General features: G+C 43.3%; 6 protein-coding genes across 10 annotated transcripts; 4 read left to right on the forward strand and 2 right to left on the reverse strand.

The window, feature by feature from the left end:
* The first annotated feature begins 12,078 nt into the window (after positions 1-12,078).
* On the forward strand, positions 12,079-39,701 carry zgc:110158 (uncharacterized protein LOC553590 homolog). 3 transcript variants are annotated; one of them, XM_037486498.2, is made up of 18 exons: positions 12,079-12,386; positions 17,286-17,358; positions 17,968-18,029; positions 21,360-21,444; positions 29,351-29,440; positions 31,826-31,909; positions 33,047-33,106; positions 33,231-33,297; positions 33,875-33,939; positions 34,094-34,155; positions 34,294-34,339; positions 34,657-34,692; positions 34,781-34,832; positions 35,064-35,134; positions 35,475-35,553; positions 35,666-35,694; positions 35,834-35,935; positions 36,636-39,701. In XM_037486498.2, exons 1-18 carry the CDS (start codon positions 12,331-12,333, stop codon positions 36,663-36,665), a joined length of 1,149 nt encoding a protein of 382 aa, XP_037342395.1. In that variant the 5' UTR covers positions 12,079-12,330; the 3' UTR covers positions 36,666-39,701. The 3 variants fall into 3 exon arrangements, with proteins under 3 accessions (XP_037342395.1, XP_037342396.1, XP_037342394.1); XM_037486497.2 differs by having other exon boundaries at positions 12,080-12,386; positions 34,781-34,835; XM_037486499.2 differs by lacking the exon at positions 31,826-31,909 and having other exon boundaries at positions 34,781-34,835.
* Positions 39,702-40,116: 415 nt separating this feature from the next.
* On the reverse strand, positions 40,117-42,705 carry LOC119227891 (uncharacterized). The gene is made up of 4 exons (XM_037487079.2): positions 42,643-42,705; positions 42,095-42,277; positions 41,394-41,610; positions 40,117-40,910 (listed from the first exon to the last, which is right to left on the reverse strand). The coding sequence occupies exons 1-4, from the start codon at positions 42,703-42,705 to the stop codon at positions 40,198-40,200; spliced, it is 1,176 nt and encodes a 391-aa protein (XP_037342976.2). The 3' UTR covers positions 40,117-40,197.
* A 2,514-nt stretch (positions 42,706-45,219) lies between these two features.
* On the forward strand, positions 45,220-52,475 carry LOC119227370 (RNA polymerase II elongation factor ELL-like). 2 transcript variants are annotated; one of them, XM_037486105.2, is made up of 12 exons: positions 45,220-45,520; positions 46,944-46,982; positions 47,091-47,212; positions 47,833-47,993; positions 48,973-49,283; positions 49,362-49,486; positions 49,678-50,167; positions 50,256-50,340; positions 50,426-50,492; positions 50,700-50,871; positions 51,466-51,510; positions 51,628-52,475. In XM_037486105.2, exons 1-12 carry the CDS (start codon positions 45,389-45,391, stop codon positions 51,730-51,732), a joined length of 1,854 nt encoding a protein of 617 aa, XP_037342002.2. In that variant the 5' UTR covers positions 45,220-45,388; the 3' UTR covers positions 51,733-52,475. The 2 variants fall into 2 exon arrangements, with proteins under 2 accessions (XP_037342002.2, XP_037342003.2); XM_037486106.2 differs by having other exon boundaries at positions 45,221-45,520; positions 50,259-50,340.
* A 246-nt stretch (positions 52,476-52,721) lies between these two features.
* d2hgdh (D-2-hydroxyglutarate dehydrogenase) lies at positions 52,722-57,721 on the forward strand. Of its 2 annotated transcripts, XM_037486107.2 has the most exons (11): positions 52,722-52,897; positions 53,484-53,623; positions 53,707-54,073; positions 54,173-54,230; positions 54,313-54,452; positions 54,572-54,765; positions 54,875-55,043; positions 55,168-55,311; positions 55,400-55,542; positions 55,877-56,042; positions 56,255-57,721. In XM_037486107.2, exons 3-11 carry the CDS (start codon positions 53,731-53,733, stop codon positions 56,515-56,517), a joined length of 1,620 nt encoding a protein of 539 aa, XP_037342004.2. In that variant the 5' UTR covers positions 52,722-52,897; positions 53,484-53,623; positions 53,707-53,730; the 3' UTR covers positions 56,518-57,721. The 2 variants fall into 2 exon arrangements, with proteins under 2 accessions (XP_037342004.2, XP_037342005.2); XM_037486108.2 differs by lacking the exons at positions 52,722-52,897; positions 53,484-53,623 and having other exon boundaries at positions 53,915-54,062.
* Positions 57,706-65,865, reverse strand: acvr1l (activin A receptor, type 1 like). The gene is made up of 10 exons (XM_037486109.2): positions 65,687-65,865; positions 64,914-64,994; positions 63,567-63,821; positions 63,264-63,475; positions 62,815-62,914; positions 60,631-60,777; positions 59,883-60,158; positions 59,590-59,787; positions 59,284-59,414; positions 57,706-58,857 (listed from the first exon to the last, which is right to left on the reverse strand). The coding sequence occupies exons 2-10, from the start codon at positions 64,981-64,983 to the stop codon at positions 58,726-58,728; spliced, it is 1,521 nt and encodes a 506-aa protein (XP_037342006.2). The 5' UTR covers positions 64,984-64,994; positions 65,687-65,865; the 3' UTR covers positions 57,706-58,725.
* Positions 65,866-66,962: 1,097 nt separating this feature from the next.
* On the forward strand, positions 66,963-72,944 carry otomp (otolith matrix protein). Its single transcript, XM_037487080.2, has 10 exons — positions 66,963-67,011; positions 67,286-67,441; positions 67,627-67,763; positions 68,073-68,175; positions 68,384-68,569; positions 68,926-69,100; positions 69,522-69,589; positions 70,409-70,593; positions 70,899-71,070; positions 71,234-72,944. Exons 1-10 carry the CDS (start codon positions 66,963-66,965, stop codon positions 71,242-71,244), a joined length of 1,242 nt encoding a protein of 413 aa, XP_037342977.1. The 3' UTR covers positions 71,245-72,944.
* Positions 72,945-125,419: the final 52,475 nt, after the last annotated feature.

Here is a 125,419-nt window from a genome sequence, read left to right on the forward strand (position 1 = left end):
TCACCATCGTTCAGGCTCTTTTGGCATGTTTGCAGATAAGGTGATTCAGCAGATTACATGTTTCTACTGTTTACTGTTTACAGCTAATTGTGACCTGGATACAACTCTCTATTTTATGGTGATGTCCATGGTATTTCTGACACATAAAGGAGGCAATCAGCCAAGTTTATTTGATACTGTATATATCAATACAGGATATATTGAGAGGTGCTTTTTTTAAACCAGTTATATAATGTAATGCTTTCAAAATAAGAAAAATTGTGTGTTACACTCCTGTGTTAAATAAATATGGAAAGAACATTAGTTGAATGGATACCTTTTACTTGTCTTACGTACAGGGCTACAAATTAATTTAGAATAAAAAAGGCTCTAAATTTTCTCTACTAATTTTCTTATTATCTTAGATTGTGCGCTGCACTATAATGTTATTTCCTTCAATTTGTCAGCTAGCTATAAGTGGCTACCTCGCTGCTTCTGTGTTTCAAAGTGCAGAATTAAACATTGCATTACAAAATGCAAACATAAATGCGACCCTCAGTATAAACTCTTCAATTGTCTCACACCTCAACCATTCAAGTGCAATCAAGGCAACGACTTGTTTTACTACGATTTTTCCGATTGGAAAAAAAAGTGCTTACACATCCGTTATTTTGAAAGTTAAAGAACACGTTGGTGGAAACCGTGACTCAAACATGGCCGCCGGTAATCCTCGTTCACTCTGCCTGTAATCTTTGACCACAGAATAGAGCAAATAGAAATGACCTCCAATGCCGTTTCAGTGGCCACTTGTTGACTATTTTTGCAGTGAATTATTTATTCCTTTGTTCTTGAGAAGCTTCCACTTGCCACAAAAAAACTTTTCGGGCTTCTCAAGAACGACGTTGCCCCCTCAGATGATCATTTTCACCGAACCAAGCCTCAGAACTCTGCTTCCTGCTTGCAGCACATCTGGTTTCCTAGGACACTTGCGGTTGCCTAGGAATGATGTTAGTTTTTACACGGTGATGACATCACCCTACACCGATCCTCGGGGCAGCGGCTCTAGAGAGGCAGCTTTAAGTGCCCGAAACAGGGTCGATTAAAACGTCTGGGCTTTTTTTTGCGATAAAATGTAAAGAAAATTGTTACGAAACCGGTTCTTGCGCCGGTCCATGTCGCCGTGAAAATGGGGGGAACGGGATGAGGCCCCACAGACACACACACACACAAACGTGTGAGTGTATGTATACCTGCGTGGACTTGTGTGCAAGTACAAGAGTGTCGGTCTTTATGTATATGAGTGCACACATGAATTTGTGTGTGTGTGTGGGTGTGCATGAAAGTGTGTGTATCTACTCCCGCCAGCATCTAATGGGGATCATGTGTGGAGTCAGCAGCAGAGACACACAAAAACATGCTAACCCCCAACTCCCATGCACGTCCCGCATTAACACGCATGTGCACACACACACACACACCAACACGCAGACATGCACACTAATACACACACAGTGTGTACACACAGTGTGTGTGTATTAGTGTGCCTCAGTCAGCGAGTTAAGAACAACTCCTAGGGGAGGTAGAGCACCAGTTTGTGCGTACGTGTGTGTGTGTGTGTGTGTGTGTGTGTGTGTGTGTGTGTGTGCGTGGCACAACACACACTCTGTTTCAGAAGGATGGCGGTTCGGGGGAGGGAGGGGGGTGTAAGGAAGGCGGAGGGGGAAGGGAGGGAATGAGAATAAGGAAGGGTGGGGGGGGTGAAGAGAGAAAGGAGAAAGATATGGCCAGTGAGCACAGGCAAAAGGATGGAAGGTGTGTGCGTGCGTGTGTGTGCGTCTGTGTGTGTGTGCGTGTGTGTGTGTATGCACGTACAAGCAGGGAAAGAGAAGGAAAGGGAGAAGAGAGAGAGAGAGAGAGAGTGAGGGAGCATAAGATCGACAGGGAGGACAGAGTGAATGGCTGAGAGTAAGAGAAGGAGAGAGAGGTTGAGGGGCCCTGCACAGGGGGGAGAGGAGGCCCTGCAGATTTAGCCGAGGGGCGAGACAGTCAACAACACATGTATCCAAACCTTCAGAGAAACCTCTTCTAGCGAGACAATAGCGAGCTTAACAGTGAAGCTCGCAAACCTGCTCTGCATGGTTTGCGAGCTTCACAGCTTCGTCCTTTGTCTGTTTCTGCTCCTTTCTAATGTTGAGAAGGCTCTTTGTGTTGACCCCCAAAGAAAACGGTTTGTTGCACATGTGGTACCTGATGGGGATCCGAATTCGAATTTTGTTCAATGCACACTATATGAAGCTACAATGATACGAAACAACAGTGATGCGGATAGAGTCAATGTTCAAAACATTGTGGATATAGATGGAAAAAAACACTTGTGTGCACTGATCATCCTGCATGAACGTTGCAAACTGCAAACACAGCTCAAGGCGATTAGTCTCAAACACTTTTCTCGGTTGGCTTTGGCTGTTTTTCAGCATCTGTCCATTGGCAGCGAACCCTGATAAGGAAGATACATTCTTCTTTTATTCACAACCATTTAACTTTTTGAACTTATTTTATCAATTTTCATCAATGTAAAACAATAATAATCCAATTAAGCATTTACATAATAATATATATATATATTGCAGCATGCCTGTATTACCCACAATGCACGTCCACCACTGAAAGTCTGGGCTAACTTCTTTCTACTCCACAACCCAAGATATTTTTTCATTTCAAAACCTTTAATCTTTAGCCCCAAACCCAGTTGACTTAAGTGACATCACTGGAGGCCATTCATCAGATGCCGCACCCCTCCCTCTGACAAAGAATGCATTCCACAACATGCCGCATGTCCAGCAACGCTAGCAACCTGCTGTTTCGGCAACAAAACTATTTTAATACGTTTAGGAAAAAATGGGTTATTATAAATGTTAAAGAAACCATTGCATTAAATAACTAAGTTGGTCATGTGACTTTACCTAGGTGGTGTTAGTTCATTATTACTTTAGGTTTCATACGGGACTCAAATAGCCGTGTCCTGTGTTTGTCGACCCTTCCATCCACCCTGACCTCCTCCCTGCGTGCATTTGTTGCTACTCATTCTGCCTCGTCACTCTTCTTTAGCGTCGTTCGAACACTTAATGAGAACCACTGGTCACGTTATGTTTGACAAATCCAACACACATGGAGCAAGATGAGTAGCATCGTCGCGTAGCATCACCCTGGGTTGTGTTTCTGTCCACCAGACTGCTGTGATCCCAAAGTTCACGTCTAGGTCCTTCACTGCGATCTCCATGCTAACGTTGTCTGCGGCTCACAGGAAGCACACTTTGGTTTTATCAAAACGCTGCCTGCTGCTGTGAAAAAAAACACAGACGAAAGTAACGGGACTGAACCAAAACTGTAAAACCAAAACTACAAGGTGCGGTAGGTGATAAGAAATGTAGAAACTAGATTAAACGTATATTAGTACACTTTCAGATTTGGGGTTTGAGTGCAAAATTTGTCTTGAGGCTTATGGTTATTGTAGTTTTTAGAGCAATAAAAACATGACTGCTTAAAAAAAAAGAAAACTTTCAGATAGTTTCAGTAAAAACGACTTCCTTTTTCAAAATGACTCACTTTGTATATATTTGGTAAATAGATATTCTTTAGTCATGTTAATAAAGTATTCACATATACTTGTATACATTTTACAGTAGCAGTTGTTAATAATCCAAAGTTCTTACTTCGCCACACCGCTCTCAATCTCACAAGGTGACAGAAGAACAGCATCTGAAGTTACTCTACTAGTTGAAAGAAAATAACATCTGTAGACTGTCTGCCCAGCCAATTATACCACCGCACACTCATGTTTGTGTCTCTGATAAAACAAAAAATGGTCTTGTAACTGTTCAAACGTTTTCAAGAGGACACGCAATCTGGATCCAATTTGACATCCAAGTCAACATGTGTTTCTGTCGTGAGCTTTCACGCCAAATGTAAATAAAGCACCGTGTGCCTTTTGTCTGGTGAATTCTTCACACAAAGAAAAAAGGGAAATTTCCACGTTTCTTAATCCAAACCAAATGTATAACGTATGCCTCAGTGTTGTGTTTGGGTTAGGGTTAGTCTTGAGTGGATTTACATGTTTAAGGTATTGAAATCAGGTATTGTCAGAGAAACACCAGCCTTGAATTCAACTTTATTTTCTTCTGAAATGTTGATGAGTATCTACATTTACCAGCATATAAATAACTCACATTTCAACACTGTTATTGTTCGAAATTCCAGTATTTTGGTGGCATAAAGTAGAAACACTACTTTCAAGTCAGCTGTTTTTTTAGTTTTAGCTTTTGTTTGCCACTGAAAAAGGTAATTCGAGGAGAGATTGTGGTAAAACAGTGAAAGGTTCTGGGGAGATACTACAGGAAACTGAAACATAATCAAGAAAATAAAATGTAATCTTAAGAATTACTTTTGACTTTTCACTATTACTGTTGTCTTATCTCGGGTAAATATGCTGTAACTTTCTTTATGGCAAACAACAGCCAGCAGCAGTGACTTTCTCCAGTTGAAGCCCATAACGTTGCCTAAAATCTTGAATTTTTGTAGTTACGCTTTGATCGAATGTTGATACGTTTTGTTTTTGTGATGCAGGTGGACGAGCGTCTCCCTTGCTTTCACTCTTTGTGCTGAGATCAACATATGGCCTTCAGCCTCTAGCTTCAAACTCCACACAAGCATGAGGAGGGGGGGGGGGGAGAGTCTTTCAAACCTCACAGCAAACTCTCTTTGAAAGTGCAAACAAGGTATTTGGTTTCCCCAAATTCCTTTAGTGACATGTCGAATGCACTTTTCCACCAAGAGTAAATATAAATGGAGGAAAATGCTGTCCTGGCTCCCAAAGGGTGGAATGAGCTCTCCGATGACATCAGGACTGCAGAGAGCCTTTACATCTTCTGCCGAAAACTCAAGACACACCTCTTTAGACATCTATAACATGTTGTGAAACAGCTTGTTTCTTGTTGTCTTGAGTTTGTATCTCTATGGTTGAAATGCACTTATTGTAAGTCGCTGTGGATAAAAGCGTCAGCTAAATAGCATGTAATGTAATGTAAGTGGCCGTGTTTAATTCAAACCCAGAGGAGTTGTCCGTTTCATATAAAGGTCCCTGTCTGAATGAGGTGTGATGTCCCTAACTTCCATGTTTGTAAGATACCGCAATGTGTGTGTGTGTGGGTGTGTGTGTGCGTGTGTGTTTGTTCATATGTGTCGGTCCCAAAACGCCTGTCGCTGTGAACCCTGGGAACTCGTGTGTCTGACTGTGAGTCCTCAGTCCGGCCTTTGTCAGAAATAGGCCGGGTGAGGTTAGAAAATGTTTCATAAGCTCAGACTGACCTCTTTCCTGTGTGCTTCTCCCTCCCCGCCTCCCCCACCCGCCTCTCTTTCTCTTGATGACGCTGTCTTCGTCTCACCCAAACATTAAAACAGTCGGCACGCAAACATCTTGCACGTTACCTACAAAGTCTCCTCATTTCTCCAGGCTGAGACAAATCCCAAATTCTTCTTTCTTCATTTTTTGAATCATTCAGAAAAGTCTCCATTCTCGTTAATATTTCCTGCATTCTGCTTCCTGATTTTCTGTTTAATAATATCCACCCTGATAAAATGACTGAGAGAAGTGACTGAAATACTTAAAATATGACACCACAGTGTCTGCAAAGATGTATGTGCGCGTCTTGGTGTGCAGGTGTGTGCAAAAATGTGTGAGTCTGTTGCCGGTTTGCATGTGTGTGTGTGTGTGTGTGTGTGAAAGCATGTAATTGCATGCATGTGTCCCCGTGCTTGTCTCCGTCTACCATTCGAATGCCATCTGAATCTGTGGCACGTACAACAGAGCTACGAGGTATCAGATAGACAGGACGGAAAGGGGGGGCGGGGGCGGGGGGGGGGGCAGGAGGGGTGAGAAGGAATGAAGAAGTGGAGAAGAGAACAAGTGAGGGTGAGGAGGAAGAGGAAGAGGGGGAGGGGGGAGGCGGAGAGATGAGGACAGGGAGCACAGGAAGAGAGGCAGGCAGAGAGAGAGAGAGACGGCGAGCATGAGAGAGTTAGACAAATAGAGATACAGAAAGAGAGAGACAGGCTCAGAGGAGGGGTTTGTGGGGGGGGGGGGGGGCATCAGCATACAGAGGCAGTCTGTGGTCTTCCAAGCAGCAGCAGCAGCAGTAAAAATAGGGGAGAAGAAAAACAACGATGGCTTGAAAGATTAAATTCCTGTTGGAATAGGAAGTGCAGAGAGAGGGAAGGGCTTCGGCGGAGGGAGGTAATGGGAGCACTGGGTAAAGGTGCTGGCTTCACTGCGTGTTGTTTAAAGGACAAAGACCACACTCAAACCCTCAAACACCGGTCTTCCCTTACAGCTTAGTGGCCTTCCAGTGGTCTGCAGGTAGAAATCTATAGTCCACATTTTTTAAATGAATCATTTCAAACTCAGTGAGGGAAGACATCCATTGTGGAAGATGCAGACTATTTATTTGGTGACAGCATAACACCATTATCTAAAATCACAACATAGCTTGTGGTTTGAGTAAGGGACACACCTGGGAAAACAGGCTCTATTGCTTTCTTCACATGCACTGCATTTTTGGCAGGTTTAGGCACATTATCTACAAGTTGGCAACAAGAATTCTGGGAAATGAAGGAAGGCTCCACAGTGGTTCCCACCCTTGTTTAACCAAAGAGAGATGTTTTTTTTCTTCAATCAAGAACAAGAACAATTCCCGAAGCCTTGGGAAATAAAATCCTATTAGAAAATAACACAAAATCAGGGTTAGGAATCCATTTTGAAATTTTCCTTTTTTTCCTTTTTTTCTTATGTCAGATTCTTTCCAGATTGTAAAGCCTCTTGAAAGACACTTTACATGATTATAAATAATTATTTTTGACTCATGCTTCCTTTACCCTTTTAATCATTCCACTGTTGTGGGATATTGCAGTATCTTATGTATTGTATCCAAGAATAGACAAGCACAATAGAAACATGTTAAAAGTTTGTGGCTGTATTGTAATCCTGCCTTGCTGTGGAGAAAAGCAATTTCAATAAACCCTCAGCTGGCTCGATGGATATCAATCCTCCAAAATGTCAACATTGTTCTTAAATCTTCAAATTTTCCATGACAATCGTTAGGAATTTTGATTTACACTTAAAAGACACAAAGAGCATCTCCTTATATTTAAATTCATTACTCGTAGCTCCAGTTTTTACAAAAGGACATGAAAGGAGAAAGGGAAGGAAATGATTGCTAAGTGCTGGAACGGGTCCCACATCCCTCTCAGAAGCCAATGAGCGCTGATAGAGAAATTCCAACAAACCGACTGATTGGCGCCGCAAAGGATGCCATTCAATTAGAAATGAACATGTGAATGGAATACTTCTGAGAGGGATCTGGAGTGATGAAAAATACAGGTTTGCCATGATTGAGCTCGAACCTGTTTGGGGATTGCTCATGTGTGCCTGTGTGTGTGTGTGTGTGTGTGTTGCGTGTGCGTGTGTTTGTGAGCACTCTCTCTGATAGGATAGGGGCTTCGTTAGGGTAATTACAGCTTTGCTATGTAAATAAGCCTGTCATAGAGGAGAGAGACACACCCACCTCTTTTTCAGACCCAATTAACCTAACTCCCCTGGAATTTACACACCTAACAATCTACAGTACACACACACACACACAACTCAACAGTTATGCATGCACACTTGTATACACTTGTATAAAGTGCAAATATACTCATCTACGCATTCATGCTTTTCACTAAACCTTCTCTTTCCACACAGAGCCAGGCAGTGCAGTTTGTCAGTGTGTGTGTGTGTGTGTGTGTGTGTGTGTGTGTAAACATGAGTCATTTTTGTGTGTTTTCAATCCAGGTTGAAGCAGTAAATTACCGTTAGCCAGGTGATATCTAAATGCATAAGGCATCACCCGGGGCTAACTGGCTGCTAGAGCTGTGGTGAGCAGCATCTATCATCTCAGGCCACTGATAAATGTCTGTCCTGAGTGGCTCTGTGGCTTAGTGAGGGGAAATGAGTCATGGTGGAAGAAGGAGGAGGAGGAGGGGGGGGGGGCAAGGTGGAAAGAGGATAGAGCAAAGAAGTAGAGGATGAGAGAGAAGGGAAAGGAGTGTGGGTGAGGAAGAAAGAGAATGACAGGGATCAAGATGGAGCTGAGAGAACACAGAATAAGAATATGCAATAAGACTGAAGGATGGAGATCCATTGGAACGGAAATTAGTGGATGTGTGAAGGTGCAGGAGAAAAGGAGAAGGTGAGGAGGCAGAAAAAGAAATAGAAAGAGAAACAACAGGGAGAAGTAGGAGAGTGGAGAAGCACAAAGTAGGAGACAAGAAGAGGGAGACCGGAAATGGTGGAAGAAGGGAAAGGAGGGAGCAGAAAGAGAGAGAGAGAGAGAGAGATGAAGGATGTGGGTGCATGAGGAAGAACAGAGGGAGATAGTGGCGAGAACGGCAGGGAAGTGGGTCAGAGGAGAGGACGACGATGTGGAAGAGGAGGAAGAAGAGAGTGATGAGGAAAGATAAAGAGAGGGATACCAGAGGGAGGAGCGAGAGAGGGATCATAATGGAAGTTTGGAGGCCGGCGTTGCCAAGCGCTGAAGACCAAATAATAAACCAAAATAGGACTCCAGAGTTCGCAAAGAACATGAATGGGTGCTAAAGGTCTGCGCTGTGGCTCAGGACGGATATGCATTTCATCAAACTGGGTGTTCAAGAATATTTTGTATTGTGAACCACAGCAAAGAAAGCGGTTTGACACTTAATGGAGGTCGTGAAATACAATCACAACGAGTTTTCAGAGGTTAGTGTCTCACAAGGTCTCAGCACAGATTGCATTATCAAGGGCAGATCCAGGGTCAGTAAATATGCCTGTAATAAATTATTAAGAGTACAATCTACAATGAATAATTGGGCTTTCATGCGAATTCACTATTACACTGCAAATACTGGAGTCCAGGTTTCCATCCAAAAGCAGTTCAAATTTTAACCAAATTTCCACAAAGATTGGCAAAATTGGCAAAAGAAAATGCAAATTATTGTGAAATTATACATTAGGAGTCTGTTCATTGCGATTAACAGGTTGAGTGTCATCAAACCACTGCAGAGGAAGAGGGCACAACAAGACAATGCTAAAAAGGAGCGCCATTAAAACCTAAAAGGGTGAAAGATGTAATAGAAATACAATATTTGTTCATTTAATCGCTCTAATGCAGTATTTAACAATGAACAATAAACTCTCAAAGGACACAATACCCAAGGACATTTACCAACGTTAATACCTGCAACCGTGCCATTTATATTAATAGGCTGCTGCTACTTTATCTGCACTGTTCACTGCACTTCTCAGATTCACTTGTGTCTGTTAATTATGTTTAGGAAACTATTTTCTATATTTTTTGGACATTCTGTTTTAAGTGTAAAGCTTTTTTAATGTCTGGTATTCACTTTGTGCACTGCATGAGAGTTTGATGCAATAGCATTTCCCTATACACATTGTTGTATGAGACAAATAGAATGTCCTGAATTGAATTACTTTCATTTTAAATTATTTTGTGCACAAATTTAAAACGTGAATGAAAACGACTTGTTCAATTTCTTGAATCCTTCCATCTGTTTGGTACAAAGGTTATTCTGCAAATACAGTAATTCTTTACAGTGTCAGTGATGCACGGTGCTGTGTGTGGCTGACGGATGGACGGACAGGAATGAAGTGTGTGTGTGTGTGTGTGTGTGTGTGTGTGCGCAAAGCGCTAACAACTTGTATCTGTTCATCTGCATTTGATGGAGCAGAGAGAAAGAGAAAGCTCAGGGTGATGCTGCTTGTGTGCATTCTGTGTAAGGGAGGAAGAGCCCCTGTTTCCGGGATCATCGGGTTCTCAGATCAATACTGGTGCTATGATGAGACAGTGATAGAGTTTGTGGTCTAGAGCTTAAAAGATATGGCAACACCACCACTCTCTCTCTCTCTCTCTCTCTCTCTCTCTCTGCGAGTATGTACGAGCTACATTTCTACCGTCTGTCTACACAGAACGCCGGTATTTTCACACCCCCCAAAGAAATGTAGCTTCCGAAAGCTGTAGCTCAGACATGTCTGAAAATGTCTGCATAACATTTTAGAGTGGATGAGAAAACCGGAACTTTTGGATGCAACCCTGTAATCCACAGTGGGAACAGTCGCTGTGCTTTTGCAATCATCAAATTGTCGTTTGCGCAACCGTGCAGAGATGCAAGATTCACTCACCTTGTTCAGAGGTGGATTTATGAGCCTCCAATAGTTATTCTACAAATATCTAGTTTTCTGGCAACCGACAATGTATTCGGACAAAGAAGAGGAAATATAAGCATTTTCTTTCACTGTTTGGGCAATCAGTGAGGAGGAGGATCATTGCTGAAACATTCATCACGTAAATGCTAAGGAGCGTTTTTTAAAAGTAGCCTGTTTAGTGGGGACGTAAATAAATATTAAAATATTTATATAATATGATAATGCTCAACCAGACCAGTTGCTGCATGGTGTTCATTCTTTGTATGTGTATGAGCATGCAGTTCAACAAGTACTTCTACATGCAATGGCTTTAACTGAAAAAAACAAAAATGGCGGAGGCAAGAGAAAATTTCAAGGCGTTTTTTTCTTCTTCTTTCTCTTCATTTATGTTTAAGTACAATTGAATGTATTGTCAAAAATAAACCATACATTGCATGTAAAACAGCTTCATTCTCTGCTTGTTTTTGTCTTTGGTTTGTGTTGCAAACATTACTCACAGCAGCTCAACCAGGTAAATTCTTGTCATTTATAGAGATAATGCTCCTCACTCCTGTTCTTTCATCATTTTCTTACTCCATTGTTCCTCGAGTATTTTATATCTGCTTATCATGTCGGTATTCTCATGTTTAAAAAAACAAGCCCCATAACACAGACTGTATTTTCTCTCTCCCTCTTCCCGTCTCTTTCTCTCTCACGCACGCGCACACACAAATACACACACACACACACACACACACACCCCACAGTGCGCACACGCACACAGACAGTCAGCTGTGCCCTTCCCACAACTAGTAGCACAAAACCAGAACACACCGCCTGTCCCTGCCTTATACACACACACATACACACATTCACACACTCACACACACATGTGCAGGCACACAAACTCTGCAACTGCCCTCTACACACTCTTAAAGGGACATTACACAGAATTATGCATCGCTCCTAAGAGCCGACAGGATGCCTCAACAGTAAATACACATTATCAATAGCTGTAGGATAGTATAATAAAACGGTATTGATTAAAATGATGAACATAAACCTTGCTGCTCTTCATTTGCTCCTTAATGAGGATAGAAACATTTTGGAGCCACTAAGAAAGTTTTAAAAAATGGCGAGGGAGCCTTTGCAAGAGTTTCAAATGATTTCAAGTGAGGATGAAGTTAAAAAAAAAAACTATTTTTGTTTGTATTGTTCAGTTTCTCTTTAGGTGTACGGAGATTCAAAAAGGTATTTTTCTGGCAACAGATTAAATAAAACAATGAAATACAGACATCGTAGTCCATGGACAGCAGACATTCATGAAAACAAACAATAAAACCACTCATTTTCAGTTTTATAATCCAGTAATTTAATAACCTCAATCAGTGGTTTGCATAGGCTGTCTGTCGGTCAAGTCATTTAGAGGCACTTTTTATTTGTGTGAAGTCAGGGGAAATGTTCAGGTGTTTTAGGGGACCAAAAAAGTATTTGGGTTGAGGTACATTTGGTATTTGGCCAATTCTACAAAACCATTAGTGTGACATTAAGAGAAATTTGAAACACTATTACATACAATACAGCTACAGTGCACGTAACTTGGTTAAATAAAAATCTTTAAAATAGTAACAGCAATCAGTACGAGACGGTCTGTACTGTACACCAACACTCACGCAATGTAAGGCATACACTTGAAGGGCCTCGAGAAGACAACTTGAACTTTAGCGAAGTCGACAAAACCCGAGACACTGTGCCTTTAAGAAGCCCCCACCGTCTCACAACAGGGGGGAGTGAGCCGATTCTAGGAACAGCGATTGAAAAAAAAAAAAAAAAAAAGAAGAAAAAAAAAAGCTCCACCAGTGGACGGTTTCAAGCTCCCCCCGGCTGAAACCCTGCCTGATTTGTGGGCAATGTTGGGGATGTAGAAAAAAAAAAAGGAAACCGGAGTGAAGAGAGCGCAAGGGAGAGATAGGGAGACAACACTAACCGGGTAGCTATGGAGATGGTAGGTTTTCCTGGTAGCTTTCTTTGACAGGTGTCGAGTGGGATAAAATAAAAGTACCAGAACAGCCTCCAAGATGTACGGCAAGGGTAAAGGAGCCGTGGTCCCCTCCGACAGCCAAGCAAGAGAAAAGTAAGTACATTATTGCACTGTCACAACACAGATCCAGTAAACAGTGTGCTAGGTAGCTAAACTTGCTAACTGGTGTGAGGCAGCTCAGCCCTTTCAAGCAGGAGCACGCATGTTCACGGCGAGTTTTTTTTATTATAATTTTGTTTTAAACATACAAGCTTTAAAAGTCCCCTCGTGGTAGTTGTGTTCTTTGCGTTGACCACTTTGCGTGTCGCGGTGCCCTCTCTGCATCCTCCTCAACTCACACAGGCACGGCTGCTAAGTTAGCTCCAGCGGCTAGCCGCACCGCCACTTCCACTCTCCCTCCCCGTGCAAAACAAAGAGTGGCTGTCTTAGCCTCCGAAAGTTGCACCACCTCTTGACTGAGGAAGCGTCGGCGCACATGGTTCTTTTCGCCGATAATTCATAGCTGTGCACCTCCGGGGGGGTGGAAGGGGAGGCTGAACCGTGCGCGAGGAGAGCATCGGCGGGGACCCCACTTTGGTTCCCATCTCGCCCCCAGCGTGAACAATGCATTTGGGAGCGAGGTGCTAGCTGCCCTTTCATTTTTAAATGTCTTATTGTGTATCTCCCCGCGGAAGCTTGTTTTTAGAAAAACCAAGAAACAAATATAGCACCGCTGTTTGGGGCTTTGTGGCGAAATGGTGTCGTTCCACGGAGACACCGTGGCTCCGGACGCGCCGGTTCCACAGTGCCCCGTGTGTGCGCTGTGCGGGAGAGCGGCACCTCATAACTTTTGTGGCCCGCGGAGGTTTTCTTCACTCGAACCCCGAGTTGGGCGAAGTAGTGCCGGGCATGAAGCCGCTCGGAGAAGCTTCTCTCCCCCCCCCCCTCTCTTATATTGTCAGGAAGCTTTAGGCGCTGTTAGCTCGGCGAGGGAGGGAGGAGGAGGGGGGGGAAGGCTGTAGCTCTCCGATCCCTTTGTCTGCACGCCGCCGTCTCGATGCCTGTTGTTCGCCGGGGAGATGCACGCCGCGCGTTGATCGACGATCAAAACCCCTCCGCGGAGGCGCTCGGAAACCATCGCAGGAGTGAATTTGGGCATCGGGTCGGGAATAAGCGTCGGTATCTCTCCGCTGGTGGTCACCGCTACACAAAGCCGAACAGAGACCCGCACATGCCTTCCTTAAACTTTTTTACATGCCATTTGTTGAAAAGCCCCGTGCATCGCCAATGCGTGAAGGTAGTTCACATTCCCCTACATGGCGTAATGGATCTAGAGGTAAATAAGAGGTTAGATCCTCCCCAAAGGTCGACGCTCATGGCTTTATGCCTCCCAGCTGATGGGTTAAACCCTAGCAAATGCCCACTGACTGACTGGAGCAGTCACTGAACGGGGGGCAGAGTTGTCAGACACGATAAGCTCCCACTGCTGAGTTTTGAACCCATAACATTTCTTCATGCATCGCTCTTCCATTGTCTACCATCATCTGCTTCCTCGCTCTAACTTCCCATCCTTTCGCTGCTCCTCAAAGTCCTCATCTCCCCTGCTTCAGTGATGCTGAATTATTGAGACGGACTGAAGCAGCTGCTCTCAGTTTTGCATCAGAGTTAAGGGAGACAGAAGAGAGGGAGATCTGGGCAGACGGTCATCCATGTTTAAAGAAGGGGGTTTTGTCCCGAACCCTCGGGCAGGATGTCAGGTGATTCTCCCTCTAGGGGAGCGTAATGCACGCACTGATGTCCCGTCGCACAGCGTTGGAGGCGATGGCGCTGAGGGAGGTCAGAAGGTTGCATTGTGTGGGGGTGATGCTGGAAGCGAATTCTCTTCCACAGTGAGAGAGGCTGGGTAAAATACAGAAATCCAAAGGGAGTGAGTGGGGATCCGGCTAGATGTTGACAAAAGTAAGTTTCTCCCGTTAATATTACATTAAAAACTAGATAATAAGGGTTGCTGGAGCTATCGTTCACATCTACAGTTTTCTATGAATATCATTTCTCATTTTTGTTGTCGGAAACAACCTCTGCTTTTTCGTTTTCCTCTCCATCCAGACTTGATAGTCCCTCTGATCCCCTTTACTACCTTCTGTTTCTGCCTCTCTATAGAAGAAAAGGTGGCATAACCCTTCTTATGTTCCAGTCAAAACTCTCCTCTTTATTTTCTTCCCTCTCCTACAGCTGCTCCTTCTTCTTCTCCCCCTCCTCCTCAAACTTCTCCTCCTTTTCTATGCGCTGGCTTCTGAGCTTTAATAATGCAGTAGGCCAGGTGCACGCACACACAGCCCCTTTTCAACCCGCACAAGAACGCACACGCACACGCACCACACATAAAAATTTCATTGAAGGCCTCTTGGGGGGGATCTGAGTATGATCCTTGTATCCCCAGACACAAAACCAAGTCCTCTTACTATTCCCTTTTAGTCAAACTCTTATAGAATGTGGCGCGTGTGTCAAAGGAATCAAACTTGGAGTGAACGGGGAGATGCTGACGCTATCAATATTTGACACTCGTGATCTATCGTAAAGCCTCCTTTTTGAGTCTTTGCCAGACATTTAAAGATGGTCAAACGTGGTGTAAAAGGAGGGAATTTTTAAAGTGTGCTTCTGTGTGTGTGTGTGTGTGTGTGTGTGTGGCCCAATACTAGACTGACCTGCAAGTTGCAGAGACTTAAACTCTAAAACCAGCGGTCACACAGAGCTTTGTGACCTACAAATTGCCAGGAGCCTCAGAAAGTGGTCAGGTTCCCTTGGCTAAAGTGGTGTGTGTTTGTGTGTGTGTGTGTGTGCGCGCGCGCGCAGATGCATTTAAAGTGGAATAATGCTAGTATTAACCATTGTCCTTCTGGTCACTTCTGCTTCTTTTGTTTCATCTGAGTGTCTGCCTGCTCGTTTAGGTTTTCTTATCAGGCTGCCTATCAGGAAGAAGGGAACACCCTCAGTTATTTATTACCCTCCTGATGTGCTGTATATGTAGTGCTATCACCTTTATGAAGGCAAGTCGCCTAAATGCACATCTCCTGTTCACAGAAGAAGACTGAAGTCACACTGGTTCTATAATGTGTGTGTATAGTTACACAAGTGCCAGGCAAAGTTCCTGTGCTCTAAATCTCTTCTATCTCTAAATGTCAATAACTTTAAATGAAATTCCCAAATATCTGTTTTAACGAACCAGCGCAGGTTTGGAGGATATTTGTGATTGCAGGTCTGATGGTCCGCTCAACCGCGGTGTCCGTTCTGAAAAGTGGCGTTCTGCACAATGACCAGCAGTATTTAGCGCAGGCTGGTTTTCTCAATGCCGAGGTACACGGGGAGAAAAGCCGGATGTAAACAAGTCTATCCATAGTTGTTTCTGTGTATGTACCAAATGCCCCTTACTCTCTTGTGTGTACTCATTAGTATGTTGGGTGCAGATTGCTTTGACATTCAAGCAGAACTGATCATGTGTCACACTTGAATAATAACTTTGTTCTTTTGGATTTCGATCTTCTGCTTTGTTAAAACCAAATTTGATCGCACAATTCTTAAGGAGCTCGTATGTAAATCTGCCAGCTGCCTCTCCGCCCTGCTGTGATGTTTAGAAAATGTCCCCTGACCATCGGCTCCGTACTACAGTTATTGTCTATTTTCCTATTCATATCTTTTTACGGACTGCGTTTGCATACTAACAATGCATACTTTAAATACATTTGCATACTATGCGTAGTAAGAACTGGTATCTGACGCGTATCGTATCTCCAGCACAACACACCACAGTTGTTGCTGTGTCTGTTGCTCCCCTGTGCATCTGCAGCCTGATTAAATGCTTTTCAGCAGATATGGTAACTCAATGATTGCCTCCTTGCATTGAAAATGTGGCCATTTTTTAATTTTGCACTTTGGATTTACTTAAATACCAACATTGATTTCATTATCCATTTAAATGTTATATTTTAGGTCAAGAAAATTGACAAATTTATGCATCTATTTCTTTAAGTTATCCATTTTGCCCAAAAATTCTATAGCAGGATTGATCAATCCAGCTTGAGCTCAGTTGAATCAACTCAACTCACTTTTGGCCCCAACTCCTTTCTATATTTCCTGTGTTTCCCCAGCCATTATCACAGGGGGGTGCCCCTCCTGAAAAAAGTGTTATCTCAAAACCATGTGTCATTGATCAGTTCATTGGCTAATGACGGGGAATATGACACTGAGCCACTGTCCCTCTCATTAGGACCTTATTGGCCTGTCAGAGAACTGTCTGCTCCGGGCACACCGGGCACTGTCATATCCACGCCGCCGGTCGATTGATGGTCCATTAACGGCCTATTAAACACAACTAAAGAACAAGGTTGGGTCATCGGGGGGTTTCCCCGCTCCACAGCACGCCTCTCGTCTGCTCATAGACCCTGGTGAATCAGTGTTGTCAAGTGTGGCCCGTTTAACAGTGATTAGAAAGAATTTGAGACGAGAGTATCGTGGAAATATAGTGGGAAAGCCTTCGGTGTTCACCTGCATGTGGATGCTTTGGCTCGGTTGGTTGTGGCGATTTTAAGGCTGAGTTTAAGGCTGACCGGAAGCATCACCCTCAAGGAGGCGGACTGGTAAAACGTAGCCCTCGAGACAGCGGCGGCTTCTGTACTGCACTAGTTCCTACTGCGAGCAAACATCGGTAGCTTCTAGTTTTAATACGGACGGGAAGCTCTTTTAATGTCACCGACGTTTACACTTGTGTAGCCGACATCTCGTTTATTAAGAAAAGACTAGCAAAATGCAAAACTTTAAGCCTCTGAAATGATTCCCAACCAATTGGTCGTGCTAATAGTTTAATGTGGCTGAAAAAAATTGCTTTGCTGGTGTCTTGGTTGTAAATAATGTGGGCTGCCTAAATTAATCTGATTTTGGTGGCAAAATAGTGAGTATTAAGTGAAAATTGGAGGAGTCTATAAAGCTTGCTAACCTTTTTTTCCCCTTCCATTTCAGGTTGGCATTATACGTGTACGAGTATCTGCTACATGTGGGAGCACAGAAGTCCGCACAGACCTTTTTGTCTGAGGTAAGTTGACATCGATCTCAGTAACAGTCCATACATCTGCGCCTTTTTCATGAGGGCTAAGGAGAACATGTGTAGAATTGATGAAAAAGCGTCAGAAAAGGAATCAAAACTCCTGTTGCGGGAGATGACTTATGGATGTAAAACGGCTCAACTCATTTTGTAGAAGAGTACATACCAGAGCCCGGCCCTACCGACTGTTTACAACCACTTCTGCTGTCTGTGTAAACGGGATTACAGAGCATCAATTTAAAAAAAAGAAAATCCTATAAAGATCGAGATCGTGCTCCCTGTCCGCCAACAACGACAACGACAGCAGACCTTCCCGTGTGTGTGTGATACATTTCCCTCCTGACAGAGACTATGAATGAGCATCTGACTCCACTGCCTCCGAAGCACATTCAAACGTGTGACAAGTGAATCTGAACAGAGACGGAGCAGGAGGAGGCGATTCAGGACGATGGAGACGGACGGAGCCAGAACGATGGCCGTCTCCACGTCCGAGGCCATCAGCAGTTTGAGACAGACTGATTATATGTTCTTAACCCGCGGACCTGCACACATAATCCTCTCTCTAGTGGCCGCAAGTGACTCCTCTCTCCTTTCCTCCAGATTCGATGGGAGAAGAATATTACATTAGGGGAGCCTCCCGGATTCCTCCACTCGTGGTGGTGGTAAGCATCACCTTTATTTCTTCTCTCTTTTGATAATTGTTTGTTTGTTTGTGTTTTTTACGTACATGTTTCAAAGATGAAGTTGGTAACCTTAATGAAAATAAGTTACTGTCATATTTGCTCAATCTGTCGCTATTTTGCGGGAGCTTTACGTGTTGTATTATCTGTGATAATAATTCAGGTATAGTGCTCCAAATAGGTTTAAAGATTTCCCAGTGTCCAACCAGAGTCAAGGAGTCTCTTAACACGGCTGTCAATCCCAGCCAAGTCTATATGAATCAATATTTATGATTTTTGTGTACTGTTAAGCTTTAAAATGATAACATTTGTTCCAGTCGGCTTAGTTCTGACTGGACTGGAGTCAATATTAAAAATGTAGTAAAATATTTGACGTAAGAAATGGCCAATAGAGTAATTGTTTAATCGGTTTCAAGAACAGTGATTGACAGCTGCGTGACTCCTCGGCTCTGATTGGTTGAAACCTAATTTTTTTAATTTTATTTTTCAAAAAATAATCTTTTATCAATTTACCAATCGAGAGAGGTTCAGAAAATATAACAAAACCAACTCTCTTATTAGAGTTGCCAACTGTAGCTTTAAGCACTGAATCCCCTCCATACACACACACACACACACACACACTCATTGAAAAGTCTCAAGGGTCCATTCCGGCGCTACATTATTCATGACTTTATATGCACAAACAGTTGCTTCATTTGAACCTCCATGATCTGGAGCTCATGAAAGAGTTATAATTCAACTTTGAATACACATATTTATTATAAGCATTCAGGTATATGTGTACCTGCAGATGGCCACATTTTGACTTAATTGAAGGAACTCTCACCGCGCCATGATTAAAGATGGCTTCCATAGGTGGGAGGTGTAGCGCAGTCTCAGCCTTGGGGTTGACCCGACTCACAGAGGGCGTGACCCCCCTCTCTCCTCTCACGTCGTCTCCCCTCCTCCAGCTCTGCATCCTTCACCCGCGTTCCTGAAACAATAGATCCAGATGGTTCGGGAATGGACTACCCCCTCCGGCCCCTCCTCACCCGCTCGTCACCCTTTGTGTGCCCCCAACCTCCCACTTTTCTCCTTTGTTCATGCAAGAGAGGGATTCTTAGCAGATTAACCCGTTGCATTCCATCTTCTTTTGTGTCACCTTCTTCCTCCTCCTCCTCCTCCACCACCTCCCCCCCACCCCCTCCTGTCATTTTGGCCACAGGCTAAGATTTGACCCACAGGGTCATCACCTCCAATTGGCAGTTTCACTGTCACCTTTACTCAGTTTACAAGAGAACCGTATGTGCAAAGAACCGAAAACAGCCCGATTATAGCTGCTATAAATCTGTGTTTTATTGTAATCCCACATTGACATGCAATCCTTTTTATAAAGTCTCCACCTGGAACCCGTTCAGAGGGTTCTCCTTAGAGACCAACATGAAGTCTTCTACCTATGATTCTGGTTCAGGCTGGAGTAATGTTTCCACCAAGAACCCGGTTCTGTATTTTTACTTATTTATTTACTTATTTACAAATGATCTCCCCCGCATAAGCTTTATCCTTAAATTGAAGCGGATAAATTCAAAATTGGCCGTCAACAACGTGTTGTCGCTTCTTTCAACACTTCTACACCTTGATCTGGTGCACTACGGATTCAATAAATAAACCAGGGATACCATTGTCATCATTATGAAGAAAAAAAAAACGTCAATGTGGTTAATTTATGGCAGCGATGTAGATCTGTCACAGAGGAATAAGGCATTAGGCACACAGATAACAAATGTTAGTGGAATCAATTGTTAGTTTTGATCTTTTCAGGAGATTTGTCTCCACTAAGATGAGATAGTTTGTCGCCAGCCTTATCTTTTCAATCAAATATAGAAATAAACTGACTACTAGAGACGAGAAAACCAAACCCCCTTATATTTGCTCCCTAAGTGTGTTTTTTTTTTTTTTTTTAACAGACGGCAAAGAACATTTCATGGCCCATTTGTATCACATGGTCCTCACCACTGTTTTAATAAACCTTTATGACGGGAAATGCCAATGATTTTGTGACAATATATTGATCCCTCTTAAGGCTTGTTACTTGCTGCTTCTCCGGAAAAATCCTTCAGTGCAGCTGCCGGATCGACCTGTGGATTCACAATAGTTTCACTGTGTTGCTGACGGCCACTGTACCGATATTAGTAATATTCGTATTACATGAAGCAAATATTGAAGCACTTACAAACTTCTAAATATGCTCTTAAATGATCTTTTAGTGTAACTTTTTCCCTCTGGGGTTGGATCTGCTGAGTCAGAAGAATGAATGTTGGGCTTTTTGAGCATCATCATAAGGAATATCATAATTTGGAAGCATTAAAGCTGTGGCAAATCTTGGGAACAACTTTGTTCTTTTTTCAACTTGGGACACAAATCTATAGTTTATTCTCCTTCTTGTTAAAGCCTGTACTATCATTTTCTTTCTTGGAAGGTCTAAATCTAGCAGCCTCCGAGCATTTCTCCTTGCTGACCTGTCCTTGAACAACACGCTGGGATCCTTATCATCTGTAGCTCAACCATGCGCCCTGTCCTTCTTCTGGAATGAGGAAGTTTGTAATCATATTTTACAAATCCCTCTTAATGGGCCCTAACGACCCACTATGGCACTCAAGATGATGTGCGGCCGTTGCGCACATGACTGTCTTTTGAAGTGCAGAGGTGTATGCAGAAGTCCAGATGTTTGGGCTGCAGCATTCCTGCGTGCGCCGCAAATTGCCAGGACATGTGGAGTGGCTGCCTGATTGGTCCTCCTCATTAGCCATGTCGGCTTATTCCACTTCCACTAAATCAATGCACACAGACTGATTCGGTGAAGGCCTCTTAGACAGTTTGCACACTGGCAGTTAGCTCTTGGCTTGCTTTGTGTGTTTGTGTTTTTCCACTTAGACTATTGAAATAGAACTTAAACAAAAGCTGTCATGCAATGTGATTTTGTAAAAACACACTTAAAAAAAAAACCCTGAATAATTTATATTTCAAACAAAAGGTGGTTGTGAATATACGTATAAATATACTTCATTGTTACAGTTAACATTTGGGATCAAAAGTGTGTCTGAGTGTGTGTGTGTGTGTGTGTCTGAGTGAGTGAGGGGTTGATTGAGGGGGTGACACTGGTATTGTGTCCCTCTTACAGTGATGCTCAAGTACGTAAGAGGCTGTTTAAGAGCGCATGGGAGATAGTGGGAGTGTGTGAATGGGTTATGAATAGCTGTTACACATGTGCTTGTATTGCTCTGTATGGTAACCTTTGACCTCTCCCTGCCCTCCCCTCTTGTATTTCAGTGTATTCTGGGATTTGTATTGTGCGGCTCCAGACCGAAGGGAGACATGCGAGCACTCCAGTGAGGCAAAGGCCTTCCATGACTATGTAAGTGACGGAGTATTTCTTTTCATTTTCACATGCAGAGAAACACTCTCTCACTGTGGAATTAGTTTTGTTTACATGTCTGCCTGAGACAAGCATGTAAACACTGCAAATCATGATCAGCCCCCCGCAGGGACAGACTCTTCCCAGCGTGACGCACATTTTAGTTGACAAAATATTAAAGCATTTTTGTATTTCCAGGGACACTGTATGAACTCCAAAATAAGAGTTCTTCCATTTTAAAAAGATTTTCTGTGGGTGGTGTGTGCTGTACGGATCCTAAAGCCCCTTTAGGGACGTGAGGGTTTTTTGTAAATAAGATTGATTTGACTTAAGTGAGAGAACCATCATTCTTGGCATCTTCATTCAGAGTTGTAGTTTAAAGGTTTTTTTTCTCCAAATATCCTGGAGGAACTATTGGATACCTCCTGAAAGATAAATTCCTGGATGGATCAGCTCTGAAATGGTCTCTCTGGAGTTGGTACAGATTAGTGTTTTGGGTCATGCTGTCATGACGTACCTCCGTTAACAGCCCCACCACGCTGCCCAATAATTATAACAATGTCTTTCTCCAATAAGAGGGGAAACTGTTACTGTATCCTCTTGAAAAAATGTCATGATTGACACTGTCTGTCTTCAGCCTGCGTGTGTGTGTGTGTGTGTGTGTGTGTGTGTGCGCACGCTGTATAGTGTGGGGAGATAATGGAATAGAGTTCTAATCCAGTAATCCCAGCACTGGGCCGAGGCTAAGCCAGGGATTTATGTGTCCGTGTGTGTCTGTGGGAGCATTTGTGCGTGTTTGTGCGTGTGTGTATTTTTGGATGGCGGGGAATCTTTGGCAACCAGCCCGTAGATGGAGGTTGTAGGGCTCACAGTGTGCGTGCTGCGTGTGTGTTTAAATGCAGATGGGTGTGCTACATGGTTGCTTGCTGTCTGCTCCTAACGGTGATAAAGCGGGGGAGACGGGACCGGTTTAATTTAGGCTCCGGCCCCCTGAGGCTAGTCTCTGAGCACGGGTCCGTTTCTACTGGTTTCAAAAGAATGAGCTGGGTTGGCGGCATTGGAAAAAAGAAAAAAAAATATTTCACTTTACCTTTTAAAAAAAAGAGTTTCTGGTCTTTTGAGGATTGCTATAATGCAAGCTGGCATTAAGAGGCGTTTTCACCGTCACTCTCTGCTGGGAGTAGAGAGACGCAAAACGGGTTTATGGTTACTTTTTCAATCTGTGGCAGAGACTTGATTGTTTTATGTCCTATTTGGTGTTGGGCATTGCTTATAAGTGTGCAGGTGTTTTCTCCCCAAGGAGAATGACGAATAACAGCAAGTTTTTCTAACATACAAGATTCCTACCATTATTTTTTTTCTCCTTTTTTGTTAAATGATCAATTCACATTGGCATTTCATAAAGCCTTGTACCCTTAACATAGCTCATGTTGTTTTCTGTTTTTATTTTATTTTCTACTATTTCATTGTGATCTATATTGGATGTCATTTAGGTGACCATAAGTTGGAAAGTTTCCTCCCAAGCAGTGTCCTACTAATACATTTTCTTTTTTTGGCACTTGCAGTTATCGTCGAGCGATACCCACCCCCCGATACCTTTATCGCCATTTTTGAAAACGTTTCACCTGCTCTGGTTCTCCTTCCTCGTGCTTCACACATCTGCCCTTGTTTCTCACTTCTCTCACGCCACTTTCTCACACTCCTCCACGCGACTGTCGCATTTGTGAAACTCCAGCATGTTCACGTCTTGTTTCTCTGTGACAGCGCCACATCTGCATCCCCCCCTCGCCCACCATCTTTTCCCCACCTTCCCCCCTCCTGCCCTCTTGGCTATATTTCTTGAGCTGTCCTTCGCCCGATAGACCGGTCGGCCCCCTCTCGCCTCACTCGCCTTATCGCTCACTCCCTCTCTCTCCGACTCTCCTCCCCTTTTCGTATCTTTGCCCTGACCTCCTCCCTCCCTCCCTGCCTTCCTCCCTCACCACCATTACTACCTCTGTTCCCCGGAGAAGATTGATTGCCTAATCTAGCTGTTTACCCACAATGCCTAGTCGTGCCAAAGAGAGGGGATTGTAGACAACATGAAGAAGACAGTTGAGGTATTTGAAAATGCAGCGAGTGGGCAAATATCAACATGGAGGGGGCTGGAATGGAGGAAATGCCTAGTTTATCTTTTTAGTTTACTTCAAGTTACCACAGACGAACCTTGCCAAGCATCCAGCATATGAATCCTAAATGTCCCTTACCTTTGATGGAAATTATGAAACAGCCGGAGCTCCTGTTTCTGTGCTGTGAGGCCTTCACAAAAGACACTTCCCATTCTCACTGTGCACACACAGCGCATCGCTTGGATGTGCTTTTGGCCTGCTAATGTTTTATAAGACTTGGAAGGATGTTGGATTTTATTTCAGGGGATTAGTAAAACTCAAAATTTTTTAGTGTGTTTTATAGATTTATTTCTTCATCTGTAACATTGTTTTTACTAGGGCTGTCAATATAAACGCATTTATCTTAATGTGGCCGATTGATGCAAAAAAATATTTTAACGTAGTTAACGTACGTTTGTTTACTTCAACTTCAATAAGTTGACCGGAAATAAAACTGCCGCTAGCTACAGTCACATCAAGATGGAGAAAGCTTTTTGCATTGGAAGTAAAAACAGAGGCGCGACATACTCCACGTGTCAAACAGAAGTGGGTGAGTGGCAAATGGACCACTTAAAGCACTGCTAGGCTAAGCTAGCTGCTAGGCTACTTCCATCTCATCATCGAACGTTACCCTGCACGGCACCCAGTCTGCAGAGGACCACCACTGTGTCCCTAAAAGACCGTGGTTTGAAAACGTCCTGCCTAAATGTGGGGACATTGTTGGCACGAGGACAGCAGTCGCTTCCTCCAAGATGATCAAATGTGTCTAGATTTGTGTTTAAATTAACATTAACAACAGTGTCCAAAATACACTTTGAAGATTTAGTCTTAGAGGAACATTCATTAAAAACAATATAACACCAACAACCTTCGTCAACGCCATTAATCGAGATTAATGAATTTCAAAATGTGGGATTAATTCATTAGTTTTTCTATTGACAGCCCTAGTTTTTTAACACTCACAGAAGTTCCCCTTTATCCCCACAGAAAAAATGTCCAGATAGACAAAGTAGTTAGTTAGTTACACTTTTTATCATGCGTATGCCATGAAACAGCCTCAGGGTGCAACTGTTAGACAAGCCCACGTTATTCAGCATGTACACGGCCTGCTATGACTTTGTCATGATATATTTGTTAAATCTGTTTTCTAATGCTTGCTACCTGCAGTATTTTTTACTAAATTAACCAAGGCCAAAACAATATTATTTCCCCAAAAAAATAACATTGAAAGGCATCAACGCCTTTGTAATAGATGACCCCTCCCCCCTCCTTAATGAAAGCAGGAACAGAGACGGAGAACACAGGGTCCCGATGGGCTTAAGCTGTCCAGGTAGCCAGTCGCTGAAAGTTTGATGTGTGTTTACCGTTATTACTATTAAGAATAGAAGTATATAGTATATAACATGTGTGCTGAAGTTTCTTGAAATATCATTACAGGTTAAGTCAAAGTGATATTCTTGTACTCATACTTCTCATAATATTGTCTTTCGCCCTCTCTGGTGTGTGTGTGTGTGTGTGTGTGTGTGTGTGTGTAGTTTTGAGGACCAGCTGGGCTTTCAGAGATTGTGTGTGTGTGTGTGTGTGTTTGCGTGCATTTGTTTGCTGGACGTGGCGGTGAGCCTAGCAGCCCTATCCTGTTGCTCCAGAGCGAAGCGCACTGTTTTGACTGGGCTGATAAATTAGCCAGATCGCCACAGTCAGCTCTTTTTCCTCCCGTCTCCACTCTCTCACTCTCTCCTCTGTCCTCACTCCTTCACCCCCCCCCCCCCCCCCCCGCTCCGTTTCTTTCCTTCTCTCTGCGTGCGCTAAGGAAAGGACAGCAGGTCAAGGAGACAGTGATGAGTTACATATCAGTGTGAACCAGAATGCAGATTAGTACCCTCTCCAGGCAGAGACACACACACACATACATGCACTGTCTCTTCCGTACCTCTCTCCTCTCTCCATCCAGTGTTTATGTCTCTGTCTTTATCCCTGTGAAAGGTATCAGGCGGAGGTCAATAATGTGTTGAGCACTATTGATCCGTCCGGTAGGTCCTATGGGTGAAAGAGAGGAAATGGAGAGGGAGGGATCAATGCTATTCTGTATAGCCACCTACATACTGTACCATTCCAGCCAATCAGATCATTAGTCTTTTGTTCCCGGATAGATTGTTCATCAACATTGTGGGTTTCACTAAGGAGGGAACGCAAACACAACATGGCGTCCTCGCAGGGGACCACAACTGTGGATTAACACGTCGTTGTTGTTGTTGTTGTTGTTACCACAAAGACGCCATTGGGATTCAATTAATTACACAGTGCTTTGGGATGTGTAAATGTGTAAAAATAAAAAAATCAGGTTGATCTGCAGCTTTTATCAAATGTCAATTAAAATCACCTGATCTCTTGGTGGAAAATCCAGGTGTTGCTCAACTAAGAACGGCTAAGGGCGATGAAAACCCTATCAATAAATCAATTGACCAATTGATCATCAGATAAGAGATGGTTTAGGATTTAGAAGGCGAATGGGGCTTTTTAGAGCTTTTACGGGGGATTTCCCGGTATTTTGAGTCATTTCAGTCAATGCATAGGTGAGAACAGACAGAAACGGCTGCAAAGGTCACTAGCCAGATGTGGAAGTTGTGGTCAGACTGCATGTTATTTTGGTGTTTCTGATGTGTCATTGAAATGAAATTTGGTGGAATGCTGTCTGTGACAACTAGTGCACCCGTCTATAGATTATTCAATACAATTTTAGCTACACTGACAGTTTTTCACTTAAACAGAAAATGCTGTTCATGGGTTGTGAAGCAACAACGAGGAGGTGTATTACATATATTGCCTCATTGATAACCAGAAACCTAAAAACGTACTGTATTTGTGCAGAAGTGGCTCCGGCATGCTTTGACGGCGTGTTTGTGTGGCGCTGCCGAGGAAGGCCATTAAAAGATGGCTTACAGTTTAAACAGTGTAAATATTCCCAGACATTTGAAAATGCGTCCCCTGGGTTTTCATGAACTTTCCACCAGCTTCAATGAAAGAAACGTATTCTTCCCCCTTCCCTCTGCATGTCAGGCATTAAAGCCCCTTTTTAAGTCTCGCTGCCACCCGGCGCTTCCTTTTGCTCCCTTTGCAGAATCCTCTCCATACATTCGGCGGGAAGGATGAATAATTCAGCTCAACTACCATAAGCTGTGTTCATTGTATCATCTAATTAGTGCAGCACTGATGTCTGCTGTGGATTGTTTGGACTCTTTGGGCAAAGGTGCGGCCCTACCTGGCTGTTGTGAATGCATCAGGAATAACTGTTTTCCTGCACCAATGTCAACTAGGCAAATTCCCGAATGTTTATCTAGATTCAAGGAGGCGTCTTATTTTTTTGACAATGTTGAGTGGAAAATGGAAAAGTAGATATAGACTATACTGCAGGCGCCAATAAAACGGCTAAAAAAGCTCTGTTTAATCCTTTTTGTATTTCCCCAGGCCAGTTGGTTTTAATAAAGGCCGACTGCATACTAAATCTACCTCCTGCATGCGTTCACTTTGCCTTCAGTCTGCAAAACGGGGCTTTCACAAGCAGATAGTTGATTAATAGTCACGAATAGTTATGACTGTTAATGTGACCAAGTGATTGATTGTGAACAGAAATCTCCCTCCTTTCCCCCCCTCTCATATCACTGCTTCCTCTCCGGCCTTCCTCTTGTATCTTCTCTGCTCTCTCACTCTTGTTCTTCTACTCTCTCTCTCTCTCTCTCCGGCATCTTCTTATTCTTTCTCTCTCTCTGCGCTCCTGGAGCGGGGGATGCCAGGGGGACAGAGTGCAGATAGGACCTGTCTCCATAGCAACAGCTTCTGCAAGCTGCTGACACCCTACTGGGGATGGGGGGTTGGTGGGGTGTAGTACAGGGGTTGGGGCAAAGGAAGGTGTGTGCGTGTGTGTGTGTCTCTCTGTGCGTGTCAGTGCTGGGGAAAAATAAGTGAGGGGGGTCAATGAGAGGAGAAAAGCTGTAGAGAAAAGTGTGCAGAAGACGAGATGATAGGGAGGAAGGGCGGAGGGTCTGAGAAGGAGGAGGAGGAGGAGGAGGAGGGAAAGGGGCAGTCGACCCGGCTTCTTCCCCAGGGACTCAGTGGCCTGCTCATGTTCACTAGCAGAATTAGCATAAAGATTGGGGGAGGTGTGTGTGTGTGTGTTTTTCCTCTTCGTTTTAATTTGTGTTGCTTTCAGATAGTCGGGAGAAGAAGGGCAGCGAATATGTTTGTGTACATGCGTGTAATTGGCAGTACGCATTGTGGTCTATGCATACAGTGCGTGTCACTGGATGTTGTGTGTTGGTTAGCCGTGCGTGCTGGTGGAACGGTTTGTGTGTGTTTGGGGGGTGGGGGGACCCTCCCCTGGGTCTTAAACCCCTCCCTGTTCTGGTCCTGTAGCCTGTAGTTCTCCCCTGTCTGCCTCTACTGCCGGGCTGCACTTTATGAGCCTGTGATGCAACTCTTTGTGTGTTCCTGTGTGTGAACGGTTGCGCGCTTATGTGCATGTGTGTGTTTGTTCCGGCGTGCTTATGTAAGCACTCTGAACACACGTCTTGGTCTGTGTGTTGACAAGAATACAGTTATATCATATTTAACTCCCGGGCTGAATCCTTCTCCACTAGTCTAGTTTAATTCTTTTCATATTGTTTGACCGACCTGAAGGTGATTTGAAACTATATTAGTATTGTTTATGTGTTACTATGATCTGTTCGAAATCTGAGTCCTTTTTTAACATTGGACATCTGCCAATACCAAGTCAGGGGCTAAAATGTTCAATTTGATACATTCAAATGACAATTGATTTTTGACAAGCTTAATCAACAAACAACACATTTCACATTTCAAAACTATAAAGTTGCTGAACTTTGAATTTTTGCCAAAATGTTTTTCTTGAATTCGATGTGAAGCGATCAGCATTTATGGAAACCACAGAATCACTCCGTCCTCTCGCAGGTCTCCAATGGTGTTCAATGTATTCCATCTCACTTAAAACAGAATCTAGCAGCCCTTGATGGCTAAAAACAGTACAAACACAAGTCTTTTGCTGATGACATGTTGCTATATTTGTATATGCTATAAGTATTGTAAATCATTAATCAATTGTTGAATGTTTATTTTTGATATTTAATATACCTTGCCAACATTAATTTAATAAGATAAATTGTAAATTTAACTGGGATTATAAATAATAATGAAGCCTAAATATAACAGTCTACAGTGTTTGTGGTGTTTCCAGATTTAGTTCTGGTTGACCATTACATTCGACTCAAAGTTGTCACACTGATTTATAAAAAAAATCTGCAGAGTTCAGTGAAATCCCCAAAATATCAGAGGTAATATTGAGGAGTTTTTTTTTTTTTTAAAGCCGATGGGCCAAAACGGATACTAAATATAATCCAATGAATCTCATCCCTAGTAGATGAACAGGTTCTTGAGTCATATCGCTCTGTAAATCTCAGCTTTGTGGCACTTAAACTTCCCTCTGGTAGGATTTCCCCGTGGGTCTCGGCCTGCTCAGATGAGCTTCTCCTTAAACTTTAGATGACAGTGCGGGCAGAGGTTTGCTGCTATTGAAGGTGCAAACACTGCCCCCTATAGTAATATTTTGGCCAGTGAATCATGCACATAAATATCACTGTAGAGCAGATGGAGAGAGAGAGAGACACACACACACACACACACAAACACACATTGACACTTTCACACACAAAAACACCACATTTAATCACAGCACTTGTGTGTTTCAGAGCGCAGCTGCGGCGCCCAGCCCTGTGATGGGCAACATGCCGCCCAACGACGCCATGCCAGGCGGTCCCATGCCCCCGGGCTTCTTCCAGGTACGACTCACCCCTTCTGTCGCCGTCCTCTTCACCCCTCCATCCCCTCCGGTGACACCCATCTCTGCCGGTCGCACACCCGACTCCCCCAGAAAAAATAGCGTTTGGACGGCATTCGCTTTTTTTTGAGAGCACCTTGATGTGATACATTGTATCTGAAAGAACGGTCTACTTATTTCACCAAGTTATGTTTTTAAAAGCTTAACGAAGAATTATATACACACATTTGAAACCACTTTAATTTTGTGTGTTTCTGAGTTATGTTTTTTTTTCTCACGAGAAAAGGCAGAAGCTGAATTTATTTATTTTTATATATATAGATATATATATAGATATATATATATATAAGCAAGCAGATATAGTAGAGTGATAATCTTTTAAAGATGGCCATGTGCACTAAAACAGCTTTATCTGACTGTAATAACACATTTTGCAGCTAATTCACTTGATCTAAAAGGATTGATTTAGTTTTGAAAGATTGAGAGTACGTTTAGCCAGAAAAACTTTCTCCAAAAATGCCATTTCTCTTTAAAAAAGTGGACTTTTGGATATTGACACATCAATAACCTGATAATACAGTCAAAATACCAGTCTAGTAATAAAGTCATTCTAAAATCAACAACTGCGTTTATTCAGATGTCCCCTCCTCAATTCCCAACTCTCTCACTTGTTTTCCCCCACATTCCTACAAATATGTTTTTTCCAGTCTCGCTTTTCACGCCCACCAAAGCCTCTGACGCTCACCCCGCTCACTCATCTGTGGCTCGCTCTTGTTGGGCTCGACCGATCTGTGATCCAACCATCCCGTGTTCATCCGCTCTCCACACCCCTGCGTCTCCGTCTCTGTCTCTGATCCGTCTCGGCTCTGTGAAGGGAAAGGTGTTGGTGTGGGAGATGGCTGTCTGAAGAGTGAAGAGAATGAGACGCCCCACAGGCGCATACGCAAACACGGGCCGGCCTACGAGCACCGTTCTCAAACAAACCAACACACACACACACAGACAGACATGCATCCTCCGTAAAGGCAGTGGTGTGATGGACAGCGCTGGCATTTGGCAGGAGGCGCGATAAGGTTGTGGAGGAGAGTCTGGGAGAGAAAAAGCGAGTGACACCATTGCGGGAGAAAGGGAAGGGTGGAGCGAAGTAAAGAACGGGCCGGGGAATGTGAAAGATCGGTGGCACCAGGATCGTGGCCCAGTGTTTGTTTCTGTGGCTACCGACCACTCCATTGTTTGCTTGCTTAGAGAGCGAGGCAATGTGCTGAGAGGATGGGGGGGGGGGGGATTAGTGAGAGTACGACTGTGAATAAGCACAGGGAAGGGTTGGGGGAGAGATGGTGAGGAGAGACACATGGACGTGCTATTTATAACATCGGTGGGGGAGTGAGACCGGGTGAGGGTTTGTGTGTGTTGTGTTGTGGCAGAAAGCTCGGATTGTTTGCTGCAAATGCAGATCGTCTTAATTGTTAGTTGACAATCTTTTCCTTTGCTTCACTGAAGGTGAGAGCCTGCCCCGTTATTTCTGTTGTGTACACCTAAACAACATATATCCAACAAGAAACTACGCTTGACGCTTGTTGCGTTCTTTTCTTTTGACAAAAGATGCCACAACATGTACAAAGTGACTGCAGTTCAAACGGGTACTTTGAAAGCTTGTTCTTTCTTAATCGATTAAACTGGTTCTTGTATTACTTTGTTAAATTGTTCTTTTTTTTAATAATTAATAAAATGTCTCTTTTCCAATCAACAGTTTAAAAAAAAAAACATGTTTACTGACCGCGGAAAAGAGACTGCTGCATAATGAGTTATTTATTAGGGGTCGTTGACCTCTTTGTCAGCGTTAACACAACCGTGTCGAGGAGCTCGGGGGTTGCTTTCTTCAACTGAATTCGTCTCACAACCGGCAGTAAAAAAGGAAAAAAACTCCAAAAATGTCTTTTTGATCCGTAACATCTTAGTGGCCTTTTGGCCTAAAGTTGCCACTAGTGCCTGTCCTGCTGCTTCCTGTCCTGTTGCAGTGAGGCTTTGGCAACACTGCCCCCACGTGGTTGATAAGCAAACTGCACCCGGGCTTTTGACCCAATGGTCCCACGGATGATCTCTTACATCCAAGCCATGTCTGTTAAAGCGATCCAGCAAAGTACACATTTCTGCTCACTGCTCTCAAATTAAAAACTGTTGGGCTTTGGCTCTTAATTCGGTGTCTTTCATTGAGGAGTTTATTCGTTAACTCACTCCTTTTCTTCTTGCTGCGCCTTAATAGTCCCCGCTGACACCTCCTCCCTTCGCTCTGCTATTTTTTAAAAATATTGATCGGGTAATTCCTCCAGGTATAAAGCCCACTCTGGCGCCCTCCCCGCTCTGATATCCCTTTTCTTTCTTAAAGGGACCACCTGGCTCTCAGCAGTCCCCCCACGCACAGCCCCCCCCACACAACCCCAGCAACCCCATGATGGGACCCCATGGCCAGGTAAGATGCAAACTCTTTCTCTCAAACACCCTGCTCTCTTTTGTTCCCACTAAATCCCCCCCCCCCACCCCCCACACACACACACACTTATAAATCCCCACTCTCACGCTCTCCTCTTCCTCTCTTGCCTCCGAGCCCCCATAAGCTTTACTTTTGTCCCGGCTAACTCCTCATAGATTTGTGGGCCCTCCCAGCTCCTTCTTTCATGAAAGCCCAGCATCCAGAGGCAGCCGATCCGCTCCTCTCCAAGGCCAAGAGTCTGCAGCCCCTGTGTGGGATGAATAATTCACCCATTGTCGCCCTCCCGCCTCCTCCTACCAGAGCAGCTTGTGGGGGGTTGTTGCACACTTATCTGCTCCTCCTCCACTCTTAGCATACACACACACACATGCTCAAATGCACACAGTGTCCATCCCTCTTCTCTGTTTACTTGTTATTGCACCTTATAAATAAAGCAGGGGAAAGGCACTATGGCCACATCCCATATATGCACAGAACACAGGGGTACACATGTGTCCTCCAGCTATATATACACACACACACACACACACGTATGTCAAAATAGTTTTGAAGTACTGAAACTTCCAACTAGATAAGAAACTAATCAATATATTCAGCAGTAATGAACTTCCATCCAGAGTCGGCGTGTGTTTCAGCACTCGTCCAGAGCGGTAGCTACAGATGCCACTTAGGAGTTTGTAAAGCTAATCTTTGCCCATCAACTGCGGCGACCCGGCTCTTCATTCACGTGGTTTCTGGTTTCCGTCTTGTGCGCGAGAAAGAGTGTGGACATGCTTCCTCTAAGGCTCGTGGACGGTGTTGTTGGCCCGAGGTGTCTCTTAACTACGCAGGCAGACCACAGGCCGACTCGGCTTACAGCGCAGTGAGAGCAGGCCGGTGTGCACTGTCTTTACACACACATTAACCTGCACGCACACAAAGCTAACGTGTGCGCATGCGTGTGTGTGTGTCTGGGCAGTTCTGTTGATCTTTCAGTGTCATCTTCCATCCTCCAACTACACCGTGTCCATCTGTGTGTCCTCAGTGCATCTCCGGTTTGAGCGCTCTTGGATTTACCATGAATGAAAATGTTATCTCCCCCCCCCCTCTCCCCCACTCCTCCATTTCTCCCTGCAGCCTTTCATGTCACCACGGTATCCAGGTGGACCGCGCCCCTCACTCCGAATGCCAAATCAGGTACATGCAGTTTAAAACAAAAATGTGGGCATTCCTGAGACATTGTTATTGTTGAGAATCTGTGTTGAAATGTGGGAAGTTGAGTCATTTTTTCAATCAGTTTCCACGTCTGGTCTTCCCTCAGCCCCCGGGGGGGATCCCAGGGTCTCAGCCCCTCCTGCCAAACAGTTTGGACCCGACAAGACCGCAAGGTAATGCTGGTGCAGCTCTCCTGCGCCAAATTCTAGTTCCCTATTATGTTGTATTTCGTATTGTAGAGCTTGTCTATATAGAGGATGACTCCACTAGGGCTGTAACTCATGGTAGTATTCATAATCTTGAGTAATTCTTCAACTGAGCTTCTAAAGTAGTTTCACTTGCCTCCAGTAGGGAAGACAATGTGAAATATATATATATATATATATATATATATATATATATATATATTCTTTCTCTATAAATAATTGTCAGACTTATTGTCATCATACACTTTTTTGCGTGTGTATACTTAACGACGAATTTGAATAGAAATCGGGGGATTCTTCTCTTATCCTGTTTGGATATAATATTTGAGGGTGTGTTCGTCTCTGTGAGGGAGGGGTCGTGGTGATTTTGGGCCGCAGATTACATCTTCAGGTTCCGGCTGGTTGCAACTAATGGGATGAGGATTAAGCATTGTCTGCGGCGCGTCTTAATTCCTGACTTGAAGAGAGTCGCCATATGTTGATTTACACAAACAGCGCTGTGTCATGTGTGTCACATTTAGTTTGTGTTTGTCTGCCCTGGCAGGACATCCTAACATGGGCGGACCGATGAGAATGAACCCTCCTCGAGGAATGGCCATGGGCCCACAGGTAGGTGTCAGAAATCACAGTGACACACACTTATCCGTTCAGCCTTGAATGTCAATTTGACTCTTGGGAAGATCGTACAGCGGTTTGCTGCAAATAAAACCATCGCTCGTCTCGTTAAATGTTTTAACAGTGCTTTTAACGTTTTGTCTCACAGAATTATGGAGGTATGAGGCCTCCTCCCAACTCAATGGGCGGCCCGATGCCAGGAATGAACATGTAAGTTAAAACCTCAAGCCTTTGTGTCTCATTGCAGTTTGATCTCTGCTTTTAGTTATTTATGTTCCCTTTTCACTTAACAGCATTGTGTCACTACCGGTTTGTCTTATTTCTCTCTTCCCTTCATTCTTGTTTCAGGGGTCCTGGAGGAAGAGGGCCTTGGCCAGGACCTAATGCTAACTCTGTGAGTCAGAAGGTCTTGTCCTTTTATAAATGATCACATGAGGTTTTCTAAGTAAAATACAAATAGAATACAGTACATTTCACTCTGTAATTCGTTGTTTTGTGTCCATTGGTCAGTTTTACCCGAAGGATACTTCCTCCTTTCCAAGCCAGTTAAGCGGCTCACTGTTGCTGCAGTTCTCAATTCTAACGGTTATTACAGGAGTGTTGTGATAGCGTGTAGTGTGCTCTTATTCCTTTATTTTTCCAGCCTGTATAATATTCCCATAAAGCATTCTCTGAGCCTCAGATCTGATTGTTTATTTTTTCCACCTACAGATAGCATACTCCTCCTCATCTCCAGGAAACTACGTGGTGAGTGCAAATCTGTCCAAAACGAGAGCAGTTCTCCTGCACACATTTAGAATTTAGCTCATGTTCTGATCACCGATTGTTCCTCCAGGGTCCCCCAGGCGGAGGAGGTCCACCTGGAACTCCCATCATGCCCAGCCCAGGTGGTGCGTCACCAAACTATGTCCCCAGCACTAACACTATTTTCATAAGTGGACATCTCCACTCATCTCATTTTCTTCTCACAAAAACAAGCATGAACTCCCATCAGCCATTTATGTTTTCATGTCTATTTTGCATTTTACTACTTGTTTGTTTTATGTAATCTTTTGTAATTACTGATCAAAATCACCTCTCTCGGTCATCCAACTAAAGTTTTTGTTTTTATCCTTAAGATTCTACCAACTCAAGTGAAAACATCTACACAATGATGAATCCTATCGGACCGGGCGGCAACAGACCCAATGTGAGTCTCTTTAAGTGAAGAAATGGCTCCGTAACAGGGTTTCAATGGTAGAACTTTCCAGGCTTGACGGATTTCAGAAAAGTGCCTGAAATTGATTTCAGGGTTTAAATTATGAATGTTGTTGAAGTGATTTGTTGCCCACAAAAGTGAATCCACCTTAAATGGTGTTTCAAACCACATGATCACTGGGCACCAGTACAAGTCTGCATTAGAGAAACAAAATGCTGCCAAAAATCGAATGGAAGAATGTACTTCATCCCGAGCGGAGAAAACCACAGACGTCAAACACCAACATAATACTGCCCTCATTTATAAGGCTTGCTCTTCATCTTGTCACTAGTTCCCTATGGGACCTGGGCCTGATGGGCCGATGGGAGCTATGGGAGCTATGGAGCCGCACCACATGAACGGATCACTAGGTGGGTTTGAACACACTGGTATTCAGCTAAAATGAGAGGAGATAAAACTGTGTTCTATTATTCAGCAAGTACGCCTTGAAATACAATTGAGCAGTTTCTTTCGCCTCCTCAGGGTCTGGGGATATGGATGGGTTGCCAAAGGTGAGTAAAACTTTCCATTTCCACCAACCTCCTGTTTGCTGGCTGTTCTTGTATTTAGATTTTTTTTGCTTTCAACACATTTCATTAATGCGGTTTCTTAAGAGTTAGCCTAATCAAGCTATTTCACCCTGTCCTTCAGAGCTCCCCGAATAACATGGGGGGCATGAACAACCCTCCCGGAACACCGAGAGATGACGGCGAAATGGGCGGAAATTTCTTGAACCCATTCCAAAGCGAAAGTGTAAGTAGAGCGAGTGACTGGCATCTCACGACCCTTAACAGTTACCCTTGACCCCGTGACAAACCAGTGCAAGAATGCAAGCAGAGGGTTCGCCTCATTTTCTTCTGAGCAGACTTTTATTCAAAGTGCGGCACTCCTGCTTAAAGTCATAACAATCTAAACAGAAAGTTGATTGTAAAAAAACAGTCATTAAAATAATAGAGCAGTAAAGAACATCTGATGTTCTGCTTGCATTGTAGCCATTTACTAATCCCTTAAATGCATTTCATATGCATTGTATACCCTCTGTATCAGTGATGAGCTGATGGACACAAATGCCTAGTCTTCTTTGTTTATTTGTTGTATCCCGGGAAACGGCTTTCCAGCTTTAAGAATAAAGTAGTGGCTGAAGTAGTGCATGCACCACGGGTGGAGGGCTGCACTGTGTTCCTTGCATCGTGTGAGATTGTGAACCTCGGCCCACAAAGCCACGGGTGCACAGCCTGGAGTTCAAGTTGAGCTCTAATGCCTCGATTCAACGAGTCAGCCGTAAAGCTGGGAACCATTCAAAACTTTTTTCAACACAAGAGCTATTCTCATTTCTGATGCTATTGATTACTTGTGTTAGGAGCCTTGTTGCGCCCCCTGGTGATTACATGTTGTCAGTGACATATCCACTCATCTTTTCCCTCCTCCCCCCTCCCTCTCTCTCTCTTTTCAGTATTCACCCAACATGACGATGAGTGTGTGATTATTTTTTCCTCTTTGTTGTATTTTTCTTTATTTCCCCCCTCCCGCCCCTATTTTGAATCCCTACACCTGATTTTTTTATTTTTTATTTCTTTTTCCCCTCCAAAACAATCCTTGTTTCACCTCGGATTGGATCCGCTCCCCTCCCCTCTCACACACACACACACACACACACACACATACACAAACTCTCTGCCCCCCCTCCCACCCACCGATACGGGATCCGCCCCACCCACCCACTCCTTTCCTCTTCTGACTCGGGAACTCTATGGCTGCACAGCCCTCTGGCGCAGCCCTCGAGCATGCTGGGACTCTAACTAAGACGGGCCCTCCTGGAGCATGCAAGATGGCCTCCGGTCTGAATAGGAAGCAGTCACAGGGCAACAGGAAGAGCCTCCTCTCTGACTCCGGCCCCGGCCTCCCTGGCTTCCTGTCAGGTTCTAGACAATGAGCGAGGGGAGGAGGACAAATGGAGAGAACGGGGGAAAGAGAGAGACAGAGGAGACTGGATAACGCAGCCGTCCCGTGAAGACGCAGAGTTTGTTCTTTTAGCAGCTGCCTGGAAATTTCTCAACCATGACTCTGGACTTTTTATCGCTATGGTTTTATTTGCCGTTCCTCCCGACGGGTTCAGTTGAGGGTTGGATGAAACGCCCCCCACGTTGTTTACTCTGTGTGTACATTTTTACCAGAGATGTTGTGATGATCAGTGAACTTTGTTCCCCCTCATTTTTTTGTGTATGTATTGTATCGATGCTATTTTTATTATTGTATAATTGTTATTGATGATAATAGTATGATTATTTTAAGGTTAGGTTCTAATTTCTGTTGTTTCTAAGGGCACATTATTATGATGAAGACAGCACATGTGCAAATAAATCAGAAATCATTTGCTGTGTAACATGCGGCTACATGTGAGCACACTGCCCCCTGCAGGTAAGATTTCATCCATCACGGTACTGATTGGCCTTTTTTTTTTTTCTTTTTTTTTTTAGCAACCTTAAAATATTTTTAACTCCTTGTTCAATAATCCAAACCAGAAGAAGAAGCGCCTCCTGTTTTAGTAGCTTCCATGCAGTGAAATGCACAGCTCTATTTATTTATATACTTTAAATTTGTCTTATGAATAATTGTTACTTTTTTTAAAGTGTTATCCCTGTTATGTTTTTAGTTCTTTTTGTTGGTAATTGCAGAACTAGTAGCAACTGTGTAAATATGCAGACCAAGTCAGCAGCGTCTCCTCATCTCTGTTTGACATCATTAGACACACTTTCTGAGCCCTAAAGGTGCTGATGTCCCCCAACTCTCCCCCCACCTCCCCAACACACACACACACACTCGTGCTGCTTCCACTAAAGCCGCCCACTTAGGTTTGCGTTCCCTCTGACCTGCTCAGGCTGCGTTATCATCTTTGCTGAGCTGTAGTGAGCACTTGGATAGTTTTTGTTGATGAGTCCTCAACACACTGTGATGTATGTCTGTGCTTTATGGAAATTTGCTTTTACACACCTGTTTTAGGCTGCAGACACGCTGTCACACATGCTCCTACTGAAAGGTCGTCTGGCTCTCTGCTGATCAGTTTGTTTGTTTTTTTTCGTGACGGAGCAAAGCAGGAAGAGGAGCGGCGTGGCTCTGTAGACTGTAACCATCGTCCTTCCTCCCTTTGCCCACCTCAAAGCAAAATACCTCCGTCCCTTTCCTCTTTCTCACCTTTCCAACGGGCCAGCATTGACACTCACGCCACCCTCTCTGATTTATTTTTTGTACAAGCCTCACCATCTTTGGATTTAATTTTGTTGTAAATACTGTAAAATGCATTTTGATATCATTGACATGTTTTGATATTTTCAAATCACAGCAGCAGTCGATCAGAAGCGTGCTGATTGGTGGCTGTGTGTTTGTCCAGAGACTGTGTGTCCTTGATAAGCATCAGAAACTGGAGCTGCTATAGACTATTATGCTATTTCACCTCATCACAGACAGACGCGGCAGCGCGCATCAGAGCGGAAGAGCGTTGAGGGAGGAGCATTTCTGAAGTGCGTGTGTTTGATCGCCTTTAGTCACTCACTGTCACACACATTTCCTCGAGGAATCGTTTATCTAAACACGATTCTTGTCCAGATGTGTCTCTCTCTCTCTCTCGCTCTCCTCTGACCTATGATGTTCTTGGCACATTTTTGACTGAGGTGGCAAAAAGCCCCCCAAAAAGGGGCATATTTTTCACTAACAGATTTGCAAGAACCAAACGAGAGTACAGTTTTTCGTAATAGAACTCACCCACGTCTCACTCTGATTAAAGTGCGTTTATCTTCCCTCTTGACCTGATTGAAACCGACACACCAGGGACCAGAGTAAAGACATTACTATGAAGGATTTTCTAAAAATCTATTTAAAATGAGCTGGGGAGAAAGGTTTTTGGGAAAGTAAAGAGGAAAAAAAAAATGAAGGGACAGGTTTGTTCTGGTGGCTGATAGAGGGAGGAACAGGCGTTTCCTTCCCTGTACTTTTGAAATACTGTTCTATAAATTGCAGTCAAACTTCTCTCTATCTTTCTGTCCTGTAAGTAAAGCCGTCACAACGTTGATCATTTCTGTATTTCTATTGTGCTGATGTATAATACTGTAACATTCAGGGGTAGGGAGGGTAAAGAGAGGATTTCTTTTGTGGGGAGTAAGAAGTTTTCTGTTCAGTTCCTAATTTTTTCCTCTTGATGACAAAGCAGTATTGAATATGAGGCAGTCTGTCCTTGGGGAGTTGCTTTGTATGTCATGTTAGGGTAGTTTCAGATCCTAAATGTCTCGTGTAGTAAAATGAGAGGTTCCTTCTTCGTATGTTTCTTTATATTGTAAAGTTTCTTTAGACAAAAAAATGTTGCTTATTGGAAAAAAGGTGGGAAAACTGCATTGGTAATGTTTTATTTTGTTTTTTTTGCTTTTCTTTTCATTTTCATCAAGTTGTCAGTTGTTTTGCCTGTGTCCCCCTTGTTGTAGATACATATTAAAAACAAATAAAATGACTTCACTCCTTTTGCCATGAAGATGCACATCTTTTACTGATTCCATTGAAGTTACTTCGAAGACTATAAGAGCTCAATATCCCAGATGCAAAAATGTGTTTCTTGCTGTACTGACTTACAGTACAGCATTACAATTTCAGACCTATTTTTTTATTTTTTTAAAGACAAATCTGATAAAGGTTTCAGCCTGCTGGGATATGAAAGCTGAGGGGTCAGCAGCCAGTTAGCTTTAAAAAAAGGGTTTTTATTTGTTTTGGCAAAGCTTTGTTTATACCTATTCAGTTACTATCAAAGAAGACATAGAAGAACCTAGAATTGTATTTATTTATTTTTAGATGAAATTACAAATATTTACCTATTTTTCAGTCAACATTTTGAAAAGTTTTTTTTTTTTTTTAAACAAATCGCAATGGCAAAAATATTGGTATATTTGAGATTTATTGGGAATAATTTCCTCAGGTCAAACCTGTTTAATGCTTTTGCCTGTCAGAGAACCACATTATTGAGGGATGAAGGCCTAAATGATTTCTCCTCCTCCTCCTCCCATCTGCTCGAGCTGTACCGAGTGGCGACGCTGCGCTCTCCTGCTCCTGTCACTTCCGGCCAGAGCCGCAACCAGGAAGGTCACTGAGGAGGTGAGCGACAGCCGGGGGAGCAACGCCGGTCTCGCCGATCCTCTGGAGGAAGAGGAGGGCGGAGACGAGGCGGGAGGGTGAGGCAGAAACACCAGGCTCCTGCTTTCGGCGGTTGGGACCCGGCGGTGTGAGTGGTCGGCCAAACGCGGGAAGTGAAGCGCGGGAGGAACCACCGCGAGGGAAGGCAGGGTGTTCCTGCGAAGTTGGGAGTGATGGGGTGATGATGAACCTCCGGGTCCAAAAGACCTGTCCGGGACCGGCCTGCTCCTGGCGGCCTGCGGCAACCTCACCTCCGCGAGGGAGAGGGCCCACTGGGAGAGCCCGGGAAGAAAACCCTCCCTGCAGGCGCCGTCGGCCCCTCTACAGAGTCTCTCTGGCCTCCTTTGAAGGCCGGCCTGATGACAATGTGGCTCCTCACCTCCCTTCCTCCTCCTTGAATCTTCTCCGCCCGCCTCCTCCTCCCGCAGGCTCCTCTCCCTCATGCCCTCCCCGTAGGTCCGGTTCAGACAGGCCAGGCTGTGAACGGCCAGCCATGGTTCAGATAGCACTCTCTGTCTGGGCGGTGGAATGATGCTGCTGCTGCTTCCTCTTTGGCCTGATTAAGGTGAACAAGACACAGGCAGTGAGTGAACATCGGTCTGTCTTCTTCCTGAGGTTTCTTTCATTTTCTTGCTAAATAAGCTCCCACCAGTCAATGTAAGAGAAAGGTGGCACCTTCATTATAATTCAACACCAGAGTTGGCCGCACCTCACCCTGACAACACATTTTCATCTGGTCTCCTCGGGAAGGCGCACTCAGCTAATGATTTCAACCACGAGGAATTAATTCTCATGTGTCTAGACTTGTCTCTGTTAAACGTGGCTGTGCTGTATCCAGGAGGGGCACAGCGTCTGCATACCGAGTTGATGATGCAGATCACACAATCAAGACAAAAAAAAAAAAAGAAGTCAGGGCACTTGCACAATGTTACTCAATATTGTGCTTTTAAAGGTCCATACTCATGTTCCCTATGTGGCACTGCGAAACCATACCTAGAAGTTACTTCACCTGCTTTTCTTAACAATCAGCATTGCTCACCAGCTCCTCTGAAGTTGAAGACGTCTTCTCTCTCGGTGGAGTTGGGTGATCCGGTCCTGAGGACGATGTCCGACGGGGACATGCAGGACGCCGGCGAGTTGTCCGGACACGGAGGAACGTTCAGGTAATGCCTGGTCACCGGGCCTCCGTTCCCACCAATCTCCGTGGCGATGATGATGATGTCACGACCCCTGGCCCGGCAGGCATCCACCAACACCTGAAGTACACTGTGCTGCTGAGGTATTGATTGGATTTGGGGTTTCATGAGTCAAATTCTGGTAATAAAACCAAGTTTTTTTGTATCATCTAGTACCTACACATTTGATATTACTTTCACAGAAATCATTTGACAATATTCTGTGTTTTTTCTTACCTGTGTGGAGGAAAGGCTTTTGAATAATTGGGATGGTGAATATTTAATTTTAAGATTTTTAAATACAAAACCCAATTGATATACTATGATGCCTTGTTCTATATTAAAGAAGCCAAAGGTACATAAATAAGTTGAAATGATCTCCTTGACGCACTCCCTAATTGAAACATTCCTAACAGACAAATGCACAATGTACCTCTTATATCACATCTGGATTGAGTCTAAACTGTTGAGTATTGCTGCAACATTAACATGTATGTAACATGCATCTTTATTTTGCACCAGTGTCATTCTCCGTCTCCATCCGTCTCCCCCCAAATGCACAGACCTTCAGTGTGGGCCGGTGCTGTGCATTGATGGCGTACACCAGTGCCGAGGCTCCGGAGTAGTCCTCCATGCTGGGGTCGGCTCCTGCTGCTATCAGGGAGGACGCCACCTGAGCTCCTGCCCGCTGCGCACAGACGTACATGAGAGCAGTGCGTCCCGCTCGGTCCCGAGCGTTTGGATCGGCCTAATGGGCCCACACAGGATGTCAGTTGGTAGAAGGCAACAACTGGGCAATGCCTCAGCCTGTCTCTCAACTTGGGTTATTGCTGCTGTACACACTTTATGAGACATTATCTAATTCATAATCCTCCACATAATGAATCATTATCTTGTCTTTGTGTTATACAGGGTGGAGGACCCAAGCACAGCTGGAAACAACATTTACTATGCATTGGTACCACATACCTCTCTTGCTGGACGTACACATTTATTATGCATTAGAAATCCATCGAAATCAATGTACTATTGAACTTTGGGGAAATTGTCCATTCTGTAGATTGCCTTTAAGGCACATATTGAAATTGCAAATGTTACTCAGTACAGGCTGACCTTGTTCAGGAGCAGATAGGTGAGGAGTTTCACTGTTGCAGGCCCGGCTGGCTCCCCTCTCATGGCTTTACAGGCAGCCAGCAGAGGGGTCTCTCCTCTCGGGTTGCACCCGTTGACCTGAGCGCCACCTTCCACCAGCAGGCGGACCAGACGAAGCTTACAGGAGGCTGCTGCACCGACGAGGGGGCTGCTGTCGGAAAGGGGGTCCGCCATGGCCTGTATGGTGAAGGGGAGTCTGATCATTATTGTGGATGACTAAAGATATAACATTATTCAGATCGCAACGACAAAACAGCTTGAACCGCTCCCACGGGCATGTTTTGCTTGCTGTGTAAAGAATCAATATTAATGAAATTCTCCTGACAATATTCTTTTATCAGTTTTATACAATTTTACGACCTAAACAAAACGATCCGACATGTTTAAGAAGGTTGTCTGTTGTCGTATTTGAACCTTAACTAAAAAGTAAATGCATCATTATACTTAACAAGACAAAACTGGTGTGTGGTTATTTGATTTAGGTCCAAGTCACATTTATTGTGTGTTAATGTGAAAAAAACTTAAAAGCTGCTGATGTTATTCAAACGTTTATATATATCGGAGACGTTGTCATTCCGTACCCACATGGTAATAAAGAGTTGGACACATAAACACATCACTGATAGTGAACATTGAACTCACCTTGTCAGTGCTTCCTTCAGTAATCCTTGGAGTTTACTCCAATGAAGCCATTATCTTATTCTTTAAGGTTTACCTTTGCTCTGGTATAAACTCCTGATGTTGGTGGCCTGCAGCAAACTGCAGAACAAAAAGTAAGAAGATAGTAACTCTCATCTTTGTCTCTTTGTCCCTCCTGTGTCTTAATCCGTCTCTTCCGTACCTGCTGGGTTGAGGGGAGGTTCGGTCCCACGGCGGCCGTTCAAAGTGGAAATGGATTTGAGCCCAAAATGTCACCTGTTGCAGACGCTGCGCTACAAAGACCCAGACGCCCTTTGATATGAGTCAGCTTTGAACAGTCCTCATCTGCCTTGTGACAAACGTCAGCTTCAAACACTGGGAGAGAGAGACAGACGACACACACACACACACACACACACACACACACACACAAACACACAATTCATTTAAAATGAAAAGGAAACTCTGTCTTTTTGTATACTTCTCTGCAAAGCACAGCAATTGCTCTGTATGCATCAATGTATGTGATGTGAATCATTTTTAAAAAAGGCAGACGGGCTCCAAGCTCGTATGAGACCAGAAAAACACTTCAGCAACCCTTAAATACCAGATGTGCAATTGAGTCGAACGGCAATTAGTGCACAAGCATTGGGAAAGAATATTAATCTACATCCTTAAAATGATGTAAATGAGCACGACACAAAGACACAGACCCCTTATATTCTGCAATTTTGCTACCTTGTTTGTGTTATATTAATTCATTTTACTTTTAGCTGAGTATATGTTTTCTGATGTGTGTCCACTGTCATCATCAGAGAGTCATTTAAAACACGAGGTACTGTGTGTAATTCTTTTCATTTCAGTTTCCGCATGGACATATTAGTAATCATCATGTGCCCATTTGCCTTTTGTAAATTATGTTTATGGTTCCTGCTTATAGTCTACCTACATTTAAATGCACTAATCAACCTGTATAATGTGTACATATTACCTCAATCAATCTGCATATCCCATATTATATAACTTCTATCTATAAGATACTTATTATTATCTGTATATTTGTACCTACTACTATTGCACTTCTGGTTGGATGCTAAACTGCATTTCGTTGCTCTGTACTTGTACATGTGTAATGACAATAAAGTTGAATCTAATCTGATCTAATCACCTTCTAATCTAATCACCTGCCACCTTAAATGGCATGTTTTCTGCATTTAAACCAATTAATCAAGTAGTACGGACTGAGAAATGCATCCAAATCAGTTTCTTAAGCCGAATGTTGCATTATGCTGTACAGCCAAATAACAACACCTACAGACACCGAGCCTTTCTAAATACTGTGCTTCCACCAGCAGGTACAGACTTTTAAAAACCACGTAAGATATAGTTTCAAACAGTCTCAAAACATGTGCTGCTCTTTTTGTAGGTTTTTGTAAAGAACAGCATCAACAGGTTAATAGGTTAATAAAAATCCCATTCTGAGAGCGTTTGTCTTGGAAATTGTATTTCCTCCACTGCATTTATTCTAATGCTTAAGTTACAGGTTGTGAATGCAATACAATCATGAATGACACTACACGTCAGGACATGATAAAGTATTACAAACATTTACGCATCAATAATTAATCATAAAATATTCTGCAAAGAATATTTGGGTCAATGACCATACATAAATACAGCTTTCCTTTCATTTAAAATCAATGACTCTTTCCTGTAATACCTACACTGCTGTTTGTCAGGTCGAATGTAATCAAAACCCTTCACACTCTAACCAAAGAAATCCCCTTCCTGTGAAAGAAAGACAATTAGCACAGCGGAAGGAGTGCAGGGGGGCCGCTGAAAACTTGAAGTGGTTACGTAAACCCTACGTAGTACTTTATTTATGTCTCTCTGCCAATCACGTCTGCTCAGCCGTCATGACGTAACGAGATCCACTCCAGAGTAGCGCGCGGCCGCGGAGGGACCAGTTGAGCCGTGTTTCTCCCCGCGTCCCCTCGCCCATGTTCGTCCGGTTATGCGGGATATGTTCGGTCCGGAATAAGCCCGGTGGTCGGGTATCTGCGGCGGCATGTCGGTGCTGGAGGAGAACCGGTGCTACGGACTCTCCGGCGGAAAACTGACCGGCGGCAACGTCTCCGTTTTTCACGTCAAACTCACTGACAGCGCGGCAAGAGCCATCGGCTCCTTCGGTCACGGGAAGGTAGGCTGCTGTTTTTAATTATCTCCAAATAACTCTCTCGGCCGTAAGGTAACGCGTCGCTTCGTCAAGGGGACCTGTACTTAAAAATAAAATGAAGAAAGTGGTAAGAACAGGCAAAGGGGGGAGGGTTTGTGATTCCTCTTTTTCAGCCGAACTTCCCCCAATGTCTTCCTCGGTCTCCCACGAGCCCCCTCTTTTTTTTAGTTTTTTTTTTTTTTTTAAGCTACGAGATGGAAATACGTGTTGCATAATTCAACATGGAAACCCTTCCCTGTGTGCGGGTGCGTGGAGCGAGCTGCTGGCCAAGTGGTTACAAGCTGCTGGGCGAGTATTATGAATGTTAACCAGCCGGGTGGAGAAGAAAGAACGCAGGCTGTGGGGGATGGAGGATAGTAGTAGCAGGAGCAGGAGGAGCAGCAGCAGCAGGAGGAGGAGGAGGAGGAGGAGCAGCACCAGGAGAAGGGCGGTATCTGGGAATGCATTTAAGAGATGCATTACTTCTCCTTTTAAAAAATACAAAAAAAACAAAACATGAATGGAGTTGCAGGCAGCTTTCTTTTGTTATCCACAGTGTAGGCCCAGGGAGACAGATTGACATATTCAAACATTTGACCCACTTCTCAAAGGAATCGTTCACTGCAGGAAGTCTGAGCAAAGAACATGTGTCATGTACACTTCCTCTATTCGGTAATTCCAAGTAATCTGGTCTGGAAAGTCCTCGGTGAAGAAAAGCCACCTGTTTTTCTGATGAGAGGTGAAAAAGAACACCGCCCCGGTCACATCTTTTTCTCTGAATGAGATGGACCGGAAGGAAGGGTAAACACACAGTTTTAATTTTCACACAATGCTGTTCCTGTGCCTGTGTCTAGCCCTTTTATTCATAACCCACTTGGTAGAAACAAGAAAAACCACCTCTACCTTAAGCCGAGCTAAAACCGACCACAGGCTGGATTCACAAATCCTCTCTGTGAAAAGGTTGTTTTAATTTGAGTCATCGTCACATCGTTTCCGTCCTAACTGCTGCTGACTTGTCACTTTTGGGAGCGTCATTTCTTCCGTTTCCCCACGAAGAGATGAGATGACCGGTGACTGGCCTGTCTTTTCTTTCATTCTGTTCATCATATTCTCATGTGACAACCTTTTAGCAGCAGGTCGTGGTGACCTTAGACTGTGCCCTCTTCATATAAAATGTGATTTATATAAAGGGCACATCATGCACTACTGCAAGGAAAAAAGAGAAAACGTTTCCTTTTTTTCTGTTGTGTGTGTGCAGTTTATGATTTCTCTTAAACTATAACAACACATTTAGAGTGGAGAGAAGCTTTCAGGCAGGGCAGCAGAATATTCATCTTCATTAACGATCCCCCAAACACCTGAAGACAATAGCTATGCAGCTTAAACAACGACCTGTCTTTTTCTTCAGGGTTCCTGTCCCACCATCTGTTTTAATGGCAACAAAGGGGTAAGAGGAACTGGTCGACATACTAACTGGACAGTCTCATCTTGTCCATGATTTTGAAAGGGGTGTAATTCAACTGTTTTGCTTGTCCCTCTCTTCCTCTTGTCCCAGAAAATCAGTGTCCCTCGCTCGGAGAATAAAGATGACCTGAGGGTTTTCACCTTTGGCTTGACAAACGTTGCCCGTGATAATCCGCATGGAAGCTTCGACTGCTTCCAACAACGGGTCGCTGGGTAAGAGGCAGCAAAAAAAGCAAACACAACACAACACATTTACATTTTCGTATAGATTACATTTTTCATTTTTTTTAGGCTTTTATCCAAAGTGACTTACACTAAGATTAGATCATATTAAGTCATTGATGTTTAGTTCATAAGGACAATGTTTGTATCAGTTAAAAATCTCCTTCAAAGCAAACCGCAATGATCAGGCATTGACATTGATTTATAACATGCTCAAGTGTAGTGTAATTATACGATTAGATGTTTACGAGTTAACTGAGCGCCTGGGTTTCAATGTTTTAAAATGTCTCTGCCCCCCGCTTACTTCTGTGTGAAAATCACCCTGCTGCTAACATCTCTCCGTCAGACTCTTTAAATGCCAGAAAACACCGGGAGTCCTGACTGCAGAGGTCTATGAAGTCTGTTATGCTGCTGTTTTGAGGACAAAAATACCACATTTTAGAGCTGTTGCCTAAACAACACATGGGAAAAAATAATATAGAAACATGAGAGATGTTGTGTATTTTGTAGCAAATGGATCCAACCCATAGAAGATAATTACAAACAATCCAGCCTTTGAAATAGATAATGTATAACAGACAGTTTTTATTTGCTGTCCTCCCTCCACACAGTTCTGCCGAGGAGCTGTCATGTCTGGGAGTGATTCAGAAAAAGATGACGGTCAACGCTACGGATGAGTCGTACGATAAGGCTCGCCAGAGCATGGCCCAAGCTGAGGAGGAGACACGCAGCCGTGGAGCCATTGTCATCAAACACGGGGGACGCTTCCAGGGTAAAAAAAACTAAAAAAGAACCTTCCATGTGCAATCCGCTTTCTTACACAATACCTAACCCCAGCTAAGGAATAAGACAAGCCGGAAGGCAAATTTGTACTCTGCTGTTTACATCCAACAAAAAGATAGTCAGCCATGTTGCATTGGTTGCCATAGCAACGTGCATAGTAACCAATGACATGGTAACAGTCAGTTTCTTCGGTCCAGTCTGTTTTCTGCTAGACTATGCTTCTATACAGCGCACACACATGCCCATATAATGTACGCAATGAAATCTTTTAAAGGATCCTGAGTCTCCACAAACACACTGAACAGACTTTATTCTGGACAACCTGCTCACCAAAATAAACACGCACACAACGAAACCACTGATTTATCTTTTTTTTGTGTCACTGCTCTTTCATCTAAGCAGCAAACCGCTTCCTTCTAAACAGATATTTCAGTCACCTCATCGTGTTTCAGTGAACGTATACACGCGTACACGCAAACACACCAGTTATGATCATTTTGGCAGTTCAGAGGAAGCTCGTGCAAAAAAAACACTTCCTCCCTCTCTATGTTCTTGTTCCACTGTGTGGTTTTCTCCTAAATTAGATGGCAGCTTTTGCTCACGGAGACTCGTGTAAATGCTTGTAACCCGAATTAAACTTTCTGAAGAGGTGAAACAAGGTTTTTTCTCAAGTTTGACGACTATCTTGAACCTGTTAAGTCCTTCTACCCTGGTGTCTGACCTTGGCAGATGTAGCCTTGAAAAGCACACTTTTTAAGTAGTGTTATCACATATTAATAACTGTAATGTCCATACTCTGCACCTTTCTAATGTGCAACAATTTAAGAACATAATAATAATGATAAATAAATATAATATACAACCTAGAGCAAAAGTGAACTTCTTGTTGTTGGACACCTCTGGCAAGCATAAGTTTGCTTTACATGTCAAGTGCTGCTTTCAATGTGAGATTTCCTGCTGCCTTGCAGGCAAGAGGGTGACGGTGCGAGCCCCGGCCCCCGCGCTGGCCGGCCTGACGAAGCCCCGACACACCGACAAATCCCCCTCCCTCCTCAGCAACGCAAAGAGGGGGGTCCAAGTTGGCGTGTCCAAGCCAAAGAAGGGGACCTGTGCTTCGAGCAACAAGAGCGTGGGCGACGTGCAGGAGAGGCAGCTTAGGGAAAGAGTGACACATCTGCTGGCCCTGCGGCCATACAAAAGGCCTGAGCTCATCTTAAGGTTGCAGAAAGATGGACTGACGGCAAGAGACAAAGACATCCTGGACTCTGAACTGCTGGAGGTACTGAAAACTACTTCAAAACTAATCAAGAAAATCGATTTGTGCTTTGAGTCCCAAATATCTGTTATCTGCGTGCAGGTTGGCCAGCTGAATAGTAGAGACAACACGTATGTTCTGAAGGACGGTCTGTATAAGGAGCTGCAGAGGGACTGGCCAGGCTACTCCTCAGGAGACCAGCAGCTGCTTAAACGAATCTTTGTCAGGTAACACGGACGACATGCTTGCAGCCATGTTCATATAATAACAGCATCTGAAGAAGATTATATGTGGAAATGCACTTATTGTACGTCGCTTTGGATAAAAGCGTCAGCTAAATGACATGTAATGTAATTATACTACATGCAAAAAAAAGGGTCGATTTGGTGAAATTGTCATTCATTTCCCATGACTGCAGGAAGTTGTTTCAGCCCCAACGGAAGCTCCTCAGCGTCCCAGAGGCGCAGGTCAGTCCACTACGAGATACTCCCAACACCTCCCCAGCGCACCGCCCTAAGCCTTCCCTGCATGAGGAGTACACCGACCCTTTGGCGAGTAAGAAGCCCAGGATATCCCACTTGTCGAGCAAAACCGCCAGAGACAAGCCAAGAGTGAGGCCCGCTGAACAAGCGGCTCAAAAGGCCTCCACAGAGGAGACGGAGAATGGTGGTAAAAGGGACTCGCTTGATCCTCGACAGCTTTTTGACTCCTTGTCAGCGGTCTGTCAGCGGGAAGCAGAAGTGGAAAAGAGGCTCGAGCCAACTCCCTCCGCTGAAGAGAAACCTCCAGTCACAGCATCTGACCGCCCTGAAACCAACCCTGATCGCCCCGCAGCCCCTCTGATGGTGCCGGATCTGAACAGACACACAATCAAAAGGAAGAAGAGCAAACACAAACGGCGAGATCAGGTGAGAACACCATTTTGTATTCAGGAGTGTCTTTTTCTATTTCACGTGGCGCATCTGTAATCTGGATTTGTTTTTGGTGGTCATGGAGAAGGATGGGGTGAGAAACAGGAAAGAAAGGAGAAAGGATCTCGTTTCAGAGGATGCAGACAATAAAGTCTCCTTGTACTGCATTGGTGAGTGCTGTCATTTATTCAGCTATTTCAGCTTGACGTGTTAAATATTCTGTATTTTTAAATTGTCTGACTTTTGTTCTTTTAGAACCAAGTGAAATGTTCTTTGACTCGAGTGTGCTCGAAGCAGACAACGACACTGCAGACTATCTATTGTAAGTAAACGTTAAATTGGTTCTTTGACACAGAAGTATCCAAGTCTGCTCGGTTAACTTCTTTTTCTGTATCACAAATTCAGTATTTTTAGATTAAGATAATTAGTTATCAGGTGTATTTTTAGTTTTTTTGCAGTCCTGTTAAGTTGATGTTGAGTTCATTGCTGGTCTGATCATAGTGTCCCTGTTATTATGTTCTCTGCACAGGAAGTACGGAGAGATTTTCAATCACAACCAGAGACAGAGCTACAAGCAAGACTTTAACACGGAGTACAGCGAGTACCGGGAGCTACACGCTCGTATTGACGGAGTGACGCGGCAGTTCATGGATCTGGACACGCAGCTCAAACAGCTCCACCACGAGTCCCATAAGTACAAGGCATGGTTCAGCCTTCACTTCCTAAAATACTAAATGTCATAAACGTCGTTGTTGCACCAATTTTTGTGTCTTACAGCATTTGTTTGCAAAATAATCACTTTTGAGAGTATACTGAGTAGAAGAACACATAATCCTCTACTAGAAAAAGTATGTTTTGCCACAGTTCAACACCTTTTTGAGGGAAAACCGTGGGGGGAGAATTTTTGTTTTTTAAATTCTAACAATGTCAAATTCAATTTTGATGTAAAAGAACTGCCACTCAAATCTCAGCATGTAGTCATTAAGAAAAAACTCAAAAATAGTTATAGTTCATTCATGAAAGGCGTCCTGTGGAGTTTTCCTTCAAACAAACCAAAGCTGTGATTACATTTGATGCTACTCACCAATGCCCAGTGATCAATCCTGAGGTCTAATTATGTTTGATGCATTTCCTTCCTCACAAAATCGTTTTGAGAGGGAAATGTTTTCATATAATATTTATAGAGATGATGTAGGTTTTGCTTTTTTTGTTTAGCGAGCTTTAAGATATTTAACAAACTTGATTGAAGTCATGAATGTCTACTTGCTTTAATTAATTCTAGTCTTCTCTTACAGACGGTTCGTAATCAAATTCTTCAAGAGTATCGCGAAATCAAAAAGGTAACTACTTCCTTTAAGACTTGTGGAAACGTATCCCAAGGCTGCTCAATGGGGCAACTCCACTCCTCCCTACTGCCTTTAAATAATCCAAGTCTTGCATTTCTTTCGTCCCCGTAGTCCAACCCCAACTACAACCAGGACAAGACTCGCTGTGAATATCTACACAACAAACTGGCCCACATAAAGAAGCTCATATCAGACTACGACCGACAGCAGCTCTGACTTAGAAACCCGGGATCCCGGAGAGCACAAAAATCACCCCGAGACGGGGGAGGCTCACGCCGCCAAGATGGAAATCTGTTGTCTTCCTGGCTATCAAACAGCATCTCACAAGACCTGCGGGAGATGTCAATGAGGTTGGGCAACATTTGTGGGAAGCAGCTGTGGCCCCGTGGGAAAAAACTTTAAGAAGGGGAAATCTCTGTTAGGAAGAAAAAATGGATTTGACCAGTGGGCTGGACACAAGTACTTTTAATTGTTGTACATTTGTAGATTCTCATCCCTCATCATCCTTTTGTTGGTTATGGATTAAATACATTTGGCTAATGCTTATGTGGTCCATTATCCATGTCAGCATTTACGTTTAAGCCAGAAGCATGAGATGACTGCAGGCTGCATACGTACCCAGGCGGCTCATGTGAGTAGCCACGGGGATACAGATGTGGGCGCGCTGAGAAGACATCTTTCCTCTGAGTTCGGTGAATTGAGGCACACTGTTCTCCTCGGGTCAGATCAGATCATTAATGACTTCTGAAAGGAGTTAAGGGGTTTCTAATCTGGACTGGATTCACAGTATTCCATGGTGTTATGCCTGTTGTCAAACACATTTTCAACGTGAAGTTGTATTCAGAAACTTTACAGTTCTGAGCTGTAGTAACAATGTACCTGAAACTGGATTTAATTGTTAGTCATTTTTACTGTAGGCAGAGATGAAGAACAACAAAGAAATAAAAAAATGGCTTGCATGCTGTGTACTTTACTGAATGCATGAGGAATAATACGTTTTGTCTGTTTAAAATAAATATGTAAAGGGAAAATACATATTAGGTTTTTTTTTCCTGTCCAGGCACCACATGGAAGGGTTAACTAGATTCGTGAAAAAGTGTGTACTTTCTCTCTAATTCATATGAAGCGACTTTGTTTTCCACAGTCGAAATTGGCTGAAAAGTGACGAAGCGCTGAGTTTTGAAAAAGAAGGCTTCTGATTGGCCAGTTTTCATCTGCGTGACCTTTAAACCCCGGAAACACCGCCGTGCTAGTTGCAGAGTTGTTGCTAGTTGTAAACTGCTCAAGTAACCTAATCTTCTTTTATATCGTTGTAAGATAATCTGCTCTGACATTATGAAGACGCACTTTTATAACGATAGCTATTAGTCGGACGTTGATGGTGAGTATATTAATATATTTAATTCACGTTAGTTATTGTTGTGAAAAGCAATGCCAGTATTTAAGTTATTTTTAGCTACATGCGTTAAAGGTTACCTTTAATTACTTCCTCATTCTCAGTAATGTCTTGAATTATATTTCATTGCTTATTGTATTAACTCAATACAAGGGTAACGTGACATTCAGAGATCACACGAGTACGAAAAACGACATGACCGTTACCATTGACTATTTACTTGGATGCAAAACTTGTCACAATATTAATATTGTGGGAAGGATCTAAGAAGCCAGTGGTATGTGCCTGATTTTATTCAAAGGTAAATTGAAATAGACTTTTCATAACTGTCAAAGTGAAATGCCACATTCAGATAAATCCCTCACGAATGTATTTTTGTATTGTCTGAATACAATACGATTAGGGAGTAAGAAATACCTTTCGTATATTGTTCAGGCATCTCCACAAACACACCCGGGCCTAACTAAAAACTAACGTTAAATGTTTCACCTCAGTGAATGTTAGTTTGACGACGTCTGTGCCAGGTTTCTCTGTTGATTCAAGGTTGTCCAAGCTTCTTTGTATTCTACAGGAGGGCAGTACTTTGAGACTACATTACAGCAGTGGCTTGTTAGCTAACTAACATTAGCTAACTAACATTAGCCACCAAGCTGAGCAGGGACATGTAGTTCAGCCAGCTGCTCCACGTACAGAATCCCAGCTCCAGACCAGGTAAATACAGTATAACTTGAGGAAAGTGCCAGCTTCTCTGTTGAGGAGAAACCCATCAACTATTGATCCCGTCTCCCCTGCAGCCTGTTTGCACCTATACTCCAGTCATGATGGGCTTTTTCCAAAGAACACCAAGCCTGAGGACGGCTCTGAGACATCTGAGCCCTTACAGCACCTTCTCACCGGCGGCCCCCACACGGCGGCCCACTGGTGACCTCTGCAGTTTGTTTTGTCCCGCCGCCTCGCGGCAGTTTGGCGTCTGCTGTCGGAAGCTGCACTCCGGGGCCGACGCGTCCGAGCCGTCCCCTGCCGCCGCACCGAAGAGGCTGCCCTTCTCCACGATAACTGGGGAAGATTTAGCCTTCTTTGGGAAGGTCCTGCCAGGCAGAGCCATCACTGACCCGGATCTGCTGGAGTCCAGTAATGTGGATTGGCTCAAGTCAGTGAGAGGTCATGACTAGAAATAAATTCAGCTCATTCCACTTTAAGATGGAGGTTGCACCCATTCACAGATTGTGTTTCCTATCTCTGTTCATACATCCTCTGCAGGTTCCAGTGAAGTTTTATTAAGACCTCAAACAACAGAGGAAGTTTCTCAGATTCTCAAGTAAAGACCAAATCTGGAACGACAACTACACAAGTGAGGGGTGTTTAAGGTGTCTTAAGTTGTTGCGGTTCCCCTCCTGCAGGTATTGTAATGGTCGTAATCTGGCGGTAAACCCTCAAGGAGGAAACACTGGGCTAGTTGGCGGCGGCGTGCCCGTTTATGACGAGGTCATCCTCTCTACTGCCCTCATGAACAGGATCCTTACCTTTGACAGTATCTCTGGTAAGTCTTAAAAGGCTTTACTTTCACCCAGAATTGGCTGCCTTCTCTGTGTTTTTTCAGTGTACTGGCAGCATATTAAACGAATTCTTGAGGATTTTTTTTCCCCTCCCATCTTTCAGGCATTCTGACCTGTCAGGCAGGTTGTGTCTTGGAGAACTTGTCCATTTACCTTGAGGAGAGAGACTACATCATGCCACTTGATCTGGGGGCAAAAGGCAGTTGCCACATTGGGGGAAACGTGGCAACAAATGCAGGTGGACTCCGGCTCCTGCGATATGGCTCCTTACACGGCACTGTGCTGGGTCTGGAGGTGGTGAGTGTAGTAAATACATGTGGAACTTTGAAAGTGTCATATTAAAAAAGACGAAAGCCCTCATCTAATATCTCCAATCTCTTGTCTGTATATCTATGTGCATGTACAGGTGTTGGCAGATGGGCGAGTACTGGATTGCTTGGCCACACTGCGTAAAGATAACACCGGATATGACCTCAAACAGCTCTTTATAGGGTCAGAGGGCACACTGGGCGTCATCACTGCAGTGTCCATTCTTTGTCCACGACAACCTAAATCTGTTAATGTGGTTTTTCTGGGTACGATATTGTCGTTGCGTCTTCCTTTTACAACCAAAATTCTTAAACTACCTTAACAAGAATTCAGATCCAGTTGCTAAATGTCAAGATGAGTTTGTTTACATTCTTTTTAAATTCTCGTTAGGTTGTGAGACTTTTGATCAACTCCTGAGGACATTTCAGCTCTGCAGAGGCATGCTGGGAGAAATTTTGTCAGCCTTTGAATTCCTGGACAGTGAATGTATGAGGCTGCTGAACACGCACCTCAAACTACCCAATCCCATCTCTGGTAGTGAAACACCCCCACATGCAAACATTTGGTTCATAAAGCCGTTAACAACACACACCCATGACAAACTCTTTCCTCCATGTGGCAGACTGTTCATTCTACATTGTGATAGAAACATCTGGATCCAACGCAACACACGATGCGGAGAAACTCCACAATTTCCTAGAGGAAGCGATGGCGTCGTCATTGGTTACCGATGGGACCATTGCAACCGAAGACTCAAAAATAAAGGTATTTTTTTCAGACTAAGTGGTTTTATACACACACAGTCTGCTGCTGCTGAGTCACACGACAGCAACCCAAAAAGTTCAGTCTTTAATCTTTTTAGTAATGTAATTTTTTATGCTAAAAACTGTTTTGTTTTGGAAAATGATAACATGTAGATGTGGACAAAGACATTGTTAATGCCTTTTTAATCCTTAAAAAAACATTGAGCAAATCTTAAGTAATCAGTTTCTTACTATGGTTGTTTAACAAAATGTCTGATTACTGTAGAATCGCGCTACACTGATTGGTAGCCTGAAATAATGTCAGATGATCATGATGTTTGAATCTACCGTTTCAGGCCCTCTGGTCGATGCGAGAACGTGTCACCGAAGCACTGACTCACGATGGCTTTACGTACAAGTACGACGTCTCTCTTCCGGTGGAGCGGATCTATCAGCTTGTGACCGACATGAGGGAGCACCTGGGGCACCGGGCCAAGAGCGTGGTGGGATACGGACACGTAGGTAAGACCAGACACTGGATTGTGTAGTAGTGTCCAATGTTATGCACCAACCTCCATGTCAAATGCCTTGTACGTCAACATGCTTTGGCAATAAATGTTCCTGATTGAACTGCTGAGTAATTGTTTTATCTTCTGAGCCACTGTCGCACCAAAACAAATTAAATGAGTGCCTCACTACAAATTGTGCTCTTATTTTTCCACCGGTACGTCTAGGGGACGGAAACCTCCACCTGAACATCACCTCTCCTGCCAAGGACCCTGCTCTCCTCGCTGCCATCGAGCCTTTTGTCTACCAGTGGACGGCCAGCTGTCAGGGCAGCATCAGTGCTGAGCACGGCCTGGGGCTGAAGAAGAGGAACTACATCTACTACAGCAAACCGACGCAGGCTGTAGCTCTGATGGGTGATATCAAGGCCATGCTGGACCCCAAAGGGATCCTCAACCCGTACAAGACTCTACCAGATAACCTGAAGTGAAGCGATAGGTCTCAGCTGTGGGCTGAGTGAGGAGGGATTCAGCTCCTGCAGGAGCCTTATTGGAACACGTCTTTTTATTTAAAGCAACTCATGCCTGTCCCCATGAAGCTTTCTCACTAGGTCAATGCGAGATAGGACGTTAATGTCCAAATATATATTATTAGTATTAAGTGTTGTACATTTTGAAGTTGTGCGGATTAGTTATCTACATATGAACTTGACTCTTGTTTAAATATATACTTGAAAGATTGCGTAATCGAACATCACCTTCATGATGGTCTGACTTAATGCAGGACTGTTGTATTACATTAGTTTTGAGCTACGTGCAACTAATAAATCAGCCATTGAGTTTCATCTTTCCAAACACATAACACAGGCTGGTTGTTCACATAAGACTAAAAACAATATTTTTTTTCAAAAACTAAACTAAATACCTGGAAATGTTTTAACTGTTTGATTTGAATCTTCAATAAAATAGTTTACAAATAACTTTTTTGTTTTTCATGCAAGTAGATGAGTAGTTAATTACATGCAGGCTTCAATCTCCTCTACAGACAAAACGGGTACAGAAATGTCCATTTTCAATTTTAACACACATCCATCAACTAAAATTACAATACCATCTACTGTGGTAGCATTGGAGGTGTGATACATTTACAAAAATGTGTTGCCAAACATTTCCCAAGGCACACGCAGAAAACATTCTTTGCTACACTCAGTACGACTTTTTTTACTTTTTATGGCCTGCAATACTGTGATATTTCGCATAACATTCTTCACTATGAATTATACACTAGAATTGCTTTTCAGAATGCGAAACAATGACTTATTTTTCCTGACTTTTCTCAACATACATTACTTTTCTTTAAAGATCAACCAATCCAATGATTTAAGACAAATTATACTATTTTATGACTTTTTAAAATTATAAACATGGTATACTAATTTCCTTCCTTCATATTGATGCTGTCATGACTTTCCAGATTGTCCTATTTAATGACATTCTATGAACTTTAGATGTATTATTTCTGCAATGTGTATATTATGACTTTATTTTAATTGCTATGACATACTATGCTATAATGTACCTTTTGAGCAAGCCACCAAACCCCAACTGCTCAGTTTCTTTGGCAACACAACTTCAGATCCTGTTTGTGCGTCTATTTTAGCCCATGTGATTAACTAGGGAGTCAAAGCTGGCTAATCACTATGCAACAGAGCAATACCTGTTTTATTACATATAAAAAGACAAAGCAATTTTGAAAAAAACAAACCCAGAAATTGACAAATTCATTTGTAACCACACACAGAGGCCACTTTGTTTAAACGTACATTTCCAGGTGAAGATGGAGTGTTTCTTCAGCTGCAATATCTGAAAAAATGTCAGCCCCATCAAAGAAATCTTTGAATCATATTCCTCCTAAAACACAGACTATTGGCAGGTACTTAGTGTATGTCTGCTTCAGAACCGCCTCCATCTTTAGTGTTTTATCCATTTTTTTGTTCCAACAAAAAAGCTCAATGGAAAGATTTTCCTACTCTTTTCGATTCCCTCAAACAGGATTTCTTACTGGCTGCAGAGTTCAGTGGAGTTAATGCCTATGTATACAATCCTTTTCACGCAGCATCAGTGTTACATTATCCACGGCAGTTTGGTATTGGTGGACATTTAAATAAATATTAAAAAGTTCAAAACATTTGATTGTATTGGCTGTTTTCCGTTTTTAAGTGAACATATTTGTGTGGTTTGTTTGAGTCTTCGTAGCGATACTTGTCACGTTCTATTAAAGCTAAATGAGTGAAACACTTGATTGTCGCTGAGCAGAATGCCACAAACACAAGCCCAAAAGCACTGGCAGGGGATCAGAAATTGAACTATAAGAGACACTATTTGTGGGCGCAGTCTTACATGGGCATTAAAGCGTTTGGATACAGTACTCCAATTTCCATCCAGCTTTGCCCCGCTCGGTATCAGTCTACGGTCCACGCGATGTGCACAACGGCAACAGGTTGCTGTCCTGTAATAAAGGCTCACTCCATTCAGACAGTCCAAACAAACAAACGCCTGTGGGCTTCAAGTAAGAAAGTGATGTCATTCGAAGGCAACCACAGAGAAAGTGAGGGCAAGTGGAGGGATGAGGCTGGATGACACTTGAACAAAACTTCCCCTGGTCGTCTTTCATCAGGCAGCTTCCCCCGAGCCTCCTCTCATGACTCCTTGCCCTTCTCCAGGGAGCTGTGAATCTTGTCCAGGGTCTTCTTGATGCGCAGTGCAGTTAGCCTCGCAGAGGGGTTCTGGTACCAACACTCCTTCATCAGTTTCACTAGAGCAGAGAGAGTCTAAGAGGGGAGGGAGGAACAGTGCAGGAAGAAATAAAAAGAAGTCACGCAGTGAAACTACTCAGCTAATGAAATCCTGGCAATTTTTTTACAACACTGATGTGGGGATAATGTCTTAGAGCAGCTGTTTTGTACATCATTGGCTTGGGTCGATAAAGTTGCCTTAAGTCTTAAAAATACTCACATTATAATTCACACGAAGCAGGACATTACATAGTATGCAATATAAAACTCACAAAAAATTTGTCACAATTATAGGAATACAAAAAAATCATAGTTTAGGAAGTCACAAAACAATGTCATAAAAATTATTACAGTATATTACGTGCAAATAAATATGCATTTGCAATAAAGATGCATTTGTATAATGCGTTATAAAAACGGAACAATACATGGATACAGTACCGGTAGTACATTAATACTTACAGGGTCAGAGAACCAACGATTAGGAATGAAAGGCCTCTGCTGCTCCACACACACCACCTTCCTCATGTCCTCAAAGCTGGGGTCATTTGGCACCTGATCATAGAACGGTGGCCTGTATTCCTCAACAATACCTGGAAAGTTCAACTTAGTTAATGAAGACATTGAATCGATGGGATAAATAAATCACTCCCCCCCCCATAGCAGCAGGTCCTGAAGCTATACAATGGCATACAAACATACAAAATGAATTAGAATTACTTGTTTATTGTGTAAATTGCCCTAATAAAATGCACCAAAGCCACCCACCATTGCTGTATGTGCGTCTTGCGATCTCCCACAGCACCAACCCGAAGGCCCAGATGTCCACTCTCTTGTAGGCGTCGAAGCAGTCCGTCTGAATGCTCTCGTCCAGCACTTCCGGCGCCATGTAGCGCTTGGTGCCGACCTTCGGATTGTTGCCCACATCCAGCAGGTTGTCGGCCTGTGAGTGGGTCACAGCCAGCCCTGTGAACAACCAGTCACAGCCAGCATTTTAGCACGACTACATCCATCTGTTGATGTAGAACAACTGTGCCCCTCGTTTCAGACGGCTGACTGACCGAGGTCTGCGATGCAGCAGCGCAGTTCTTTCGTCACCAGGATATTTTTGCTCTTCAGGTCGCGGTGTGCGATGGCCGGTTTCCCCTCCGTGCCGAAGATCTCCGTGTGCAGGTGGACCAGGCCGCAGGCTATCGACGCCGCCATCGCCAAGCCCTCAGACGTCTCCACGGCAACTCGTTGCAGGTAGTCATAGAGCGATCCGTTCTCGTGGTAATGGGTGATGAGCCACAGCTGGGTGCTGGAGTTGCGAGAAGTCATGTCAGACGCCATGAAGCCTGCGAGAGGAGAGATAAGAAGCGTGATTAAAACCAGCCTGACTCCAGATCCATATTTGACTTCACAAGCCACGGACGGCTCCGTCATCACGGTGTTTGGAACAGATGTAGTAGATCCAGTAAATATGAAAATAAAATATAAATCTGGAAACTGTTTCATTCATTCATTCATTTCGTAGATTCATTTTCACATTTCATTTTTTACACAGGTCTTGCAGTGAAAAATTTTAGGATTAAAAAATGACAAATGCATTAAATTTGAAAAAGAAAAAATGTGTTTTCTTACAACAAGGCAAGCCAGACAGCTTTATATTACACATGAAGAGCATTGAGTCAAAGATAAATCAGTATCCTAAAAAGATGATCTCTGATGAGAATTCATAAATTGGAGACAGCAGGAAAAATACAGTTTTATACATTAGACATATATTATGTGTTTTTCAATCAACCGTATGGTTTGTTAAACACTCACCCAGTATGTTCTCATGTCTTAGCAGCACAGTGTTGTAGATCTCTGTCTCTCTGAACCAGGACTTCTCATCTCTCGAGGAGAAGATCTTTACAGCTACATTCTCCCCCTGCCACTGGCCCCTCCACACCTCTCCATACCGCCCTTTGCCTGGAGAAAAGAGATGAAAAGTGAAGAGACATCCACCTGTAGAAAACCTACGTCTCTGGATCAACAGCAAAGTTGTGCGCAACTACATTTTTCAAATTCCAAACTGGTACAAACTGTTCTGTGTGCTACAAAACAGGATCTCAAAGCATGTGACCTACATTCTTTCATTTGAATGCTCAAATAAAACATGGATTGATTCATATTGAAAATCGTCCTCCACCGATCTGAGACAAGTGACTTTTCAAGCAGTCGGCAACACGAAAAAAATGGAAGGACAAAAAAACACATGACTTGCTGTAAACAAATCCAAGGACAATCCAAATCCAATGAACTCCTGCTATTGTGTCCCTCACATCCTGTGTTTGACATTGCTGTCAGATCTGTATCTGAATTCGAGTTACATCCCAGAATAACTAAGCACAGTCATCTATTACACTGATGAGATGGCATCTTCAAGTGAGCGAGTGCTGGACTCAATGACAACAAGATCATAAACTACAAATGGTGTTTTCTCTGAATAATTTACTTTAATATGCCATTTGGTATATATGCATTTTATTTGTTGTGACATTTACACCAAGGATCTAATCCAGAGGTCACTAACTGGTGGACCGCGGTCCGGACCCGGACCCAGACCCAGAAGCCGTCCCATCCGGACACGGACCAAAAGCTTAAAAAAGGCGGTTGTAATTTAAACATAATGGATGGACTCGTGTCTGTTAATACTTCCCTCTTCAGCACTAAACCAGTGTCTCATATGCTCAGAACCCATCAAAACGTCATCATGAGGCACAGTGAGCCCATGATGCATTTTAGGTTTAAAGTCCTGGCAGGAAAAACTAGATCTCAATTATTCCACTTAAAGTGGAACAGTGGAGATATATATATTAGGGGTGTCAAATGATTAAAAATTTTAATCAAATTAATCAGAATTTTCAGTGGATTAATCATGATTAATCACACCTGAATCCTAACCATTTTTTCTTTCTGAAATGCATACTAAAGATAAATAACAGGACACAGATACATAATTATCATTATTATTATCATAATTATTATTTTTTACATAAATATATGTTATTGATATTTGATTTTTTAATTCATTCCAGAAAATAATCAAATCAATGTTATTTGATAAGTTACAGACTGATTTCCCTGCATGGCTCTAGAAGGGTCTCGAGCCTCTGCAGTTTATCCCACTCTGCTGCGAGTTTGTGCTCCTGCGATGACCAGACATGACCAGACATGTCAACCCTCCCGATGTTTCAAAGCCCCCCCCGAAAATCTCCCGGACCGACCTTTCTCCCGATTTCCACCCGAACAACTCTGGCGCAAACAACTTGCTGAACCTGACGGCCTGACATATGCCTGCAGGTGGCAGTAATGTGTTGTATAGGATGAAGTGCATTCCCTAGAAGAAGAGGTTCTTTCCGGACCTGAATAATTTGTCACACTGCGCATGCGTGAAATGCGTCAAAAAAATTGACGTAATTAACAACAAACAGCTAATTAACGCCGTTAACGCGCTATTTTTGACAGCCCTAATATATATATATGAGTTAAAATGTGTTTAAATGTATTATTTATAATTTGTTCTGTCCAAATGTGAAGCAGAAAAGGGGAAACTCAAGCTTATCTTTTTATTTAATTTTTTCTGAATTGAAACACTTTATTTGAACATGCAGAAATCTATTTTTTTTAAATGCAGCCTTATTTTTATTTAGTTAATTGAGAGAACATTATTTATATTTGCAGTCACACATGTTCAGATCTTTGTTACGTGACATAAATATTGAGTTTTAGAATCGTACTGAATTCATTTGATTTAGTCGTGCATTGATTACATGCAGATGTTGATACAACTCCATTCCTCTATTTATTCACACCAAGTAGTCACATTATGATCTTCCGGACCTTTGCTTCTAGAAATAGTCTCTAAATGGACCTCTTCACATTTTAGTTGATCTGATCTAATTGATAAACTCGGTTGCTCATACACAGAGAGCCGGCTTGTGGACTGTGGGAGGCTCAACGTACCGACTAACTCCATCAGGCTGATCTGCCTGGCCACGGTCCTCTGGACGAGGAAAGGGAGTCCTGAACCACTGCCTGAAGTACACGACTGGTCCAACAGTTCCTTGAGACAGACACAGATATCACATTAGATCGCCATACGCACATCACTTGTAACTGCAAGGATATTGGAATTTAGCAATTAACAAAGATCTGCCTTGTCTCTATTTTAAAATCAGTAATCAATACAATTGTTTTCAAAAGGGAATATGAAACATAATATTCAAAATAGAACTCATGACCCTGTGAGGCCAAATAATTGAACATTCTTCATCATGACTTGTGGGAAAAAAACAAATGACCATACTAATATAGATGTACACACCAGTGTTCCCCCTACCATTATAACGGGTGTGCACCCCCCCTTGGAAAAGTGTGCAATTTAAAAATATTGACAATAGAAAACTACTTACCGCTAAAGTGCTGTCTCCCACGTTGGAGGTGATGAGGCCGTCCACGGCCCCCTGTTCAGTGTCAAACTCCTGCAGCCTCTGCAGCCGGCCACGGTGAAGCCTCCTGCAGGCCAGAACCGACACTGCACACAGCAGAGCCAGAACCACCACCGGGCCCAGGACGAAAAGAGCTACGGTCTCCACGCGGTACCGAACTGGCTCCCCTTCTGGGGCTGTGGATAAAAGGGGAAAACGTAGTAGTGAGACCTCATTTGACTAATTATTTTAACAGACAATAATTGACCCTGATTAAATTAAGCAAACCTGTCGGAAGCAGAGACATCAGCGAACTCCGGGTGGTGTTGCCGTTGCACATTTCCTGGGAGCAGCAAAAAATGGCCTGATGGAAAGATGGAGCTGTGGAGCAATGCAAACGGATTTTGTCCAGCCCCTCCAGGCAGCCATGCTCGAACACCACTCCACTGCTGCTGACTTTCACGGAGGAAAAGCACCGAGTCCCGTGGCACTTTGTGGCCTGGAGGGACTGAGGGGTCTCACAAAGACACTCCAACTTCCCATCTGTGGAAGAGACGATAAAAGGTCATTGGAGTTTAATTGCCTTGTATTGCTTGGGAACACAAACGCTGTTCACTTATTTAAGGCAGCAAGTGAACAGAAAGACTTCTTTCTAACCTATCTTTTCACTATCTAACGGTCAAGAGACAGATAAGCAGCATTGGACATGTAGTCACCCTCAAGTAGTTGTCACCAGAACGGTGGGGCTTCAATTGTCAAAAATAATGTAGTAGATATAAATATGCATTGTTAATAACTGGACAAAAATTAGCTCTTTTGCTAACTGGCATGTTTACATAAAGTGGAAACTGACATTTTATTTAATGTGCATATATCCTTTAAAAATGAATAAATAAACTAGCCAAGATTCACCAAGTGTATGTTTCATTATTAAACTGCACTTTTTTTTCAGAACTTTAGCACTTTGGGGAGTCATCACTGTATGAACAATTGGAAAAAAGCTTTATAGACCTGGAGAGAACGTTTTCTTTTATTTAACATAACATCTCATATGACCTATCTAGCAAATTTGTAATGTCAGCCAACTCTAGAATCACAATTTTACTGATAAATGTTAGCCGACTCAGCGAATGTGTTATTTGGAACTGATGCAATGGATCTAGTCAATATCAACTGGAGAGAGAAAAAACAGTAAACAATTATATTATTCATTCTGACAATTTTGTCCAAAGTGAATTAAGTTACAACCGAGATACAATCAATTAAAATGATTAGAGAACAAATGAGGTGAAGGGGTAAGTCTTCAAGCATTATTTCAATAAAGACCTGTGTAAGCAGGAACAAAATAATGTTTAAATTGTATATAATTTGTAACTACTTGTAACATGTGCTGTGACGCAACCGTTCTTGTGCGTCAGTGTAAATGTGTGTACAGTATATTCATTTCATTCAAGCATACCTAATCCCTAGCTCAGCTCTGAACTCTTTTCTACAATAAAGATGGGTAATGTCAGCCCTTTTACAAAATAGTTTCCACTAATAATGAATCATACATGTAGCTCACGATGTCTGACTGCACTAAACAAAAAACCCTAACATTACAGACAGAAAACGTTTAAATGCAATGGACAGTACCAGAGCCCTCGGCTGAGGTCTGCAGGGCCTGCAGAGAGAGCATAAGAAGGACGAGGACACAAGGACCCATGTTTCAGTGCACTGAGGGAGAGGAAGGGAAGAGGAGAGTTCCGATGAGCGCTCCAAAGCAAAAAGGATCATTACATTTACCCCCTAAATGTTCTGATTGTCCCTGAAAAAACTTCAGAAGGAAAGGAAGAAACTACTTATAATGGCTACATGCCAACAGTCATGTTTGTCTTTCAAAACATTTGACCGATTAGAATAGAAAAAACCCCACTAACATTTCAGAGACAACCATTGATAACATAGTTACACTGTTCATCTAAAACGTTTACATTACAGGTCGTTACTATGACCAAATACATTCATACCGGCTAAGAAAACATAACACAGCAGAAATAGTTACTTTGCAGATGAATAATAAATATCGCATTGGGAATAACTAGCATCATAATGCAAACACCGCTAAAAGCTAACTTATCGCCTTACATGACAATGTCACAGCCTACGGCGCCGTAAAGTACACCACGGAGAGAAGCTATCTGCAGTTCCCCTTTGCACACCTTACAGACGGGGGGCCTGGTCGTTTGCTGCAGCTAACAGGCCATAAACGAGCGGTTTTATTGTCCTCGGAGGCGCCAGTCAGTCGGACGTCTGCCCGGTGCTGCTGCTGTTAGCCCGCGAGCTAACGTTAAGCTAGCTTGCAAGGCACACGGCTCACCCGGGAGAGAACCATTAGAACAAAGAGATATTAAACAATAAAAGCCTACCTTGCACATACAAAATGCAGCCTCTAACTCATTATGGGATTCCTGTCTCTCCCAATATCGGGGTTAAATGGTCGTAGCGGCGTTATTTGCGATGTAAGATGCCACAAACAGGATAACAACCCAGCCCACCCGCTGGCTGACTTCCCTTCCAGCTACGCATGGCGTCACCACAACATTATCCGCGAGGTGCATTGTGGGTCAGCAGAGTCCTCCTACAGGTTGTTGACCAAAATAACCGTAACATCAGTGATATATTTGTCTACGAATGACAACCTCAATGTGACGAATCTTTGGGAAGGAAACATTGAGCCCGTCGATCATTTATAGTGTTTTAAATTTCAAGTTTTTCTCTTTGCTTGTGCTCACTGAGATGTGAAATTACTTTTGGATTACTGAATTTCTGTTTTGTTACTTTTAGTGGAAACATCACAGTTGATGACCCTTGCAGGTACACCTGAACTAAAAGTTAACAGGGGGAAGTTTTGGCTAAATTTGGGTCAAAGCATAATTTACCACAGATATTTACCATAAATGAGAGCATCTGGCAATATGATCCGTTTGTTGTTAGGGCAAGATTATTCAAATCTCACATTGCGCAGAGTTCTGTTAGTATTTAACACTGTCGTTGGCAATATTCAGCAGGGAATAAATGATGAATACAAAAACATTGTGTGGCATGTTTTTGGCAGCCAAGAGAAACACAGATATATTTAAATAAATCAATACAAATCAACTAATATCATGTACCACTTTTCTTTGTCTTTTTTAGCCTAAACCAAACGTCATTCACTATAAAACAAAAGGTGTCAAATGGGTGGCTTAACAGATTCAGAACAGTAGACCCTGTTTTTTTTCCATAGGTGTATTACCACTGTATTTAATTTCAAATTCAGCTTTATTTTAAAAAGTACCCCTTTACTTTGTTGTTCCTTAATCCATGTCTGCTGGGAACCAGATACCTCCACCTCCCTCCACCTCGACAAACTCCACCTGTTTTAAATTTGTCTTTTTTTTTCCAGTTGGCTCTATGGCTCCTGAGAAAATGTATGTCCTTCAGTGTGTCCAAAAAGAGAGAGAAAAAGGGAGAATTGTATGTGGTAGATATATTTTCCATCACGGGTCCCGTGGCTGCGAACAATAGCGAGTGCTGTTTTGTTCTTTCCTACCTGGGCCTCTACTACCCGGTGAACCAGAGCGAGACCCAGCCGGTGTCTTTTCTCCAACGGCACGGCACCAATACAGAGACACATTGTCCAAAGCCTTTTTAATTAAAGACATGGGTCAGGACTCTGCGCCAGGTGACATGAAGTGGTCCAAGTCTATACGTAAGTCTACTGCTGTCCTCTCCACTGGATAATTCTCAGAGGATAATTGGAGGTGAAATGCAATACTGCTGCCATGAGATGGAGGAAGGATTATCCCCTGGAACCTCACCTCAAGAGGAGGAGATTGTGGAATAATGCAACGTTTTCTTCTTTCCACATCCAGCCTACCTGCTTCTTTCTCCCACCTCTTAACCTCTCTCCTCCTCTTCCCCTCGTTCTCTCTCATAACCGGGTTACAAGAGAGAACTTTACACTTTTTTTCTTCAATGAATTCCACCTGCTCCTCATCTCCGTTGTATTAGAGTGATATTTTCGAGCAGGAATCCCACCAGAACCAACATGGAGCGCACAGAGGGAAGACTGGCAGTAGCTTTCCTCCTCCTCCTGCCTCTTCTGTCAGTCAGCAGTGTCTCCAATGGAAAATCTACAGGTAAATCCAAGATTTATTTATTTATTTCAACAGGCCTGTTATTAATTCTTCTTTGGTGTGTTTAAGTGATGTTTTACGGGTCTCAGAAGGGGAAGTTTGGGGTGCAGTAAGGACGCATTTGAAAACCTATCCCAGCATTCATTATTCTAACTTAATTGGAATCTCTTCCCCACTGTCTTGTGCAGTTTCCTGGTGCGTGCTGTCCGACGCTGAAGAGCAGAAGTGTCTGGATTTGGCCGGGAACGCCACAGCTATGAATGTTAGAGGAACTTTACAATGCGTCCGTGGACTGAACACCAGAGACTGTATGAACAAAATTAAGGTACCTCACGAAAAAGGGATGGGAAAGTTGACTGCCCAGTTTGCGTTACATAATATGACACTTTTAACCTCCATTAATTGCTCAAATGAAGAAAAAAAATGTCGTTAGCAAGGGTGTAATAAACGGAAATCTTGCATATTGTCATCAGCAGTTCTTCTGGGATTTATTGGTACATCATGTCAATATGTCCACATATTCATAAACAACATACAATTGTTTTGTGAATCGTCCATGTGTGTTGCTTCGCCATATTAGCCACTTTGAAATAAGGGACATTAGAAATCAACAAAGTGAATGTATCTTTGTCAGAACGGGACCGCAGACGCGGCCTCCATGTTTGCTGATGACATCTATGCCGCCGGCCTCTGCCACGGCCTGGAGCTGGCTGCAGGGGAGTCCCACAACGGAGTTGGTAAGTCACAGGTTTGAGCATTTCAGCACTGAAGCTTCAGCAGCTTAACTCAAGTATCTGAAGATAAGGTCATGATTATAAGTAAAATAGTATTTATGCCTGCCAGCGAAACATATTCAGATGTGTGTCTTGCTAATTTATTAATTAGGCCTCCTACATTACTTTATTGTCCTCAAGCATCGATGATTTGACAAACGATTCTCTTCAGATGGTCTCAGCTACTACGTGGTGGCGATGGCACGTCGATCCTCCTCAGACCTGTCCCTGCTGGAGATGCATGAGCGCAGCTCCTGTCACCCCGGCATGCGCACCACAGTGGGGTGGACTGTCCCCGTTGGCTACCTGGTCAACACGTCCCAGATCAGAGTTGGGGAGCAGTGCAACTTCCCCAGAGGTGAGACGAAGCGGAGCTGGGCTCGGGAAAGGTGAAGCAAAGCGTGCGTGGGAAGCCACGTGAGAAGTTCAGTGGTGAGAAGGAGGAAGCAGTGAAGTGAAACAAAGAGTGAAGGGATTCAGGGAATGTAGAGAGTCATAAGAGAACAGTGTCTTTGTAAGTGTAAGAGAGTGTAAGTGTGGGAGTGTAACAGTGCACTGAAAGAAGAGTTCCTCAGAAGAGGGAGGAGGAAAGATGAGGCCAGCAATATTTTAATGCTGGATAAGTGAGAAGTGGCCTTTTTCAGAACGTACTTCTTCCGACGTCTCCTGTCCATCCTCCTAACGCATTCTCTGTTTTTTTCTTTCTTGCACCAGCCGTCGGCAACTTCTTTGGTTACAGCTGTGTGCCGGGCGTCAAGGACGTCCAGCACGACCCGAGAGGCAACAACCCCAAGAACCTGTGCGAGGCCTGTATAGGAGATGAGGACGACAGACACATCTGTGCCAACAACCACAGAGAGCGGCACTATGGGGAAGCAGGAGCACTGAGGTACATCACGTAAAACACGCTATAGAAGGAGTATTTAAAACCTCTGTGTCTTCCTTGGTTTTCATATGGTCCCCTTAAATTAAAACCATTGTCATTAAAGGGGCTACCTCTGAAGAAAAGAGACGTGATGATAGTAACAATACAGTGATGATGAATGACTCTCGTGAGTGTTTTGGGGTCTGTAGAACACACAGACCATTCACGGTCCACATGGAGTGGGTATGAGTGCACATTGCAGCACAGTGTTGCTCAGTTAACTAGCAGAGTTTTTAAGTGTGTTTAACAGAGCGAGTATGAATCTGGTCTCCAGAGTCATGCTGTTACAAAAGCACATTACCAAGTGTGCTAATTTCCACTTTCGTCATCTATTTATGAATTAAATGTGTGTGGTTATTCATGTTTTTTGTGTTTTTTCTCCCAGGTGTGTTGCAGAGAACCTCGGTGACGTGGCATTTGTCAAACACACAACAATCTTTGACAATCTGGACGGTCAGTTTTAAAATGCATTTTTTGAAACCACAACACTAGTTACGCCATCATATGGCTTTGTGACGCGTGTGAGTACTTATCCATGTCAAGACACAGGGTGTCAGTGTTTCACAATGTTTCTCTACAGGGTGTGAAATGAAACACACATCACGTGCGTCATGGAGGCCGAGATAGACGACGAGACATAGGTGCATAACAATGAGCATGAAAGAGAATATAAGTGAGAAACAGACATGAAACGGACAGGAAGGGCACAGACGGTGGTTCAGACATGTTTGTCCTGCATAGAAGCGCTCCAAGTCTTTGTTTGCTGCATCTGCTTCTCCGCTCAGGGCATCGTCCCAGATTAATGGCGATCGTTATCAAACACAGGCCCTGCTGGTACAGCCGAGAAGGAGCAGTGTGACACCAGCTCCACAAACAGTGTGTCTGACTAACGAAGCGTGCTTTTTCATATGGTCGACAAGCGTCCGAGCTCGTAACAACTAACGGAGTCCAAGAAAACACAGGACGGGTCTGTGCAGTTGTCAAGGGGGCCTCCACACTACAGTAATACTAAAGGCCAGAGGACACTGGTTTGGCATGTGGACAAATCCAAAGCCCGATAGGCTTGGAAACATCGAGGGACAAGGTGTCCACTTTATCAAAAAATAGAACATTAGATAGCTTTTCTCTGAAAAAGTTCTGAAAAGTGTTGCTATAATTTGCATTAACTCACACGGTGATAAGGTCATATACAATTCTTTTTCTTTTGAAAATCTGCAATCTAAACCTCGCACCCCCCCCCCCCCCCCCGCCCTCTGCTCGTCCGCGGCACAGGTAAGAACCAGGAGTCCTGGGCCCTGGACCTGGAGCTGGAGGACCTGAAGCTGCTGTGCCCCGACGGGACCGAGGCGGACCTGGACCAGTTTGAGCGATGCCACCTGGCAGCTGTGCCGGCTAACGCCGTAGTGGTGCGCATGGAGGACAAGTGTCGCGTCTGGAAGTACCTGGAACGTTTACAGGTGGGTGCGAAGCACAAGTGTCATCGTCCGTGTGTGTGTGTCTGTGTGTCAGTTGTGTGGTCATGTCTGTATCTCTGTGCAGTCCGTGTTATTGATCAGCACGTCTCAGGGTGCTAGTACCTGCTAAACTGTCATCCTTCTTCCTCTGTGTGTGTGTGTGTGGGAGACGCCAGGGTGACTGATGTGTCCTGCGCTGATCCCCAGGCTACACAGACACACACACACACACACACAAACCCAAAGAAAACGCACATCCACGCATACCCTCGTGCATTAAGTCCTGTCACACACTCTCTCTCCTGCAGAATGCGTTTGCCAACTCCACCGAAGGCTTCCGCCTGTTCAGCTCAGCAGGCTATGGTGAATCCGATCTGCTCTTTAATGATGCCACCCACCACCTGCAGAGGGTTGTGAGTAGCTACGCCTCTTGGCTGGGCCCCACATACACCACCATGCTGCAAGCCTTCGAGTGTGAGGGTAAGAGTGATGATGTTTTTGTGCTCGTGTAAAATGATGTTGATGTGGATTGGTCAATGAAGAAGAGTGGCTAAGGGGCTGCTGGAGTTTTTTCTCCTGTCTGTGTGTGTGTGTGTGTGTGTCCACTGCAGCTGTTCTCATTATTGCGCTTCCCTTCCTACAGGCTTCTGCTGATGGAGCAGGAGGATAACATCCAACATATCAGCTTCCAACCCATCCCTCCGTCTCCGTCCTTTCGTTCTGCCTTCTCTCACCGCCATCTGCGCCCCTCTAACCCTCCGTCTCGCCATGTTTTTTCCTCATCTTTGCTTTGTTCTTGTCTTTGTGTCTTCCCTGCATTTCACCACCCATTCTCTGATGTTGTGTCGTTGTCCTCCGTTGACTTGCTCCACTCTAGCGTGCTGGCAGGCAGGCTAGGACAGCGCTAAGATGGGCTAATCAGCTAGGAAATACTATAAAACAGCTTAGAACATTCAGAAGAAAATGGTGGGAAATAGAAAAGAGAAAAAGAATTCAAGTGCAAGTTGACACTTTGAAGTTATCATGAATTCGACAGATTGTGTGTCTTAAAAAGATGATGATACAGACTTTAATGGAAATATCACATGAATAAGTAACATCTGCCCCAATATTGATTTATTTGTACAAAAATAGTCCCATTAAATGTTCCAACACTGTGTGTTTAACATGAATTTGTGTTTTGTTGCATTAAGCTAAGCATCAATGCCATCCCTTCAACCCAAACCCTCGTCCCACAGGGTCTGTCTCTGGCACTGAACAACTCGGTGCTATTAACTTTGAGCTTAGAGGTCTCAGTTACTGTGTGTGTGTGTGTGTATTACTGTGTGAGTGAGTGTAGACTTTTTTTCCCACAGCCATTATTGCCCTAATCGGCATGCTGGCATATCATACTGAGGAAAAAGTGTGTGTGTGTGTGTCTGTGTGTATGTCCCATAGTGTAATTGTGTTGGTAGGCTTGTAGCGTTATTCTCCGGATCACTGCTTTCTCACGTCTGTATGGTGGACTGTCCGATGCCAGCTCACAGTGTGCTGTTACACTATACCGTGGGGAGAAACCGGAATAGGGTTTGGGCTAACCAGGGTGGCCCCCGAGTCCGTTTTTTTTGGTCTAAAAGCTTTGGTAGTTTTCTCATCTGTGATATTTGCATCCCCCGGAAACACCCAAACTGTACTCTTGAATGTCTTCTTGTGTGTCCTGCTTCTACGCCTTTAAGGAACAGGTGGAGGTCCGCTGCGTTTTTCGAAAATGTATCACTTATACTTTAAGTTTGCTCATAATAGCGAGACCATGACAACAAATTACTAATAGAAGGATGGTTTTAGAGGAAGAAATTAGTCAGTGAATTGTGTGATTTTATCAAAGAATCGTTATGAACAGAGTATTGCTGAATTAATGAATTTTAAAGAAATGATGATTGTCAAAAAATGCATGTAATATTCTGATATGTTTAAGGAAGTGCAATTAAAGAATCAAAGTTAAGCCTCACTTGACCCACATAACCACTTACTGTGAAATGTATACAGACCGTAAATCTGGGCTTTAATCGTCGTTTCCACCTTTATTATTCGTTTTAGATTCTGCACCACAAAAAAACGGATAAAGTTCTCCTTGTCAAAATGTTTTTAATACCTCATCAAAAATCCAACCAGAAGAACAACAGATACAAATGCAGGATGTATTCCTTCTCTTTGAAATGAAATACTGTCACATTTCATAAATGTACGGGTTCCATTCCAAAAAAAACTGTCAACGTGCAAGACGAAATACGTCACATTTCTTGAGGAAAGCAACGATTTGCACCTCATCAAGGGTGAAGGCACGACTATGGCTCGGCTGATTCACTTCTGGTTTGTAGCTGCTGTTTCTACTGATGTGCTACAAGCTTCAAATCACGGCTTGAACGTGTAGTTCTGCAAACCTTCCTTTTTTCAACCAATTAAATGAACAACTGTAAAAAAAAAAAGTCTCTTGTGTTTGCTGACTGACTTCTAATTATCCCGAAACAGCTTCATGACATGTGAGTGGGCATGAATTATGATTGATATCATCGCTCTTGGTACATCTGACGCTGCCTTCGCTCAGTCTTTCTGCCCCTTGCACACATTCCATCAGCAATAAGCTATTTGCTCCGTCTCTACAATCGGGATGGAAGGAGGAGAGGAATTAGGTGGTGGATGTAGAAAGAAAAAGGTCTCAAACACACACAAAGACCTGCATTCAGAGAACCAGGTGTTCACTCAGGTGTAAAGGGGGCACCTCCCAGGTAGACATGTGTATCAGGGACATCGTAGGTGGTCGTCCCCGCGTAGAGACAGGCGTCTACTCGCCCCGATTTACAGCACTCCTTGAGAGGAGGTCTGTGTCTGTGATGGACGAGTACCATTTAGCTGCGAGCAGATACTGTAGATTAAACTGCATTGCAGCAGAGCGCTGTAATCGCTCTCAATCCTCAGCGCTCTCGCTGACCATTTGGCAGTAATGCCCTAATAAAAACCAGTAATGGGACCTCAATGCAGCGCCTTCAACCCTGAGGTGTGGGGTTTGTTAGAGAGGAAAGAGTGTAATAGTGGTAATTAACTGATTTAGTATTGTAGCACTTTATAAAAAGCATCTTGGATCTGACAGTTGCATATTGAGATGTTACACAACCAATTACTCTCGAATCCAAAATGTGCATTCTTTTTCTTGGATTAAATCACCCAACAGAATTGTAAGTAAAGCTAAAATGAACATGCTGAAAAACATGTGACAACCTGTGATATTTTATTTTGAAATATCACAAGTTGTAACCATTCAATGCATCAGTAATAACAAAGTACATACAAAATACATGTCATTTTGTTTTCTGATTGGCCTTTATTTGTAATGGGGGTGTTATAGTTAGTAAACACTTGGTTAACATTAAATCAAATTAAATAACCTCAGTACTAGTGGTCTTTCACACCTTGTGGCCAGTTGTGTCTCTCAAAGTTTGCGGTGAGGATCTGTGTTCGTATGTGTGGGAATCTGTACAGAAGTGTCATTTTGCTTGTTTGAGGGTGTCTTTATCTCCACTTGAATGGGTGAGACGGCACGAGACCAGAGACAATTTGACCAAAGGTTGCGAGGCGGCAGAGAGGAGAAGGGACGACAGTGATGGAGGGAGTGATGAGGGGCGAGTGGCAGGTAATCCATCAAATGTGTTACTGTCATTATTCAATTACCAGCCATCCTTAGCACTCTTGATGACTCCAACACACACACACACACACACACACACACACACACACACACACACACACACACACACACACACACACACACACACACACACACACACACACACACACACAGGAAAGCTGTGGGAAGTTGCATTGAAGAAATTGATCCTCTAACAAAGGTGGGTGTCTACTGTGTGTGTGGCAAGGTGAGTCGTGACACAGGACTATGCTTTTAGTGCAGCAGACCCTTAAATCTCCTCCCCCCCCCCTCACATCCTCCACTTTCTTCTCCTCCACATCTCTCTTCCCCTATCGCTACTTGCCCCCTCCCCTTCCTCCTCCATCTCTAGTTCCCCACCATATCCCCCTTGCTCTCCTCCCTCTCCTCCTCCCCCTCCTCCTCCTCCTCCTCTTCTTCTCTCCCCTCTCCACAGTTCATTCCGTCTCCTGAGTGGGTAGCCGATAAGGAACACGGAGCACGATTAGACGGCAGTGACACCGGGCTTATCGCTCTGCTCCCACAACACTCCCCAGATCACTTGCACAATAAAAGCAAAAAGCAAAGCAGAACAAACACACACACACACACACACAAAGCGCGGCTCGCAAGGCTGGCTATAATTTCCAAATATGTTTTTGCACTCGGTTTGTGTGACAGCGCATGCTGCCTCCATAATGACACACAAGGTTCGAGAGGAGGGAGGAGGATGTTCACACAGTGCTCTGTGCAGGTGAAGGTGAGCGTGACACCAGGGGTGAGGGCTCCGGGGTTCCTGCTGTGTGAGTGACATTCACTAGGTGGCACTGTCTCCTCGGCAGGGCCTCACATCCATCCCCAAAGAATCTGTTGTGACGCCACAGGGGGATCCATAGTACACTTACTGAGACACCCCCCCCCCCCCCAGCCCCCCCCCGTCTCAACTGGGGGTATCTGCATCCTCCGCCTACCTCCTCGTTAGTCATTTCTACTCCTCCTATCTACCCGTCTTCTCCCTGTAATCTCCCTTTTCTGCATCCATCAATTAACAATTATTTTTCTGTCTGTTACTCATTTTCTCTACTTAATCTACTTAATTCCTCCTTCCTCTTTCATTTATTCCCTTCCTGTTGTCTCCTCCTTATTTTTTTCTCATTTCCTCATGTCCCCCTTTTGCCACCTCAGAATGTATTACTGTTCATCCTCTTTCTCCTCTTCCTCTTTTCCTGTACTTATCTTTGTAATATCTGACTTTCCTCTCATCTTCAAACCATCTATCCTTCCTTGTTCTCTTCTAAACTCTTGTCTCCTCCTTTTGTAATTTCCTCCCTCCTTGCCTCTTTTTTGATCATTTCCCATGCTCCCTTTCTCCCTGTCTTCTCTTCTCTATTCTCACTCATTTACTTTTTTTCCCCCATCTCCTCCAGATTTTTTATCCCCTAATATTTCTTGTGACCATTCTCCTCCCCCTTTCTTCTTCTAGTCCTTTTGTATTCACAAATGTCTTCTTCTTTTCTTACCTCCCTTCTCCTCTTTTCTCCTCTACAACTTTCCAGACACTTTTCCCATTTCATCTCATTTTCCCCACCTTCTCCTTTTTTTCCCTTTCCATTTCCCTCTCCTCACCCCTTCTTTGTCCTTCTCTCATATGTGGGTCCCCCTCCCCTCTCTCCTCCCCTCTCCTCTCCTCTCCTCTTCTCCATGGGACAGTAGCTCTGTAATGTTGTTAGGACATGCTCTCATTAATAACCTACACTCTGAGAGTCTTTGCTAGTGAAGCGTGAATCTATCGTATACGTTTGGGGACGAATAGAGGGTGTTTCACTGTGTGTGTGTGTGTGTGTGTGTGTGTGTGCGCGCATGTTTGTGTGCATAAAAGAGAGAAAACTCAATGGGTGGGTGCCATGTACAAAAAGCATGTGTTTCCTCCCATTGTTTAATGGTGCTGTATCAGCCGCACCGATGTGTTTTATGTGTGTGTGTGTGTGTGTGTGTGTGTGTGTGCTGTCGGCACATGGATCAGTACCAGACGTCCTTGAGTCTGACCCTGGTAGGGAACCTTGCCTTTGGGCATCCCATGGCCCAGTGCTCATTACTGCCGTAATCGCACGCACGCACACACACACACACACACACACGCACACAGTCACACACACACGTTTGTGTTCACCTGCTCACACACAAACACTCTGCACCGCACACACCACAAAGCCATTGTCTCGCGTGCTAACCCTCACATCCGGTTACAGGTGCAAGCAGCTGCAGTCCCTAAGGTGTGTGTTTGTGTATGATTATCTGTGTATATTACCTCATGAGGTCTATAGGTGAATGAGTCAATTTGTGAGCAGCTCCTGTTGACCCTCATTAGGAAAGGGGTTATTTTAAGTGTCACACACAAACGTGAGAGTTAATGTAATGGCTGCAGTCACGTGGTGTTATTAAGAGGCGGGGGAAGGATGGGCGGGGGGAAGGAGGAAGTTAGAAAGTGAGTGTAAGTCAATACAAGTATAACAAGGATGTGTGTGGGTGTGCAGTACGTGTGTGTTAGATTTATGCTCCGTGTGCCACCTCTATCTGTTCCTGTGCTCCATAACGAGCCGACAGGTGTACTAGCCAGCAGGCTGTACACTGACTGATGCAGTGATAATGCTCACACACAGACACACACCACAGACACACACACACACACACACACCACAGAGGTAATGTATTGTGCAATATTGTCCAACCTCAGCAGGACACTCCAGCAGAGGCAAGAACAGAAAGGAGGGCGGGGATAAATAGTCTAGTTAGTCCGCAGAGTGTTTGAGACCATTAAGAGCTTGGCCATTCATCAGTACAACACACACACACACACACACACACACACACACACACACACACACACACACACACACACACTAATATTGATTACACAAGTGTCTGCTTGGCGAAGCAGGGAAAACAACACACAAATTCCCCAAATTCTCATCACTCTTTCACTCTCCCTCTTCCTCTCCCCCTCTCGCTTTATCTCCATCTCTCAACATTTTCTGTCTCTCTTCTTTTTCAATCACATAACCATCCTTTTATAAGCGTGACTATTTGCTCATTAAAACTCTTCAAACTCCCTCCCACGCTCCCACAGCTCCCCACCCGTCTTTCTCCCTCTCATAAACGGAGATGGGTCCACTGCTGCAAATATATAGGGAGGTAAAACAAATGAGAGCCTGGGAGGATAGGGAAGTAAAGCTGGTTTGCTGCCAAACAAGAAAAGATGGGTGAAAATAGGTGGATTGTCATTGAATAAGTAGACAAATTTAGGAGGGCGCAGGGAAGATTTCTACAAATAGGATGAAGAATGGTCAGATGGGGGAAAGGACAAACAGTTGGGAGGGATGAGCAATACGTGGGAAACAAAAAGGATGGAAAGGAGGAATTTTGAGTTTTAAAGAGGAGCAAAAATATTAAAGACGAGGACAAACGGGAGAACGTTTGCTTGAAAAATGGAGAGGAAAAGGAGGAATACTCCGAGGAAGCATAGGGAAAATGAAAATAAATAAGGATGACAGGATGATGAATAATAGGGTAATGAGGTTGAGCGAGACAACAACAAGAAATTATGTAGCAAAACGAGGCATTTAAACTTGGTAATTAGTAAATATGATGAACTGGGAGGTGAAGAAGAGGATGCAAGGACATCGGAGGGAGGAAACGGTGAGGGAGGAAGGAGGGGAGCGAGTTCTCCTTCTGCTCCCAGTAATTACCAAATATGAAGTCCCTTGTTATCACTGTTTAGTATTAATCTTCAGCCTAACAGTCTTTTTCATCATCAGAATGATGCTGGTTATTACCTCTTCATCACCAGGAATATTATGATGGATGTGTTCCAATCAACGGCAGCATTAATACGATCAGCGTGGACATTAGCACAATCACTCAGCACGCCGCTGATAATAACTCATGATTGTTGTGGTTTAGTCTCAACGCCTGGACAGCTGGAGCTGCATTTAAGGACCATTAGTTACAAAGAGATGGTGAGAGGGAGAGAATAGTAAAGGAAAGGAGACAAAGAGCTCGGGGAGGAAACAGTCGAGGAAGCAACGGAAAAAAGGGAAGCGGGGAAGGAAGAAAGCGATAATGAGAGGGTGGTGATGAATACAAATTAAAGCTGCATTCAAAAGTATGTTTTGATTCGATGTCTCGAGTGTTTACTGCTTTAATTTGTTCTTACGAGCAGGTGGGAAAACACAGGTGCTCGTTGTCTTTCAATAGAAAATGAAGTCGTGAACTTCACCTCAGTGGGTCTTCATTTTTTTAACAGTTCTCAATAATCTCCCCTAGCTGTTCAACTGGGCTGACATCTGGTGACAGTGACGTTTATAGCAATTGATTCTCTTCATTTTTATGCTCATCAAACCGCTGAGTGACCCCTTGTCCCCTAGATGTCCTGCATTTAATTTAATCATGATTTTCCCGTAGATTGTCAGCCATCTGTACATCTCACAGTCAGCGTTTACTCCGGCTGCACAGGTGCAGTAGAACAAAATGAATCCAGAACATATTAATGTGCATATTCAGCTATTTCCTTATGTTTTTTACACCGATATGAGTACCAGTAAAGGTAATTATAGCAAATGTCCTCCATACTGTGGTTGAATTACGAGAAGTTGGATTTGTGTCAAGTCCACTGTATTGCCTATTATTTCCAACCTTCCAGGAAGGGAGATTATTAAAACTGCTTCTAGAAGATGAACTATTTGTGCTTACAAGCCTCGGCACACCTGCCACCGACCATTGAGGACATAAAGGCCAATTGCAGGAATGCAAATAAGGGATCTTTGGTCTATAAGAAAGAAAAGCAATCACTGCCCTCGTGTACATCTATACACTAGAAAGTGTGTGTGTGTGCGTGTGTGTGTGTGTGTGTGCATGTGGAAGAACAATAGTGTAGCTCAGCAGGAACAAAGGCTCCCTACAAAGCACACCCAAAAACTTTTTCTCTTCCCTATAGCTTCCAAGCCCCCTGCTGTGAGATACGACAACTAACAAGCTCCCGTCCTTCCCCGCAGCGGTAACGTTGCACGTGAGAAATGGGGCAGAACAAACAACAGAAGTTAGACGCTATCTCACACATCCAGCATTAATATTGTATCAGACCACATCACCAAAGGACCTGATCAGTGTGGCTCACACACACTCGCCAACCTCTTTTACACAGTAAGTGGAGCACTCCTTATGAATATTACACACTTCTCCGTGTTAAAAGCTTTCTATCTGCGTGACATCGCTGGCAAGCTGCACCGCAGCTGTCTAACCGGTGTTGGAGAGTGAGAGAGAGGGTGTGGAGGTGCAGAGGGTAACAGCGGATGAGTGTCTGTATGAGGCGGCGGAGGGGTGGGGGTGTTTTCTGGACGTATTTCGTCATCATCGCACAGCTGCGTGGGACCGGTATGACCAGAGAGGGGGACCAGGGGAGCCGTCTCCTAGTATGTTCATGAATATCGCACATGCTTTCGATTGAAATCACGTGGGATTATTAAGTCATTGGTCTCTCCTATATGGATGTTGTTCACAGATGTGCACAAAACGCGTTTCAAGTTCCATGAGATAATGAAAAGAAAAAGCCATGTGCATATATCATGTGGTGTCTACCAGAAAAAAATCATTTATCATTATATAAGCAACTACTAATTTATTAAGTTTTGAAAGAGAACTTAAGTTCCCCTTTATTTGTAGCGATGGAAAATGCTACATTAATGTACCAGTCCGGGGGGGGGGGTGGTTGAGGAGGATGATGGGAGTTCAATGAACAGGACCTACATCCAATAATAAACCTAATTTGTATTTATTTGTCTCCTTGCAGAGTGCTAGATAAGAAGGGCTATACCATATTCAGAGCAAATAAGGGAATATTCTGACAAGAATAGGGAAAGAAGTTGTGGACATGATTATGACATGATACATATATAGTAACAGTACAATATTTCCTTTCCTTATTATAATGATAGAAAAGGTCATTTATTAGTGCATTACATTCATAACTTAAGAGTAACTGCTTTAATTGTATGACTGTGTATTCAGTGTGTGTTTGCTATTTGCTTGTTTTTATTTATTTAGCTCTTTATATTTTAATATGTTTTATGTAAAGAGACTTTGAGCATTAATTAAATGTATTATTATTATTAAATGAATAGAATTTTGAAACAAGTTTGGCAGACACACACACACACACACACACACACACACACACACAACCTTTGGCTATATCCCCCAAAAACCTCAGCTTTTCACTAATGAGGTCTTGAGCGTAGTCCTCATAGGTGACTCACCCAAGGTTTCTTTTCTTGCAGGGTTTAAGTGTCCCCGCGTGCCTGTTACAAACACCCCTTATTCACACACACATCCCCCCCCCCCCCTACACACACACACACACACTCCCTGCTCCTCACCTCTCCCTGGCTCCGCTCCTCTGAGGCCTCTGAAGGCAGCTGGCTGTGAGAGCAGGTCTCTGCTCTATTAAAACCAGCCGAATCTCATCTGCCATCTACTCCACTGTAAATACACTCTGTATTTTCACACTGTGCTCTGCTCTCCTTGAGTGGCTCGACCCGCCGTCCTCTCTGCACTGGCAGCGAGGCATATATTAGGTTCTTCAAGGCTGAGTATCCTTGAACCATTATAAAGTGCCGTTTAAGTGCTTCCTGTGCACATATGCAGCAGTTCAGTTCACTGAATGAAATACTGACCATAAAGGACGTGTGACTCTTTATTAACACTCTTTTTTTACTGTTAAATTGACTTTAACGACAAAATAATTTAAAAATGACAGTTCTATTACCATAAATCTTCCAGTAATTTTAGATTCTGGCCTTCAAAATAATATTTCCCACTTCAATAGATGTCTAATTTTTAGAAATGCTTTAACCCCATTAACATTTCTAGTGTCAAAACCGTATAACATCTTTTTCATGTTAGACCTCATAAATCCGTAGACCAGTAAACCAACATAAGGATGTGTCTTTTGAGGGACCGTAAAAGGAATGCTTCACATTAAACAACAGTTATCTAGTATGATCGTCAGATAGTATTTAAAGGATGAATAATCTTCAAAGCACATAAAACTAATGTTTGATGCACTGCATGCTTCTAGTTGCACATGGACATCCATCAAAATACATGCAAGATAAATGTTTCACAAAATGTCAAAGACTATTTTTTTTGTAATAAAGTTATACACATATTATGTCCAAAATTCCCACTCCATCGAACAAAAGGGTTGTAAGATTTTATAAATGATGACGTCACAAGAGTTTGAAAAGGAAAATTGGGCCAAAAGGAGGCTGTAAATAACTTAATTTCAACTAGAAGGTCCACAATTCCAAGGTAAAAGAATTAAACTTTATTTACCGGAACACAAAATGCCGAGGGGCAACACATGGACCAAGAACACGAGCAAACAAAACACACCGACATACACAACTCAATGTCCCGACAAGAGACAAGGGACCCACATAGATTAAATACACTGGTGAGATGATTGAACACTGGTGGAAACACTCGGAACACAATCACAGGGGATGACAACACGGGGCAAAAAGTGAAGCTACCCAGGTACAGTGAGAGGCAGGAAACTACAAAATAAAACAGGAAACAAACTCACACTGTGACAGCCGGCCATCAACTCTGAACAGTTGATAAAATGGTTGAAACAGTGCTAACAGAGGCCGTGTTTACCTGCGACAGACTTCAAAGACAGAGACATAATAAATAATTGTTTCCTGCCATTTGTAATTCTCTGAAAATGGTATTTAGCAGCTACTATATGACCCCACCATTCACTGTTTTGTGTAAAACAAGAAATGCAAACAAAGGGAGTACAAAGGGAGTAAAATAGAGCAGGCGAGAGGGAGAAGCTGCAGCCATTTGAATTATACTACATTATGTGATACGTTTTCCTATATTTCAGTTTAGGAAAACATCACACTAACGTGCCACATTTAGGTTGTTAGCAATAATAAAGAAACAAGAAGCAGATTTTCCAAACATCTGTTCAGTGTAACTCACTAATAAGAGGTTCCCAGTGGCTGGAAGGACTCATTTTACAAACAGGTGTTCACACGAGGGAGAGGGGCTGGATATTTATTTAAGGGCGTTATGTTAGCTTTGCTGAATGAAAAGAAAAGGATTGCATCTATTTAAATTGGAAGCAAAAATGGAACTTTACAAGTCTTGGCACACGGTGATTACAATTTTTAAAGGGTACAATAAAAAAAGTTCAGTAACAGTGCGACAGCAGTGCAACAATTGTACCCTTGAACAACAGAATGTGTTGGATTTGTAAATTCAGTGAAATCCATGTTGCAATGCAACACATGTTTTGTCCATAGCAGGATAATTATTACACATTAAACAGGGGTGTTGGACGTTAGATTCTCTCAAAGCTTCTCCATCGGCTGAAATAATAACAACCCCGTAGTAAATTGAAGCTTAGAGTGCTTCAGAGAGATTGAGACTAATCCTATTTTACTAGCGGACATAAACCCCAGAGGTCTGCGGCCGTTCCTGGACGATTTAAAGTCTAAGAGCTCCCCATAAATAAGCAGGACACCGCATTAGGTTCCCGCTCAAGAAGAGGATACACGAGACCCTTGAGTGTTGTCGGAATGTGTCATGTTGCATAAATTCCCTGACTTAATTGACAGCGATTACTCCCTAATTAGTCTGCGGAGACAAAAGAGGCGTGATGAGGGTGAACCATTTCTGTCAGTTTTAACACTGCCGTGCCGTTGTGATGCTGCAACGTGCAACCTACTTGTGTCACAGAGCCAAACACTTGTTTTGTGTGTGTGTGTGTGTGTGTACTCGTCGAAGCACAACACAAAACAGGTAATAATTCCACATTGTTGCTTCATGAAGCCACCATGTGTAGAGGGTCTTGTATGTCATAATTGCATGTTTCAATTCTGAGAGCAAAAGATTCTCTTTGTGGGAGAATTGAACAAGTTCCTTTGCCACAGTGTCGTTTTGGATATTACCCCTGGGGTTGAAATTTTTCCGATTAAAGGAAAATTTGTTAAAGCTTGTTCTCATGTTTGTAGTTTTTGGCAATTAGCTATTGGTTATGATAACCTTCTGTCAAAAGAAACCCCCTCACTGCTGAGATCAGGAGACGTGCTAACGTTGCTACGGCAGAGTCTCAACAGGCGGAGAAACACAGGTGGAGGATAAACAAACCATCTGTTCTATTTAGGAGAGAAATGAAGGCAAATATAGCCCTATTTGTCAAACAAGACAATCTAAAAAACTATTTTGTTGAGAATTTTATCATTTTGCACAGTGCACATTTTGTGACTGTTTTCTGGTGAAGCTCGAGCAGTTAAAACAACATCGCTAAGCATGAAACAACAGATTGTTTGTGCACATGGAAGCAGCAATACGCAGCACTGACATATTGTCCCCTCTTAGTTCATTTCGCATGCTGAACCAGTGCAAAAGATAAATGACTTCTGCTGACATTATATTTAAAACCATGTGAAGTTTAAAAAACAAACTCCTAAATCTTCATCAGCCGCAAATAGAGCTGAAATTCCTCGGTCTTTACAGTAATTCTAACACAGCAAATGCAATTCGTTACTTCACACTTTTGGACACAACATCAGCATCCATTTGCGTGTTTCTGACCACCTGGTGCTGGACAACTATACTCCTGCTAGAAACAGCTGCGTGCTGCCTCGGAAAACTCTTCTTCTGTGTCTTTCCTTTGACATACAGTATGTGCCTTTAACTCTTTCTGACTGCAAATGTTGCCGATGACAAAGTGTCTTGATTCAGACTTGAACTCTGAAAACAAACAGCGTGTGATGGATGAATTCAGTTCTAATTTCCATCTTCATTTTATTATTAAAATAAATATTCAGGCACTCAAACAGACTCGTAAATGCAGAAAATACCCAGACACATATGCAGTCAGTAGGTCTCTCAGCAGCACACACAAACACACGCTTCCAGTTCCACGGCTCCCTCCATCTCCCTGGTGGCGCCATCAGAGGGTTGATTCTGTATTGGTTCCCTGCAGCACTACACCGGCTACATCGCCTCGGCTGCATCGCCTGTAACATGCAACACACACACACAGAAGCCTTCACAGAAACTCTGTCGGACAGTTAGCCTCAGACGGACGGAAAATCTATACGAAGAAGAAGGGAAGGGGAGTGAAAAAAGGAGAACGCCCTTAAACGCACTGGAGGCCATCTGCTTTGCACAAACACACACACACACACACACTTCTACCGACACAGAAACACTCAAAGGGATGATGATTATTATTACCCTTCTCCTTGTAGAGGTTTGGGTTGACCTTTTTTGTCCGTCCTCCGGTGTGCTGCGGCTGCTGGGGCCGTTGGGTTGAACGAGCCAGAGGGCACGCAGAGCCCTTTGAGGCCCCGTGATGGATGGACCACACTTATTTATGGGGGGAAAACTCTGCTGTGTGCTGCGTTTGGTTTGTTGAATGCAGGTAAAAAAAAAAAAAAAGAAGAAAAAAAAAGACAGAGGAAGAAGGTGTCAGTGATTTTGAAGTGTGCTCTAACCTTGACCTGTGTTCTGGACGGGATGAGGCTAAAGTGTGAGGGTATACATGTATATGTGTGAGAGGTAGCATAGCTGACAGAGGATAGTCTAACCTTGGCAGGTTGGACTCCAGCCAGCCTCATCTTCACCTTAATCCCCGAGCCCCATATATCCTTCACTAGACCCTGTGGAGACGATGGCATATTTCACTTTATGACCTGATCATATTTCTGATAAATCTTCACCATTACACCAAGAAAGAGCTCACTGAATATCGCTTAGAGCCGGTCAGCGAGCAGCACTGCCCCGCCTGCACCTGTTGAGGGCACTGTTGAGCTTATGTGTCCTCCAGCCATCATCATTCAGATAAAGGCAGTAACAACCACAGTGCAGCCCCCTCATACCAGGATCCTCCATCCCTTCTTGCCTCCACCCGCCCTCCCCCGCTGCTATGATGGATGTGCTTGCCTGCAAAACTACTTATGAAACACTTGACAATAATAATGTTGTTTCTCATTCACTATCCTGCAGAGCTTCCATTTAGCCACTTCACCGCAAGCAAAGGGTAAAGGATAAAACCCTACATGTCACAAAATGTCATATAGAATGTGGGAAACAAATTTGCTGTACACTTCTAAATGGTAGCCTTGGATGCAGTTGATGCAACGCAAAAGATGCCGCAGTTGAATGTTCACATATGAGTAGAACTCCAGACTGAAAATGAGAGCATGCATTTCAAAAAAGAACCGGCTGAAGCTCAAGGGCAAACTATATAATGTCATTCTTTTTTCTCTCTCCGCCAGGCATAGATGAGGAGATTATGTGTACAGTCGTGTGTGTGTGTGTGTGTGTGTCTGTGTGTGAATATGTGCATGTGTATCTTCCTGTCCGTCCCTCTGAGGATAATCTTGCATACCACTGGACCGATCAGTCGTCTGTTGGAATGAACTAAACACACAGCGGCGCCGGGAGATTTTGTTCAGAGGAGGCGTTGAACAGTCAACCCGAAGCGTTAGCTGCAGTTTAGCCGCATGCAGTCGGCGACAGCTGCAAAGATTAAAATGAGAGCGTATTAGTTGTGTGTAACGTAAAGGTGAAATACTGCTGAGAGGCGCAATTGTGGTTTGAATTCGTTCAATCAGGACACACCTGGCCAACATCTGCATTCTACTGATTGCACTATTCTAGTGTTCCCCCTTTTGATCCATCCAAAGGGGCCAAATCCATACAACTACTTAGTTTTTAATGTCCTGTCTAGGCTTTTACATTAATCAGCATGCGCAACATTAAACATTTAAAAGAAGAACGTGAAGAAAAGTTAGCTTTACCTACGCAGTGCAAAGGAATTCTGTTCCCATTGCAGCCATTTGATCCCAACTACAACAAATGAGTTGATCTAATTATTAAAAATTCTGCTGCATTGGTGAGTATCAGAAGACTGTTTTGTCTGGTGTAATTATATAGATCCGCCCTGGCAGTGGATGCTAATGCATTATTAATATCTCCATATTACAGTGTTCTGTTGCGGTAACCAGCAAAGTTCTGCCGCAGAGAGGAAATCAAATCTGACAAATATCTTGTTTGTCACTGAGGCGAGCTCTCAACACTGACTAATAAAAGATGCAAGAGCCAGAAAGGCAGGCTTTCTTTCCAAACAGGCAATTTTCCTTTTGCCTTAACCCTTACCCTGACCCTGCTTCTAACCTCCACCCTGTCCAACCCCACGGACAAAGAGCACATATTTCATGTGTTCAATCATTGTCGCTGACGTTATGGCCATTGGCTGCGCTGTCAGGCGTGACTACGGCATATACTGGATAACCCTTAGGTCCCTGCCAGCACAGCGACAGCAGCTCCTCAGCCTCCCACGGTGATGGCTGCCTGGGAAATAGAAGTACAGCCTCCCTGTGATCATTCCAGGAGCCATCCTGCCTAACAGCTCTGGGCTTTATGGCTTCGCTGCTTCTGATGATTCACACTCTGTCGTATAGTGCAAGCACAGCTACACGGACGGACAGATTCATGGGTGCACACGCATACACACGCAAACCTATACTGCACACACACACACACACCAGCAAAGCTTATTTACAGATACACTGGCAAACTAGGCACATTCCTGCACACACACAGGGACACACACACGCCTACTCAGGGAAAATACACTGGTACATAGTGTACACTGGTATCATGAAACTTTCTGCCAAAAACACTTTTTGTTGGTTACAACTTGGGTCTTGTGTTTGTAGTTGTGGATATCATTCCAGCTAGTTTTAATTGTTGAAATGTGGGAACTTGGCAAGAAGCTCAAGCTCATATTAAAATTTACAGATCGATTTCCGGCATCAACTTTAACTTACTGTACTTGCCCTTCTTTAGGTATGCACACAGCTTTGGTTTCTACCTCCAGAGAAAGTTATCAATCCTTTGTACACAGCACGTCCAGTGGTCTGACCATTGTCAGTGTTTCCTGCCTCTTTGCACTTTGTTGTTCCCAATAATCCCAGGTAATAATCTAGTGAGTTTAAGGTTATCCGAACCAATGGAAATGATGAAAGCAGCTTTTAAATTGACATCCAATTTGCAATATTCATTTGATGAATCTAAGTTTAAGCTTAATTAAAAGATATATAGTAGTGGATTTACCGCAAATTGATACAAAGAGTTGAAAATGTTTCAGTTTAAAATGTGCACATAACTCAGGCTTTTTGAAACAGAACCAATAAATAGAAGGATGGTAAAGTAGAGAAGCTGGAGGGAAAAAACAGGACCAGAACAGCTGTCAAATTTACATGAATGATGCAGGGGGGAAAGGGTTTTGCTTTCTGTCTCAACCCCCTATACAAGAAATAACTCTCAAACAGCCCTTTGACCATCTAAGAACTGTCCAGAAGTTCCTCTGCTAACAAAACAATAGTATTCTAAAATGTGTCCTCAGAAGGATAGAAATACAGGAACCACACACACACACACACACATACACACATACGTCTGCATAACATCATAAAAACAACGCACACACCTCTCGCCCCACTTTCATCCAACACACCCACCTTCCACACACACACGCACACACACACACACACACACACACACACACACACACATTCTACTAAATACACACTGTATGCATTGACAGATGCAACGACAGACAGACAAACAAGCCACACTTCGGCATCGGTCTGCAAACACACACTAGTGCTCACACACACTCACATAACAGAGCCGGATAATCCCCCTGGCCCTTCTTCTGCACAGATAACAATGTCCCACCGCCAGTCCATCAACGTATTTTAGTCGCCTAGGTAACCTCATACTAACTTTAAGACCCCATTAAAATCATTCAGTATGGAATAAAAAAACAGATCTAACAAATTCCCTCTTAACCTATCCCAGTCCTCCCCCCTTATCCTCTCTCCCCCACCTTGTCCTCTCATCCTCTGTCTCCCCAGACTATGCTATTCAAATCCAGCTGTAGCTTTTCATCTTGATTAACCTGCACATTTTCCTCTGTACCGAAAGACCGTTATAACTTCTCCCCTAATTTCTTTCCTTTCCTAATCCTGTGGCTTCGCCCTTTTTTCCCTCCCTGCTCCGGTCCTGTGAGTCCCTTGGCTCGCACTCTCTAAATCACAGCTCTCTCTCTCTCTCTCTCTCTCTCTCTCTGCTCCCTTTTCATCCCCTCCTTTCCTCTTCATTTCTCCACATACTCAGAGATGGAGTTGATGGACCTTCCCCGTCTATCAACCCCAGCTCTGACATTTTATCCCTCTCATCCTCTCCTCCATCCCTCTGTATTACCATCCCTCTCTCGCTCTCCATCTCTCACTCTGTGAAGCCCCCCTCGGCCATTTCCCCTTTGAATGCAGATGTGAGCCACTGCATAAATATATTGTTACTGAAGCTCCCGTGATTGAAGTCCAGCCATGACCAGTGGATCACTTATCCCTGGCATCCCTTATCTCATCCTCTTGGCTGTAAATGAACAGTATCCTTCACTTCTGTGCCTCACTGTGGATGCAAATGAATGATGCATCGTGATTTCGCGACATCAAAAGTTGTGTTGTTTTATTCATACATCTGTATCACTTGGCTGCCCTTGGCGGGGTGTCAGTAGAAAGTGCCGCGGCGTCTGGCCACTGTCACGCTGACGTATGGCGGCAAATTACACCATTAAAGGCCCCGACGCTGCAACTTTTACCAGCCGCTCGAATGCACTTTAATGCGGATTGGGGGGGGGGGGGGGGGAGGCAGGAGGAGCGCATGCGTGATGCATCGCATGTGTTGGTTTTCTTGAGTGAGAAACTGTTCAGTTGTCGCCGTCCCTTCGAGGGGGGGGGTGGGGGGGGGGGGGGGCACTAAAAGGTAAATGTATGTGTCCACAACTGTCAACGTGTAGTTACAGTTAGCGTGGCGTGTGGTGGGATAATGGGGTGGTTGCTTGAGTGAACTTTCTCTATCAATGCGCGTGGTACTACCGTCTATGTCAGTGAACAGCGCTCTGTCAGATGGGGCTGCTTTGAGCGAAGTGTAATTCTCTGAGAAATGACACAGCACAGAACGAGAAGACTTTGAAGGGGACGTGGGAGGAGAGGGGAGGGAAGACGGAAGGGGAAGACGGAGGACAGGAAAGAGACGAGAGGAGGGCTTCACTTTGGAAAACATGGAGGGGGCTGAAAGGCTCGGGGGCGGATGAAACAGGAAAAAGGGAAATAAAGCAGAAGGAAGACACGGACATGAGAGTAAGAATAAGAAATCATCATTTGAAGGGGAAGGCTTCATGGAGCAGGTTGCCAGTCCACTCAGCGACCCCCCCCCCCCCCTGGAGGGGCCTCACTTTGATAGAGTTCAACACAAAAGGCACTTCAAGAACTATTACAGTATCAACAGCCACTTTATGAAGGGGAAACCGTTTTGTGACCTTTATGATTTGGAAGATTCTATTGGGCAAAGAGATGCAACTAGTCCTCCAACCTGAGCACAGAGCTTATGAATGCAAACACCCGTCATGGTTACGTTTATAAATAAAACTACTTGTGTGGTTAACAGAACAACTAAATCCATACAGGGAGGCGAATGGGATGGATGTGGAACCAAAAGTCAACTTTGACTTTTCAACCTATGTTTGCTACATAACTTGATTGAGCTGCGTTCAGTCTTCATACCAAAGGAGGCAAATCACCATGCCGACCGAACAGCGATGCCTAATCAGCACAGAGAGGCAGCCTGGTACGTTTTATGCTGCATTTTCTACCAGTGCAACTTAAGAATGAGCAGGTATGCTGTTTTCTCTCTTTTTCCCCCCTGTGAAGATCCCGCATGAATAGATGGAGTAATTTACCCAGAAAGATTATTCATCTAGAAAGATAATATATATCATCTGAAGAGAGTGTTAGGTCGTTTTGCAAACTCTCTAACCCGATTTCTATGTTTTAAAAGTGTCTGTGTAAATTCATGAATGCCTGTGGCTGTGTTTGCGAGGATGCATGTATGTGTGCACACAATTTTAGCCTTACCACACAGTCCCTGACCGTTAAATTGATTTTCCCTGGCAGTCTGTTTGGATCCTATCTGAGTTTCCAAATCGTTTAATTTTGCTGAAATTACAGCCTGATCCCAGAGACAACAGCCAGAATGAAAATAATCCTCGGAATAAACCAGGGTCTTTCAACGTAAACACAACTTGGAAGCAGACAGAATCCATTTTTCTGGGGAGCGAGTGACAGTTAAATCCTACGTTCATGGCCCAGATTGCTTAATGAGCGCTTCCTTGGCTAACTGGATATTGGACCTAATGGTGTGGTAGCTAATTGTCTTTCTATATGTAGCGGTTCTTCATCTGTGGAATATTAAAGACAGTGCATGTGTGTGTCTGTTCGTGTCTGTGTGGCTTTGCTCTACAGCAGCAAAGCCATTTCTTCTTAATGGCCCGTGTTCTTTCTATTTTTCACTTGTTGAACGCACGATGGGTCCATGTGGCAGACAGGTGCAGAATACCAATGAGGAGAGACGTTTCCACAGGAATGGTGTTATCAGGCCACTATACTGCAAGCTCACAAATCAACCTCTATCTCCCTGCAATTTTAGTTTAATGGAATCAATTGGAATGAAAGAAGCAATATTGCCAAAGCAATCAGGGTTAGTGTATCATTTCGATAATAATGAGATACTGTAACCGAGAAGGTTTGTGTTTGACATTGTGTGTGTGTGTCAAGGGGCAAATTACAGGGGAACATTTGGTTTTCTGCACATTGTAGGTACACAGATTATGTAAAGTTAATTTGTTAATGTGTACAGCACTTAACATGGGACCAGGAGAAAAAACACAATTAAGATGTCTTTCAATTACAGTTGTATTACATTAAAATCATATGAAATGATATATATACGTTCTGAGCAATAAGTTAATCAAAATTGTTACGGGAAATAAAAGTGAATAAAATAAACAAACTTTAAAGGTTATGCTGGAATACTATAACTTGCAATATGGTTGTTAAAAGAAGATGATGGAGAGTGGAATTAAAAACATGCACACAACAATTCTGGTACAGGGCTGTGCTGAATAAAAACATTTGTCTGTGTACAAAGTTCCACTTTGTATATATTTCTACTTACATACTGTATACAGCAGTACTTGCTCAAATGTGTGTTGCTGTTCGCCCTTGCCTGCGCGCAAAGTCAATTGCAAGTGTGTTGTAAGGAATGTTCAAATGCCAAGGCTGTTAGGACGTTTGTTTGTTGTTCCAAGCAGTCTGATATCAGTGGCCCTCGTGCTGTTTCTGTATGAAGACAGTACGTCCCTTGTTCGTGCTGCTCTTTCCTCACTCAGACTGTTTGCATCGTGTGGGATGATGGAGTCATTTCTGGGCATAGAATAAATATTCCAAAGACAATTCTCTCTATATTTTGTATTTCATCATCAAAGGACTTACACAAAGCGGGTTAAAGGCTTTCCAATGCAACAGTGATTTAAAGTTATTTTGTAGCAATATGTAGCAATATACCCATACTTTTGCGTGTGAATGTGACCTTTGACCTTGTGCACCGCAACGGAGGGCATGTCCATGAAGTGGGACGTATAAATACGTCATACTGGTACTAATCAATGGTGTCAAAATCGGCACTAAGGTCCAGCAAGACGAGAACAGAGACGAGACCTTTGTCCAATGTGAGTAGAAGATCTAACTGGAGAGGTTTCATTACGGCTACCTTGAAGGACTGTGGTTCATTTCCTGTCAACAAAGACAGTAAAGACGTGTTAACTAAACTAAAACTTCCTAGACAGCCTAGTTGGAATCGGATCAAAAAGACAGGTAGAAGATTTAGACCTAGATATTGTAGAAGTCAGTTGATCAAGGTTGATGGGAGAAGCCTTTTCAAGGTATCAGGGCCCACAGGTGCATCTAAGGTTCCTAGACCCGGTTTTCTCTCTCTTAGAGCTGCATTCTGACTCACAGACACAAACAAACCTTTACTCAAAAGCTAATCTCGCCGTACATATGGGGCCACGTTTAAAGCACGTTGTATTTTTTGGGGTCAAGTAAGTCGCATCGAGAGATGCTGTGCCTTCTGGGAGCAAATGAAACCCCCAACAAGGAGATTTATTAAAGACTGTACAGCTGAGTGAGGTCCGGGAGACACACACACACACACACACACAGGCATGTCATTCTCCTTCTCTGTGTCTCTCTATTCCTCTTTCCCTTCACACTCGTTGATTGCTTTCATTCGGTAATAACCTCTCGGTGCCACCACCTCCATCTGATTGCCATTGTCTCTCTTTCTCTCTTTGCTCTTCAATTCTCCAATAACTTTCCTTTTGGTGCCTGTGGGGCAGCAGCAGACGAGAGGCATTACGTATGTGCGTTGTCCTTCTGTTCATCCCCTTCTGCCGAACCGGATGTCCCAGGGACGCCTTGAGGGTATTTAATCAAATTTGGAAAAAGCGTGAGCTTGTTACCTAGAACTACTGTTTATATCCAGCTACGTATCTATGTCCCGGCACACCACCTCAAACACTGCTGTGTCTCCCAAGGATTGTCTCTTTCTTCAGTGTCGGGGGTCCAGTCCGTCCTGGACTGGCCTCCTGCTCCTCTGTAGTCCACCACTATATCAGGGTTTTTTAGATTCTGTTCTCCGTGTGATTGTCGTTGAACCCGTGCAACAAAGCTCTCTATTGGTCCATCTCTATTAAAAGTAGCCTTCGTGTGACGATTGCTGGGATCATGTGGCAATACAGGGATATTCTATTTTGCCATATAAAACCCTTAATACCTTTATTAAATTATTTCAAAGTCACCGCTACATTTTATATACATTGATGTGAACAGCAACTTGACTAGTCCTTTGCTGTGGGTTTTCTCCCACTACCTGCTTCTCCACATATACCTCTCCTGCCTCCTCCTTATCATTCCCATCCCCTCAGCTCTTTAAACCTTATAACCTCCCACCATTTCTTCATTTTTTTTCTCTTTTCCCTTTTCTACTTTTCTCCTTTGGTTTCCATCTCTCCCTCTACTTCTCTCTCTGTTCTCTGTATTGCTGTAAAGGTCAGGTTAGCTCCATGAATAAGCTGTGGATTTATGATGCTGCCATCTACCAGGAATCACTGTGACCAGGGCCAAACAAAAACAACACTGCAATAGACCGCAATAGATCGCCGGAGCCCCATTCAGCAAACACAGGGGTTATTAATGAGGCCACGGGCCAATGCTCTAGAGGTTGAGGGAGTGGGTAAAGCCATTGGTAGGCGCGCACACACAGGGATTCACATACAGTAGACCTTTAGGAAAAAAATACAGTATAAAGCTTTGATTTTCAGAACCAGCGTGCAGATCTGTCAAAGGTTACGCGAAAAGCTCATTTGAAAAAAATGAATGTATATAAGTAGGAAAACACAACTATAATCAGAGACTTGGTTTTTAGCAGCCTTTTATCGACTGAGCATAAAGCTTTGGCGGCTCGGAAAGAGAGGCGATTACATTGGTGAGTCAGAGGCCTGCAGTTGGTTTAGACCTGTCTGTAACAACAACATATGATATGAACAGTGTAGGAGAACGTGCTGCTAAAGGTACCAACCTGAAGCTGACTGAGGGATTGCATTGCGTTACAGAAACTGAAAGAGCAAAGGTTTGAATCAAAGTAACTGATAAAAAGATGAAGCAGTTAACAAAAAGTAATGAATGCATATTTGAAACTGTCAGCTGGAAATACAATAATATGAATCAATCCCTAAAAGCTATATATTAACAGTTAGAACGATGATGGGTAAGTTCAAGTTCACGAATTTGTTAAGCAGTGAAAATTGTGCTGATACTAACTATTACATTTTTGAAACGGTTACAGCTGGTGAATACAAAGAGAAGACTTTGTATTAAGGACTACTGTAACAATATTCTCTTTATGGTAATTCAAAATATCACGCAATTTAAATCCATTAGAGTACACATTTTGAATAGAACGGGTGGTGTCAGTGATGGGCCAGTTGAGCTCACTTGATAAAACTTTGTGGGAACATCAGGGCCTGCAAACTCTCTCATGTATTCACATAAACACAGACCCCCTGATAAACTGCAGTAATGAATATCAAGAGGAAAAGGGGGATAATTTCAAGCATCAGAAACAACTCAGTATAAAATAATAAAGAGAAAAAAAATCCTAATTAATATGAATGAGCCATTTCATCATGTGCAGTCAAATCATTGTTAGGACATGGTTTAATGTTTAGCCCAAAGGGAGTGTCTGTGTGTGTGTGTGTTTGTGCGCATGTGTGTTTTTTTTGACACAACAGATTAAAGTCCTAGTGCTGTTTTCAGGCTTTGGAAGAGAATTGCTTGTGTTCCCTTTGAACATTTCTCACTGAAAAATATGTGATTTTTGTGAACATGATTTCCCTTCAACCCGTGCGAAAGTGAAGGAGGCTTACACTCCTGCACGTGTCTTGTATGTTGTTAAGGTGTTCATTTAAAGAAGAGCTTCACAACGTGTCTCTCTTCACATACACCATACAGGATATTCTTCCCGATTAATTCTAAAGAGCTCTTGCAGATTCCCTGCTTCTCATGTAGTTAGGGGGTCTGCTCATACTTTCAGACACTCAGCCAGCTGAAATTGCGCGTCTACACCTCCAGCGAGCCATTACTCCGTTCTCCCTCACAATTCCTTCCCCTGCTCCTGCACCTCCCTCTGTGGATATTTTCCCTCCCGCAAGTGTCGGGTCACTACGGGGTCAATCTCCAGTCAACAGTGTGGATTAAAATTTTATGCGAGGCCTGATGTATATTTCATTATTCTCTGCCCTCTATCCATCGCTGCTCTTTTCTGTATATTTCTCCATCTCCACAGACTTAATTATACTCGTTAGGTAGCGGTGACTGACATGCGGATAGCCTTTAAGAGACCCTCACTGTCTCAATGAAACACCAACAATTGTCAAGAATATTTTCACTCTTTGTTTAAACAACCAAAAAAGCACTAGTTCTCATAGCAATATTAAATAGAAAAAACAGCTCATAGAAGAGAAATTGATAACCATGGTGAAACCCACTTCAATAGAGAAAACATTTATTTTGTATTATGAAATGTTATGTTCACACATGCAGACCTTCAGTCCAGAAGTTTTCATTTTCATAAATCATAAGTTGTACCTGAATTTAAAAAAAACAAAACAATTCTTGACATGTTTCTAGATAAAAAAAAGAGACATATAAATCATGCTTTTAATGATATGATATGAACCAATCCCACTGTCAAAACATTCGGATAAGGTGTGAGGGGAAGGTGTGAGGACTCACAGAGACGTCCTGTTTTATCCTTTTGACCACCCATCAACCCCTCAACAATCACTTTACTTCCTCTCTTTGTTTAGTTTCCCCCCCCCCCCCCCCCCCATTTTTTTCCCGCCCCACAGCTGAATTCAGGTTACCGTCACCCCACCTTAATTTAAGCCCCAACCAGTCACTCAATCCATGTCAGGTTATCCATCCGTCCAACCCAGAGACTGCATGTGTCAAGCCACCAGTGTTCCCAGTGTTTATTTTTGGTCTTCCTCTCCAGCGTGTCAGGTCGGCTTGTGCCTGCGCTACTTTTTGATTTGTTTTGTCAAGTTGAAGAAGTAAAGAAGTATTTTTGTTGTGTCATTCCTCTGCGCCTGAGTCTCAGTCCTGATCCTTTACACAAAGAGAAAGAACTTCTGAGTAATGTAAGTCAGTAATAAAAAAACATAAAACAAAATGTGTTACCATTCAGTGTTATTGTAGGCACACAATAAGTGAGATTGCAATCAATAGCAAGTCTCTCGGTGGCTCGGTTTTTCATCAGCTTTCACGGCTTCATGGTTGCAGGTCACTTTAAAACACAAAGCCAATCAGTCAATCACGACAATAAATGAGCCATCAGTCAGAAAAAAGACGCGTGGTACTTACAGCAGAATAGACAGATAATGTCGCCTGTCGATTTTAAAGGTAAGTAGCAAGGCTGACTTGATATTTCATGTAATCAATAATGGTCACAAATAAGTTACTCATGGTAGCTCAGAAAGAAAAACAAAAGAATGACAACCTCAAAGCGCACATGTGAAATGAAGGAGTGCTGCATTCAGAATTCACCGATACATTAAGCAACAAGGAACACATGGTATTACAATAGCAGCCATTGAAACAGTAGATGACCTCCCAATGACGGTCACACGGCCAGAACTAAAAAGAGCCACATCTAGGAGTTTTTCTCTTCTCAATTAAACAACTAAAATGACATAAGCAGCTGTGAAACAAAACATTGACAACAATCCGCCCTTTTCTCATCGAGGGCTCAGCTGGTGTCTTCACTTCACTTTTCCCACAGGTTCCCATGGTGAAGAGAATTTAATGTCACGCTGGTAAAGAGCAATGTTCTGCTTTGTTTTCCCGTTCCTAAAGGAAGCGCAACTTTAATTTCCAGAGGATTAGATTTCCCATGGATTTAATTGCCATCCCCTAAACCCCAGCCTCCTGTCTAGTTCACAGTCCGGGGGGAATTCCACCCTCGGCGGTCTTGTCCGTCTCAAGCGCAGAGTTTGTAGCGTCTACCTGAGCTGCTGCTTTCCAGCTTCCGTGCTGCTGAACTCTGTCTGACCTGACAGTAGGCTGGTTTGACCCAGCGGTAACCCCGAATCCACTTGTCTCATCACCCCCACCGGCCCAGACACACACACACACACACTCACAGACACACACTCTCACCCGCACCAAGCACGCACACATCCACGCAGCTCGTTCCCTGGAACACCACGGTCGGCTTGGCGGAGTGAAATGCATCACACTAAATAAAGTTCTCATCCATTTTTAATCGCATTGGAAAAGCTTCGGTATGCTACAGTATGCACGCAAAAACAAACAAACATGAAAGAGTATGAATGCGAGCAACAACCTCCAAGCAGCGTGGAGCTACCGTATGTGGCTCCAGGTGAACATAACACAGCCTGCTGCACAGGGGGGGGGGGGGGGGGGCAGCATAAGGCCCCTGGAAATCAGTCTGAAGATGTGTGTTTGTGCACAAATCACCGCATGGAGAGCATTCACTGGACCTGTATTGGGGTCTTGTTTCGGAGGAGCGGTTATTATGGTGTCAGCGCAATAACTCGAGTCTTCAGGGATTCGGTCCTCGGCGAATACGCCCAGCTACGTTTCTAAACATCCAAACACTTCACACATCCGCCAATCGCAGCCCGGGCTTGGTCGTCCGTCAGCTACCCACAGAAGGCTGAGGGGTTTCATCTTCAGTGTTGAAAGCACACGGCGAAAGGTTGAAACATAATCAGTCCATCAATCCGTCACAATTCACGTTGAAAGCGGGTTCTTTTCAACAGTCGAGCCACAATTTCCTTTTGCAGGGAAACGTATCTTCTCAAGATGTCAGGTCATTGCAAGTGGAAGATTTATTTTCTGCTACAACCTTTTTATCTACTCACTCTGTGGTATGTCTTGTAAAAACGGCAAACAAAAGGTTTCCAAGAAGGATGTTGTCAAGTTTTTTTTTGTTGCATTTTACACATAAAGTCCCACCCACATCTCATCAAATATGTCAGCTTGGTCAGTTGCTTTTTGCTTCACATGATCCCTCAAACCCTCCAAGCATCAGTTTTGAACGCATGCTGCTGCGCCTTACATCGGTAATGTATTCTAAAGATAAGCCTCGTAAACACAGCAAACCTTCAGTTTATGCTTATTTCATGACGGCCTCTTTTCAAAATAAACCTTTAAGGTGGAAAAATAAGTACATTGGTCCAGTGACTGGCATATGTTGACAAAACGACGTCACAACGTCAATGACGTTAGTTGGTAAAGAGACATAGAGGTGAGGTAAGTCTGCATCGTTATACGAGAGTGATGGACACTGACTAACCATCAACCGTAGACTACGTTAGAGCCGTAGATAGAAGAACATAATGCTGTGCAAACAACACATAAGACAATGTAATGGCACCAGAGACATGCATTAAATAAACATTAAAGCAAGATGGCTTTCAAGTACAAACATTAATGTGACACATGACAGGAAATCTGAATGAATCACCCATTAGTTGAGTGCAGCATTTGCTTCCTCTTTATCAAATAAAGGGCCCGACGGAGGAGAGGGAGGACAAATGATGGCCGCGCAGTAATGTGACGCAAATAATTTGCTGCGAAAGCACTGTAGTAATGGTGTCTGAGTGTGTGTCTGAGCTCACAATTTGTGAGAGGCATTTGTCAATTTTAAAAATAGGAACGGCATCTTCTGGCTTGTGTTGGTACAGTAGGTATGCCCATGTGTGTGTGTGTGTGTGTGTGTGTGTGTGTGTGTGTGTGTGTGTGTGTGGTGTACTAAAAGCATTACATGGCTGACTGTCCGCTGACTCCCATCAGGGCTTTTAGACAACTAAGTGTCCATCGTTTGGTGTTGTAACACAAGACACGCACACTGACACCTTCCATGGGTCATTGTAAGGTTACCGCTGCGATCGTGTGTGTGTGTGTGTGTGTGTTTGTGGGATTGACGGCAGGCAAATATTACATTTGTACTGATGTTTGTATGAGTGACAGTCTGCACTTTCCTGCAACAATTCTCCACACCGTCAATTGAGATCAACTCAATGAAATAATGATTTTACAGTAGCATAAGAAAAAAATAAAGAGTCTCTTTTTATGAGTCGATGACGTGGTCCATTTCATCCACATAGCGAGACAAGAGAAAAACTCACAAATCAATTGTTGTTGACTATAAACAATATAAAAATAACACAAACAAACAAATACACCCTCTACTTTGCAACCCATTCTTTCTTTGACCTTCCATCCTAAAAGAAGTAAGGATGACAACCATGTCAGACCAATATTAAACTAATTTGCCAAACCTGAACCACATAATAACTCAAACTTAAAACATAAAGCATACAATGTAACATTGGATTGTGCTGACCGGCTATTGGAGCTGGTGGTCGTCCATAAAGGATTCACAGTGACATGACAGATTGACACTGCAGCTGGTAAAAAACAGGACCAAAAAAACCACCCTAACAAGAAGAGTCTTTTTTTTACAATGTGAGGCCAATGAAAAGAAGAAGCCAATCTTCATCCCAGGTTTACTGTAATTAACTGATGACTGTACAGGGTTTACAGCTTGTTACCCTGCACCAAAAGGGACCAAAAGCAGTAAGCTATGCAGGTTACGCAATCAAAGGTTGTTTTAGTGTTAAATTATACTTGAGAATGCACTCAGGGATGCAGCTCAGAAACAGTTTTTTTTTTAATGGCCCCAGATGTTGGTTTTACTAACTACTGTGGATCAACCCAGGCTTCTCGAGAGCTGTCCATAGTTATTCCACCAATCGATTTTTGATAACAAATAACAGAAGTTCATTCCGTGTGGAATCGGTGGTTTCCTTCCTACCTTGTAAACATATTGGAAGCAACATGATGCTGAATTTCAAATAGCGGACTGTGAAAACCCTGCTGGAGGCCACAAATAAAGCTTAGGGTCAGAAAAGCCAGTTTCACAGTGAAACAAATTTATTTATTTATTCAGGACACCTGTAATTGATATTTTATAAATCCTAAATCTTTTCTCCCCGGCACACAAAAGGTTCTGTTTTTTCAAATATGAATATATTGATGGGGCTGGTTTCAGAGCAGTTAAACTTCCCATTCTTTGTGTGTATCCCATTGTGAATCAATCTGAGATCCAACAGATACTCACACTGTCAGCCAAAACATGCTCTCTGATACGTCAAATCCACAATTGAATTCCTTCCCCACCCTGAAAAGCATCCACCGACGCCTGATGCAATGGAACACTGGAGCAATGCCGCTGCCACATAAAGCAGGTGGCCCCGTACTGATGAACCCCCACCGATAACCGATGGAAATAAATGCAGACTATAACCCAGCGAGATTCCTCCGTAGCACAGCAGGCAGGGCCTGAGAAGGGTCCTGATTAAAATGCCCAAACCAGAATACAATGAATAGATTCTGATTAAGACAAATATGGAATTGCTTCCCCGAGCAGTACAGTAAAATCCTCAGACTGTACCTGTTAATATTTAAAGGCATCTGTATGAAATCCAGAACCGTGGCTCGTTGAGGCGAAATGCTACGAGGTGGAAGGGGCCAAGACGGAAGCAAGAGGCACAGAAGAAAACGCTGGATCACCACTGCAACAAGGAAAAGAGCCAGAGTGAAGAATCCGCCCTCATTCGTTTTCTTTTTAACCCCTGATCCCTGAATGTCTTCCCCTGGGTACAAACGGCGTGTCAGTGACGTGTGTGCGTCCATGGCGTGTGTGTGTGTGTGTGTGTGTGTGTGTGTGGGGAAGCGTGTGTCCATGCTTACATCAGCACTTCAAAACCCCTCATTTCACCGCCTCAGCACCCCTCACTATTGCACCCCGCTCTCTTCACGCCCGATCTCTTCCCCTCTATCTCGCCTGCTTGGGGCCACCACCCCTCTGTGTCACTAAGTTTCCCTTTTACTCTTCTTGGTTAGTCTCAAAACACTTATTGCCCTTTTTGTTTTACCAGTCAGTCAGTCAGTCAGTCAGCCTCCTTTGACTTATTTGACTGAGCGGCTGTCAATCAGTCTGTGTCACATTCGTCTGGCTGTCTCTTTGATACCTGTTGGCGACTCTCCCAGGATGGTTTTACTGAGATTTTCGCATTGTCAAAACGCACAATATTACGTGTCATCCACTTGTACTACAATTGTATTCTTTGAGTTTTGGCCCCATCATGTTTCCATGTGCATAACCCTCAAACTACATGACCATGCATTGGACATAAATGAGAAAAATGTTGCTTCCTCTAGATGCAAAAAACAAGAATGAACTGAACTGAGCAGAAACTACTCTCTAAAATACCTTAAAACAATGGATGAACCAATGATCAGACTGAAATGGAAAAAATAAATGCCTGAATGGGCCGTTCTAAAAATAAACGCTAAATATTTTAGCAATATAAAAAGGAAAGTCATCAACAAACTATTTTATTCTAAAGAAATACAAAAATACGATTAGTCAAATATTAAAATGAGCTAATTTCCCAGGCACTTGAATGGCTTTGGGGGCAAACTTCTTCTTCGGCTTACGAGTTGTCCACCCAGCAGCAACACCTTCGTACCTCAAAACAAATAAACTACAGTTTCTTAAGAATGTGACTAAAGACTGATTGAATAGAAGTATAACCAAATGTGCTCCTACAAATAGAGACTAATAGACTGCCAAATGTGGTGGGTGTCACCATTTATCTTTTTGCTAATGTGTTTAAGTGTGAATGTAATGTTCAGCAGGGACAACCGACTCAATCTGGAAAACCTTTCATATTGGTTGTTAATTGTAAGACCTCTGCTGTATCCGCTGTGTGAAGCTAGGATCTGTTTTATTACTATTTTATTGCATCTGCAACTCTGCTAACAATGCTTGCATGGAAGATCTACCCTGCTTCCAAAGGATGGATTATCGACCTGACCTCGTTAAGTTCACGCTGCAATCCACACAGACGGGCGACTAAGGAGAACACTCCGCTGCATCTGTTGATCCACTTGCATTACTCTTATTACAGCGTTTCAAGGTCGAACCCCAGTATTCAGAAATTACATTTGCATTTCCTCGTTAATGAGGCTCGGAGAAGGCATCTTTGTTTCAGTTCGATAATCCTTATTATGCACAACACACAAGCACACAGTTTAAAAATTCCACAGTATTCACCCAGGAAAAAAGTGTTCCCTTGATGAGAGTCCCCTTTGTTAAACTTTTTTTCCCTCATCATACAGCATGAAGTGCTCTTTAACTGAATCGGTTAACTAAGCTGCTTAAACTGCACAGTGTGAGATCTATTATTGACACAATCCACGATGAGTCGTCAAAGACATTGCTCCGATACATATTAATCCAGCTCCTATAACAGCGCTCTATCTGTACGTATCCCAGCATTTGAATGCCTGAATAATTGGATTCCAAATGCAAATGTTTTCAAGGTGTCAGCTGGTGCTTCTGCCTTGTGCCTGTGCCTGCTTTTTGCACCTCATACGTCTTTATTTTACACTCATAATTAACAATCTAGCTTCATAGATGTTCATCCTCTGTGACAAATGAGGTCTGTGTTGGCCTTGACCTAACCAAGGTCTGTTGTCTGCTTTAACGCTCCGGGGGAGAAGCTGAGAAATGTGTCGGGGGAGAGAGAAAGAGGGATGGAGGAGCGCGTGCGCTTGTGCTGACCTGTGCGGGTTATTAAGGCCAGGATTCATGTCAGTGTAAACCTCAGAGAGGAAAAAAAAAGCTGGGCTTTGATTCAGAGGACTCTCAGTAGGTACGAGGAGGCTCGGATGCTGGTGGCGACGTAGCCTCAATGTTTCATCTTTTTTCAATGTTACATGTGCCTTGTAGACGATACGATACGTTTTTAAAGTGTGCGCTCTGAGCTCCTGTCAGGTTTCATTTAATCATTTATTTTTATCTTCCTCTTAAGCGAGCACTGCTTGAAACGCGGTGCGTTTCGCAAACGGATCCAGGGATGACGAGTGTAATTGTGCTTCTCTTCCACCACATTGATTGCTTCTTAATGCATTGCAATAATGACGAATAGATGAGTTTGCCTGCATTTGAAAACACAACGCACCACCTCACAGCTCAGGCAGGCCTCTCTGTTCTACTTAGCGATGCTTAACTGTGTGTTGTGAGTCGCTGCCCCTCACTAATGAATCTCAGAAGATGGAACTTATCATGAAAAGGAAATGTAAGATTGACAACTGTTGAGACGCCGGGATGCAGAGATAACAGGGAGCACTTCTCTCCCCCGTCGAGAAACCTGTCAGTCTGTAATGAGTCTTCCTGTCTCATATGAAATGAAAGCGGGCCATTATCACGACTCCATCATTCTTGCATTACAAGTGAAATTACAGCGTGCACCGAAAGGAGAGAGAGGTGGAGAGCTGACAACATGAAATCATCGTAAGAATACCATCCAATTCCCGAAATAATGTCCCCTTAATGTATGCCTGTGCTGTATAGGATCTCCAAATGGAATAGGGGATCTGATCAATTATATTTCAATTCTTTATAGCCAGAGTCATTTCATGGGGGGCGTTTCCCCTGTTTCTTCACAGTGCAAATGGAAAATCCATTATTAGCAGGACAACTTTTGTACTGGCTCCCACGAGAAAGATCAGGAGGGGAGATGAAACTTTGCCTCGTGTTATTACCAGATCATTTGAACTGTGGTTCACTAAAAATAGACATTGTAAAAATAAAAGATATGGATAATTCTTTTGACGGCACCAACTATAAGTGAAGGGAAATATGGGGTGGGACATTGTTTAGCTCTTACGCCCAGTGGACTCTGCGCGGTCACCACATCATGGATGTCAACATGATTTGCGTTAAAATAGCGCCTGGCTTTGATCACAGCCGCGCTTTCTTTAGCCCACGATGAACCTACAAGAAACTCATCAGTGGGGCCGAAATGAGCAGCTATAATTACAAGGTCACAGAGTGATCTTTTTTAATTTGACGGAATTGTTCATTTCTTTCCAGCTAATATCATTGGACAAACTAATATCATTGGACAAAGACATAAGATGGGCTCACCCTTAGGGGGGGGCTTGTTCCTTTCATGGTCTTAAGACAAGAAAAAAATGACAGTGTTGCAGAAGAAAGAGTGAAGTGATCCTAAGAGGCCTACTGTTAAACTGTAGGCCTCTTAGGCTTAGGTAATACTGTATAAAGAGGTGTGTTAACACAACATACATCTACTGTATATCTGTAGTTTTTGATACATAAATATTTTTTTCAATAATAATCAGAAATTGCACATTTTCCAACAGGAAACAAAGTTCCAACGTTGGCCAACATCTAAACCCGTGCCCTGATCTTCTGTCTCCCTCCATGTGTTTCAGCTGTCTTAGTAAAAATAAAGGTGCAGACCTCCCCGCTCACCCTTACCCCGAAAAAATATAGGAAAGGAAAGTGTTTCGGGCACATTGGTGATGGAGCCAGAACCCAGAAACTGAGTTCACACTCTAGCAATTAGCCCGGCTACTGTGCATTCCAGGGGAAGCCATCAATCACGGCACTTAGTCAGAGTCAGAGTCTGCGTGCATGTGCTGATGCGTGTGCGTGTCGCACTTCGCCTTATCGAGCGCTTATGCATCAATCAAAGATTTTTGTGATGCAACCAGGAGACTCTGAATCACTTATCACGTTGACATCTACCTTGATGCACGGCAGCGCCCGGGGTGGTGATGCATCACCTCTTCGGCTGCCAGCTGCCTGCCGTGCATAGCTGTATTTTTGGCGTTCCGTTGCGTCTGTGTTTGTGTCATCGAGCACACAGACGTTCACTAGATCAGCGTGCAAGGAATGCAAATCCGCATAAACTGCATTCCTGCTTGTAATGGGGTTTGTGCCCACACAACTCTGCAGGCTTCAGAGCTGGTTTGGCTTTGTAGCATCTCGCTGCAGACTGAAATGGAAGATGAAAACGACTGAGGCTGAGGGCTCCAGGAGGAGAGTTGGTGGTGTGTTTAATCAGGTCCTTCTTTCTTCTTCCCCTGCTGTGATGAGCGGCGGGCTTAAATCCTGCTGCTCCCGTCTGCTCTGGCATTCGTCTGTTGCCATGGCAAAGCCACACTTATTCTCATTCCAGTGGCATTCTGCTTATTCTGGGCCCAGCAAACACTCACGGACGTTCACACATACGGCCCATGTGAATTCTTGAACGCATGCCTGCTGAACCGCTGACACTCAAATGCATGAGGCAACGTCCACTGGAGCGGATGCACATTAACGCACGCTCACACAGACCCAATAAGCACGTCTTTGGTTTTTCATGTGCAACGGCGAGGAGCATAAAGCTTCGCGCTTTCACCGACTTGAATGCAGATTCATGCTTCAACCATCTGTCGGCTAACAGCCCTCCATGTGGGCTGCATGTGTAATATAGACATTCACAGGCTATTAGGGTTTCATACGTCTCATAGAAGGCATGTATATGTCCAACTAAGTAGCCACATCCAGGGACAGAGCTTCTGCCATCCGCCCCCCTGGATTCTGAAAAATGCTGACAGCAGCAGGGTTGGGAGGAGAGGACGGATGGATAAAAGGTCGGCACAAAAATATGGAAAAGTAGGGAAGAGAAATGGTGATGTGTATAGATGTGGGATTTGTATCAACTGTGTTGCACAAACAAGACGAGGTGCCGTGACTATGAGATAGGATTTTTACAGGAAAAAGGCACAGAAGAGTCTACAAAGAAAGATTAAAAGGATTTGCGAAGAGAGTTGATTTACACCATGCATTCAGGTCCAAGTCAGACCTGTATACATTAGCTCTGATGAAGAGCACAAAATAACCGATTGAAACTAAGAGAGGTGCAGACACACAAGGTACGCACAACACAAGGTTACACAATAGTTAACATGGTTTGTTGTTGGACGATCGATTGAAATGATCAGCAGACTTTTTATTCACATTGTATTCATTTGAATTCAGTTTCAGACCTAAAAATGTGAGTGTTATTAAAGTTAGATGTATTATTGATTTATTTTTTAATGATTTGTTTAATTGATTTTATTTTATTTTAATTATTTTAGTCTATCTTGATACAATAATACTCATGTGCCACGTAGAATAAATAATTGGTTGCTGAAATTCTTCCTCCTTTCTATAGAATGTTTTTTCACATCCTTCAGTGTGTCGCCCCGTCTGCTCCGCTGAGGAAATATCGTGCAGGAAGAAAATCTAGCAGCGGACCCCTCTGCCTTCGCTGTCTCCCAATGCTCGGTTCCATCAACATTTGACATGCATTAGAGCAAATACACCATGAGCCATATTGACTGAGCAAGAGGAAGGTGCTTTGGGCTCCTGTAGCAGAGTGTGCGTGTTTTTAGAAGCATACTATCTGAATAATGAGAGCTTTTAACCACTTTTTTCCTGTGGCTTCAGGATAGCCATGTACCAGATATACAGCATTCTTTGTTGTGTAGATATTTACCAGCCGAGCAGATTGGAAGCTAACTGCTGTTTGCTTTGAAATTATTTACCAACCGGCCATTAATTCTAAAGCTTTTGTGGGCGGCGGCGGCCCAGTTCTGTGTGATCCCTGCTCCTTTTTCATCCAAAACGCTGATGTGTTAAGGCAGGAGATCATTTCTATATGTAATTGATCAACACAGTTGTGATTATGATGCCTATTTGTAAAAGAAATACAAAATGCTGGATCCTCATATATACTGTATAAACTGTAAACTATAAGAGTTGTTACATGTTGTTTAGACGTGTACGGCATGTAAAGCAACCTTCTATGTCACTGCAGCAGTTTTTGCTGGGTGAAACATTGGAATGAATTGGATTTTGTTTATCTGGCTATTGAGCCCCACTGAGGAAATTAACATTGATTGATGACTTGCCATTGTTAACAAGCACAATGTTGACAATCAACATTATCTTTTGTCTGAACTCAACAAAACAAAATTCTGAGAATGAGGAAGGGGCTCAAAACATTTATCACCTTCTATTGATAGAATATACAGAAGTCAGGTGGGTGAGTCTGGTATAATACGAAAGTGAAAGATGAAAAGGTAAAGGACACAAAAGATGAGGAGCAAAATACTAGGACAGTCCCGAACGGGAATGTAATGTAATTTAATGTAATGTAATGATGACAGACACAATAGAAAATAGTTTTGGGGCAAAAGAGGCAATGCAGGCTTGAATAAGAAACCAAAAAACTTCTCCATCTTATCTATTTTTAAGTCAGCCAAACACTATTCCCTATTTACTCTGCTCTATGGTGATTATCTGTGTTGAGACGTGTTGTGCACCTTAACTGTGAACATCACAGTAGTTCTTCAAATTCTCAAAAAAGCCCAAAATCGCCTCAGGCGAAACACTCACATGAAGCTGGTACTCGTGTGAAGCACTCGATAGATGCGCGTGTTTTGGTTCAATGTCTAATATAAATCCACGGCGTGATGTACAGCTTTCCATAAGCGTGGGCCGTGTCCAGGGGGCCCAGTTATGCTCATGTGAGGTTATAAATAGCTAATGTACACACACTCTGTTTGCCTGCTGAAATGGATATTCTTTAAACAAACACACGCTGTTGTCCTGACCCATACTGCTGATGGATGGATGCACGCCACAGGGCGCAGCCAGCGAACATTATATACGGTAAGCTCAACAACGCTTACCATATATAATCTTACACAGTGGTTATATTACATAAATAATTCCTGTTGACCTCCGGACACTGACAGTGTGCGAGTGCATTAGTTCAACGCAAACACACACACATGCTTTCTCATTATAGATTGGTCGATAATTTGATAAGCTAAAAAAAAAGAATAAAAAAACTGGCAATTTATACTTGTAATTGCCAGCAACACGCCCAGTGAGCCGATATCTGTAACAGGTCTGTCAGCTCATGAATACAATGATAATTTGTACCACTAGAGGCCTCGGACTATTGAGCGGAGACTCATTTACCCTGCTGCTCTGACAGAGAGAGTGTGTGTGTGTGTGTGTGTGTGTGTGTGTGTGTGTGTGTGTGTGCAATCACGCATCTGTGGGCAATAGGGACTCACTCATCTGCCAAGGTCAGAGAAGGCAGCTGTATTCATTAGCCGGAGCATCTAATGAGAGAATTTAGATTGTGTGGCTACAATGAAGACGTTTCAATGGGCGAAATGCTGGAGATTGCAAAGACCATCATTGAATGCATTTAGACCCCAAAACACTTGTTTTTCAGTGTAAACTCGCTGATGGCCGATGGCATAATTTTTCATTTTTCTCTGGAGTCGAACACAAAGTGACCAGAGCTGTAATTGTTGTGTTTTTGTTTTTTTCTGGTTATAACAGGAAGCCAAACTAGAGCTGTGACCTGACTCTTTAATCCTGTGCCAATATGGCGTCTGGAGATTTCACGGGGCACATGTTCAGCTCTCTTGTCAGAGAGAAAATTGGCCAATCCAGGAAATTGTGATGTGAAAACTACTTTTGTAGAACAGACTGTGCCGCATTGCCGTAGGAATGGATGGAAGGGGAAAGAAAGCCCTGTAACAATCGACGAGGTCCATTGTGGGCAGAAGAATGGGATGAGAGAGAGATGCTATCGGTTTATCAATCTGAAGCTGCACACGCACACTCAGAGCGCACACACACACACACACAAACGGAAATACCACAAAGTTGAACTAAACCGAACGGGGCTCCAGCAGATTAGAGATTGCGCAAGAATGTGGGCAACGGGATAGAGAATTGGTCGCTCTTTTCATCAGTCTTGTTCGCAGTTGAGCGGGACGAGGGGTGGGAGGTGGGGGGGGGGCGGGGGGGGGCAAGAGGCGACAGAAGGAGGCAGGGAGGCAGCAAGAGAAGGAGAGGAAGGGTCGATGGGAATGAGGCCAGCGGCCGACAGACGGGGAGGTGGACGGGGGAAGGAAAAAGAGATGAATGGGGAGAGAAAGAGGGATGGCGTGCACTGCTTGATCTCTACTACCAGATAAGGAGATTGGATGCAGTTGAGGCACCGCAAGGTCAAAACTAATGGAGGGAGGGGGAAAAAAAGTAAATTACACAAAAAATCTTTCAAAAAGTAATCCCATCAAGAGTTGATTTCAAATGAAATCTCTTTTATACACTCCATTGTTTCTCACATTTTCCCCCTGTCACATATCTCCTTTCCCATGGCATAACTCTTTCCCACACTTATTGAAAAGCGTCTCTTTTAACCGGACTCAATGGCTTGTTTCACTCTTATCAGCATCCTTTGTCTCCGACGTGTCTCCGCTGTGAAAGCTCGCCGCTGTTCCGCTTCGCTGGGACTGCGGGGGGGGGGGGGGGGGGGGGGGGGGATCCTAGGTCCTCTGTGCCTGCCGCCCTGCACTGCCCTCGGGGTAAATAGGCTTTCGACCGCCCAGGCCTCCAAACAGCGTCTGCAAACAACCAAGGCCAGAAAGAGCCCTTGTTACGAGGCCGCCCTGGCCCTCCATCAAAGAGAAAGAATATCACTAAATCTCTTTTTTTCGAGTGGAAGAATGAAGAGCGCTTTTCTGTTTTTGGTCCGTGTGATGGACTTGATGTTCAGAGAGCTGAGCTGGGGGTAGAATGCCCTCTAATGATAAGGGTGTGGGGAGGGTGGGGTGCTGGTTGGCACGTTGAAGCTGATTAGTTGATTACGTGACGGAGGCTTCTTCTCAGCAGCCTTTAATTTTCTCAGCCGGAAAAGAAAAAGTAATTAATCTCCAACTTGCGAGACCTCTTGGGGCCTTCAAAAGCTCGCCAAGAGCAGCAAACAACAAACGGAAAGCCTTATTGTGAAAATTAGTTTTTTTAACTAAATTGGTTGATTGTCTGAGAGGCTTAAAACTGGGATTTTTCAAGCAAAACAATATTTTTTTTCCCTCTCCTGAAGCTTGTGTTTGCCTCCGCTGCTGTTTTCCCTCGCAGTCAAAAGGGCGCCGTGTTGTAATTTCACAAAAATGTGTTTGACATTTCCACAGTGGTTGATAACGTCCATGAAAAAACTGTCTTTTGATCAATTGAAAGGATAAAAAAGAGTGTTTCCGCACCGCTCGAGATGTTGAGATGGAAAAAAAAATTGCAGGTATCTTCTCTTAAATTGTCATGCTCTGTGCTTCCCTGCCGGTTCCAAAACAGTCAGGGTCTGATTATGAATGGCATGAAGGAAAAGAGGAAAAAACACGAGAGAGGAGGTTGCGAGACAAATTGCCTAAAGAATGACAGGATAAGACAAAAGAGATGATGATAGTAAATTGTGTAGAGAGCGATGATCAGAGTGTTAAAGAGAGGAGACTAGGAGGTGGAGAAAGGGATGCCGGGGACGGGGACAGAAAGGACACGAGGGGAAGGGTGTCCCCCCCACCCCCCCGTTGTTTCCGACCAGTCATGGTTTCATTACACTGCTCGGCGATAACAGCAGCTGGAGATCGTCTGTGAAATCTAGACAGCTCCGTGGTCCCTCTGCTTCCCGGCACAACAACGGCGTTCTCCACTGTATCGCTTTACCCCTGACAGTAACCCACCTCTTCAAATTACACCCAGGACGACACAAGCACAGCAGCTCGCCGATGGAAGTCACGGCTGATAAGGAAACGGGACACACCAGTAAGCACCAGTAAGCACACGCACTGTGGAACCTGCACGTGTGACGAGACTTACAGTACGTGTGGACCAGAACACTGAGCGCAGTTCAATGTATTGGGCCGTCGGAGCATTGCTGTGTGTTGCCACGGCGATTGTTGTGACTGGATGAAAACAACAACAAGTTCAACAACGTAACGCTTCATCGACAGACACTTGTATCAGTTTTATGCTGGTGTAGCATTAAAGAATAGTGGAATTTGGCACAGTCACTATAAGTAATGGACCGCTGGGTAGCAGAGGGAAAATAATTTCATGTGTTTATTAGGAAAAATACATTTTAGTCAAATTAGAATACAGGCTTGACGTTCAAGTCCTCTGCCAAGCTGTAATGCTATTTACATCCCTGTAATCATTTTACGCTGTTAGAAATTCGTGAAAGATAATAATAATATATAATTATAACAATTTTGTGAGGTCAAGGTGAGCTTTGACCACCACGTTCTAACAAGTTCAACCCCGATTCCAATGAAGATTCGGTCCAAATTTGAAGCCTGGTGGTTGAGGTGACTCCTCGGTTCACATTTTTCGGGATGGACAGACGATTCGATCGCATCACCGTTTGTCAGCCGGTTTCCCCAGCTCTATGCGCCACAGATATGAGCCTGATATAAGAAGCTTTGGGTTTCACAGTCTAACCGCCATCAGCTCACAGCAAAGATGATCTCTGCTTTAGACTTCAATAGACGTTCATCTCCGTCCATTCATCACGCAGACACACAGAAACACCTTACGCATGGAAGATCTATCAGTGTGGGTGAGGATATCTTCACATGTACGTGGCTGTGAAGCTGTGCTGCACGCGTGTGTGTGCGTGCGTGTGTGTGTGCGTGCGTGCGTGTGTGTGTGTGAGAGAGAGAAGCAGAGACAGGATGAAATGGCTTTGAATGCATTTTCCACACAGCAGATAAGGATCAGAGGCGCCCTGATAGTAGGAATTAGGAGCAGGGATCCCATTGATCTCTAATGGACCGCTACAAGCGGTCTGAGAGCCCATCAGTGTATCCAAGGAAACGCGACCCTGCGCACACACGCGCGCACACACACACACGCACGCACACACTAGCACAAAACAAATAAGACAGATACACTCCCTTGTGTTGCAAATGTAAGAATTGTTACTGCTGCATTAGGTTACACGGGGAAAACGCCTCCAGAATCAATGGTGGAAGCTTAATTACGGAGGGTGAGACACAAGACTGCGTGTGTGTGTCTGTCCATGCAGAACTGTATGTGTGTGTGTTTCTTGCATTTTTTGCTGCAGAAAAAGAGAAACAGAGAGAGAGAGAGAGTTAGCGAGCTGGCGTTTTGAGGATGAAAGTTTAAGTGAAACTGGAAGCTCGGTGGACTAGATTGCCTGGTCGTCCCGATCGGTTTCCAGAAGATGTGGGACAGAAAATCAAATTACCCTTTTCAAACACACACACACACACCCTCATGCACAAGACCTTTGTAAAGAGACATTGAAAGATGGCCTCCCAGACGTCTTGATATTGTGTCTCTTGTCTTTCATCGCAGCCGAAATGAAAGCATCCCTCCTGCCTCTCTCCTCCTCGTCGCTCGTCGGTTCTTCTTGTTTTCTGGCCTGCTGGGCACATCTATTACCCTCTGATGAATGACACCGAGAGCCGTATCTGTGCTCACTGCGCCCGCCGAACACTGTCTGCAATTCATCCTGCGTCTCAAGCTCTGGGGTTTTATGATCTGCTTGAATAGGACTCTGTTAATCTCTGCCGGACCAATTAAAAAAGCATTACCAGAGTGTCTTTTCACGGTAATGTTACAGTTTGGATAAGTTGTTCTGGTTGATTTCAATTGTACGCATGTTCAATTTGAAATGGTGTCCACTTGATAATGAAGTTGTTGTGGTGAAATGTCCGGGACGAGAAAATAATCTTTGTTCTCAAGTATAGTGGAAAAAAAACATTTTAATTTTTTATTGAATTAGATTTTCTATTTAAAATGCTGGATCTTATATGTTAAATCTGCACAAAATAAACAGAAACCAGTTTAGAAGAATTGGGTAAATGGAACATGCTACAAGATTAAACTGTCAGACAAACAAACTCACAGCTTTATTATGTCCTTCAGACCAAATAATGAATTGATTTAAAAATAATTGCCAGATGCAGCGCTAAAAAATATTTATTTATTTTGTTAAATCTAATCATGGTTATTCATTTGCCTTTGTTAAATACTTGCTTAATTGTGCTATGAGACCCAAGTTGGTCTCACTTCAACAGAAGGAATTTACCGGCAACCCTGTGAAATGCGTCTGAAGGACCGGAGTGGATTCCCAGTCTAAGCCTCTAAGTGCTACTTTCAGTTCTAACTCCACTTTCTTTCCACTTCGCCCCCACTTCTCTCTAAAATTACATTGACACGACATTGTGAACCCCGTACTACAAAAGAGAAGGCTAATTATGAGTGTTTAAGCTCCTTTTGTAATTAGCCAATCTAGACTTTCTTACATTTCAGTTTTTTTCTTACTCTCTTGAGGCAAGTCGCAGCAGCTGAACCAAGATGAACTCGAGATGATTTTCACATGCTAGTTCCAGGCTTGGATCCCACAGTATTTATTCTCCACTAAGGTTGATTTAACTACTGTGGTGAAGGTGTCGGAAGGACATCAGCAGTTTATGGCACCCTGGGTTGTAAGTTTCCAATCACTGATAACAAATTATGACTTTTAGTTAACCGGTTCTTTTGGACCGAGTGCAGTCTCACACAATCTTTAATCACAATCTTAAGTGTTGAAGTTGTCTAAATGTGACAATACGTTTACTATTAATCTCTATTTTGCTATTTTTTGTACTTATTTCATATCCATATCTGTTCTACCGAGATGTAATAACACATTGTGCAATCTCACAATTACTTTAGTGAGGAACAGTGTTGTATTAACTGACAGCAAGCGAAACAATAAATCCTAATTATCCTTGAAGATTTGATTATGAATGATCACATAATTTAAACACCTTGTCTTTATAAGAGACACTGATTTTACTCTAATAACTATGCTCGTGTATATTCAACCTCCACAGGCTTTATGGGGTAACGTGGTTCCTTGCCTGCAGTTCTCTGTGATATTAAATGTCATCATTACACTGGGATTTAGTGTATGTTGCAAAGTTATTCTAATAAGTCCACGTCATATCCTTCAGCCATCGCCAGAAACGGCCTTTGACTCTGCTGGACTTTTGATTGTCATCCATCTACTTTATCTACGCCTCACTCACTCTTTCATTTTCACTCTTTCTGTGTGAGTGGTGGCTTAATTGGACGCGGCAGTTGTCTCCTTTTAATTTCAGAGTTTGCTAATGTCATTAATAATGTATGGGTATTCTAATTAGAATCTGCCCCAGTCGCTTTACACTGTAAACACTATTGATCATCTGTTAATTAAGTTTTAAACAGCATTGACGGGACACGGAATCTGAGGCAAATATGAACATTCTAATCAAGCCTTCCAGATGCAAGCGTTCAATGCTCGAAACCCTACACTGATTAAAAAATACTGCTGATCCATTTTCTCATTTCCTTTCAGCCTCTCACTGCAGCCACCAAAGCAAACCCAAGATCTCAACACACAAAGCAAGAAAATCAGTCCGGATGGGTTATTTGTCTGTACATGCATTGCCACACATCATTTCTATAACAAAATACATCCAGGCGAAGTTACACACATTTAAAGACGAGTCCGTTTATAGCAGCTGGTCTGCCAACACTGAAGGATTATTCTCTGATGCCACAAGACAGTCTGCGCCGTGTGAACATCCATGCAAACGGATGCAAACGGATGCAAACGGATGCAAACGGAAGCAAACAAACGCACATGCGCGCAGAGAGAGAAAAAATACATACGTAGACCCAAACACACAAGGAGATACAAACAACCACAAGATTAGAGGCTTCTTTGATTTTGTGGGCAGAGCCCACTGCATAACAAACAGGCAGGTACCTCGGGGTAAACACTCACCAAGGGCCTGTGTGTGCGTGTGTGTGTGTGTGTGTGTGTGTGTGTGTGTGTGTGTGTGTGTGTGTGTGTGTGTGTGTGTGTGTGTGTGTGTGTGTGTGTGTGTGTGTGTGTGTGTGTGTGTGTGTGTGGGAGAGTTTCCTGTTAAAGTGAGGTAGAGCACCACGTAGTGAAAAATAAAAGAAGGGGAAAGGTCAAGTGCTCGTCTAATTGCTAACTGCCACTCCTTCTCTGTCTCCATGTCTATATTTACAGTTTTCGAACCATTATTCGCCCATCAGCTCATACGTGGAAAAACACTGATATCCATGCAAATGTGGCCAGAGGGACGACAGGGTCTGCTTGATTCAGAGCTCCCGCACTTAATGTGCCCCTGGAGAGGCAGCATCTTTGATTGAGTAAACACTGCTTTATAAAGGAGGCGATGGACTTGCCTATTTGTCTGGAAGGCGGGGACGTCCCACACTAACGTCATTGTTTGCCACTTGCAAACCCCGGCCATGCATTATGTTCATTTTGTACAACAAGGCAGTTAAGTGTCACTGATTAGTCCGTCAAAAGAGCTGTGGCTTCAGGCACCGACAAAAGCATCAAAGGGCTTAGAGTCACGCCAGTGGTTTGTTGACACTTCAGTCCTCCACATTCAGTCTTTGGCCTCTAAACTCTGCTCACTTTGTGCAGGAGACGTGCAGAAAACGTCAAATTCTATACATGTATCACTGAATTTGAAAATGTTTTGTAACCACTTGTGGCTGGTAAAAAAAATCCTCCTTTAATGTTGATGTTACTTTGTCTCTTCGGTAAGTTTCTTTTTTTTCTAAAAGAACACCAAGTTACTCAACATCTGGATCAAGATCCACTTGTTTACTTGTTTGTAATTGCCGACCTGAGGAGATGACAACTTAAGAAGAGAACGCCATGACCATTTAGAAACACCCACTATCTAAAAAGCCATCAGCCGTCTGCAGTGATAAATGAGTCATTAATTAGAGGTGGTTTGAGTTTCTTGTGATAATTAATCAAAGTGAATGAGAGAGCGAGCAACTCTGGAGATGTACAGGGATTTTATTTGCCACTAGCTGGAAACTTAAATATTGCCATTTCCAAGAAAATGTTCACAGAATAAATGTTATACATCACAGTAGAAAAAGTGCTCATGATGAAATGAATAATCTCTTTATACTGGCACTTTAAACTGAGAATTGAACACTGGATAAAGCCAGGTTTAAAATGGCTGTTTTATTTTGTTGACATATTTGTGACACAGGATTTTAACGAGGGGAACGAGGATATCTCATCTTATCATTCCATGAATCAGCCATAAGAAAATCCATTTTCATCATATTTTTAGTAATGAAATGTCTATAAATCAGGCTGTGAATGATCTATGAACAAATCTGCAGAATATAAATAGGAATATTAATGATTAAAGGAATGGAACTGAAGTTTGGTCTTCACTAGTGCTAATAAGGTGGACACCTCTTGGCTCATCTGAGGAATGTTAAAATCCATACATGCAAGACACCAGTGATTGAAACATTTTTATTGATGTTGATAATCAATTCTTTTTTTCAAGATTTCTGAACTTTCTATATAAACACATTTTTAAGTTTTACTTTTTACTCTAAAAGTCTAAAAGAAACACAAGAAACACCTACATATAAAATTTGGATTCTTTTTTTTTTACTTTGAAAACTAAAACAAAGCTAAGCAAAATATCCAAATCTCTCAATATTGACCAAGAAGACAATTTATGTTTTTGTCCAGTCCCTGGAAAGAAAATTCCATTCTCAAGTAAAAATGCTTATGTTATACAAGTGACAATTAGAGGCTAATTGATCAATTGGTCAATTTCCTCTTGTCTTGAGTGTTCTGTCCCTTCCTGCATTGCCCCCAAACCGTCCTCTCTGAATCAACTGGAGCATCTGCTTAACCTGCCAGATTCAAACCTTGCTCGTTCTCTTTCGATAACAAAATCAATAATAGTGAAAGGAAGTGAAGGAAACATATTGCCAGTTGCAGCGTGAATGAAGAGATAACTGCTTTCCTCCCTCACCGTTTTCCATAATGACCTGTTGGACTAAGTTGTGGGTGTCTTATTGAATGGTGATGTCATTAAACCCTGCTTCACCCAATGGGTTTGTGTCTATTTGTTTTGTTCTGATTCTGAGGTCACTCTAACCTTGGCTCCTCCAACTAGTCTGTGACTTTTCATGAAATTAGTGAAGTCATGTCAAGCCCTGCTTTTTTCTTTTCTGTTTTAATTATGCAATCTAAAACTAAATTAAAATGTCTGGTTAGATTTTCTGTCCAATGTTTATTTAATTTGTACCGTTACCTTTCAAAATTAGCTGTTTTTATCGAGTACATTTTCTTCCAACATTCTGTCCCCTCATGTATTTAAATGGAAGTTCATCAGTCTATCCCTTACTTAAGTTATCGGTTAAGTGTTAGGGTATTGCAGTGTAATTCTATATACATTTTTCTTAGATACTGGATCACCTGAACAAAGAACGAAGCTGTCTGTGTCGTTAGCTGCGAGCCGCTGCCTAATCTAACGTTAGTTTGAGAGCCGCCAATCTCCGATCCTGCAGCTATTTCTGTTATGCTGTTCATCAATTTAATTCTTAAAGGTCAATTTCATTGTTATTAAAGGGCATATTGATGCAATTGTAACAAAAACTGTTAAGGGATTCAGGAGATGTTGTACCGTTCTCACACAAAAAGGATTAAATTAACTAATGTTGGTCCCATCCTCTCCATTAAAACACAGCATTACTCCTTAATAGATGTTTTTATTCAACTTTATTTTTTAACTAAAAAAACAACACAATTAATCCAACCAGCCTCTTGCTATTTGGTTGCCCACCAGTAAGAGGGGCTGTTGCTGTGGCAATAATGAAATGCAACCTGTGCCAGCCGAGTGTCCTTCCCCCTGCAGCATTAGAAGACAGGAAATGTTCATCAGGGCTTTCTCTACAATCCACAGGCTCAATTTTCCACATGCTCTCTGTCCAGTAAATCAAAATGTCGTTGTTGTCCCATCTCTCTCCTCCTGGATCACAAACACTTGTGCTAAGCAATTAAACGCTTCCGTGTGTGTCAGGCGTTGTTGTTGCATTGAATAGGTGTGTTGATCGAGTGAGTGACGGGTGCAGCAGGTTGGGCCTCGCCTATTCTCCGGTGACATGCGCGTGTGTGTTCGTCTGTCAGTGTGTGTCGGGCCTCTTGGCGAGTGTTATCCTTGTGCGTGAAGCAGGGTTGTTGACGGGGGCTGGGACGGAGCAGGTTGACACAGTGCTGAGTCGCATGGCAAAAAGAGAGTGGCGTGCTGTGTGTGTGTGTGTGTGTGTGTGTGTGCGTGTGTGTATGTGTGTGGACTCAGACAAGCGTGGGGCAAACCGGGTTTGAACGGGAGACCCCACGGGAGGAAAAACCACAAGATAAAGAGAACACCACCTTCCCTTCTTCCACATCGGACCAATCATCCAACCAACACGCCAGCAGCTTCGCTTTCTCAATTACAATTAATACTTTCATTGTCACGTCGTCTGTTTGCGTGAGGGCTTATCTGGCTTCTTCCCAAACAGATGGTTTACTGGTTACGCAACACTTTTATCCATGTAAGCGTGAATATTTCAGAAGTGCCCTGCACATGTTTGGGGCTGAGTTCAACATTTGCTCTCTCTCAGGGGAATCACACTGATCCTTTTTTGTGGGCAATGTAAAAGTTTTATCTGCCATCAGAATGTGCTGCTGTTGACATTCCAACAAGCCACTGGCATTTCATTCCTTATTTTTTGCTTGAGGATTTTTCTCTGAGGGTTGATACGGAACAAACATGTGACCTAAACCTAAACTGACCACGAATACTGAAGGGAGGTCTCAGGGTGAATACAATCTGTGTCTCTTAAGCGTATTTTCCCATCACAAACGTTGATTGAAAGTATCTTTCTAGTTCAGAGTACAAAGTGTTTTCAGCATCTTGTTTTCATTGAACATTTCCAATTTAGGAGAGAAAACCATAAGAATTTAAAAAACACATATTACAAAAAAAAAGATTTCACTGAGGTGGAAGAGCTGGTTGAGTGTTTTTAAGTAATTCTTTAATGGAACCAAACTGGATAATTATCGCCACAGACGTTTCTGTCCTAATGCACTCAACTCAACCAACAGATATTGCAAATTATTATGTTGATTTTCTGGAAACTGAATCTCTAACTGTCACTGTTCCAACACACTGTTTAGCCCAGTGCAAGGTCAAGGTTAAAACTTCATGGTAGGCCATAAAAGTACAGAAAACACATAACTGACGTAACTTTAGAATCACTCAGCGGCTATTGTCTTCAGAAACTCAATTTCAGCCATTCATTTAGTGTAAAAACTTGCAGGCTTTGACAGGTTTTGTAGGATGAATAACTTCAGCCACAATTTCAACTGGGATTTCGTGGCACTGGAGTTTTTAAAAGGGTTGTAGCATAGGGAGCAATCTGTATTTTTCATAATACAAAGCTAATACCATATGTTCATAATTACCTTGCAGTGTCCTTCCTCCTGTCCTGACCTCTCCCCCTTACTGGCTGATGACCTTTCACTCTGGCACACAGACAGATTGCTCCATTTTACCCCCAGTGTGCAGGTGTCAAAGAGATGATAAAAGAGAAGTAAGAAGGATGTGATGAAGAGACGAGGAGCTTAGCGGGATTTGACAGAACACTGCAGGAGCGGAGCGGAAGTTGAGAGAATGAATGCAACAGAAAAAAAGCAGACTTTGAGGATAGCCGTGTCTGTCGGTCAATCTGAACCAGCCTCAGCGGCTCCATTCACACACATCAAGAATCACTATTGTCAGTTCAGCTTTTTGTTTGTTCTCCCTTCTGGCACCTGTAGTGAACTAGTCTAGTGAAGTTAAACCAGGCATGCTGGACCTATAGAAAAGAATGGATAACATGACATTGTTTTCCCAAACACATCTTTCAACATCACTTTGCGCACGTACAATGTGCATTTATGTTAATGTCGACAAACTTCACATAAAACAAAACTCAAAAATAGTAATTGACATAACAAGCGTGGCCTTAAAAAAAGCGTATTCCTCTGTGCCAAAGTGCTCCGTTCCGTTGTGGGTATGAAGTACCGTCCTGCTGCCATAACAACTAACTGGAACTGATGGAAACAGTCTTTATGTATATATATGTGTGTGTTAATGAAAATATATTTACCTATATTGGCGACATCTTTGGAAAGGTGTCCAATACACCTGATCTATTGCCGTGACCCGGCTCTTATTATGGAGCCGGCAGAGCGGCATGCGGCTGACAGTGAAAATAAGAGTGCTGGCAGATCTAATAGTTTTAACCTGAGTGGGCAGGAGAGCTTGTGTTATAACACACGCAGAGAGACTTCTATCTCTGCTCAGCTCGACCTTCTCTACATCTTCACCTGGCAAATAGTTCATGAACGTTGTGAATGTTGTATACAAAACCATAGAAAATGTTCCGTGACACTGGTTTTTGCTCCTTTGTCTTTGAGACGATGCTTTTTCAGATGATTTTCATAATATTCAGAACAAACGTTACAGGTGTGAAGGGGGTTGCAGTGTTTCTGTAACCTTAATTTACAATGAACCGAAAGGTGCCCTCTGTTTTGGATTGTAGAATCAATATCAACATCTAACTTTCTGGGTTTTCCATTTCCCTTTACCCTAATGGAGGCAGTAGCAACTTAATCAGCAGTTCAAGGAAAACACTTTTGCTCCTCTGGGTGACAATGAAGGACAATGAAGACTGCTGCTGTACCTTTTGCTGTGTGACTCCAGCTCAGCGTGAGCCCGTATTTACATTTCAGTCAATAGAGTATTCACTCGTCTGTTTGAATGACCTTGTAACGTCAGTAATCCCCGCTTCACAATGAATAAATACATAAACAATGACATTTCACCCGCTTGCAGTTGCTCGTTTTGAAAGGAAGTGAGTCAAGAAAAAAACCGAAAGCTGTGCGACTCGGATTTTACAGTAATTCACCGACTTATAAGTAATTGCACTCTCATAAAGAGTGCCGATTCTGTTGTTTGTTTCTACGGGGTAGCGACTGTGGTAATGGCCCAATCCATATTGTACTTGTGCAGCAAACAGCGAGGCAATCAATGCGTCTGACCAATTCCAGTGTGCTCCCTCATTGTAGGGAGCATGTTGCATATTCTTGACACCGAGGTAACAGAGAAACTCCAAAACATGAACTGTGGATTGTAATCCGTATGAGCACTGGGCTTTTTTCCACTTCGGTGTTAGTTCCAGCTCTGCAATTCAGAGGAAGAGGGTACAGCAAATTTCAAAGAGCAAAAGAGAGAACCGCTTCCAGTGTCTGAAACCTGATGTTTTATTCAGAGATGAGTTCAGCTCACTTCTCTCTGCTATAGTGATTTATATGGGGGCCTGCTTCAACAAATGAGGGTTTCCTTTCCCCCTCAACGCAAAGACAAACCAGAAGGAGGAGAAAAGCTATTTGCAATTTGGAGCATCAATAAAAATGCAAATACTGGGAAAACCATTTCTCACCTGTGACAATGGAGGCGTTGTCAATGAGGGGCCAAAAACACGGGACGAAACGAGGAAGACGGACCTGCACATTTCCACCCAGAATTCTTTACCTTTCACCTGAAACGGACAAACTCACAGAAGAGAGAGAGGGGCTTATTTCTTCATGCAAGTGCTGCCTTCTTTGTAAAATAGTTTGTGTGCACTGCAGTGGCGGTCGCTCTCACCACACAGGAGCAGATGTTGGGCTGACTTGCATGGTGGAGACGTGGGGAGCGAGCCCGAGGACTGTCAGCATAAATTGTCCTTGAAGTGAAATCGTGACCGACTGGTGTCAGGACGCCAACTATTTTGTTCAGAAGAACAAATCTTTTCACCTCTTGAAAGGATTTGTCCACTTCTCAGTTTGGTTGAGCTCTAAGTCCCCGCGAAAAAGCAGATGGGGAGTCATGAATAATTCCTTGGGAAAAAAAACAGACTTTCTTAGTAGATATTGTATTTTATATGCATTGTTTTTCACTTTAGGCATGGGTTATCCGACACTGACATCTGCATAGTCTATTATTGAAAAGAATAATACACACACAAATGAGTTTGAACAGTTTGAATGGACAGAGACATTACAATTTTCTTCTGAAATTAGTAATCACCCGACACCCGACTAACGGCACCATCATAAGCAAAGTGTCGCCCAGCAGCACAGCATCTTCATCCGGATGATTCTCAGTTCTCTGTTATCTAGTTAGCGATTACGAATTGCGCCTGTTTGAAAGCTTTTGTACTTTCACAAGCTTATTGTTTTAAAACAAAGGAAACCAACTCGTAAAAAAAAAATCTGTGCTGAGTTAGCTGATATTAGCTCAAAGAGCTAATTTTAGCTTCAACCGATAAAAATCTGCTCGCGACAGTCATTAAGCGTAAAATATCAACCATGAAATGAGAAGTCAAGTCAATTTCATTTATGTTGCCAAATATATAAGTACAAATTAGCCTCAATGAGCTTGACAATGTGAACAATATATGGTCCTTAATTCAGATAAGGAAAAGCGTCCTCATGAAGAACTGCTGGGGAAGCCTGTTTTTGTCTACTTTTGAAACCAAGGGCCAAAAGTTAAAAACAAAAAAAGAAAGAATTTGGAGCGATAAATCTTCCTCTGATGTCATTGTAAACTGCACGTGTGCTGTTCAGTACGGGGCTCAGCCTTTGAGACAAGCAAAGTCTTCCACCATCAGTCAGACAATCCATCAGCCGGGAGCTCTCGCAGGCCTTTTATTCACACCTTGTTGTTGTTTTTTTTGACAAGTCCACCAGCAAGTGTCCACATGAGCAGCACCTGTGTTACACAAAGCTTCACAGCACAGGTGCTGCGTGGGCCTGCGAGGGCAGCAGGGGCGTAAAGCGCGCCGCTAGTTTAGGACAGCGGGACCTTGAGGCAGAAGCATTAAGAAGTATGTGAAGTCAATAAGAGTTTTTCTTTTCCCTGACTTGGTGTTTCCATGCTTGCTGATTCTCCCTCTGAGTGGAGTAAGTGCACAGGTAAGCTTCCAGTTTATTGGACCAGACTGAGATGGAAGAAGTTCTCCATCGGTTGTGACGTGCAGCCCAACAATTTATTTTCTTCCTTTTTTTTTGTGCGAGTGTTCAAACAGAGGAGCAAACCTTGTTGTTTTCAGACGCACACTCGGGTGTTTGTCACGTCTTGCTGAGATCAAAAAAATTCTAAACCACTCGCCTGCAAAGTTTTCTCTGAATATTAAATTGCCGTATAGATTTTCAGACAGTGACGACAAACAAAGTCACAGCTCCTACATCACCTGTGAAATATCAGGTTGTTTTACACAGTGAAACCCAAAAGACACACTGGAGCACTCTTGACCCGCAGAGGGGGATTTTGGGGGATTAAACATAATCCCTTTCATTTTCCAACAACTTCCTGATTCTTATATTTTGTGTCTTTTCCTTCCTCCACCCGTCACTTCTGCTCCCTGCATTCATGAAAGCAGGATTTATTCATGCAAAGGTTCCCAACGTGCCCGGACTGCAAAGTCCCTCCAACCTTCCTGTTGTCACAACTGCATGTGTGTGCATGTGTGAAAGAGAAATTGTGTGTCCTCCTCACTGGCTGGCATGTAATGCGGAAGAGTTTAGGCAGAGTGAATGATCACTCTGTTTATAGGGATTTGATTGCAACCCAGAAACCAGCCCACATTCTCCGTCTGTCAGCGCCAGCGAGCTGCCTGGCGTCAACATTTTACTCGGTGAAACTCTGCCTCCCTCTCTCCCGCTGCCTCTCGCTCCTCTCTTCTAATTCCTTTTCCCGCTCCCCTCCCTTTCAGTTTTTTTTTTTTCATTTGTACCTCCCACCCTCCCTCTTTCTCTTTCTGTATATGCTCTGATTTCCCTGGGAAAACAGCCGACGTATCCCTTCTGTTTGCGTAAAATACCAACATGCCCCCTCACTTGAGCACACGTGATACATGTGCAGAATATAAGCACATGCAGGCATGCACCCACATGATTATTCCATGTAGATTACCTGAGAATGAGGACGTCTGGGTGGACTAATTTCAATATTTGTTTACTCCGAGCCCCAAGGCCAGAACCAAATGAATAATTCGTGCTAGTTCCCAGACACAAGGCTCAAGGCCCAAACACACGGCTCATCTCAAATGTGTACAGAGGATTGAGATGTTAGTCCCATTCAACCTGAAGAAATGATGTGTGCCTCCAACTACTTCTGTGTGCGTCTCTGTTTGTCTTTTATTGGGGGAAAAAAAATCAGTGTTGCATGGACGCCCCTCTGGTATCATTTAGTGTGTGCGTGTGTATGTTCCAATTACTTTTCATTTTGAAAAACACTTTTCATTTTGAATGACTAAACATTGCTTAACGTCCTCACAGTTGATCTAGTAATTGTTTGAAAATTGATCCAATAATGAAAGTTGCTCCGCCTCACTAGACATGATTTTCTAGGCACCTATCTCAATCTTAATCAGTTTATATTTGATGCAGTTGGCTTGAGCATCCTTTGAGGAGGTGAAATTATTCTCATGCCTTGCACTCCTTCTAAGGACCTCTGTTAACAATACCGAGGATCTAACAACGATAATTATGCTGTATGCTTCAAACAAAATGATTAAGTGCCTCTCAAATGTCTAAAGACGTTGTGAAAAGCCACAATGAGACAGAATGAATTGCCCACCTTTGAATGCCACTTTCTCTCGGCATTCAAGGTGCTGCACTCACAAAGAGTGATGAAGTAGTTGTGTAAACCTGAGTCGTTCCCACCTCTGCACCGCTGGCTAATCACGAAGGTGGGACTCTCTTGGAAAGTTTTTTTAATTCTGCCAATTTCAATATCGCAAAGTTGTGGAGAGAGTGGGTTTCAGATGCTCTTTGACTACATGACAGGTACTTTCTACCCCTCAAGCCTTTAAATTACAAAAGCATTTCTTCAACAAGCCAACTGATGTACAAGTAAATCCTTTATCTCACAATTATAGCATCGCTTTGTCCATATTCCTGTCCGCTTGATCTTGTTGTATTTCAAACTCTTCTCTTATCCTTAGTAAATCAATATTCATAAATGCAGATAAAGCTCCAAGTAATAAAATGACTTATAGGTAATTATCCCCCAATAACCAGTCCCCGTTAGACCCTCTAACCCTCACAGCGCTGTGGAGTGACACCGGCCAATCACAACCACTGATCTACGCGCTTGGGGACCAATGGTGGGTGTCATGAGGGTATCGCTGTTATTGGTCATCTGGGTGGCGTCTCTGGGGGACAGAGAAGTAGACGTTGGAGTCCGGATCGGTTTACTGGCTCCCAGATTATTACTTTTTTAGCAGCAGCAGCAGCAGTGAGGGACCCGTCTGCGTGTCTGTCAGCACATCAGCAGAGCAGCTCTTCTGTGCGTGGGTTTTTGCTACAACGCTGCTATCCAGACCACCACTTTACAGTTTATAGGATTTTTGTAGCATGAAGGCAATTGCCGAGGGTTACATGCTAAGGAGAGAAACGATGCAAAATTAAGAATTCCACTGCTTCTGGAAGCTGGTTTGGGCAAAGACGATTAGTTGCGGTTACGCTTTGACCTCCATTAGTTTGGTTCTGTAGAGCCCGTTGGTCTATAACATAGAACCTCCCTGAAGACTTCGGATTGGTTCTGTTATGTTGTTTTTCTTAAACTCCATAATCGTGTCCACACAATTTAACACTGAAATCGGGGGAAACAAAGAAACTAACCCAAACGAATGAATGGAAACTATACTGACATACACTTGTGGATTAAAACATGTTAAAATCCGGATTTGAACTGCTGCCTATGCATTGGCATGATTGCATGATCATGTGTCTGCACACATGCTGCGATGTGACTCGGTGTCAGAAGGCTGAATATGCAGCGCTTACACAGTGCTCATGAA

The sequence above is a fragment of the Pungitius pungitius genome, chromosome 14 (assembly GCF_949316345.1).
Source record: "Pungitius pungitius chromosome 14, fPunPun2.1, whole genome shotgun sequence".
In the NCBI taxonomy this organism is placed as follows: Eukaryota; Metazoa; Chordata; class Actinopteri; order Perciformes; family Gasterosteidae; genus Pungitius; species Pungitius pungitius.

What these genes read in the sequence shown, in the direction of transcription:
- zgc:110158 (XM_037486497.2), top strand. Translation starts at nt 12,331, where the DNA reads ATGTACGGCAAGGGTAAAGGAGCCGTGGTCCCCTCCGACAGCCAAGCA. An exon ending in CACTCCGAATGCCAAATCAG is followed by an intron (nt 33,107 to 33,230) that starts GTACATGCAGTT and finishes GTCTTCCCTCAG; the next exon opens with CCCCCGGGGGGGATCCCAGG. An exon ending in ATATGGATGGGTTGCCAAAG is followed by an intron (nt 35,695 to 35,833) that starts GTGAGTAAAACT and finishes CCTGTCCTTCAG; the next exon opens with AGCTCCCCGAATAACATGGG.
- LOC119227891 (XM_037487079.2), bottom strand. Translation starts at nt 42,705, where the DNA reads ATGAGAGGGGAGCCAGCCGGGCCTGCAACAGTGAAACTCCTCACCTAT. An exon ending in CCTATCTGCTCCTGAACAAG is followed by an intron (nt 42,278 to 42,642) that starts GTCAGCCTGTAC and finishes TGGGCCCATTAG; the next exon opens with GCCGATCCAAACGCTCGGGA. An exon ending in CTTCAACTTCAGAGGAGCTG is followed by an intron (nt 40,911 to 41,393) that starts GTGAGCAATGCT and finishes CACCTTAATCAG; the next exon opens with GCCAAAGAGGAAGCAGCAGC.
- LOC119227370 (XM_037486105.2), top strand. Translation starts at nt 45,389, where the DNA reads ATGTCGGTGCTGGAGGAGAACCGGTGCTACGGACTCTCCGGCGGAAAA. An exon ending in GTTTTAATGGCAACAAAGGG is followed by an intron (nt 46,983 to 47,090) that starts GTAAGAGGAACT and finishes CTCTTGTCCCAG; the next exon opens with AAAATCAGTGTCCCTCGCTC. An exon ending in ACACGGGGGACGCTTCCAGG is followed by an intron (nt 47,994 to 48,972) that starts GTAAAAAAAACT and finishes GCTGCCTTGCAG; the next exon opens with GCAAGAGGGTGACGGTGCGA.
- d2hgdh (XM_037486107.2), top strand. Translation starts at nt 53,731, where the DNA reads ATGATGGGCTTTTTCCAAAGAACACCAAGCCTGAGGACGGCTCTGAGA. An exon ending in TTGGCTCAAGTCAGTGAGAG is followed by an intron (nt 54,074 to 54,172) that starts GTCATGACTAGA and finishes CATCCTCTGCAG; the next exon opens with GTTCCAGTGAAGTTTTATTA. An exon ending in CTGTGCTGGGTCTGGAGGTG is followed by an intron (nt 54,766 to 54,874) that starts GTGAGTGTAGTA and finishes GTGCATGTACAG; the next exon opens with GTGTTGGCAGATGGGCGAGT.
- acvr1l (XM_037486109.2), bottom strand. Translation starts at nt 64,983, where the DNA reads ATGGGTCCTTGTGTCCTCGTCCTTCTTATGCTCTCTCTGCAGGCCCTG. An exon ending in GATGTCTCTGCTTCCGACAG is followed by an intron (nt 63,476 to 63,566) that starts GTTTGCTTAATT and finishes TTTTATCCACAG; the next exon opens with CCCCAGAAGGGGAGCCAGTT. An exon ending in TGGGAGACAGCACTTTAGCG is followed by an intron (nt 62,915 to 63,263) that starts GTAAGTAGTTTT and finishes GTCTGTCTCAAG; the next exon opens with GAACTGTTGGACCAGTCGTG.
- otomp (XM_037487080.2), top strand. Translation starts at nt 66,963, where the DNA reads ATGGGTCAGGACTCTGCGCCAGGTGACATGAAGTGGTCCAAGTCTATA. An exon ending in ACTGTATGAACAAAATTAAG is followed by an intron (nt 67,764 to 68,072) that starts GTACCTCACGAA and finishes TATCTTTGTCAG; the next exon opens with AACGGGACCGCAGACGCGGC. An exon ending in AGTACCTGGAACGTTTACAG is followed by an intron (nt 70,594 to 70,898) that starts GTGGGTGCGAAG and finishes TCTCTCCTGCAG; the next exon opens with AATGCGTTTGCCAACTCCAC.